The following is a 144179-nucleotide window of genomic DNA, read 5'->3' on the forward strand; positions in this document are numbered from 1 at the left end:
TTTCAGCTGTTTTCAGTTGTTTTTGAGACATGTCATTTTTTCACGTTTCGCCATACTATAGCCTTGCTTTTTGGGTCATTTTTTCAACATTCATATTGTAGTGTTTTTTTGCCGTTTTTGCAAAATTCTTTGCCATGGCGTGTCTCGGCACGCTATTTTATGCAGTTTTCAGCTGTTTTTAGTTGTTTTTGAGACATGTCATTTTTTCACGTTTTTCGCCATACTATAGCCTTGCTTTTTGGGTCATTTTTTCAACATGCCATTTGTGGTGTTTCTTGCCATTTTTACAACGGTCTTTGCGATGGCAGTGTATCGGCAGGCTATTTTATGCAGTTTTCAGCTGTTTTCAGTTGTTTTTGAGACATGTCATTTTTTGGCATTTTTCGCCATACTATAGCCTTGCTTTTTGGGTCATTTTTTCAACATGCCATATTGTGGTTTTTTTTGCCGATTTTTGCAAAATGGTATTTGCCATGGCGTGTCTCGGCACGCTATTTTATGCGGTTTTCAGCTGTTTTCAGTTGTTTTTGAGACATGTCATTTTTTCACATTTCGCCATACTATAGCCTTGCTTTTTGGGTCATTTTTTTCAACATGCCATATTGTGGTTTTTTTGCCGATTTTGCTACGGTCTTTGCCATGGCGTGTCTCAGCACGCTATTTTATGCGGTTTTCAGCTGTTTTCAGTTGTTTTTGAGACATGTCATTTTTTGACATTTTTCGCCATACTATAGCCTTGCTTTTTGGTCGGGTCATTTTTTCAACATGCCAATATTGTATTGTTTTTTTGCAGTTTTTTGCAAAATTCTTTGCCATGGCGTGTCTCGGCACGCTATTTTATGCAGTTTTCAGCTGTTTTTAGTTGTTTTTGAGACATGTCATTTTTTTTCACTTTTCGCCATACTATAGCCTTGCTTTTTTGGGTCGTTTTTTCAACATGCCCTATATGTGGTCTTTTTTGCCATTTTTGTAACGGTCTTTGCAATGGCACGTCTCGCATGCTATTTTATGCAGTTTTCAGCTGTTTTCAGTTGTTTTTGAGACATGTCATTTTTTGAAATTTTTCGCCATACTATAGCCTTGCTTTTTGGGTCATTTTTTCAACATGCCATATTGTGGTGTTTCTTGCCATTTTTGCTAAACGGTCTTTGCGATGGCACGTCTTGGCAGCTATTTTATGCAGTTTTCAGCTGTTTTCAGTTGTTTTTGAGATATGTCATTTTTTGACATTTTTCGCCATACTATAGCCTTGCTTTTTGGGTCATTTTTTCAACATGCCATATTATGGTGTTTTTTTGCCATTTTTGCGACGGTCTTTGCCATGGCATGTCTCGGCACGCTATTTTATGCAGTTTTCAGCTGTTTTCAGTTGTTTTTGAGACATGTCATTTTTTTCACTTTTCGCCATACTATAGCCTTGCTGTTTGGGTCATTTTTTCAACATGCCATATTGTGGTGTTTTTCTTGCCGTTTTTGTAACGGTCTTTGCCATGGCACGTCTCTGCATGCATTTTATGCAGTTTTCAGCTGTTTTCAGTTGTTTTTGAGACATGTCATTTTTTGACACGAAATTTTTACCATACTATAGCCTTGCTTTTTGGGTCATTTTTTCAACATGCCATATTGTGGTGTTTTTGCCATTTTTGCAACGGTCTTTTTGCGATGGCATGGCATATTGGCAGCTATTTTATGCAGTTTTCAGCTGTTTTCGGTTGTTTTTGAGACATGTCATTTTTTGACATTTTTCGCCATACTATAGCCTTGCTTTTTGGGTCATTTTTTCAACATGCCATATTATGGTGTTTTTTGCCATTTTTGTGACGGTCTTTGCCATGGCATGTCTCGGCACGCTATTTTATGCAGTTTTCAGCTGTTTTTAGTTGTTTTTGAGAAATGTCATTTTTTCACGTTTTCGCCACTTTCGCCATACTATAGCCTTGCTTTTTGGGTCATTTTTTCAACATGCCATATTATGGTGTTTTTTGCGATTTTTGCAACGGTCTTTGCCATGGCACGTATTGGCAGGCACGCTATTTTATGCAGTTTTCAGCTGTTTTCAGTTGTTTTTGAGACATGTCATTTTTTGACATTTTTCGCCATACTATAGCCTTGCTTTACGGTCATTTTTTCAACATGCAATATTGTAGTTTTTTTGCAGTTTTTGCAAAATTCTTTGCCATGGCGTGTCTCGGCACGCTATTTTATGCGGTTTTCAGCTGTTTTCAGTTGTTTTTGAGACATGTCATTTTTTGACATTTTTCGCCATACTATAGCCTTGCTTTTTGGGTCATTTTTTCAACATGCCATATTGTGGTGTTTTTTTGCCGATTTTTTGCAACGGTCTTTGCCATGGCGTGTCTCGGCACGCTATTTTATGCGGTTTTCAGCTGTTTTCAGTTGTTTTTGAGACATGTCATTTTTTTCACGTTTCGCCATACTATAGCCTTGCTTTTTGGGTCATTTTTTCAACATGCCATTATTGTGGTGTTTTTTGCCATTTTTACAACGGTCTTTGCGATGGCAGGTATTGGCAGGCTATTTTATGCAGTTTTCAGCTGTTTTTTCGGTTGTTTTTGAGACATGTCATTTTTTGACATTTTTCGCCATACTATAGCCTTGCTTTTTGGGTCATTTTTTCAACATGCCATATTGTGGTTTTTTTTTGCCGATTTTTGCAACGGTCTTTGCCATGGCGTGTCACGGCACGCTATTTTATGCGGTTTTCAGCTGTTTTCAGTTGTTTTTGAGACATGTCATTTTTTTCACATTTTTCGCCATACTATAGCCTTGCTTTTTGGGTCATTTTTTCAACATGCCATATTGTGGTTTTTTTGCCGATTTTTGCTACGGTCTTTGCCATGGCGTGTCTCGCACGCTATTTTATGCGGTTTTCAGCTGTTTTCAGTTGTTTTTGAGACATGTCATTTTTTGACATTTTTCGCCATACTATAGCCTTGCTGTTTGGGTCATTTTTTCAACATGCCATATTGTGGTGTTTCTTGCCGATTTTGCAACGGTCTTTGCCATGGCGTGTCTCGGCACGCTATTTTATGCGGTTTTCAGCTGTTTTCAGTTGTTTTTGAGACATGTCATTTTTTTCACGTTTCGCCATACTATAGCCTTGCTTTTTGGGTCATTTTTTCAACATGCCTTATTGTGGTGTTTTTGCCATTTTTACAACGGTCTTTGCGATGGCAGGTATTGGCACGCTATTTTATGCAGTTTTCAGCTGTTTTTCGGTTGTTTTTGAGACATGTCATTTTTTGGCATTTTTCGCCATACTATAGCCTTGCTTTTTGGGTCATTTTTTCAACATGCCATATTGTGGTTTTTTTTGCCGATTTTGCAACGGTCTTTGCCATGGCGTGTCACGGCACGCTATTTTATGCGGTTTTCAGCTGTTTTCAGTTGTTTTTGAGACATGTCATTTTTTGACATTTTCGCCATACTATAGCCTTGCTTTTTGGGTCATTTTTTTCAACATGCCATATTGTGGTGTTTTTTTGCCGATTTTGCTACGGTCTTTGCCATGGCGTGTCTCAGCACGCTATTTTATGCGGTTTTCAGCTGTTTTCAGTTGTTTTTGAGACATGTCATTTTTTGACATTTTTCGCCATACTATAGCCTTGCTTTTTGGGTCATTTTTTCAACATGCAATATTGTGTTTGTTTTTTTGCAGTTTTTGCAAAATTCTTTGCCATGGCGTGTCTCGGCACGCTATTTTATGCAGTTTTCAGCTGTTTTTAGTTGTTTTTTTGAGACATGTCATTTTTTGACATTTTTCGCCATACTATAGCCTTGCTTTTTGGGTCATTTTTTCAACATGCCATTACTGTGGTCTTTTTTGCCGTTTTTTGCAAACGGTCTTTGCCATGGCACGTCTCTGCATGCTATTTTATGCAGTTTTCAGCTGTTTCAGTTGTTTTTGAGACATGTCATTTTTTGACATTTTTTGCCATACTATAGCCTTGCTTTTTGGGTCATTTTTTCAACATGCATGCCATATTATGGTGTTTTTTGCCATTTTTGCAACGGTCTTTGCCATGGCACGTATTGGCAGCTATTTTATGCAGTTTTCAGCTGTTTTCGGTTGTTTTTGAGACATGTGTCATTTTTTGACATTTTTCGCCATACTATAGCCTTGCTTTTTGGGTCATTTTTTCAACATGCCATATTGTGGTTTTTTTGCCGTTTTGCAACGGTCTTTGCCATGGCGTGTCTCGGCACGCTATTTTATGCAGTTTTCAGCTGTTTTTCAGTTGTTTTTGAGACATGTCATTTTTTTCACATTTTTCGCCATACTATAGCCTTGCTTTTTTGGTCGTTTTTTCAACATGCCATATTGTGGTGTTTTTTGCCTTTTTTTTGCAACGGTCTTTGCCATGGCACGTCTCTCTGGCATGCTATTTTATGCAGTTTTCAGCTGTTTTTTCAGTTGTTTTTGAGACATGTCATTTTTTGACATTTTTACCATACTATAGCCTTGCTGTTTTTGGGTCATTTTTTCAACATGCCATATTGGTGGTTTTTTGCCATTTTTACAAACGGTCTTTGCGATGGCACGTATTGGCACGCTATTTTTATGCAGTTTTCAGCTGTTTTCAGTTGTTTTTGAGACATGTCATTTTTTCACATTTTTCGCCATACTATAGCCTTGCTTTTTGGGTCATTTTTTCAACATGCCATATTATGGTGTTTTTTGCCATTTTTGCAACGGTCTTTGCCATGGCATGTCTCGGCACGCTATTTTTATGCAGTTTTCAGCTGTTTTCAGTTGTTTTTGAGACATGTCATTTTTTGACATTTTTCGCCATACTATAGCCTTGCTTTTTGGGTCATTTTTTCAACATGCCATATTATGGTGTTTTTTTGCCATTTTTTTTGCAACGGTCTTTGCCATGGCATGTCTCGGCACGCTATTATGCAGTTTTCAGCTGTTTTTAGTTGTTTTTGAGACATGTCATTTTTTGACATTTTTCGCCATACTATAGCCTTGCTTTTTGGGTCATTTTTTTTTCAACATGCCATATTGTGGTGTTTTTTTGCCGATTTTGCAACGGTCTTTGCCATGGCATGTCTCGGCACGCTATTTTATGCAGTTTTCAGCTGTTTTTTTAGTTTTTTTGAGACATGTCATTTTTTGACATTTTTCGCCATACTATAGCCTTGCTTTTTGGGTCATTTTTTCAACATGCCATATTGTGGTGTTTTTTTGCCATTTTTGCAACGGTCTTTGCCATGGCATGTCTCAGCACGCTATTTTTCATGCAGTTTTCAGCTGTTTTCAGTTGTTTTTGAGACATGTCATTTTTTGACATTTTTCGCCATACTATAGCCTTGCTTTTTGGGTCATTTTTTCAACATGCCATATTGTGGTGTTTTTTTGCCGTTTTTGCAACGGTCTTTGCCATGGCATGTCTCGGCACGCTATTTTATGCAGTTTTCAGCTGTTTTCAGTTGTTTTTGAGACATGTCATTTTTTTTCATTTTTCGCCATACTATAGCCTTGCTTTTTGGGTCATTTTTTTTTCAACATGCCATATTGTGGTGTTTTTTTGCCATTTTTACAACGGTCTTTGCCATGGCACGTATTGGCAGGCTATTTTATGCAGTTTTCAGCTGTTTTCAGTTGTTTTTGAGACATGTCATTTTTTGACATTTTTCGCCATACTATATAGCCTTGCTTTTTGGGTCATTTTTTCAACATGCCATATTATGGTTTTTTTTGCCGTTTTTGCTAAATCTTTGCCATGGCATGTCTTTTTTGCACGCTATTTTATGCAGTTTTCAGCTGTTTTCAGTTGTTTTTTTGAGACATGTCATTTTTTGACACATTTTTGCCATACTATAGCCTTGCTTTTTGGGTCATTTTTTTTTTTCAACATGCCATATTGTGGTGTTTTTTTGCCGATTTTGCAACGGTCTTTGCCATGGCACGTGTCTCAGCACGCTATTTTATGCAGTTTTCAGCTGTTTTCAGTTGTTTTTGAGACATGTCATTTTTTGACATTTTTCGCCATACTATAGCCTTGCTTTTGGGTCATTTTTTCAACATGCCATATTATGGTGTTTTTTTTTGCCATTTTTGCAACGGTCTTTGCCATGGCATGTCTCGGCACGCTATTTTATGCAGTTTTCAGCTGTTTTCAGTGTTTTTGACATGTCATTTTTTTGCATTTTTCGCCATACTATAGCCTTGCTTTTTGGGTCATTTTTTCAACATGCCATATTGTGGTGTTTTTTGCCGTTTTGCAAAATTCTTTGCCATGGCACGTATTCAGGCACGCTATTTTATGCAGTTTTCAGCTGTTTTTAGTTGTTTTTGAGACATGTCATTTTTTGACATTTTTCGCCATACTATAGCCTTGCTTTTTGGGCCTTTTTTTCAACATGCCATATTGTGGTTTTTTTGCCGATTTTGCAAAAATCGGTCTTTGCCATGGCGTGTCTCAGCACGCTATTTTATGCGGTTTTCAGCTGTTTTCAGTTGTTTTTGAGACATGTCATTTTTTGACATTTTTCGCCATACTATAGCCTTGCTTTTTGGTCATTTTTTCAACATTCCATATTGTGGTGTTTTTTTGCAGTTTTTGCAAAATTCTTTGCCATGGCATGTCTCGGCACGCTATTTTATGCAGTTTTCAGCTGTTTTTAGTTGTTTTTGAGACATGTCATTTTTTGACATTTTTCGCCATACTATAGCCTTGCTTTTTGGGTCATTTTTTCAACATGCCATATTGTGGTTTTTCTTGCCGTTTTTGCAACGGTCTTTGCCATGGCATGTCTCGGCACGCTATTTTATGCAGTTTTCAGCTGTTTTCAGTTGTTTTTGAGACATGTCATTTTTTGACATTTTTCGCCATACTATAGCCTTGCTTTTTGGTCATTTTTTCAACATGCCATATATGTGGTGTTTTTTTGCCGTTTTTGCAACGGTCTTTGCAATGGCACGTCTCTGGCATGCTATTTTTATGCAGTTTTCAGCTGTTTTCAGTTGTTTTTTGAGACATGTCATTTTTTTGACATTTTTCGCCATACTATAGCCTTGCTTTTTGGGTCATTTTTTCAACATGCCATATTGTGGTGTTTTTTTGCCATTTTTTGCAACGGTCTTTGCCATGGCATGTCTCGGCACGCTATTTTATGCAGTTTTCAGCTGTTTTCAGTTGTTTTTGAGACATGTCATTTTTTGACATTTTTCGCCATACTATAGCCTTGCTTTTTGGGTCATTTTTTCAACATGCCATATTATGGTGTTTTTTGCCATTTTTGCAACGGTCTTTGCCATGGCATGTCTCGGCACGCTATTTTATGCAGTTTTCAGCTGTTTTTAGTTGTTTTTGAGACATGTCATTTTTTGACATTTTTCGCCATACTATAGCCTTGCTTTTTGGGTCATTTTTTCAACATGCCATATTATGGTGTTTTTTGCCATTTTTACAACGGTCTTTGCCATGGCACGTATTGGCAGGCTATTTTATGCAGTTTTCAGCTGTTTTCGGTTGTTTTTGAGATATGTCATTTTTTGACATTTTTCGCCATACTATAGCCTTGCTTTTTGGGTCATTTTTTCAACATGCCATATTATGGTGTTTTTTTGCCATTTTTGTGCAACGGTCTTTGCCATGGCATGTCTCGGCACGCTATTTTTATGCAGTTTTCAGCTGTTTTTTTTTGTTGTTTTTGAGAAATGTCATTTTTTCACATTTTTCGCCATACTATAGCCTTGCTTTTTGGGTCATTTTTTCAACATGCCATATTATGGTGTTTTTTTTTGCCATTTTTGCAACGGTCTTTGCCATGGCACGTATTCGGCAGGCTATTTTATGCAGTTTTCAGCTGTTTTTCAGTTTGTTTTTGAGATATGTCATTTTTTTTGACATTTTTCGCCATACTATAGCCTTGCTTTTTGGGTCATTTTTTCAACATGCCATATTATGGTGGTTTTTTTTGCCATTTTTTGCAAAATCTTTGCCATGGCATGTCTCGGCACGCTATTTTATGCAGTTTTCAGCTGTTTTTAGTTGTTTTTGAGACATGTCATTTTTTGACATTTTTCGCCATACTATAGCCTTGCTTTTGGGTCATTTTTTCAACATGCCATATTATGGTGTTTTTTTGCCATTTTTGCAACGGTCTTTGCCATGGCATGTCTCGGCACGCTATTTTATGCAGTTTTCAGCTGTTTTCAGTTGTTTTTGAGACATGTCATTTTTGACATTTTTCGCCATACTATAGCCTTGCTTTTTGGGTCATTTTTTCAACATGCCATATTGTGGTGTTTTTTTGTCGATTTTTGCAACGGTCTTTGCCATGGCGTGTCTCGGCACGCTATTTTATGCAGTTTTCAGCTGTTTTTAGTTGTTTTTGAGACATGTCATTTTTTGACATTTTTCGCCATACTATAGCCTTGCTTCTTGGGTCATTTTTTCAACATGCCATATTATGGTGTTTTTTTGCCATTTTTGCAACGGTCTTTGCCATGGCACATATTGGCAGGCTATTTTATGCAGTTTTCAGCTGTTTTCAGTTGTTTTTGAGACATGTCATTTTTTGACATTTTTCGCCATACTATAGCCTTGCTTTTTGGGTCATTTTTTCAACATGCCATATTATGGTGTTTTTTGCCATTTTTGCAACGGTCTTTGCCATGGCATGTCTCGGCACGCTATTTTATGCAGTTTTCAGCTGTTTTCAGTTGTTTTTGAGACATGTCATTTTTTTGACATTTTTCGCCATACTATAGCCTTGCTTTTTGGGTCATTTTTTCAACATGCCATATTATGGTGTTTTTTGCCATTTTTGCAACATTCTTTGCATGGCATGTATTGGCAGGCTATTTTATGCAGTTTTCAGCTGTTTTCAGTTGTTTTTGAGACATGTCATTTTTTTTACATTTTTCGCCATACTATAGCCTTGCTTTTTGGGTCATTTTTTTCAACATGCCATATTTGTGTTTTTTGCCATTTTTTTGCAAAATCTTTGCCATGGCATGTCTCGGCACGCTATTTTATGCAGTTTTCAGCTGTTTTCAGTTGTTTTTGAGACATGTCATTTTTTGACATTTTTCGCCATACTATAGCCTTGCTTTTTTGGTCATTTTTTCAACATGCCATATTATGGTGTTTTTTTGCCATTTTTTGCAAAATTCTTTGCCATGGCACGTCTTGGCAGGCTATTTTATGCAGTTTTCAGCTGTTTTCAGTTGTTTTTGAGACATGTCATTTTTTGACATTTTTCGCCATACTATAGCCTTGCTTTTTGGGTCATTTTTTCAACATGCCATATTATGGTGTTTTTTTGCCATTTTTTGCAACAATCTTGCCATGGCATGTCTCGGCACGTTTTTTTATGCAGTTTTCAGCTGTTTTCAGTTGTTTTTGAAACATGTCATTTTTTGACATTTTTCGCCATACTATAGCCTTGCTTTTTGGGTCATTTTTTCAACATGCCATATTATGGTGTTTTTTTGCCCATTTTTTGCAACAATCTTTGCCATGGCATCTTCGGCATGCTATTTTTATGCAGTTTTCAGCTGTTTTCAGTTGTTTTTGAGACATGTCATTTTTTTGACATTTTTCGCCATACTATAGCCTTGCTTTTTGGGTCATTTTTTTCAACATGCCATATTATGGTGTTTTTTTGCCATTTTTTTGCAACATTCTTTGCCATGGCATGTCTTGGCACGCTATTTTATGCAGTTTTCAGCTGTTTTCAGTTGTTTTTTGAGACATGTCATTTTTTGACATTTTTCGCCATACTATAGCCTTGCTTTTTGGGTCATTTTTTTCAACATGCCATATTATGGTGTTTTTTTGCCGTTTTTGCAACGGTCTTTGCCATGGCGTGTCTCGGCACGCTATTTTATGCAGTTTTCAGCTGTTTTCAGTTGTTTTTGAGACATGTCATTTTTTTTTACATTTTTTCGCCATACTATAGCCTTGCTTTTTTGGGTCATTTTTTCAACATGCCATATTATGGTGTTTTTTGCCATTTTTGCAACGGTCTTTGCCATGGCATGTCTTGGCAGGCATTTTATGCAGTTTTCAGCTGTTTTTTCAGTTGTTTTTTGAGACATGTCATTTTTTGACATTTTTCGCCATACTATAGCCTTGCTTTTTGGGTCATTTTTTCAACATGCCATATTATGGTGTTTTTTGCCATGTTTTTGCAACGGTCTTTGCCATGGCGTGTCTCGGCACGCTATTTTATGCAGTTTTCAGCTGTTTTCAGTTGTTTTTGAGACATGTCATTTTTTGACATTTTTCGCCATACTATAGCCTTGCTTTTTGGGTCATTTTTTCAACATGCCATATTATGGTGTTTTTTTGCCATTTTTTGCAAAATCTTTGCCATGGCATGGCGTGTCTTGGCATGCTATTTTTATGCAGCAGTTTTCAGCTGTTTTCAGTTGTTTTTTTGAGACATGTCATTTTTTGACATTTTTCGCCATACTATAGCCTTGCTTTTTGGGTCATTTTTTCAACATGCCATATTATGGTTTTTTTTTGCCATTTTTGCAAAATTCTTTGCCATGGCGTGTCTCGGCACGCTATTTTATGCAGTTTTCAGCTGTTTTCAGTTGTTTTTGAGACATGTCATTTTTTTTACATTTTTCGCCATACTATAGCCTTGCTTTTTGGGTCATTTTTTCAACATGCCATATTATGGTGTTTTTTTGCCATTTTTGCAAAATTCTTTGCCATGGCATGTCTCTCGCACGCTATTTTATGCAGTTTTCAGCTGTTTTTTCAGTTGTTTTTGAGACATGTCATTTTTTGACATTTTTCGCCATACTATAGCCTTGCTTTTTGGGTCATTTTTTCAACATGCCATATTATGGTGTTTTTTGCCATTTTTGCAAAAATCTTTGCCATGGCATGTCTCGGCATGCTATTTTATGCAGTTTTCAGCTGTTTTCAGTTGTTTTTGAGACATGTCATTTTTTGACATTTTTCGCCATACTATAGCCTTGCTTTTTGGTCATTTTTTCAACATGCCATATTGTGGTGTTTTTTGCTGTTTTTGCAACAATTCTTTGCCATGGCGTGTCTTGGCAGGCTATTTTATGCAGTTTTCAGCTGTTTTCAGTTGTTTTTGAGACATGTCATTTTTTTCATTTTTCGCCATACTATAGCCTTGCTTTTTGGGTCATTTTTTCAACATGCCATATTATGGTGTTTTTTTTGCCATTTTTGCAAAATTCTTTGCCATGGCGTGTCTCGGCACGCTATTTTATGCAGTTTTCAGCTGTTTTCAGTTGTTTTTGAGACATGTCATTTTTTGACATTTTTCGCCATACTATAGCCTTGCTTTTTGGGTCATTTTTTCAACATGCCATATTATGGTGTTTTTTTGCCATTTTTGCAAAATCTTTGCCATGGCATGTCTCGGCACGCTATTTTATGCAGTTTTCAGCTGTTTTCAGTTGTTTTTGAGACATGTCATTTTTTGACATTTTTCGCCATACTATAGCCTTGCTTTTTGGGTCATTTTTTCAACATGCCATATTATGGTGTTTTTTTGCCATTTTTGCAAAATCTTTGCCATGGCATGTCTCTCGGCACACTATTTTATGCAGTTTTCAGCTGTTTTCAGTTGTTTTTGGAACATGTCATTTTTTGACATTTTTCGCCATACTATAGCCTTGCTTTTTGGGTCATTTTTTTTCAACATGCCATATTGTGGTGTTTTTTTGCCATTTTTGCACAATGGTCTTTGCCATGGCGTGTCTCTTGGCAGGCTATTTTATGCAGTTTTCAGCTGTTTTCAGTTGTTTTTGAGACATGTCATTTTTTGACATTTTTCGCCATACTATAGCCTTGCTTTTTGGGTCATTTTTTCAACATGCCATATTATGGTGTTTTTTTTTGCCATTTTTTGCAAAATTCTTGCCATGGCATGTCTCGGCACGCTATTTTATGCAGTTTTCAGCTGTTTTTAGTTGTTTTTGAGACATGTCATTTTTTGACATTTTTCGCCATACTATAGCCTTGCTTTTTGGGTCATTTTTTCAACATGCCATATTGTTATGGTGTTTTTTTGCTTTTTTGCAAAATTCTTTGCCATGGCATGTGTCTCGGCACGCTATTTTATGCAGTTTTCAGCTGTTTTCAGTTGTTTTTGAGACATGTCATTTTTTGACATTTTTCGCCATACTATAGCCTTGCTTTTTGGGTCATTTTTTCAACATGCCATATTGTGGTTTTTTTTTGTTTTTGCAAAAATCTTTGCCATGGCGTGTCTCGGCACGCTATTTTATGCAGTTTTCAGCTGTTTTCAGTTGTTTTTGAGACATGTCATTTTTTGACATTTTTCGCCATACTATAGCCTTGCTTTTTGGGTCATTTTTTCAACATGCCATATTATGTGTTTTTTTTGCTGTTTTTGCAAAATTCTTTGCCATGGGTGTCTCGGCATGCTATTTTATGCAGTTTTCAGCTGTTTTCAGTTGTTTTTGAGACATGTCATTTTTTGACATTTTTCGCCATACTATAGCCTTGCTTTTTGGGTCATTTTTTCAACATGCCATATTATGGTGTTTTTTTGCTGTTTTTGCAAAAATTCTTTGCCATGGCATGTCTCGGCATGCTATTTTATGCAGTTTTCAGCTGTTTTTAGTTGTTTTTGAGACATGTCATTTTTTGACATTTTTCGCCATACTATAGCCTTGCTTTTTGGGTCATTTTTTCAACATGCCATATTATGGTGTTTTTTTGCCATTTTTGCAAAATTCTTTGCCATGGCGTGTCTTGGCATGCTATTTTATGCAGTTTTCAGCTGTTTTCAGTTGTTTTTGGAGACATGTCATTTTTTGACATTTTTCGCCATACTATAGCCTTGCTTTTTGGGTCATTTTTTCAACATGCCATATTTTGGTGTTTTTTTGCATTTTTTTTTGCAAAATTCTTTGCCATGGCATGTCTTGGCACGCTATTTTATGCAGTTTTCAGCTGTTTTTCAGTTGTTTTTTTGAGACATGTCATTTTTGACATTTTTCGCCATACTATAGCCTTGCTTTTTGGGTCATTTTTTTAACATGCCATGTTATTGTGTTTTTTGCTGTTTTTGCAAAATTCTTTGCCATGGCATGTCTCGGCACGTTATTTTATGCTGTTTCATGCTGTTTTCAGTTGTTTTTGAGACATGTCATTTTTTGACATTTTTCGCCTTACTATAGCCTTGCTTTTTGGGTCATTTTTTCAACATGCCATATTATGGTTTTATTTGCCATTTTTGCAACAATCTATGCCATGGCATGTCTCGGCACACTATTTTCAGCAGTTTCCAGCTGTTTTCAGTTGTTTTTCGAACATGTCATTTTTTGACATTTTTCGCCATACTATAGCCTTGCTTTTTGGGTCATTTTTTCAACATGCCATATTGTGGTGTTTTTTTGCTGTTTTTGCAAAATTCTTTGCCATGGCGTGTCTTGGCATGGTATTTTAAGCAGTTTCCAGCTGTTTTCAGTTGTTTTTGAGACATGTCATTATTTGACATTTTTCGCCTTACTATAGCCTTGCTTCTTGGGTCATTTTTTCAACATGCCATATTATGGTGTTTTTTTGCTGTTTTTGCAAAATTCTTTACCATGGCGTGTCTTGGCATGGTATTTTAAGCAGTTTCCAGCTGTTTTCAGTTGTTTTTGACACATGTCATTATTTGACATTTTTCGCCATACTATAGCCTTGCTTTTTGGGTCATTTTTTCGACATGCCATATTGTGGTGTTTTTTGCTGTTTTTGCAAAATTCTTTGCCATGGCGTGTCTTGGCATGCTATTTTATGCAGTTTTCAGCTGTTTTCAGTTGTTTTTGAGACATGTCATTTTTTGACATTTTTCGCCATACTATAGCCTTGCTTTTTGGGTCATTTTTTCAACATGCCATATTGTGGTGTTTTTTTTGCTGTTTTTGCAAAATTCTTTGCCATGGCGTGTTTCGGCACGCTATTTTATGCAGTTTTCATCTGTTTTCAGTTGTTTTTGAGACATGTCATTTTTTCACGTTTCGCCATACTATAGCCTTGCTTTTTGGGTCATTTTTTCAACATGCCATATTGTGGTGTTTTTTTTGCTGTTTTTGCAAAATTCTTTGCCATGGCGTGTCTCGGCACGCTATTTTATGCGTTTTTCATCTGTTTTCAGTTTTTTTTGAGACATGTCATTTTTTGACATTTTTCGCCATACTATAGCCTTGCTTTTTGGCTCATGGTGTTTTTGGCCGTTTTTGTAACAGTCTCTGCTATGACTTGTCTCAGTACGCTATTTTTATGCAGTTTTCAGGTGTTTTCAGTTGTTTTTGGGACATGTTGTCATGTTGCTTTTTGTTTTCTATCTCTTTCTCTTGTCTCACCAGATTCTCAGAAGGATTAAAAGGCAAAGACCCCAGGATGGTAGAAAAAGGTTAAAACTGCTTGAGGCAGGCTTTTTTTAAAGATAAAAATTTTAAATGCATAAATCAAAAGTAACAGTTACTTCACTCCTTTTTACAGCATTACATATACCATTTAAACGAATTCTAAGCAAGATGAGGCAAAAGCACAAAAAAGTACTCACAGTAATAAGTTGTTCCTCTCTGGAGGTCCTCGCATCATCACTCTCTCCACTCTCTGTCTCTGCTGGCCTTCGGGTTGTGTGTTCAAGTAGAAACTTCTTCCTCCAGCTTGGGGTGTCATGCTTGGGTAGAAGCTTCCTCCTCCGGCTGCTGGGGAGTTTCCACCCCTCCACATGTGGTTTCCTGTGGTTTTACCAAACTCCTCCCACGGCCGGGTTTTCGCCTAAGCGTAGCTGCACTCCGCTTGGCCTGCCGGTAACTGTCTGCTGCTTCCGGAGTCCCACAGGCCAAGAAGGCCCGATAGGACTCCTTCTTCAGTTTGACAGCATCCCTCACCGCCGGTGTCCACCAATGGGTTCGGCTGTTGTGACCCCGACAGGCACTGAACACCCACAGCACCGGTCACGGAGGCACGGAACATGGCCCACTAAGACTCAGTGTCCCCCATCTCCCCCCAGGACATGGTCAAAGCTCTCCCGGAGATGGGAGTTGAAGCTCCTTCTGACAGGAGACTCTGCCAGACGTTCCCAGCAGACCCTCACAGTACGTTTGGGTCTGTCAGGTCTGACCGGCGTCCTCCCCCACCATTGGAGCTCACCACAAGGTGGTGATCGGTTGACAGCTCCGCCCCTCTCTTCACCCGACTCTCCAAGACATGCGGCCACAAGTCCAACAACACAACTACAAAGTCGATCATCGAACTGCGGACTAGGGTGTCCTGATGCCAAGTGTGCATATGGACACCCTTATGCTTGAACATGGTGTTGGGGTTCAGATCAGGGGGGCGATTCCTCCCAATCACGCCCCTTCAGGTCTCACTGTCACTGCCACCGTGAGCATTGAAGTCCCCCAGCAGAACAAGGGAGTCCCCAGAAGGAGCGCTCTCCAGCACCCCCTCTAAGGACTCCAAAAAGGGTGGATACTCTGAACTGCTGTTTGGACCATAGGCACAAAAAACAGTCAGGATCCGTCTCCCTACCTGAAGGCGGAGGGAGACTAACCTCTCGTTCACTGGGGTAAACTCCAGTATACAGGCACTGAGCTGGGGGGCAATTAGTATTGCCACTCCTGCCCGGCGCCTTTCACCAGTGGCAACTCAAGAGAGTCCAACCCCTCTCGAGAAGACTGGTTCCGGAGCCAATGCTATGTGTCGAGGTGAGGCCAACTATATCTAGTCGTCACTTCTTAGCCTCGCACCCCAGCTCAGGCTCCTTCCCCACCAGAGAGGTGACATTCCACGTCCCTCGAGCTACCTTCTGCAACCGAGGATCGGACCGTCCGGTGAGCTACACTGTGTCTGGTCCCTCCCCTAGGACCCATGGGTGACCCTACCAGGGGCATAAAGCCCCTGGCAACTGAGCTCCCAGGATCACTGGGACACACAAACCCCTCCACCACGATAAGGTGGTAGTTCGGCTTTTTTTTTTTTTTGCATGGTGTTTTTGGCCATTTTTGAAACATTTTATGCTATGACATGTTGTGGAATGCTCTAATCAGTCTAATCAGTCATATGTTAAAATTTGACTTTTGTAGATATGCCATGCAATGTCGCTTTGAGCTGAATTTTGTGTGAAATTTTGAAATTTCTATACTATAGTATTGCCTTTCTGGCCGTTTTTTCGGCATGCGATATTATGGTATTTTTGGCCATTTTTACAACATTCTATGCCATGGCATGTCTTGGTATGCTATTTTATGTGTTTTTCAGCTGTTTTTTGGACATGTCAAATTGACTTTTTTCACCATAGTATAGCATTACCTTTTCAGCATTTTTTTGCATGGTATATCATGGTGGTTTTGGCCGTTTTTGCAACATTTTATGCTATGACATGTTGTGGAATGCTCTAATCAGTAGTTTTCAACATGTTAAAATTTGACTTTTGTAGATATGCCATGCTATGTCATTTTGAGCTGAAGTTTCAACATGCTATGTTAGTGCCTTTTTTCGCTATACTAACGTTTGGCAATTTTGCAACATTCTATGCTCTTATGTTACTCCGCATGCTATTTTATTTTTTTTTTATTTTCAAAACTCTTAAACTGAAAAACAACTAGATGGAATGATACTATTATAGCATGTCATTAAATTAAATATCAAATATTTTAAAATGTCATTTTAAAAGTAATTCCTTATAACTTCATTTATCAAATGTTATTATAACAGTAATGTATTCAACAAAATTATTTGACAGTGGCTACTTTAACCTTATTGTACTTTATTTATCTTTATTGTAACTGCAGTTCATTCAATGTATTTTTTTGTTGTTGTTGTTGTTGTTTAAATTTAAATGACATTTAAATTTATCATGATTATTTTTGATATAGCCTATCACAATATTATCATATTATTTCAAAGCCATATCGCCCAGCCCTAGTTTCAACTCAGTCAATAAACTAGTTAATGACCATAGGGTGAAATGTATATTCCTGTCACTGTGTGTGACAGCGCAGCAGCTGGATCACAAACACTGAAATGACATTCATCCTCTGCAAAAAAAAATAAAAAATCTGAATGCCTTAATTGAAAACCGAATACCTATCCTATTAATGAATACCTGAATAGCCGAATATCTGGGTCCAGCCCCCAAAGAAGTCATAGTAAAGAACGCCATAACAATTCAAGTAAATATTTTGTCTAATTATTTTTACATCAAAGATGAACTTTTCCGCTTCTCAAAAAATAATTTTGAGTGTGTAATTTGTTGTAGACATTGGCATATAAATTAAAATAAGGTTAAAAGGACGGTTGGATGTCAGTTTGCTGAGATATTTATTTACACATTCAACTAGTGGCCATTATATGAAAAGAAAAAACATTTTTACAGTTTATTTACATCACCTGTAAGGCATTATGAAAAAAAACTGTACACTGAAATCTGACAATAATAACACACAAACATAAAAAGCTAAATGAATTTACATTAAAGTATAAAATACAACTGAGAGCGACCATGCAACTTAAATAAAAAAAAGGAATACGAGGAACATACAGTATGTGGGAGAAAAGTCACATTAATCTCATCTTCCCTCTGCAGCTGTCTCAACATTTCATCAGTAATCTGGAGTGAAGATTTTGGGTACGTACACTGAATTATTTTCAATATATCTCCTGCCTTAAAACAATTCCATATTGCACTTTTATTTTCCACCTTGAGGTGTCTAAAAAAATTGAATATGAGTGCAAACATAAAGATAATAGCCTCTTTATCTTCAACACATTTGTGTATCTAGTTTGGGATTACAAATTGTGTTCTCAAAACTAACTATATATTGACAACAGCTGTTTTATTCCAGTTTGTCCGTTAATAATGAGCGAGGATCATTACTGAGCATGAATACTGAGAAATGGTTTCATAAAATATTTATTTTAGAAATTGCTCAGATGTGTAACACTGCAATAATTTAATCTAATTTTGTTGTTGTTTTGTTTTGTATTAATCATTATGGTTGAAAACTGATTTATGCACCAACATTAAATGGATTCTCAGAGAAAAATAATTGTTGTTAATAGCATGACGTTTTGAGGTTTTGTTCAAGTATTAATGTTAATGAAACACCGTCCAAAATCGACAGCATCAATCTCAAAATATCTGCTTAAAAATGTCCTTAAAATAACTTAACTTAGTGTTGCTTCTGATGACGAAATCTGCATTTACTTGCTTGTTTTCCATTTTTGGATTTTAAACTTTAAAGTTAATTTTTTAAAGGTTGTTTTTTTTCATGCACATTGAAGATTTTTTTGCAGCAAATGGATATTAATGTTTTAAGAGATTTCAGGAAACTAGAAAACAACCTCAGGATCCATGAAACAAACTGAAAATTGCTCACAGTCCATCAAACTATATTAAAACAGGCTGTTGACAAAAAAAAATCAAAATATGTTAAACACACAGATGTGTTGAAAATAAGAATTCACAATTGTTTTCATACAAAGTCCAACCTCAGAGTCACACTGGTCACATCTGGTTTGTATTAAAGATATTTAAATAATAAATGTTTAAGATGGATTAATGGTAACCTGGAGAAAAAACTGTGAAACTGTTACTATTAAACTGACATTAATGGGAAATGACTTCATTTACAGTTATTATTGAGTGAGTGCACTCAGTACAATTAGTGTACCTGTAAAAAAAAAAAAGTTTACAAAGTGCTACTATATTTATCATCTCTAAATCATCAGAAAAAAAAACTAAAACAGGAGTGTGTAGATCCACCGGAGTTGTTTTCTACATTTTCTAAAAAAAACTGTGAGCTAAAATAAACGCAGAAGTGCTGTTTGTAACAGAGAAGTCAAAGAAATGTGGAAGAAAACTGTAGATTTTCATTTTAATATTTTTGGACATTTAGCTGCTGTTCTTTGAAAGGCAGTTATTAGATGATGCATTTGTTTATTGTGTATGTTTAAATACATTTCCAATCTGACTTAATGAAGCAGTTGACAATAAAAGATGGTAACTGGAACTTAACACTTTGGTCGAATTTTATCTTAAAAACACACAACACTTCCTCAGTTAACTTCCTAAATATTTGAGAGAGGTTATGCTCTGTTTCTTAGTGTAAAGGAAGTGAGACTTTGTAGGAATTTTGTCATTTTTTTTGAAGGAACGTAAAGCAGTTTTAAGCAAGAAAATATGTATATAAATCACCTCCACTGAATCTAAACTGCAAGATTCAATAAACGAAGCGTTTGGAGATTCATTCATACGAGTATCAACACAAATCAGCATGTTTGGATGGTGATTTTCTCTACCAAAAAACAACACTGGACACGCGCGTACTGGCTTTTGGCCGGTTGATGTAAAACCACAAAAGCTTATTTATGGAGTCATGTGGTGTAACACTGAAACGATGCACAAACACTCACCAGAAAATAGGCGACCCGGAGGTCTGAGAGTTCACAGAGAAATTCTGACTCACTGTCTTCGCTCAAACTTTTCTTGTTTGACAAAGTTTTAATATGCGATACTTTTAATCAATTAATTTTTGCTTAATCGCTCTACACGACAGCAAAGACACAAAGTTTGAGATTTCCCACTGCTGCAGTGACTGTTTGCTGTCTTTGTCCTCTTTCTTTCTGGTTTGTTTAAAATTTGAAACTACTTTTACAAAAATAATTTGAGCTGAATTTCAAAACATTGATATTAAAAGGACAGTTGAGGCTGTATGAGATACCATATATAGTCCGTGTATTTCATACAGCAGCTGGCTGTCGGCACGCTCCCAGTTTGTAGAGACAGACGGAGCACGAATACATTTCTGTGTGTACGCTATATTTTGCATATTTTCACCGCTCTAATCTCTCTGTCACACAGCCTTTTCTTTTGGCACTACATTTCGCTGGTCATGCGACATATATTATTGGCTCATATCGATCGCTGGCCCCTAAATGAAATCAAATCGAAATCGAGGCAGACTTTGGACAGCGATACGATATTTGCAGATATCACAAAGTATTTATATTATATCGCATCGTGATGAAACCAGCGATTTACACCCCTAATACAGCGTCCACTTAGACGAATATTGTACGTTTAGGTAGACTTTTTTTAAAGTGGCTAAAAACCATTTTGATAATAAACGCCCCGTCTGTTTCTATTGTACGTAATACACTGACTATACATGAGTATCTCATACAGCCCAACTTCAAAAATCCCAAACTATCACTTTAAAGTAAAATCATCTCCTTTCTCCCTCCCACCTCCTCTCCCTCTCCCTCTCCGGTTGCTCGTCTTCTCCGGTGAGTTTTCTGCTTCAACAACCGCGGGAAAAAAAGACGCGGTAGTCCGCACTGTGAGAACACGACAAAGTGGCTGCTTGGTCCGAGTATTTAAGGCCTGCTCATTTGCTGGTGGGTCAGTGGAAAGTAATCGTCATCAGAAGTGTGTGTGTGTGTGTGTGTGTGTGTGTGTGTATGTAGGGATGAAACGGAGGTGAAGATTACATTAATAGTGTGTGTAAATCAAAAGAGTGTCAAACACAAAGTGACAGACTGGATACGGAGGTGATGTAAAGCACTTCAACAGGCCGCGAGACCTGACGGGACGACGTACCGTCTCTGAGATCATAATCCAGATTTAATACATGGAATCATTCGGGGCCTCTAGCACAGGGAGATCACTTCATCTTTGTTGCTATAGGCATTATTGTTAAAGCATTAAAGTACTTATTTTGAATTGCTACCTCACACATGTTCATTCAAAGTGTGTCTTTAGAAATTAAAACTGCTAACTAACGATTATTTTCATTATCAAATAATTTGCAAATATTTTCTTAACGACGAATGGATTTTCTGACTAACTGTTCCAGCTGTGAAAACTATTAATTTACAATTATTTTGACAATTAATCTTTTTTTTAGCAAAACACTTTGCAGGTTTCAGCCTCCCAAATGTGAATATTTGCATTTTTTTTTAGTTTCTATGACATTAAGATGCTGGTGGCATCCAAAAAATAAATTTGAAGACATCACTTAATCGATAATTAACACTATCGTTAGTAGCCATATACAGAGATGTCAGAAGATGTTTTGTTTTGTCCAGAATTAATTTCATAATAATATCATATGAAGAAAAGCAGAAAAATGTTACATTTAAGAAGCTGGATCAGAGAATGTTACTCTTAATTAATTATCAAAAGAGCTGTTGCTCGTCTAATTGATTAATTGACAAATTGTTTCAGCCTGTAAACAGAGGGGGCAGTTTATCAGCATGTGCGGCGAGGTCAGCAGCCGACTCTGAACTCAACATGACAACAGTGGAAAGTTTTAAAAAGTTGCATTGAGGCAGAATCTGAAGTTCTGAAGAAGGTATTATGTTATACTGAAATATCTCCCAGGGCAATTCATTAAAAATACCACCTCTAACTTCCGTATATGGAAATACTATAAAGTGTGCAGGCATTTTTTTTAGCGTTGTTCGTCAATATAAGTTTCTGAAACGTATTTTTGCATTTTCACAAACGATGAAACAAGTGAGAAAAGTTTCTGCTGCAAAGACTAAAAAAGCTTCATTCTTAAGCTAAGACGCGTAAAAGCTGCAAAGCCAAAATAAGCAAAGCCGGTATATCTGCTCGATGTTTAACCTACATGTTTCTATCTAATCTGCTCTAAATGGCAAGCTTGGTCGTCTAGTTTATTTCCCTCTAACCACTGAGAGAGGAAACAATGAGGCACTTAATGCCCTGTTCATTTAGTTTGAGCTCGCTCAGTGTAGTTTTGCACCTCTGAAAGCCAGTGTTTCAAATGTAGCTTCAGTGCTGCATATATAAAGTGCTCTGAGGGTAAATCTGGATCCTTGAACACTGATTGAAAACTGCGATGTCCCCACGCTCCCAAAATTTTGACCCATACATCAGAATCTGACACTACTGTTAATCACCATTTCTTGAATTGATGAATTACCAGCAGAACTAACAGGATAAAGACTCTTTAAACATCTAAAAATCGGTCTGGTTGAACACTAACGACGACAGTGGGTTTCTATATCCACCATCACTAATTTTCTGCCATTAAAACAGTTTGATTTTGATATTCAGGATAATATTTTAAAGTATCTAACACACGTAGAAAAGACTTCTTGAGCCCAGTGGACTATGGAATAAATAATTTCCTGTAAAAACATCAAAATCACAAAATATTAAGTCTGCTTGTACTTGATTAGGATCACTAATGAGATGTGTATTGTTTGATTCCTTAATAATTATTAGAAACACTACATTATACAAAATGTTTTCTTCTCAACCAAACTTCCCATATTCTGTTGGGTTTTTTTTGCCTTGGATGAACATTTTTAAAAAGCTACGTGGTTAAAGTGGGAGCCTAATTTATCAGCTAATATATCATCAGCCATGCTTCTGCAGATTCCCATCTTTTTTTTTAGATCCAGAGTTCAAGCTAAAAAAATATGCAGCAAATTAATAATAGTGTGAACTTAAAACCACAAGGACCTACATTAATAATTAAACCACAGAGGTCTTTCTGAAGCCTTTAGAAAATCATTAGCACCGAAAATTAGAATTTGAGTCTTTGAGAATTACACAGGGCGCAATGCTCGGTGTTAGTGGTGTTTAAAGTCCCGACGGGGAGGCAGAGTTTCCACACGCGAGTGAGTTTTTGCTCTCAGCCGGCAGAGGAAAACACAGAATATCATCTGGAAGTCAGTTTTAATTTTCCAGCTTTAGCAGGCTGCTCAAATAGTGACACTGCTTCTCCAAAATTAGTCTGGTGAAATACTGACAATGGTTGCTGAAGTTTAGCACTAACCGGCCACTGGCTCCAGCGCAGATTCCTCCGTCGCCTGACTAACAGCTCGTCTCTGTCCCCAAAAGTTCAGCTTCCTCCTCCTCCTCAGCGGGCCCATTTTCACTTCAAGCTTCGTAGCAGTGCCTCTGCAGCGAGAGTTTCAGGCTACGTAGCTTGAAGCTTCACAGCGAGCCTCTCACGGCCGGCGAGCCGAGCTTCAGCCTTCACAGCTCGACGATTAGTTTGAAGAGAGGTGGCGTTAGCGTCAAGGTGAGCTAGTGTTAGCTTCTCAGGGCCGGGCTGGCGTTTTTGTCCGTCTCTTTATTTCCGTCCTTCATCAATGCAGCGAACACCTGAGAGAGAACAGAGATAATTAACTTTTAATTTTTAACAATTAACCCTTTTTAAAACCTTCGACATCAGTTTTCTTGTGCTGCTTTTAAACACTTTTCACAAGCTATTTGATTCTTTGAAACCTGAGCAAAAACATGAGAGAAACAGGCAATGACCAACGTGGCAAGAAATGTCAATGAAATGTAATTGCAAGAAATTAGTAGGTGATAAGAAAATACCTAACAATTAGTTTTAAAAAATAGGGGAGGATTATTGTAAAAAACCTTCCAAAAAAATGTACAGAAAAGTATATTTATATTAATAATAATATTATATTTAAAAGTATGTTACAGACAAATAAAACAAAATCTGTTTTAAAAATTAATACATATTCTTTATTTTCAGCACTTTCTAGGTCGTTTTCTTGTTGACTTTTTTGTTTATTTTCTGTTGATTTTTTAAAAAACATTTTTTCACATTTTTATAAATTTTGGAGTCAAGATCAGGTCAGCACTCTGATTTTGGCACATTTGGCAATATCAAACTTTGAGGATTCAGCACTCAGTCTTAAAAAGTTGAATTGCGAGTGAGTGAGTGCGTTAACGTCTTATTTTTATTCTCGTTTCAGCTCATTTTGGCCGATGTCTCGTTAAGATGCTTGTTGAGTTCTTCCTATCTTTTTGAAAAAAAAAATCACACCAATTTTCTCACGTTTCAAAGAGTTAAACATTGACTTTTCTCTACTTTTTCAAAGTGCTGAACGATGCTGACCTGAGCCCAGCGGCGGTTCCTGCTGATCATGTGAGTGTTGGCCATGGCGGTGAACAGTGTGTGCGATTGCAGGTCCTCCGGCAGGCGGGTCAGGAACTGAGCGATGTGGATGAAGTCCATCTGCAGCAAAGACGTCCTCAAACAGACGCAGGATACCCAGCCCCGTCCGAAACAAACTCTCCTCCCCGTCCCGGCAGAAGACGTCCCAAACCCGACACGCCACGTCCAGAGGGAGGGACTTACTGTACAGAGTGAAGATCCTGCACAAAGACAGAAACATACTTTTACTTCACAAAATCAAAGGCTCTCTCAAATGTGGAAATTCAATGAAAAGAGAATAAAGGTGAGTTGAAATTCATCTTTTTTTGTGTACTACATTCACAGCTGAATCTGTGTCTTTTAGCCACTGTATATGTATCTGTATATGTATCTAACTTCAACTGTGAATGCATTAACACCATCTCAATTTTGTGCAAAATATCTTTTTAATTTTTCATATCACCGTGTTCTCTGTCTCAGCTATCAACTTAGTGAAAACAATTTTAAAGTTACAGTTCACCCCAATAAAAATATATATATTCTTCTTCTCTTACGTGTAGTGCTGTTCATCAGTCTAGATTGTTTTGGTGTGTGAGTTGGCGAGTGTTGGAGATATCGGCCGTGGAGATTTCGGTCTTCTCTCCAATTTAATGGAACTGGATGGCGCTCAGCTTGTGGTGCTTAAAGCGCCAAAAATACATCTGACAGCAATGTCTCTGTCCAGAAATCATGACCCAACGACTCATGATAATCCCCAGAACTTGTTGTGAGCAGTTTCAAGTAGGAGCTATTTTCTGTCTACCGAGCTACATCCACCAACCGAATTACAGCACAGAAGGAAGAGTGCATCTTAGAAGTCGGGCTGGGTACCGAAACAGTCCTAAACGACCGGTACCTACCGAACCCAATCATAACGCAGATTTCTGGTGTGTCATTTCAGTGCATGAGTAGCGAGAGAGAGTGAGCGCAAAAGAAAGAGCGAGCATGTATGTGTGTGTGTGATGGTGAGGCTGCAGCGAGCAGAGAGTGAGGTTAAGTAACAGTGCGTGGTGTGAACATTTTAGAAAAAATACTAGTAGTTCAAATAGGGTTTTTTATGTGTTGAATGAATTTAAGGCCTTTTATGTTCTTCACACCAACCTGAGTGCCTGGACCTTGATCTGTTATACTGCTATTTTTTTTGAAGTATTCCCCTCCACGTGCACCGGTGGTTTGAGGGACACCAGAAGCGCTCCTGCTGCCTCTCTTTTTCACAGTTTAGGCTGTTTGTCAGTGAATAAATGCAACAACTCCTCAAGATCACCCAAGCTCTCGTGTCTTGCTGCTGACTGAAGTGAAGGGAATGTTTAATGACTCACCAGTCGATCAGATAGAGGTCAGGGGTCAGGTTGTTGGTTTGGAAGTGGTTGAAGAGACGAGGCAGATTCTCCTCAAAGAAAACCTCAAAGGCTGCAAAGTACTTCAACATCTGACACAGACAGAGACAGTGAAGAGACGATGAAGGAAAGCTTCCTAAGTAAACAATTTAAATAACGCTTATTGTGTCTTTGTGAGTACCAGCTCGTGGTCGACTCTGAAGAAGGCCATCTGACAGGGTTTATTGAGCAGGTTGGCGAAGGTGATGAAGGCTTCGGCCTCCTCCAGGTTGAGGATCAGCACAGCAGCGATGAATGACATGCCCTGGACCTGAAACACCACGACAGCACAGATTCCAGATCAGCACAGAAACGGACAGTGAGTGTGTTAATTAATGTTTGCAGCAAGAATGATCTCTTTAATATAAAAGATGACATTTGGTTTTGAAAATCTGACATGATTGTGTTACAACCTTGGACACATTTTGATATCATCTGTGTTTGTGTGAGAGTGTGTGCTCTGTTCCCATGAGGATCTTTCAGTGTCGACCTCTCTTTGTGACTGGACCGAATTTGTGACCGAACAGGGACTATCTTCTGCTGACTGGTTCATTCACAACATCCTGCCTTTTAAAACGCCTTAGTTCCCAGCAGCCCCGTAACAGCAGCACCTCAGTTCTGTCCTCAGCACACAGACCTTTCTGTGGTTTCTTTGTGTAATAAATCTGATCATTTTTGTTAGGCTCTGTGTCCTTTTTGGTTCATTTAAGTATGTGTACAAATGTTTGTAAGCTGCAGGTTTGAGTTGCCTTTTTTTGTACTGTGTTCTCCTTCTGTGCAAGTAAATGTGTTTTTGTTTGTTGTTCGGCCTTAGTTTCTCAATCTCACCTTTTGTAATTTTGTAAACAATTATATATATTTAATTATATCAATATTTCATTTTGACTGCAATAAAGTGCTAAGTATTTCATCTAGGGATGCACAATAATAATTTTCTTTAATAATTTCTTTTTAATTGACAAAGTGAGCTTGTACAAAATATCAATCCTAAGTTGACGTATTTTTCTTATTTTGCTCGATGAATGAATATCACATACCCTGAAAAGCATTATATTCTATGTCTCCATCTGCTGGTTAGCCATCACGATAACAGTAGGCATAATATTATGTTAATTCCACAACAGAGCAAACTTGATAATGATTCAAATTGGTGGGAAAAAAGTTGGATATATCAATATCTGGATGGAAATTGGTATTAAAAAAAATCTAATATCGTGCATCTCCAAAGCTATCTAATAAAAATCGAATACCGCTCTGTCTATAAACAACTATACATGAACTATAATCATTTTGAAGTCAGAGGAAAAGCAAACTCACGTAGCCAATGTCCGGTCTGTAACAGGTGTAAGCTCCCAGCACACTGTGGAGGAGGTCGTGGTAGGGACCACCCTGCAGACAGAAAAGAGAGAGTTAAAATAAATAAACTAACAGGTGGAGGAGGACGAAGACTGTGATGAGTGGAGGCAGATTCATACACAGTAAGAAATACTAATAGAGCAACAGTGGACGTAGATCAAGAAAACATTCTGACGATTAACTGCATGTCCGATGCCAAACCTTAACCTAACCCTTAATGTAACCTTAGCAGTAAAGCCTTTTCTCATTAAAGTGTCGCTACTCTGCAGTTACTTCTCTACTTTATACTTTTTGTCTTCCTGCTCCCGTCATCAAATGATAGTGTATACTTAACTTTTTAATACGGCTATCTTTCACTCTTTTATTATTTATATTCCCTGTTGAATTTTTAAACATCATAGAAAAATAGTGCTATAGTAGGTGGCATATTAACGCACCACCAGGAGGGATTTAAAGATGGGTCCCTGACGTAAGTACGATTAAAACTCTAAAATGAACAAAAACAGTGCAGGCATGTGTTTCATTAGGATGCATTAGCTATGCTGACAAAGTCTCAATTCTCTTGGAGTTGATTTTGAAAGCATACTAAAATGAAATGACACCATTATGATTTATCAAAAAATTATGACACCACTTTCACGGATTGGGATACGGTTGTTTATAATTAAGCTGTAAGCACGTGGTGTGGTTCTTTAACCCTCAGACAGACAGACAAAACTTTCTAACTTCTAAACTTCAAACTTGCAGACAGCTGAAACACTGCGCCTGTTAGAGATCAAATACCTTCTGGAAGATGAAGAGAGAGGGGAAGGTTCTGGAAATGTCCAGTTTGATGAGGTCCAGACTGGACTCTCTGTCAGCCAGAGACGCTCCTCCGTCTGACAGGAAAACACAAGAAAACCTTTCCAAGTTTCTGTTTTTAACTTTTATCTCACGGTACATTTTCGACCGTGGAGGCTCATTTACAACCTGAATATTCATGTCATTAAGTATTTAATGTAACAGCTTGTTTGAGTTTTTTGGAGTTCAGACCGGTGCTGTGTGTGTCGTACCGCTCTCACTGTCGTTGACTGAACTGGTTTCACTGTAACTCCTCCACTTCTCTTTGGCTCTGGACAGGAAGATCTCATACAGCTCTGCACAAAGACAGAAACACAACCCATGAGACACTGAAAAGACAGTAACTGAGCCTGGCTGTCATAACGCCGTGTGACAGACACACACATTGAAACACTTTACACATTTAGAATTTCAAATTTATCATATATCATACGTTATCATGCTTATGTTTACACGTGTGTTTGTTTACATAGCAACGTCACCAAAATTTTAGCTAACATGACTCCAGAATAAGCAGCAGGGTTTTCTCGACCACTGTAAGACTTGGACGCAGCTCACAAGCATTTTTCACAGCATTTAACACAAATGAAGAGAGAAAAAAGTCTCGGACAAATATTCTGATTTAGTTACGGGTCATGCTATTTCTATCCTCTTTTCTGCTGTCTGTGCCGTTACACACACACACACACACACACACACACACACACACACACACACACACACAGTCAACCAGGTAAAGTGCAGTTGACATCAAGGCATTTTTCAATATCAAATGTCTAAATATTCTTAAAGATTCAAAGTTAATTTCTCTTTGAAAGACATTACTGTGCTATTTTATTATTATCTCAGTAGTATAAAAAAAGGTCCAAAAATGACAATAAAGCTGTTTATCACAATCATTTTTGGGACTATAAATTGTCCACTAAAAGTAGTTATCATTACAGACTTAATCAGAATCACAATTATATTCTTAATTAAATATTATAATTAAGGGATAAGTCTGGTTCTATACTTTTTGTTAATCAACAAATCCATGTACAAAAATCAAAAATGTATTAACTGTGTTTCAAGACTTCCTGTCTGTGGCTCTCAGCTCCAAGATCATTGGTTCCTACTGAAGACGTACTTTTTTAAAAACACACAGTTTCATTTCTAATCTGTTGTTTCCTCAAACACCTGCTCACTGTAGTTTTTAGAAACTAAACAGGACAAAATAGTTTGCTAGTGAGCATCTATGGCGGCAGGAGGATGTATGAGGGATTGAGTCGAAATAAATTAAAAGGGTGTGTTTTCATGACAGTGAAGGAACATGTCACCCAGTGCATCAGCGCGGCTCACTGATGTGTTTTTAGACAGTAACTGAGCTTTAAGGCACAGAGGGAGAAGATATATCAGGTTTTGGTACATTAAAGCATAATTACATTTCATTGTTGGTTTGGCTCGAAAATGTCATTAATGTTCGTGTGTGTATCCGTTTGTACCTGGTGTGATGTTGAGCTCGTTGCCGATGGCGAGGCTCCACACTCTTCCTCTGACACTGGGAGGAAGTCCCTGCCACCAGAGCTCCCTGACGCGCCTCGTTCCCTTCCTACACACACACAAACACACAATGAGCAAAATAATCAGGCTGCACAACGCACACACTGAATAGGACACACACAGCTGTGGAGACGTACATGGTGTCCCAATGCGGCAGGATCTCGTTGTTCCACACGACCATGGCGTTGGAGATGATGTCCTCCTGCCTGTGCCTCTCCTTCATCTGACGCTTCTTCCTCTGGGCCTCCTTCATCTCTGAGGGAGAGAGAAATAAGGACATTGAGTGAGACGGTACTTCGTTTGGGTTACATTTGGTCTTCCTGTTGAAAAACTTTGTCCCTGCTGTCTACTGTATATCTGCCTGAGCCAATCGAATCGCAGCAGAACAATGGCTCTGCTTCAAATCTCACATTGTCCTTTCCAGGAAAAGCTTTGTTTAGTTTTGGCAAATGAAGCAAAGAGGTAATTTTAGACGCTGGTTACAGTTAGCTCTTTTACTATGTGTGTGTTTACCTCTCCTCTTAGCTCCTGCCACCATCTCCTCGTACTCCATTTTGTGCCGCTGAGTTTCCTCCAGAGATTTGGCAGGTAGGTTCCTGAAAGGCAGAAAAAAGGGGAAGTTAGACAGACAGACGGGCACACAGGCAAGCCGCCACTTTACACTTTAAAGAGCAACTTAACACCTCCTGAAAATCTTGTCTTTCACTGTCAATCTTGCTGCAGAGAGGTACAGATGTACTTTAAGTTACCTTGAGTGGCCTGTTGCAGAGTTACAGGGACAACAGAGCACACTTCTGCCTAAATCCAGCATCACTGGGAGGTGTGAAACAGGCGTGAAACTTTCAACTAAAGACAGCAGCAAAATACTAGTTTTCAACCTGATGTTAAGTTACTAAAATCTAAAATATTTTAAATGTACAGCACACAGAACGGCTGCATATCAGGACTTACACCTGAGACTAGAAGCTGGTTTGTTTGGATCAGAAAATATAGTTTATACACAAACATGCAGGAGATTTCTGACTGCAGAACGTTGTACATGCTGGGAGAAAACAGGCTGAATTTGCATCATGTTAAATGTTACGCCTACAGACTAATCCAAAAGGCAGCCAGTTATTCAAGAATTAAATTATTATTTGTTTGGTCTATAAAAAGTCACAAAATTGTGAAAAATAGCAAACTCAATTTTCCAGTCACTAACTCTGAAAACTGAAGAAAATATTGAGTTTACTTTGAACTAGGAACAACAAGGAGACACAAAGAACTGCTATCTGCATAACCTATTGAAGGTCTCCTAAATATTGTTTGTATTCCCAATAAATGTTCTATTATTTTAAGTGTAGCAAGGCCATCGACTTCTCATATAAACCTGTCGACTCTCAGGTGTGTGAAAGTTTTGTCCATCGATTTAAGAACAACAAGAAACTGCCAAAAGTGAGAAGTTGGAAAAAGACTGAAAGAGTGTAGTTCATGTAGTAGTAGTATCATGTAGATGCAAGGCCACCAAAAAACACAGACACAAGGACAAAGGCAATGCCTGCAAACTCACTCCATGCCACACAAGCTTATTTCAGTTTTACTTTAACGTTTTGATCCTGGGTCAAAAATCTGACCTGACGCAGATTCAAGCAGGATCGAAACGTTGTCTTAAATTAGTTTGTTTGACGTGAAGTAAGCGTGCAGGTGTTGCCTTTTTCCTCATGTACAAGATTATGTTTGGACCTTTTGCTTTAAACATTTAATTGATTAATAAATTAGTTGGCAAATCTTTTTTTTGGCTAAATTGCAGATCCAAAGCATTTATGCCAAATTGAAACTATGAATGATGAAATCCACCTTGAACTGAAAAGAGGAAAAAAAACAGTTGATTCTGAAATGTCCTAAAATGCACCATCATACAGGGAATAAGCTCTTTTGATTTAGGTTACTACGTGGGCTTAGGGCAAACATTTTCATCCTGCTGAAGGTAAGAATATAAGAATATTTATCTAAGAATGTTGTTTTTTGAACAATATAGCCTCATGGGGGCTTCTTGCATGCTTATTAAACTGCATCATTATAGTCAGGATGTTAAAATACATGTTCCAATCTGAAAGTCTGTCATATACTCCTGCTGAATGCTGACAATAACATTAGCAATAAATATAACAGATAACAAATCTCCCAATATCTCAAATCTCTAGACTGGACCAGTGAACGAGGACATTTCGGCTCCACATGGAGTCTGACTGGTACTCACGCTGGCCGGTCCTCCAGGATGAGAGCTGTGGTGGAAAGAGGCTCAAACTCCAGGTTCTTCCTCCTCCCTGCAGCCAGAGGAAGCTGAGGAACCGAGGACACATCTGAGTCCTTCTCCCCCTCCTCCTGAAGACGTTAAACAAAGACAGAGGCGGTCACAGAGAGTCAAAATCCTGCCTTATTACACAAGCTTCAATACACGTTTCTTAAATCAGCGTGAATGCTGATAAATACACAGACAGTAAGTGCAAAGCAGCTAAATGCAGGAATAGATGTTTTAGTCAGGCGTTCATTTCCACACTTCAGGTTATATATATTTGACCTAAACAACTTACCAAGACCCCCATTTTTAGTATCAAGTAATCTTCCTCTGAAGATGGAGTTTACCAAGTTGTCATGGTGTTGTAGACGTTCAAATTTCCACATTTTCTGAGCATCTTAAAAGGAATACTTCACTCACAAAATTTGTAAATCAGCTAGTCTTAATAAATCAATCCATTTGTGGGTGACATATTCCTTGAAAAACTTTTCCAGAAAAGCTACAAAAAGAACCTTGTAGTGAGATTTTTTGGAACTGTTGTTTCCAAGGTCTTAAATTAACTTGATAAATTTCGGCTCTTATGCAAACATGGACAAGAACCCTCACAGAGTTCAGACAATACATGCATTTTATATTTTTAACACTAAAATTTGAATGACAACTGGCCAAACTCCACCTGAAAGGAAAATCACTCGATACAAAACTCCATATGAACACTGTCAACACTGTCAAGTGCTTAAAAAGCTTAAATAAATTCTAATTTTAATAACTGAAATTATTCAAAATATTGTTATTTTCTGTATTTTATTATTAAAGTTTGACTATAAAATGTGTTTGCTCAGACATCTCTTTGTCTCAAAATATTCTGTTATCTTATGTAAATACTAAACAATAGGCATGTTATACCAAACCACAATCAGCAAACTGCTATACAACAGGCCTACACAAACAAACACACACACACACACACACACACACACACACACACACACACACACACACACACACACACACACACACACACACACACTTATAAACAGAGCAATTGTTCATCAGCTTCAGCACAAAGAGAAGACGCTGGTTTGTCGGAGGAAAAGCTCTGCAGAAAATCAGAATAAATTTCCATCTGTTGGGTGACTGTGTGTACATATGTGTGTGTGTTTGTGTGTGTGTGTGTGTGCGCACTCACAACTCACACTTTCACCATCAAAGCCACTAAGCATGTATGTGGCGTGAACTGCGTTTCTAAGTGCATGTTTGCATGTACATGCTGCCCATCTAGGCTGCTTAATGAATGTCAATGTGTGTGTCCATGTGTGAAGGAGTACTTGTATATATGTGAGGTCTAACGGCTGAAGCAGTGCACAATAAACAGTTCATTCACAGGAGGGACAGCTGCAGGTCAACAAGACAACAAGCCTTTCATACGCTGATGTCTGAGCACCACCAGCAGAGGGAGACTCACTCTGTGGTTTTACAGCTGGAAAATTCAACTGGTGCTGCTTTGTCATCAGTGTTACTACAAAGTGAAAGTCATAGCATAAAAGCATGTGACTAATGCAGTAAACTGCACCAGGAGAGCTGCTCTGTAAATGATCAGTGAAAACACTGGAATTGTTAAGATTTCAGAGGTTATCGTAACGGCACGTGGAAAGCAGAAGGAAAAAAAATCACTTGCAGTATTTCTTTAAGAGCAGCTATAATAGACTCTATTTTTGTGTTTTTAGTCTTTCCACCAGATACTGGCTGCATGGGTTTGCTCCCATTAAGACACAACAGTATGACTGAAGTCCAACACTGATACTGATCAGGTCTGACTCTCACTCTGTTCATCCTAAAGGTGGTGGAAGGGGTTGAGGTCAGGACTGTGTGTACGCCAGTTAAGTTTTTCCACATCAAACTAGGAAAATTATTCACTTATGGAGCTGGCTTTTTGCACAGGGACACTGTGATGTTAAAAGAGACAAACACAAAGTGTTAACATTTGATTAAAAGAGCACTGTTATCTAAAACATCACTGTATGCTGTTGTATTAGGATTTCCCACCACAGAGGCGCATGGGGCCTTAGTCTTGCTCAGGATGTAGACTGTGAGTATGAAGCCTGTCATTAGCTGCCTATCTCAAACAGTAACATGCTTCCTGTCGTTTTTAAAAATCCAGTGCACTACATGAAACTAGCCTGGCATAGCCGGACTCTACACTTCGTTTTAGAACTTTGCAAGACGACCTTCGAGGTATCAACCTTCACGCCAAGACGTCTTTTAACACTCTACATGGCGTTTTGTTTTGTGAAGATTTAGCTATTTTAATGTCAGCACTCGCCTCCCAACACCATTTTCAAAGGGCACTGTCATTGCATCCTGGGTAAAGCGCTGCAAAAGGCGATTGTAATTGGTTCAAAGTAGGGATACTCAACTAGCTTTGCATGGGGGACACAAAATGACAGAAGGCTAGGGGCAGTCACAGCTGCCCCATACATGTTTTTGACCATTCCTACGATTTTAGTATATTTGTAGGATTTCAGGACATTTCTATGATTTAAGGACAGTTGTAGGACTTAATGACGTTTCTAGGATTTAAGGGCGTTTCTAAGATATTAGGACACTAGGGGCTTAACTAGGACCTCTGTCAGCAGGTGTGGGGATCCTCCTCTGGTACTTTTTGATGAACAAGCTTTTTTGATGCTGTTTTATGCACTTTGGCACCTCATGTATACTACCCAGTACCCAGTGAGAATCAGTTTATTTTATTGTGAATTAGACAATGGTTTTGGAGCCACCAATCACCCTATCTCAAATTTGGCTTGTGGAGCATAAGCTGAGTACCACTGGTTAAAAAAAATACAAACAACCCATAGTGTCTTTTCCCTATGTGCAGGTTTATGATGGGATCAGTCAGACCTCTCTCCAGCACTGGCACTGCATGAAATATGTCTGGCAATGCAAGACCAACAGGGCCTTGACCAAACTATAAAAAACAGCCACTATCTAAAGACCTTTATGAGTCCTCTTGGCTTCTAGTACCTGGGAATCAGGTTATGTAGTATCCTTTCGTTGTGTGTTTCTGGTGGGTTTCTGTCAACGGAGGTGTCCATATACTTTTGGCTATAGAGTGTATTACATCCATGCAAGCAGAGGAGTCATAGTAAGATGAAAAAATGTGCCTACAGAACTACAGAAATGACGTTTAGGATAAATCATGGAGGCTGATAATGAGGAGAACTACACATGATCAGAATCACAGTTAGGATTTTAGTTTTCTGCAGTATTCCCTGTTTGTCCCTCAGGACCTCTGAACAAATCCCTGCGTTGCTGCACAAACTGAATTCAAAGGACATAGTTTGAATGAAGAAAGCCCTCCTCATCCTGCTGCTCCTCCTCTTTCTTCTCCTCCACAGTTTTGTGTCTGACGTGTCAACTAACTGAAGCTAAACCACATCTGGCCGGCTCCTTTCCTGATGAATCATCTGACTCTGGCTGCTGTCATGTGAGCACAGCGAGCGCAGAGGCCAGCGGCTGTCAGACGGCACTGTTAGCTCTCAGTTTGTCTCCTCTGTCTCCTTCACACTACACAGTGAGGCCAGAGGTCCACCCTGGAGCTGGAGTAAGGACAGTAGGGATTTGCGGCCTTCATCAAGTGTACTTCAGCAAGATGGGATGGTGCCAAGGCCTCCATCTGAAGGACTGTTCAGAGTGCGACACAGCTGCTGCCACAGTTTTCAGTGTTTATCTAATACGAAAATCAAACTTCATCTAATTAAATTCAACCAGAGAGAAGGAAGCTGCTGCTGCAAAGTGTGTGTGTGTGTGTGTGTGTGTGTGTGTGTGTGTGTAGGATACCACCTGCTCTAGATGACAGGAGAGGAACAGCTGTGTGTGTTTGAGTGTGTATGTGTGTCCTTGCTGGCAGGGCCTTACACAACGCAGCAAGTGGAGGATAGAGGGTTGAATTGTGGGTGTGTGTGTGTGTGTAGAGGTGGGATGGGGTGGGGGAGCAGTAATCTGCATCCTCAGCTGCGGGCTGTGTGTGGAAGTTGCCTAGCGACCACATACACTCACACACACAGACACACACAGACACACACACACACACAGTAAATCCATTTTACAGTCTCATTCCAGCCACCATGTTGTATGTAAACAGATGCAGGCTAACAGCATTAGCCTCTGCAGCCTCTGGAGCATCAGGCTCACAAACACACACATCATCAGGCCAACCAAACATCTCACGACACGCTGCACTTAACTGTGTTTGCAGGCTTTAACTTCTTTGGTCACACATAAATACTATGCAGCATCTGGACTTCATCTTCCACTAAGCATAAAAATCTACTCAATTATAAATGTCACGCATACTAAACTAGTCGCAAGAGCACAATGTGATGTCGTCAAATGTCTTTTTTCTGTTTGATCAACAGTCTGAAAGCACAAACTTTTTCAGTTTATAGTTTTAACACGAGAGAAAAGCTGCAAATTCTCACGTCGGGTAAGCTGGAACCAACAATTAATCAATCATCACTAGGTACTGGTTTAATGCAGCATTCATTTGCTTGCTTTGTTTACATGCAAACAGGAAACCAGTGTGAGAGAAATTAAGCTAAACCTGGGAGTGTGCACTGCAATAACATGGTTACTGTAAAACCCCACTGATTCTTATCTGACCTGTATTCCATTGTCAAAAAATAAAAGCAGCCTCCTTCCAGATTTGGCAGACAATAGTTGGCTCTACATCTTCTGCACAGTATTATGTATAATCAAATGCATGCTTTATCATGCTGGCATCGTCTTGTTGCTATTTTAGTTATTATTTTGTCATCTTTTCTCTGTTAGGGTCTCACAGGAGAGGCAGCATTGGCTGTGAAAATCTCTTGGATAATCTAACAAAACTACAGGTCTAAAATAAGACCATCAGACACCAGTCTTTTTTAACCAAGGCACCATATTTTCCCATCACTTTGATATGAACTAGTATATAGCTAATTACTATGATACACACGGGCCTCAGCCACTGAATCAGAGCTGTTATGGCCTAAAAAAAAGGCACTGTAGTTTTGAAATCCAACCAAAATATGGCACTGGTTTAATTTACACTGTTAAATAACAAAATGCTTCTTAATAAAAAACACAGTGCAGTTGTAATTAACTTCAATCCTTCAGATTTATATCACCAGTCTCGAACCTTTGACTCGCCAGATATTTCCTAACACAGCTGTTCATCTTTTGTGATGATGATTAAATGAGGAAAGTTTCCATCCAAGACTTCATGAGCTCCAACTGTCAGTCACCCGACATTGTTTACGCAGAGCATGAACCAAGAAATGTCACCATCATGGACAAGATGATGATGATATCAGTGTGTTTAAAGGACCCACCTGCTGTCTGGACAACGTGCAGTCAGGGTCTGTAGGTGGATCGTCCTCTCTGGCTGCTGTCTTGCCAAATAGTCGCCACCCTGTTGCGTTATGGGATGATGCTTTGGGCTCTTTGGATTTCCTAGAAAACAGGCTCCTGAAAGAGAGACAGAAGGAATCATTATTACAGCTGATCTGCTCAGACTTCACGCAAACTAAACTATATTCTTACATTTTCTTAAATTCAAAGAGGCTGGCATCCTGACTATAACAAATCTTTCCTGGAACTTGTGCCAAAACACTATTTTTCCCCCATATTTTCTTTAAAGCCTCACTGGATGAATAGATGTTTATGTAGAAAAAAGCCCTGACTCAAAATCCCAAAGCATGTGTGCAGCAGGGACCCATCCAAACTGAGATGGATGTTGCAGTCCTCCCTGTTTCTCCAAATGTAATTCGAGAGCGGATGATTTTATCGCTGCAGGAAGCTGTCTCCACACAGGAAGCTGCAAATTGTAACATAAAAGAAAAAACTTAAAACGAGTCTCTTTAACAGCAACGGGAGGAAAAACTTGATCCAGAGAACAGGTCAGACTAAAACTCACAACATCTGCTCAGCCTCACCTGGCTGCACCTTTCCACCGCTGGTCGACAAATCAACGACATTATGTTGCACAGCAAGTATTTTTGCACATCAGACTTTTTCATTACTTCTCTGTATCTGTTACTGTCTTTGTCATAATAGTAGGTCTGTATCATAAGATGCATACATTTATAATTTATTTTATTTGTTAAAAGAATGTTGAATATGTATTTTCTTTGTTATAATGTCCTGTTGTTATTGTTTTTTTATTTTTTTATTTAACCTGTCTTGACAGCAGTTATTGGTTGATCTATACCTGCAAGTTGTGTTGAAAATAAAAACAATTGGTCAAAAAAACTAAATAAATAAAGCAAGACTGGCCTGTTTTACAGAAATGATACCTTGTGTGATCCTTTTTTGTTTTTTTTAAACAGTCTGACTCGAAAGCTGCAAAAAAAAATTCAGTTCCTCAAAAACACTGAAAAAAGAAAAGCAGTTATGAAGAGTAAAGACGTAATGTGGTGAATTAATCCCTCATCATCAGTCTGACCGCAGTCGTGCAGTTGCAGCAGTTTTTAAAGTGACGCTGGAGGAAAAAAGCTGCCAGATCATCAGTTTTACATTCGTTTTAGTGGAAGAGTTTGCTGGTCAGCTAACAGGGGGAGAAAGAGGGAAGGAGGGAGAGGAACTGAAGGAATTATGAAAAGGAAGTAGACACACACACTCTCACACACACATAACACTGTGACCCAAGCAGACAGCCAAGTAAATATTATTCCTCCTCTCTGCGGGTTCAACGCTCTTCACTCACAAGTGTTTGTATGTGTGAGCGAGAATCCATTGAAGTGTCAGAAATGAGCGATTTCTTTACAGCTCCACATCTTGGATGTCTCAGCAGTAAAATATGTGTTCAGGAATTCATTTGTAGACGTTACGTTTTTGCAGAGCCTTATCATTTTCACCTATTTTCCATTATGAATTGCACCTTTTTTATCTGACAATCTTGCAAATGTGTTTTCTGTACCCTGTCTCTCTTTCTATAACCCCTTTTACGCTGCCTGTTTATGGCAGGAATATCGCTCCACTTTACCGCTTCGTCGTTCTGTAAATAAGGTACGATCGCAGAGTGAGAGGACACAGTGGTCTCGCCTTTAAGCCACCACTGGGGGCAGCAACCGCACCATATCTGTGTCTGTATAAGGCCACGTTACGAATGAGAATGGTCCCTCTAAAAACATAAAAGTCTTTCCTTTGTGTTATGAAGATAAAAAAAATCTTTGTTCATAAATAATAACATTGTGAAAACAATCCTCTTCTACACGGATTCGCAAAAAACACCAAAAATGTTGTTGTATGCATGCCAGGCCAGTAGCTGGCAGTGTAACTCTGTAATGACACACCACGCGCTGTGCGAGATGCAGGTGTGATGTCGCTGTTCTCACAGGATCCACAAATTGCCAGTTTACACAGCGACATTATAATTATTAGCATTATTAAAAGAAAACCCAGCTTTGCATGGAAAATCAACAAGTATCAAAATGTTGGGTGGTTTAACTTATGGAAAAAAACAAACATATTTTATCATCTCTTCATGTTTTGTATGTAAAAATCTTAATTTGTGAGAGACCTAAAGTTGTTGGATAAATGTAGTGAAGCAAAAGAACAATTTTTCCTTCTGAAATGTCGTGAAAAAGAAGTAGAAGGCGTCTGCTTTCTTGTTCTTGTTGTAGTTGTGCAATGTGTGAAACAACATCAGGAATAGAAAAAAGGAAGTTATTTTCTCCACACAGTGGCCGTTTAGACGTTTTTTCCAACTGGAGGAGGCTGCTCATTAACCCCTTGAAACCTGGGTATATGTTTTGTAAAGGCATGAGCAACTTATCAAGAAATGCCCAATAAATTAGAAAGATATTAGGGATTTTTTGTTTGTTTTTCTAAAAAACAAGAAAATGAACTGAAAAAAATAGCAAAAAAAAACCAAGAAACAACAAATTAAATCAAATTGGTCATAGTCGATATCGAATGAAACTCTCTGGTTATAATTTTGGGAAGCCTGAGGGTCACACAAATACAGAGGATCAAAAACTGAACCTGCTACAGTATCAGCTTCTCCAAACCCCTGATCGTTCCAGCTGAAATGCTCAATTACAGATAAAATCTGCCTTTAGGAAACACGATAAAGAGCTACAAGTAGTGTTAGTTGTCACTATTCATTCTCCAGCATGTGAAAAGTAAAACAAAATATTCTCTCTTTGTGTCGGTAACATCAAGCCGTCCCTCAGATCAGAAGCAGCCTTGTTCTCCCGGCACCTGAGCAGCACACCTGTGGCTTTAAAACACAATGCAACAGATACAGTGGGAACACGTGTGTGATAGGACCAAAACTCATTCCCTGAGTGGGGAGTGAGTGAGTGAGTGTGTGTGTGTGTGTGTGTGTGTGTGTGTGTAAATAATGAATCACGGATGTGATTAATTTAATGCCCAAGCATGAATGTAGCATGCAAATTAATGTAAATTATTAAAAGGAACTAACATCATAAAATTTGGAAAGGGACTTTGCTGATGGGGTTGATAAGAGTCTTTTTTGGGGAGGTCTGTTCACCACAAAGACGTCCAAGTAAGTGACAGCTGATTTTTTTTGTTTGTTTTTTATAAGCTTTTATGATGTGATTGTAATTTTCAATTATGTGATAGAAGTTTCATTTCTTGTTATTTTCTTTTTGGAATAAACACCTTTCTCGACACTGAGTCATGACGTTCGGACAGGTTTGGCAGCAGCTGTGGATCCAACTTCCTGCTTAGTTTGTTTGCTTTATGAACTGCATTTTTGTGACGAAAAACAATGCCAGCAAAGATGAGACTACAGAGCGACACCATGTTAGAAGAAGAAATGACGGGGAAAAAATCCTTTTTAACCCTTTTAGATCGCATCCCCAGTCATATTTTGCACCTATTTAACAATACATGCCAAAAAAATACAAAAAATCTATTTCTTAGTATTCTTACCTTACAAACAAGGCAACTAAAAGACCAGCTAAGACACACCCTGACATCGGCATGTAGAAGATGACACAAAAAGTACTACAACAGTCATGCTTTGAAACGGCCTAAACAAATACTAATATTCCGTCTGCATTACACTTTTTACAGTTATGAAAAGCCCAATTTCCAACAATAAATTCATATTTCTCCCAACGCTGTAGCTGCCTGCCTGTCCTGCATCACCCTTAAAGATGTCCCGATCTGTTTCAATGGCAAACTTTGCTGTTATGTAATTCTACTTCCAAACTGGTGACAATAACATTTAATGAAAAGTGTTTTTAGAGCGAGTCCTTCCAATAAAACCTGATACCAGTTGGCACTTTGTAAGAATCTCAGTACAAATGTTGCTGAACTGTGGAGGTTAATCAACCGCTCCTGAAATAACAGTTTCTTTAGTACAAGGCCATTTCAGTGTTGTTTTGTTGTTAATTTAAGAGCTGTATTCAGCTCTGGGTTAGTAGAAGTAGGATGGGAGCATTGTAATTTCCATTTTTTTACAGATGTGTAAATTGAACCTTGAAACTTTGAGTCACAAAAATGTTAATTCAACAAGAGACAAAAGCCTGAAGTGAAAAAGTTGAAGGTTTTGTTTTGTAAAACCACTTCAGGCTGATGGTTGCAGTTCAAATAAAGTAGCATTCCTGATTGTGTTTGTTAAGTGGATTCTGTTTTTTCTGCCTCTGACCCTCCCTGACCTACACTCAGCTCTATGAAGCAAACAGCCAGCGTGGAGGTTTTCCAGCGGGGCTGTTTTCTCCTCGCCGTTCCTCTCCGTCTGTCTGGATTTCCTCTGAGACGCCGTGACATTTAAGCCAGCTGCTGAGGCCCGCGTCCAAATCAAAACCAGGCCCCGACACAGACGGAGATTTAACAAACAGAAATGTTCCTACACCTGCCAGTCACTCCAGATTTCACTGCGTCACTAATCAAATAGAAAGAATTACCCCTCTGGCTCTTTAACACTTCTCAGCCTTCTTTCACTTCCTTGTATGTCTTTTACGGGAACGCTGTCAAGGTGCAGTTCCACTCAGTTTGCTAATTATTACTTGTAATCAAATATTTGCATAGAACTCAGTCACGCTGGAGGAAGACAGTAACTGTGGCAGAGGCACAGAGTGCAATCAAAGAAAGAAACAGACCAATAAAATAAAAAAACTGACGTCTCCCTCAGTGCACGACACAATGAGACATGCTCTTTTAGGAAACAGCTAAAGGACAGCTCTGATGGAGACTACATGTTTGCTTTCAGCTGTCACACATGCAGTATCTAAATTCATTTTGTGATTTAGGCCTTATTTGGGCTGTTTTACGTTATACTGTAGTAAATATTTCTGGAGGTTAACATGAACAGCTGCGTCAGTCTCAACACTATTTCTCTGGCTCTCAAAATAAATTTACGCCCCAATTCTCAATCCCAAAAGTCAACAAAATCAATGAGCAGCACCAGATCTATTTGAATAACGGAAGAAGTCTGAGATATGGGCGACAATTCAGAGGTCTGAAAAGTACTGGATCAGACCAGTGTTTCCCCATACCAAATGAAATCTATTTCATTTTATTCTATATATAGCGCCAAACAACAGAAGTCATCTGAGGTCACTTTTCATGCAGGACAGGTTTAGACTGTGTTTTCTTATTAATTCAATAAACTTAATATGCTTATGTTATTTATCTAATTTATGTCCGTCTCTAAGGCGTCGCTGTAAATTTTCCTTTGCTCGGGTGGGACTTCGCCCCTACATGCGCTCACACACATGCACACGTGTGTGCACACACCCACAGTCACACAGAGCAGAGCGGAGCAGAGGAAAGACTCTACATGTGTTACGTTAAGTTGCAAAGCACTGCGAGTGATACGTCACCTGACAAAAAACGAGTAAATCATTAATGGAGAGACTCTGACCATCTGAAAAACAGGCAAAAAGATCCACATTTTTTAAGAAACACGCAACATGAAGGAGGATGCAAACGTTAGCTGCTGCTAATAAAAGTCCCTAACAGAGCTGCTGAAACTGCATCACCTGACAAACAGCTCAGGGTTCACCACAGGATCACAGGCTTTGATCCGACTTGACTGTCAGAGAGGAAGTACTCCTCCGGGCTCTACAACACTGGACTTGGTAAATAAATAAATAAATAAATAAGCTATGGATGAATACAGTACGTAGAAAATGAATGGGTAATTATTAAAGTTTTCTTTATTGGTTGATAACAGCAGCCGCAGGGAGGAGTCCCACTGGAGACCAGACACCCCCCAAACCAGTACACTTTGTTGCAGCCCTATAGCTTGGTCTCTGTGTAAAAGGGCTACTGGCAGAGAGTGACCTTAAGTATTTGTACATAAAGCCCCTTTTAAACTTACATTAACTTGAAAATGTCTGCTTGAACCAAAAACTATGTTTTTTTTATGTCTGTGCTTGTTGTCATCATATTTGTGAGACAGTGTTGTGTTTAGCATCTACGCACAGTAGAGGAGATGAGACTGTAAAAGCAGCCTGAGCTCTCCCTCCTGCAGTTTCTCAGGTTTGAATAAACATCCCTTCGACTACCCGACGATCTGTCTGCCTCCAGGCCGCAGCTTTGATCTCCTCGACCAACCTGCTCGCCTCTACTCTGATTTCTGAAAAGGCTCCACGAGCTTCTCTGGTGTCTGTCTGAGCACCAAAAAGCAGCCTGCCACACCAAAACTCTTTATTCTGGTCCGCTATGAACCACGAGCCTGACACCAGCATCTGAACGGTACTGTTGAGTTTTTAGGGCCAGGACATGTATAGTTTCAAAAGAACAAGGTTGGCTCAAAGAAACATCATGATCATGTATTGATAAGGAGGTAAAGGTATCAAACTATTAGGAGAACTTGTGGCAAATAACTTTATAGGCATCAACAAGCAATTTTTTGGTGGCAGTTTCTATTGTTTGTTTTTTTATAGTAATTTGTTTTGTTTTGTGCATTGTGATTTAATCCTTTGAAATTTGAATCAACGTCACTTGTCACTCGTGCTGCATTCAAACGCCTTTCAGAAGTATTTAAAGCTTTGAGCAAATTGGTTTGATTTCTTTCACAAACATGGGTAAAAAGGCAATGTTTAGCGTGGCAAGAAGTTTCACACAAACTGCAAAAAAATAAGTAGATCAGAAAAAATATTTAAAAAGCAAGGGATTTTTTAGAGAACTATCCTTCAAGTTATAATGTTTATACATTTAAAATTATTTTACAGAATCATTATAATTTTTATTTTTCTCTTTTCTGTTTTGGTTTTTTGTTACTTATTTTTAGGACATTTTCTTTTACTTTTTACTAATTTCTTGCTAATTTCTGTACCTGAAAATTATTTAGATTGTCATTTATTTAAGGATAATTTTGGGAAAGAAAATATGGAAATAATGTGTTAAAAAATAATATTTCATCTAGGCTGCATAGTCCTCTGTCTCCACAGTCGCATCAAATACAGTAAATGTCATGAGTGACACAGAAAAACGCATGCTACTGTAAAAGGTCAAACTAAGTTTCAGATGTAGTTACACTATTTTTTAGTTGTGAGTGTGGTTGTTTGTTGATCTAAAATGGATCATCTTGTGACAAAGATATCAACTTTTCAGGAACTGAGAAACTGTTATTTTCCCCCCTGGTGGGCGGGCAGACACAGCATCTCACGGCAGCGGTGCAGAGGTTAAACGTGTGATGAATCGGCCTCAGAAATAGAAAGCAGAGGAGCAGAGGGAGCAGTGAATGTGGGCTAAGCCCTGAGGAAAGAGGCTGCTCTAAGTCAATGCTCAATGAACCCTGCTGTGTCACTTACTGCACATACACTGAACTGGGGCATGATTAACATGCAAGCTTTCACACAGCTGAAGGCTCCAGACTGCAGCTCTTTGAAAAGAAGCTGGTAAGTGTCAAATGGTCATCTCACCCGGCTAACATCCTCTTTAAACCCGCTATAAGAACAGAAATGATATTAAATATGGAATTAACCCACATTATCTTTGCCCCTCTTGGACGCTTAGAAACCAAGAAAAATCACCATGGAAGCAAATGTTTTCAGTGCATGTAGTAATCTGATTACTCCCAACTTTGAATATGAGAAATGTGTTTCCATTTCCGTTGTGAGATATTCAAAAGTGAACACAATTAGATCTCTGCAGCAGAAATCTGATTAGCTGCTAAATGTCAAACAGCATTTAAACAGTTGAGAGTATCCATGCTTCTGCAAAAAAACTCCTTATGAGCACAAATCAACAAATGTGCAGAGAAAAACACAAGAGTGTTGTGATGCAACATGCATTTTGAAGCAATCCTTTTCCACCTCAGTATCCATCCCTGACTGCATTTGATATGGATATAATTAATGTGTTGGTATGCTGATGACAACAGGCTCTGATTGGAAAGTAATGTCACATATTTAAGTGGTGGGAGAGAGAGTAGTTATATGCACGCCACGTAGGTGCAAGGCAATAAAAAAACAGCGTACGTGAGGAAGAAAGTAACACCATGCCACGCAGGTTTAATGAAGACAATGTTTCAATCTTTCTTGGAACTTAATCCAAAATTTATTAATTTCTGACCTGACAAAAGATCCAAAATTTTCATTTTTGACCCGACAAAGATCAAAGTGGGATCAAATTAAACACAATTAACTGCTGCAACACACTGAACTTGAATGACTAATATGTTGCTTAAGTTGTATTTGATAAATAAAAATTAATTTCCTCAAGATTAGTCTTCATCATTTTCATTCATTTATGTGACCACAGTACATGTAAACCGGTGTTTCTGATTAGGACATCACTTTGTTGGATAGTACAGATAGTTAATAGAATATTTGTAACATTTCTGCAGCTTATTAGCTGAGATTTTAAGATTAAACTGTTTTGCTTTGTGTGTAGATGTTTGTCTATAGAGATTGTGACAATTTACCAATGCAGTAAAGGGTGAGAGAGAAGTTCAAGTTTAACTTAATTATTCTAAAAATATTGTCACATACACTCTGGAGATAATCTGTTAAACGTCCACAGGATAAAGTGAAATAGGTGCTCTGATAAATCTCAATTTCTAAACTGTTGAAATGTGACAAATATGCCCAACTATCTGTAGGTGAACCATCCAAAAAAGTGTTACCTTGATAAGCAATCTATAGCTCTGAACCTTAGGGTCAGGGCCCCAAAAAGACGAATCAAAGGTGTCTTGAGATGAATATCAGGGCTGATAATGCGACTATCAATATTCTGCTACACAAAATTCTTATTACCACACTATTTCTGACTCCTGTCTCATTTTATTCTTGTAACGCAGGATAGTTTTACCTCTTCAGGGAAGGTCATTAAAAAAACATCTGAAAGAAACAGAAGGGAAAATCACTTTTCCACTGAACTGCTCAGAGTCATTTTTGTCACCTTGTGATGAAGGGTACGAAGCAGACATTCCTTTGAATCAAAGAATCACAGGCAGAAAAGGTTCGGGAGCCGCTGTTTTAAAATAATCACTTAGACAGAATGTGAGTTTCTTAAATTTACCAAACTCGACCTACTGTGAAATACAGTCGAGTTGTGTTTTTAAATACAATCTCATCATCTACTGTTGGATGAAAATCAATCAAAAATTCATCTTGCAGCTGGCTGCTCTATATTTCCGTCTTTATGATCACAGTTAGGAAGCCCAGAAGGTTTTCTTCTCTTTTTTAGCAAATCAAATGATTTTGAAATTTGATCATTTCCATAGTGACTGTTACTCAACTGAGTATTTGTCATCATTTTTCTATATTAACTTCATACGTGACTTTACACTAAAAATCCATACTTCAACTTCATATACTGCATATACGACACACACATCAAACAACACAAACACACTACATTAGTTTACGTGCCAAAATGTGTCCGCCCGAGTTTCTATAGCCAGAAGTCTCTCCTTATTTTTAAGTACACAGCTGCCTGTAACTGGAACAGGAAATTCCCAGTGCTAGTCCTCCATACCAGCTAAAACCACACTCTCTCTCTCCACCATGTCCATCCATGTGACAAAAAAAGACAGTGCAGTGAGAAAAGCCGCTGTTTGATGCAGTCAGAGGCCGCCCGGTGACCATGTGGAAATTGTGCTGAAACCATTAGTAGATTAATCAACAACTTTGAGAATTTAAGTCATTTTTCATGTAAATATGTCAAACATTCTGCGGTGCGAGCTTCTTCGGTTTGCGTTTTTTCTGGTTTAGTCTGTTATATATCACTGTAAACTAAAAGTTTGCGGTTTGGGGTGTTTGTCGGACAAAGCCGCCATCGTGGACCGACTGTGTCAAATACCCCAAAACAACCTAAAGCCCTCACTAACACGGACACTGGGGAGTGTGTGGCAAATGTTTCCATCGTGATCTCTTTCTCATTGGACAGATGTCAACGCTGACCAAACAATGACCTCATTTTTAGAGTAGAAAATGAAACCACAAACATCTCCATATAAAACCAGTTTGTCACGTTTGCAGTTGCTGAACAAAATGCCAGATCCTCATTAAAACTTGACATGTTTTCATTTAATGACATCCGGACCAGATGGAGGTTACGAGCTGAGGTGGGAGCTGTAAACACACGTCCAAAAGGACTTCAAGTCACCCAATCCTGCAACAGTGTTGACCAGCTAAAGGTGAGGGTACAATGTAGACTGACCGTGTTTATGGTAAAATAATACAAGTGGAATATGAGGAACTCTCTGTGGAAGTATAGAAGAGGACGGAGAGTCACAACAAGGACGTAGCAACAGTAAAATATTTGTTGTAAAGGTGTTTTATACCAATTTAATGTTGTTATTAGCCTGCGAGCCAAGTTTGCTTCAGAGGCTCAGGTCTGCAACCTCGATAAACTTGTTTCCTCTCCAGGCTGCAAACAGCATCTCTTCATTTCCACTGCAAACAACTCAGCCTGCCGAAAAACAGGGTGAAATCTGTTGTGTCTGGAATTTATGGTCATCTCTGGATTTGAGGAAATGCTGAAACACTTATTTGTTTTTCTCTCTCATAATAAAAAATAGAACTTGTGTATTTTTGGCCTCCGATCAGACTGATTTAATAAAGCCAATTGGGATTTTAACAGATGAAAGTAAGTGAGCTATTTGAGCTCTCCACGCTGGCACTGGTCTATAATTTGCTAATTTCACTGTTTTAATGATGATGAAAATTAATGGGGACTTGCAGCTCTGGTGTGTGGCGTGCAAGCAGTTGGTGCATATTTTAAGACAGAAGATAAATAAGTACTGGACTCCCTAAAAAGCTAACCCTTTGAAACCTGGAACAACATCACTTTTCTTTACTCAACTTGCTTTGCATTGGGGCCACTTTTCCAAAATGACAGGAAGCCAGGGGCCAGTCGCAGCAGCCACATACATGTTTCTAGGATTTTAAGACGTCTCTAGGATTACAGAATGTTTCTAGGATTTAAGGATGTTTCAAGGATTTCAGGACATTTCAAGGATTTTGGGACATCTCCAGGATTTTAAGATGTGTCTAGGATTTAACGACGTTTCTTGGATTTTAGGATGTTTCTAAGGATTTTAGGATGTTTTTAGGATTTTAGGACATTAGGGACAGCTAGGACCTCTATCAGCGATGCGGGGGATCCTCCACTGGCACTGATAAAAAATCAGGTACTGAGAGTGCGTTTAGGTTAAATTAGTGGTTGTGTGGTTAGCATGCAGTCGTAACTGGGGCTTTATAACCACATCATTTGATGGTGTGTTGACAGGCTGTGTGTGTGTGTGTGTGTGTGTGTGTGTGTGTGTGTATCGTTCATTTTACCTGGTGAAGAAATCAGCGATGCCGAACCTCTTTGGCATCAGCTTGGAGTCCGGGTTGTCTGCTTGTTCGCTCAGGTCTGGCAGCTTGTCTGGGGCGCTCTGCCTGCGACCCACTTCCAAAACGTTCCTAAAGTCCTCCTCGTAGCCCTCGTCTCCAAAATAAAAGCCCCCATCCTCGTCGGGTGATAACGGGGTGGCATCACAGCTGAGGGACACCGCAAGGTTGAGGTTAGTCCTCAAACTCTGTGGCCTGACGGGCAAACTGAGGTCACTGAAATCCTCCTCGTCCTCCCTGATGTTGGGCTCAGAAAGCGGACTGTCACCGTTCACGTTGGAGAGGCAGGGCGAGGGGAGTTTGGCACTTGATCCCAGGTTGGGGGAGTCCTTGGAGGAGTCAAGGAAGGGAGGGAGTCCTGCTGCGGCTGGCGCAGTCTCCCCCAAACACTGGGACACCAATGCTCCGGGGCAGTCGCTTTGGCCCAACTCTCCGTTTTCCTGGTCAAAATGACTGTTTTCGGGGGAATGGTCTGAGTCAGGCCAGTCACATGTTTCTCCCTTGGTGGTGACGATGTGCAAACCACCATTGGCAACTTTCTTTTCCTCACAGTTCACGTCGCACAAACCGAGATTCTGGCCAAGAAGCAATGGACTGGAAAACACGCCTGTCTGTTTATAGTAAGCTAGATCTGCTCCGGGACAGCTGTCAACATCCCCGTTGGGCATGTTTACATCTGGACACTGGAGGGCCGCGGTGATGCAGGCGCAGTTCCTCTGGTGCTTCCCCGCGCATGGCAGCCTGTCCAGGCCTCTTCTGGCCTCTTCTCCCGGAGTTACGTCGTCAGAATCCGGGGTTTCCCCTTCGCTCTCGCCTGCAGGGTGCTGCCGCATCTCCCCTGAAACCCGACCCCCGAGCACAGCTGGACAGGAAGCGGCAGTGGTCCCTGCAATGCCTCCTCCTTCTCCTCCTTTCACCAACATTTGCTCCTCGTGACCTAAAGAATAAAAACATTAAATTTCTGGTCAACAATATCATAACTGCAGAACTGTGCAAAAGTCTGAGGCCCCCTGAAACTTTGTTATGTAAGCAAGACTGTAATGATAATAGACATTTATTTTTTAGTAGTCTCTTTACTAAAATACATCCAAAAATCACAAATATTTCAGAATAAAAGAACTTCAACAGGCTGAAGTTTCAAGTATTAAGTCTAACCTCCTTTTCCACTTTTGTCTTGGAGTCTCTTGGGTACACAATACGAGATTTAAGGTTACAGCCAAGACATGTCCAAAGCTCAATACTTACTGTTCGTGCTTCCTTTTGTTATGGTTGTATTTCATGTTTCACACTAAATATTGACTTCAGTCTGAAGAAGCCATTTTGCCAAGACTTTTTTGGTGTTTTAATGCAATTTACAGGTTCTCTGTATTCTTTGTTTGTATCCTCGTAAAGAGACAGACTAGATTAGATAGATAGATAGATAGATAGATAGATAGATAGTGTCCTTTCTTTTTTTTACCATTCATTTAGCTTTTTAGTGTTTGTCTTTGTTTTGTTTTTTTTTCCTACTGAAGCATAAAGACAGATGTATTCTTTATGCCCATAAGATAGTAGTGCTTTATGTTGCAAAGTGGTATTACTTTGTAACTTTACAACACTGCTTTTACTTGAGTAAAAGTACACATACAGTGTATAAATGGTTCAATACAGATAAAAGCCAAACATTTAAATGCTTTGACATCTGAGCAAATTGGCCTGATTTCCTTTAAAACATGGTAAGAAGGCAATGACCAGCGAAGGAATAAATGAAAAGAAATTGCAAGAAAAATACCCAAAAAGTTGTTTTTTAAAAGATAATAAATGACCATTATTATTAATATTATTATAAGGAAACACTCGAAAATAATTTGGTGACATAGTTTAAAATATTTACCTATGCTAATTATTCCTTATGTCCTAAAATGGTGGGACTTTATGTTCAGGGAGTGGGACCTTTTTGTTTGCCAAAAATTGAACTCAGCAGATGAGAATATGTCAATGTAAAGTATGTAAAAATTGGAAATATTAGCTGTATTTATATTTAAAAAAATAAATAAACATTTAATTTAAAAATAATAATATAATAATAATTCAAACTAAAATAAAATAGAGAAGAATATAATTTTGGAAATAAATAAATAAAAAAAAAAAAAGCTACTTTTGTTTTTTGTTTGGATGTTGTTTTTTTAACTCATTTTGTGGCATCTGTTGGTGGCTTGTGCTGTGTAGGTAATATGGTGAATATTGTGGGTATTGTTTTAATGATAAAATAATATTTAATTAAAAAAATAATAAATAAAAAATAATTCAAACTAAATAAAATAGAGAAGAATATAATTTTGGAAAAAAAAATGAAAAAAAAAAAAAAAAAGCTACTTTTTTTTTTGTTTGGATGTTGTTTTTTTAACTCATTTTTGTGGCATCTGTTGGTGGCTTGTGCTGTGTAGGTAATATGGTGAATATTGTGGGTATTGTTTTAATGATATAAATATTATAAAGAAAAAAAAAAAATAAAATAAATAAATACTGTAAAACTTAAATTATAGCCCAGCATTGTATTTGGAAATATTAGCTGTGTTTATATTTTTAAAAAATAAATACACAATAGAAATCATAAAAAACAAATAAAAAAAATAATTCAAAATAAAAAGAGAGAGTAGAAATAATAATTTTGAAAAATAAATAAATAAATAAATTTTTAAAAAAAAGCTCCTCCTGACCGAATGACTCAGTAAATCCGTTCAGGCCGCCGTGGTCGCCGCAACCCCCCCCCCCCGAAATCACACAGCTGCCGGTCATCTGCCCGGGGAGGTACTCCTCCGCCGCCACCAAATCCAACATGATCTCCCGGTTGTGTGGAGGCGTTTTTTTAAAAACATCTCATTAATTTTTTAACAAAAAAAAAAAATTTAAAAATACAAAAAAAAAAAAAAAATTTGCTGTTTTTTTTTTTGGTTGTTTTTTTAAAAAAAATTTTGCCCCATTTATAAAATATTAAAGTAATTACAAAAAAAAAAACCGATTATGAAAAAATACTAATCAAAACATCAAATAAAAATGAACTTCTTACGATCCCAAATAACAAAAAAATCAAAAAGTCTCCTTTCCTTTTAAAGTGAAAACACCCTAAAAACCCATAACCATAAAACCAGAACTTCAAAATCTATCAATTATTTTTTAAAATAAAAAAAATTAACATACAAACCAAAAAACAATAAAAAAAATTGAAAACATCTCAATTATAAACAAAAAAAAAAAATTAATTATGCGTATATATATAAAAAATCTTTCATTTAACACAAACATAAATAATACAACATATAAACAAACAACTCAAAAATAAAAAAAAAAAAAAAATTTAATATAAAAATATCCCAAAACCTAAATAATTTAAAGAAAAAAAATAAAATTATAGATTACATAACTAACCATAAATACTTCGATTCTAAAAAACAATAAGAAATGGCAGTATTTTTTCCCGTACATGGCTTTGGGATACAGTTGGTCACAGTTCTCATCAGTGTAAACTGGGAACAAAAGTCAAAGTCAGACTGTTAATAAAGCACTGAAGACAATATTATGCAAAGCTATTTTTAAAGCAATAAAAATTTTCATATTTTATATTTTCATTTCATATTTAACTGCAAACACATCATATTCTCTTTCTATGGTTGCTGACTTGCTTTAACCCTTTAAAACCTGAGCAAATTGGTCCGATTTCTCTCTAGAACATAAGAAAAAGGCATTGAACAACATAATAAGAAATCATCCAAAAAATAGCATGAAATTAGTAAGTTACAATAAAGTTATAAGTAACAATAAAGTTTCCTGGAAATTAGCAAACAGAAAAGTAAAATAAAATAAAACAAAACAGAATTTATTTTAATTTTAATTTAATTTAAAAGTATGTGACCTGAAAAAAAAGCTCAAATTAACAATCATACATATATAATTAGAATAATTCATTTTTCAAACATTTTTCAAGCCTTTTTTTCCCCTTTCTCTATTCTTCAGGATATTTCAACTTTCACCTTTTACGTTTTTTTTTTTTTTTTTTTTGCAACTTGCAGGACTTTTTTCCATCTTTTCAAAAGAAAAGCACAAAAGATATCAGCACAAAAAAATGATATCAACCCATGTTTCAAAGGGTTCATTTTCATCAGAAAAATATATGCATTATCATCACCTTTCATGCTCCCACATGGACAGATCAGCTTCCTGAGTGCCTTTCGTTTCCACCACATGAAGTAGCCAACAGTCCCTAAGAGGGTCAAGATTGCCAAGGATTTCATGACAGCTCCTAAAACTTTAATCCAGAGGTCAGAGTCTAGAGGTTTTCTTTGGAAGAGTGGATTGTGTTCAGGTTTACTTTCTTTCTCTGTGAACTGGTTCGCAACCCGGCAGGTGAAGGTCTCCACCTCTGAGTGATCAGCCTCGGTGATGACTATCTCCTTCTGCATCTCCGTCCACTCACCCTCTCCCATCCTCCAGCTGTATGTGACGGGTCCAGCATCTGTGGTGCCCCCATCACACGCCACGGTGCATGTCCATGGGGGGCGCACATGACAGTGGTTTAAACGCCACCTCAGGCTCAGTGACCGCTTTGATCATCTCAGCATCGTAGCCTCCAGGCTGGACCCTGTTGTTGATCTCCACCGTGTACACCCCAGCGTCAGCTGCAGTCATGCTGCTGATCTCCAAACGTCCAGTTTTTTTGTCCACGGTTGTGCGGCCTTTAAATGTGTCGTACACATCCAAAGGAGCCGAAACGTCCACCAGCTCAGCCACCAGGTTACCTTTGAACTTCCACAGGATGGTGGCGGTCGGTTCAGTCGGAGCAGGCCTCGGGTCTAACCTCAGTTTACCGCCCGCCATGAAATACGCCTTTTCATCTGCGGCCAGAGTGAAATTCAGCCCCACCAACAGCAGCAAAAATCCTGTAAACGTCTGCATGTCTTCTGATCGAAGGGCTACACAACTAAGAGGATATCTGTTTTCAGATCAGCCTCTTCTTTGTTCAGAGGCCACATTAGACCACTTCCTGTTTTATGTTCCTCAGCGTGATGATAATTTAGGCTGCAAAGTTCAATTGTTTGGTAAAGTACAAAAAGTAGCTTATACACTTTGTGCATATGACTTATTTAACTCAAAGTGAAACTAAATCAGGTGTGGATTGTAAGATAGTGGGGCCCTGGGCACAGACATGCAAAAGGCCCCACCATCTCTCCAACAGGGTGAGAAAAAATAGACCTTGTGATGTTTTAGCCTCTTTTTGTGTGTGATTTGTGTCTTCTTTAGGTCATTTTGTGTCTGTCTGTGGTTGTTTTGCCCCCTTTTGTATTAATTTTATGTCTATTTGCAGTTCAGCAAGGTGTACTTCGGTATGAGTGCTTGTATTGTTTAAAGTTTGAACTCAGTTAAAATTGCTTTTTCTGTCACTGCTGGGAGAAGTATGAGAGTTGAATATTTCAATAAAAGTTTGAGATTAAATCTTTATTTAGACTTCCCTAAAGATTACTTGTGTTCTTCCTCCTTCTGTCTGCAGAAACTGTTACGGCCTGAGTCGGATAAATAAGTACAATATTTCCCTGTGAGATGTAGTAGAAAGTATTAAGTGGTACAAGATGAAAATACTCAAGTATAAGTACCTTAAATTACTTACATTTTACATTATTATTTTTTAATTATTATTATCAGGCTATAAAAATTATTATACATTAATATGATTTTCTACTTTCGTTAAATTTATTTTTTTTAACCAACATCAGTCCTAATCATAAATATAAAATGTCAATATATATTAATATATTAATTTTCAGCATTTTAACCCTTTAAATACCAGGTATTTGTCATGATGCCACTGTGTTTTAAGATGTAAAAACACATTTTAAAAAAATATGAATTATTTTCAGTATACTACATGCTGAGTAGATTTTCTCCTTGTTTTTATTTCTATTATCACAGCCTGAGATGTCAATGATTTGCAGCAACATTGATTGTTACAGTACAACCAGTGGAAATAGCATGTATTTTCTCTATATGCCAAATATGTCAAAAATTACATTATCAGGTGGAAAATAGTAAAAATGAAGGCAAAAGGCCAGAATGACACCCGGAAATAATACAATGCATGTTTTTATGCTTTAATTGGTTTTCAGTTGGGTTTTAAATGGAGTTTTTTATGCACTTAATAGTTGAAATGTAACAATTTTGTCAACACCGTGTATTTTAGACTTAATTATAGGAGCTGAGCTGGAAATTCAAAGTTTAAACAAAAATACAGTCTTGACAAAATTTTTGCCATATGCATGAACACAGCCAAATTACCAAAAAGTAAAGAATGAAAAGTTCGTAAAATGCACCAAACAGTCTCTAAGGGTTAAACTGTACACAGTAAAAACAACAGTATGTTCTACATTCACCTGAGCGTCATCTGCGTGAACGAAATGACACGTCTAATAGCTGAATTATTCAAGCGTTTACTTCATCATAAATAGATCATTTAAAATTATAAGGACCCACAGACATTGTCTACATAGCACACACTGCAATAGTATGATTGTTTACACAATACAAAATGATGTCATATAAAACATCTCAGGTAGCTAATATCTTAACGTCTCTATTTACATCTCAAAACTATGTTACATAATATTTATTTTCAACGTTTCACATCTGAAATCTTCAGAGTTAAAGGCACAGACGGCAGTGATGAAATAATTAAATTCACACACACAGAAGAAGTTTTTAAGTTTTTGCTCCAAAGTGATGTTTTTTTTTTTTTTTGATGATGGATTTCTATTTTTCATCCCACAGTTACGAACGCCTCTTGCTTTGTTGCTGACACTGTGCGTAATTTTTTTCCTCTTTTATATCAATGTGTTTCTGTCTTTTTATGGATTACAGATTTGTTGGGAAGCAAAGACTACATCTGAAACACAGAAACAGACACACAGACCTTGAGAATTATTGACCATTTTAAGGGCTGAAACTAAATATATAAAACCATAAAAAATATAAAATAAAAATCCTAAATAATTGAATTAATATAAAATGTTATTAAATAATTTTGGATTTATATATTGATGGTGACAAGCATCAAATAACACATTTATTTATTTGATGGTATAATTATATATTTATCAAACATTAAATAATATAGTGTATTTATTTAAGCATTTTATAATAATATAATACATAACATGTGATTCATTTATTCATTGATTAATTTACCAAATTACATAATTATTTATTTATTCTTCATTTAAGCATTTTAATAACATAATTCTATGTTTATTGAGCATTTAATTATATCATTTGTTTGTTTATTCAAGCATTGTATAATTGGGTTATATATTAATTAATTTATTTAATTATTTAATTATATCATAATTATTTAAATATTTAGTCTCTGCCCTTGAATCCCTCCATACATGACAGAAGAAAACAAATAAATAATTAAATAAATGTAAATCTGAATTGAATTGTTTTGGTCCACCTGTAAACAGCTTAATGCAGTCAGAAAAATATCTGATCTACACAATAATAATGATTTCCCCACAAGAAACCTCCGACCTTTAGTTCATGACTGACCGTCAGGCTGTTATTGAAAAGATGATTGCCAACTTTTGTCAAAAGTTGTGGATGCTACCAACAGAACTACTAAAATTAGTGTACTTTTAACAACTGTATGCTAAAACTTCAGCATGTGTACAGGACTGAGCGAACCTCCAGTGACACGAGAAAAACATCTCATGGGTTAGCATCAAGATCATTTCTTGGCCCCAAAAATCAGAANTTGTCAAAAGTTGTGGATGCTACCAACAGAACTACTAAAATTAGTGTACTTTTAGCAACTGTATGCTAAAACTTCAGCATGTGTACAGGACTGAGCGAACCTCCAGTGACACGAGAAAAACATCTCATGGGTTAGATCAAAATCATTTCTTGGCCCCAAAAATCAGAATTGACTGTATTTTGAGAAAATATGAGTATGAGTGGTGTGTGTCCCGCGGCACTGAAATGTCAGATTACTCTGTTTTGGAAAGTCTGTGGCTCAAAGCAAGTTTGATTTTCAAACTTCGCCACATCTCTGGAATGTCGCTCATGTCCGTCCCGTCATATCTTTGCTCGCTCTCCCTCTCTCAGCTTTCTTCCTCCAAATAAGGCACAAAAACTGTGACAATATTCAGGAAACTAAATAAAAGGCAGCAGGTCGACTGTCCGGCTTTTCTGTAAAATTACACCCAAGAGGAACAGTCGAGTTAGTCTGTAACGCCCTCCTCCTGACGGCATCTACGTCCCCGCCCCCTTTGAAATGTCATAGTTCACAGACGTAAACACGGTGACCTTTAAGTTCATTTAAAGGGACAGTTCACCGCTTTTTGAGGCAGTAGTTCTGCATTAAGGAATGAGGTGAGGACAATCTGCGTCCCTGCTCCGAGCTGCTCCGGTGATGAAGACTGAGGCCGCTGGCTTCATTTGGGGTTTGCTTTGTCATCTTCATATAAAAGAGGCTGGAGGGGGAAAAAAAGACAAGTAAGACAATCAGGACGTTTACTTGATGTTAGAAAAAGTCGAGTTATTATGTAAGTCCGACTAAAACTGAGCTTTTCGAATCTCACATCTGGAGGATTTGTTTGGAAGTCAAACTATTTTCCCATGTAGACACCTCAGTTGGACTTTATCTGGACTTTGGGATCTGCGTGTGCTCCTAGTTGCTGCGCCGGCCTCCCTGGGTGTTTATGGATAGGGACTGTTCATTACTTGTGAGGGGGAAGGGTGCTGCAAAACAGGTCAGGCAGTTTGAAAAAACAGATAAGCACTGAGGAGGGACTTTTGATTTTGGCTTCAGTGAGGGACATAAAGCTTGAAAAGGTCTATATCTATTTCATATAAAAAAAAAAAAAGTCACACCCCGGTCACCCCCCTTCTCTGATAAATAAAGTACAGTCCCACAACACCAGCATGGAAGCTAAGTCACGTACAGCTGTGTACGGGGCCACAGCAAAACATATTTAAGCCACCTAAAAAAAAAATCAATATCATCAGTGTTTCTTGGAGTAAAATGACTTTTTCATGGAGTCTGGTGTTTTTAATATAACGGCTTCAATCTCTGTCAGTGAGGGCTTTTTTTACAGCAAGGTAAGGTGGTGAAAATACTAAGTTTACTGTAAATAAACAGTTATGACAGTTATGTGATTCATTCTGCGTCATAGACTGTTGTAATGGGAGTTCCCATTTCTCATCATCAGCTCTCTCTCTTAATCATGTCATCATGAGTAGCACTCTCTGTTTGATCACGTTGTTAGTGTTTTGTGACGAACCACTGTGGGTTAATCTTTTGTTCTCTCTGTACTGTGCACGATGACGTATGCTGTGTGATAAACCATATCATTGTTTGTCTTCAAGATAATTCACTGCATTTTCTTGCTGCATCTCCTCTGCTATGGACCCCTTTTTGCGTCGTCTCATGCTGGAGAGAGCAGGGGTCCGTTTGCAAACGCTTGAATTCAACTATCAGAAAGACAACAGCTGGCTCAGTGTTGTATTTAACAACAAATTTCCAGAACACTGTATATATAATACAGGTTTATGGCAACTAACTAGAGGGCATAGCTCCACCTGCTATGGTGGAGTTGGACATACTTCTGTCAGTAAATGGATTTTCAGTGTCCAATGTCCAATTAAATGGCCTCATCACACAGTGTATACCAGGACTCTGGGATCTGTGCAGTGTCGTGTCACCTTGTTCTCCAGCACTCGGCTGTGTGTCGGGCTGCTGAGCTCCTCCAGAGTTTCGGCTGCGGGTTTGTTGAGGGTTTCAGGCAGCAGGAGGCCGAGGCAGCCTGCAGACAGACCGCTCAGACAGAACACAGTGAAGGGCATGGAGGTGTGGAGAGCCCGCTACAATAAACACAATGACATCAGAAAAACAAAATAACTGATTAATTGTGATCTGAATATATATTTAGTTTTTCCATGTCTGTTTATTTCTTTGACATAATTCATAAAAGAATCTGTTGCTCCATCATTGGGTTAACAGCAGGTTTGAGTTTCTCATCACTTTAAATATAAGTTGTCTGAAACAAGTCGCACGTCTGTTTGCGGATGTTCTGGCTAAAACTGAACCTGTGGTTGAGTTGCTTCATCTTGGTGATGTCACCTAAATCACCACTGGGTGTCACTAAACTTCACAGCCTGCATGGGTTAACTGAGGTGAACATAGAGTTCAGATCAACACTTTCAGAGGGAGGTTTTTCATGCTCTTTCCATTTCACCATGTCTTCTGTTGCAAAGTCAGCTCTAATGTGAATCTGACATTATGCTTTTTATAAAAAGCTTTATACGTCAAAGTCATTTTTAAAAGCAGTTCAGCACAACCACGTACTGTAAACATGACGTGATGGCCACGTACCTGCTTCCTTTGTTGACTGATGCACGTTTATTATATTTGAGGGGATAGTTTGGGGATTTTTTTAAGTGGGACTGTATGAAGTACTTATTCATACGAGTCAGTGCATTAGTAACAGTAGATGTCAGTTTGCACACCCATTTCCAGGAAGCAGCAGGAGAATCACAACAGAAACTAAGAAATGAACTGTTGTGGATAGAAGCAGCAGCAAAACAAACTTTAGCCACCTTAAACAATCAGGCAAAAACAAAAAAACAATTTAAGTTTAAGACTTATATTGATAATATTTTATATTAAGAGTATTTAAACTACTTAACCATGACCTAATCAGTCTGTTAAGATAGAAAAGCCATTAACAGCTTCAGTTCCCCATCTATGCTCGCCAGAGCCTCCACACTGCTGACAACAGAGAGAAACTATAGTTTTAGCACACAAACACAGAAGCTGCTGGTCTATGCAGCTGCCTCGATCAGTGAGTATGTGTTAATGTGTGACTTTAGTGAATCTGAACAAATTCTTTTGAATGCTGAAGTTAGACAGTAACACTAACTATCTGATCGACGTAGCAGAAAACCAGCAGCTGCTGTCTTCAGCAATGTTAAATTAAGTTCAGTCATAGAAACTGAGATGAAGTGCTTTCCGGCTGGCTTATGTTTTGTCAAGAGAACATATGTGAGCTACAAACAAACACATTCTCACCATGGAGGGAACAAACGGTGCAAGAATCCCTCCAACTCTGCACGACATGGAACAAACTCCCAAACCAGCGTTCCTGGAAAAAAAAAAACGTCAAAAAATAGCACATTAGGTCAACTTCAGGTGATGCGATATGAGTGAATAATTCAACATGCAGACTGTGCATGGTTAGTTGACCTGATAACAGTCGGGTAGAGTTCAGAGGTGTAAACGTAGGCGATGTTGAACGCTGCACTGACCATCAGTTTTCCCAGAAGTGCCAACGACGTAACGCTCAGCAGCGTCCCTGCAAACACAAATAAAACAGTCACGAGATCAAAGCCTTACTGTTTTAAAATGCCTTTAAAATCTTTATGAACTGATGAGGAAGTAAAAAGCCTCAACTCTCTTTTATTTGGTGGTGAAACTGTCGATTTGTTGATATCTGGTTTACACTGCAGTTGTGCAACTTGAGAACAACTCCTCCCAGAACAACTGGTTTGAATTACTGGACATGTTTGACTGGTGATGACATGTTTGGTTTGTCTCACTCACATTTAAGCTCGCAGCAGTCGTGCTTAGATGTAAATTTGTCTGTATGAGCGAGCGTCACCGCCTCACCTGTGTTTTCAGGGACGAACATGGTGAAGAGACACGCGGAGCCGGCCAGACACAGGAAGCTGGACATGCTTTTCCTCCTCCCAGCCCTGAACAACAAGACGCACAACTTATTACAGCATGCTCTAACCACGACACCTCACGTTATCTGGGTCATGCTTGAAACATTTTTTAAGCCAAAGAAAGAAAGTTGAGGACAGTTTATGAAAATATCAACATACATACAATCCAGCAGATTAACGCCTCATTTCCACATAGCTCTGTACGTATGAAAGTCAGCCAGAAGTCCATTAATTCCTCTGGACTGTATGTTTTAGGACAAAATATTTCACAAAACTGGTGACACACCCGACAGGCTGACCTCCTCCCATTTTTGGTCCTGTTTTTGTCTCTGGGCTCTATGCGCATTCAGGCAAAAACAACTCAAAATGAACTTTTCTGCCATTTCTGCTGAGCCATTTATTCATTTGTAAGGATTTTTATAACAATAAGAGCATATTCTCCCGTACATAAAAATACAGCACAAAACAAAACTGCGTGGCAGCGAGAAATAAGAATAACTGCAGAAAGTTAACAAATCACACAGTTAGACCTCATATAACTGCAGACAAGTGGTTTTAATACTTTTCATACAAACATCTCCAGACATGATGACCAAACATTGAGGTGTGAGCTGCAGGTGTAACAGGTCACACTGGGTTGTCACTGAGCTAAACAGTGTGTGTTATCATGTGTCTGTGTGTGTGTGTGTGTGTGTCTGTGTGTGTCTTACCAGTGTTTGTTGATGAAGTATATGCAGAGCGGGTAGGCGGGCAGCTCCACCAGGCCGTACATGGCTACGTTAACATAACGGCTACCAGACGTGTCACTGGCCCCCAGAGTCAGACCATAGTACACAAGACTACACGCGTACCTGAAAAATAATCATAAAAACAACACACGGTAAGTGGCAATGATAATGAACACAGAAACACGTTTAAATGTAATTAAAAAATTGCATCTACAGTGTTTATATTTGGTAATTGGTAATAACTTTGATCTGCAGCACACTCAGCCGCACTTTGACATTTATCTTGTTTTTTATTCAGTTTTCAGAAGCTCATCCTGCTCCTTCTTTTCCTGCAGAGGAGGATGTTTACAGTAAACTGTGCTGCAAAAAATGTTACAGCTCTTTGAAGTGAGGAAATATCTAGAGAACTATCAGACTAAATTGTTTTACTCTACAAGGCAAAAGAAAAAAAGGAGCTCACTGAGACAGCTAACTGAACAGACGACCAAACATAAATAAAAGTTGAGTTAAAAGGTGTGAAACAGATGGTGGTGACAGAGAAAATGTTTTCAGTTATGAACATGCGAGTGTTGTAATAGTAATCAATCACATTTATATACAGCAGGTAAGTAATGAGCTGACTGCTGCGTATGTGACAGAGAAAATATAAAGACAGGGGAGGAGAAGGTGGAAGGTGGACTATTGCAAGCAATGTTTTTGTTATTGGTACACACAACGCTGTGGGACAGGCCTTATCACTAGATGCAAATCATGTGTTTCACTACAGCTGGTAGCCACAAATAATCGTCTGCAAAAAGCAATGCCATTTGTGTCAGACACCTTTTTTTAGTTTAGTTTAGTGCACTCACCAGACAAACATGAGCACCATTGTCCTCAGACGGAGGACTGGATGGATCACTAACTGCAGGACACCCGTACCCCTGTTGTCATGGTTACGGGCTTTAGCAGCACCGACACGTTGCAACATCAGGTGGTTGACAGCGTTGCCGTTTCTCAGCGCCATGTAGTGCAGAACCTAAAAACACCAGACAAACAATATCTGACAATATTTCAAAAATGATACAAAACTCAAACTGAGCTAAAAAAAAAAAGTACTGATGCACACACGGCAATCAGTTTGTCAAGCTTTATATTAAAAACCACAAAAAAAATCTGCAGCACTTTTTCTTTGGACAATGTTAAAATAAATAAAAAAGCTAACACCTTTTGGAAACATGTGTCATTTAAGATAGCCTTTCTTTCAAATGTTTGCTCAGCTGACTGTGTCCCTGTAGAGGACGAGTGTCCCTGTAGAGGACGAGGGTTTGCATGCTGCATGTCCACATTGTAAAAATGGAAATAGCAAAACAAACCTGTTTTACATGCTGCGCCTGCATCTGGGAGACTAAACTTAAGTTGATTTACCTGAGTTTTTTTAAAGCACAGAAATCAAACACTATATTAATGATCAATGATGATATAAATGATAATAACATTTCTAAATAATAATTAACCGTTGGGGAATTAACCACAGTTTACTGTCAAACTGGAAACCCTTTCATCCCTACCTGGCATACTATCTTTGCATATTTGTTTGAGTCAAACTTCTTCTAATTTCTAAATCCCATCTTTCCAGAGTTCATGTTTCACACTGAGGTCAAGGAAAATATTTAAGAAAAAGAGACATTTTCTGACTTTTCTGCCCAGATTCATTTCGTTGTAAGAGGATGTGGAGATTAAAAAAAAAGAAAAGCGCCTCCAGGTATAATGATTCAAGCTTTATGCTGCTTTTTTCTGAGATTAAATCTATGAAAAACCGCAGTGCTGCAACAGTTTTATAAACACTAAACCCACCAAGACATGGCAGTTAATATATCAGTTAATAATATCTGTTACCTCTTCAGCTCGCTCCGTCTGACCCTGAGAATAAAGCCAACGAGGAGACTCTGGCAGAGTTCTGGAGGAGAAGAGAAATCATTGTATTGGTACAAATGTGTTTCTCTGGATATTTATTTTGAAAAAGATTACAAAGGTTTTGTATTATGTTTACATAATCACAACAGTAGATTGTGGTTTTACATTTATTTGTTTATGTTGTTTAACCGCTTGGACCCTGAGCAAATCTGTTTGACTTCTTTCAAAAACATGGGAAGACGCCAATGAGCAACAAAAGAAGAAATTGCTTAAAAAAATTAGCAAGAAATTAGTAAAAAAAAAATTTTTTTTTTAAAGTACAAGGAAAATACCTGATAATTACTTTAAAGAAAAGAAAAAAGATTAAGAAAAAAACAGTGGAAAAAAAGGAAATGACTTAAAAATTGTATCTTAAAAATTATAATTTTAAATAAAATCTTAAAATATGTAATTATTATAATTAGCAAAAAATATAGTTTTTACCAAGCTTTTTCCTTTTTCCTGAGACACAAGCTCTGTGCTGGAAATTAAGTTTAAAATAAAGTGTGTTTTCTACAAACGTGACATGTTCTCGAGTCACTTGCAGTCCATTCAGAGTGGACCCCCGACCCACACGATGGGTTAACAAATACAAAACCTTTGGTAAGTTTGTAACATGTTACAGTCTTCAAACAGTCTTCCTGCAATGCATCAAACTATTATATCTTTAACTTAACATTTAATCCATCTCATTTGTTCTGTTTGTTTTAGTCGTCAAATGAGAGGATGCTTTTAAAAACCACATGTGTATATTTTATGTGTTTTGGTTTTATGTGGATGCAGGCAGCGACTCGTCTCTCTGAGGTTTGCACTCACGCAGACAGCAGGAAGAAGAGGACACCGGACGAGTTGGCCACCATGGCGAGGCTCCTCCACGGCCGGACGAAGTAGCCCAGAGCTCCAAACAGGGCGATGCCGACCGCAAAACTCATATTGGCTAACGTCCCTGAAATAAAAAAAGAGTCCAACAGTGAAAAATCAGCGCAGGCTAAAAATCATAAACACATAGTTTATCCATTGATCATTTTTTTCATGATTTTTTCTAAATTACTAAGAACGTTGTTAAGTAAAATTCAATGATTTATGGAGAAGGGTGGAATGAAGTAAGTTTATGTTTCTTCTCACTCCTTTTTGAATATCTTTTGCTTTATGTATTTCATTGTCAGTATATATGTCCTCTGTCTGCTTGTTTGTATAATCATTTCCGTTTTTCAAGTTAAAATCAGAAAAAATGTAAAAGATTTGATTAAATTCTTAAGGACTGATCAATTGATCATCGATTTATTGTTATCATCCCTAATTTGGAGCGATCACTTTAATCCTGATACAGCTACATGACCTCTTCAAGACAAAGCCTACAGTACATCTATGTCCTTCCAAAATCCAGTTTGGTACTATTCTATATTATATCACTTAACTCTATATTTAGATTAAAATTATATCAAAGCAGAAAAACAGTAAATTCTCTCATTTCAGAGGGTATAACCAGGAAACATTCGCTATATCACCCGACAAATATCCAAAAGAATTAATCAACTTAACTGGCAGCAGAAACACAACATAATATAACGTATGTGAACATAATGTGATTCAGTGTTTTCGTACCGGTCATGGCCCAGTAGGATTTGCCCACGTACTCCTGAGTGAGAACAAAGCAGGCGACGTTGATGCCGCCGTTCATCAGCCCCACCAGGAAACGAGACAAGGCGAAGACCTCATAGCTGGGGGCCAAGGCGGTCACGTAACCAAAGACCACCTCAAAAAACAGACCTGAGGGACGGAGATGAGGAGAGTGAGGAGGAGCAGCGTCCTGGTTTCAAAGACTTTCAAAGACAGTTTGGTGTTTTTATGCCTTCAAACACGAGTTTATTTAACTTTATACAAGTTAATACAAAACCAGAAAGAAAACACAAATAAATACAATTTAGGGAAAAATATCTCTCTGACAAATGTTGAGATTTAAAGCCATGCTCATGACTTTTTTTTCATCTTATCAGTGTGACTCTGTGTAATCTGATGCAGACAAACCCACAGAGAGTTCTCTCTGACTCCGCAGCTCTTCTGAGCTTCTAAAATGAAAACTTCAAACCAAAATCCAAAATACAGATTTTTCCTCGTACTTGCAGACGTAGCAAAAACAGTTCCCACATGAAACTGCTCACAACAAGGTCTGTGTATTATCTTGAGTAACCGGATTATAATTTATGAAAGAAACATTTTTCAGAGGTATTTTTTGGCACAAATCTAGTTCCATTAGTTTGGAAAAAAGGCTAACATTTCTACAGCCGATAACTCCAACACCCACAGCTCATACCAACACAATCTAGGTTGATAAATATAGTACTACAGGTCGAAAAAATGTGTATTTTTGATTTGGCGGCAAACCTTATCCACCTCTTTTTATCTTTGTTTTGGTTTGACGCAACATTCCCCGTCTGATTTCATCTCACTGTTTCCAGCAGCAAGTTCTCATAAACCCACTGCCCACTTCCTGCCCAACAGACAAGTTAACAACATGCTGGTGAAGAAAAAAGGTTATACGCAGGATTCCTACAGCTTACAGCAGGTGGAATTTAAGACTTGTTAGGGATTTTTCAGTGTTAAATTTAAGACTGATTTCACTATAACTAAAACTGTGAGGAAAAAATAAAAACAAGACCTGACACCATTGACTCAGGGTTAGGGAGAATTTTTGCCCAAATATTCACTTCACTGTGAAACATGACTTTTGTGTGACAGCAGTGCTAGTCATATTGTGTGATTTTATTTTTAGTTACCTACTATTTTGAGATTTAACAATGCAATGTCAGAAAAATATAGAACCTTGTACCTAGTACATTTTGTCTTTGCACGCAAGACTTTTTAATTTTTTGTTTTAACTGTTAAGACTTTTTAAGGATCCCCGGGGACATTTTCCCCTTGTTTTTTTTTTGTTTTTTTTTTTTTTTTACAAACAATTTTCTAAATTATCCTGCAATTTGTAGAATATGTCTTACCAAGTTGCTTTTTTCCTTTTCCCCTAAACATTTAATAATTTTCACTTATTCCAGGAATTTCCCAGGCCTGGAAAATGTTATCATGAAATTTCATGACTTCTCCAGGTTTTTCACGACCGTGGAAGCCCTAAATTTCACTGAGACAAATCTGACTAATCACTGGTTTCCTCACCTGTCAGGTAGACGGGTCTCCTGCCGATCCGGTCAGAGAGCGGCCCAAAGATGACGTTCCCGACCAGAAGCCCTGCAAAGAACAGCGACCCGGCTAGACTGACCTTATAGGCCTGCTGCTTGATGAGGAACCACTGGAGGACACAGAGACAGAGGACTTAAATAACGCAAAGAAGTGCACGTGCTGCATCGGAGGTCTGTGTTGGGTAAATATGAACTCTGGCTCACTCACCTCGGTCACGATGGAGTCGACGTCCTCAGTAAAGGTGACATGCTGGAGGAGCTCCTGCGGGCTGGATGGGATGGCGTCCTGCTGCTCAATGCGGTACTTTGGTGTGAATCCAATCAGAACAATCAGCATGGACTGACAGGCCATGTACACCTGAAACACACACACGTAACACTAATCACACCACCATCACTGCCACTGCAACTATCAGCATGGTCGGAAAATCTGTGCACACTAAGGGTGGACAGATTATTGTCCTGGCCGATTATTGGTGGTGATATTTGGTATTTTGCCACTTATCTGTATTGGCATTTTTAGCCATATCGGCCACTGAGCAGCTTTAATAGAAATGAACAGGGTGCATCCATGACGAGTGTGATAAACATCTTTCTCTAAGATAACGAAAACAAAACAGCTCTTATGTTAAGCTGATTAAGCAATAAAGAAAACATTATATTATGTTGCATTTCTGCACACTGGATATTAAAGTACAGTTTTGAATGCAGGACTTTAACTTGTAGTGGAGAATTTTACTGTGTCCTATAAGTATTTTTACTACGAGATTTGGACCAGATTTGGACCAAATATAGACACACGTTGATTGTGTCTATATATAGAGTTACTGAATTGAGGATGTGCCTGACCTATGACTCTTGATGTAGCAGTTGCCCTGTGTCTCCTAATGCTTTGTTTATTTAAATTATTTTGTTGTCTTTCTAGGCGGCATTTGTTTGATTTTAATTTTAATTTGTATGTTGTTGTTAACGTTCTTGTTTAACTTGTATTTCTAGGCGAGTTGGTAGCTCCTTAACACAGGCTTGGCTGCATTTTTAACAGCATTATTTCTTTTAATCAACACTTGGCGAAGCTATTGTTCTACCCTGGATCCTAAATCTGCCAAAAACTGAAAACTAAATTCAAAAAGTTGTCCTTTGACAAACTTCATTTGCATAGACGTACATATGCGAATACATTTGATATTTGAGACCATGTAGACCAAGTGGGATATTACTTCAAGTAATTAGTGAAACAGCGCGCTTTTGTCATTAATTCGGCTTATGTTTGATGTCCTCATCTGTATTTTCCTTCTCCAGCATGTAAACAACAGTGACATGTTTCACAGTGCGGGCTCAGTCAGGTATGTGGCGCTGTATTGGTATTTTAGCCAATAAGTAATGCTGGAATAAGGAAGGTTAGATACGAAAAACTCTTCGATTGGCCTGCCGAATTAAAGAGTAGTTCATATTAATTTGTAAAACATACCGATTTATGGGCCATTTTATTCATAAAATGGCCGATAAACAACGGAACACTAATTTCCCCGTTTTCTTAAGGAAGTCTGGTGAAAAGTTCTCTATCCCGGAAAGAGCACTTGCTGCGCGCGAGCACTGCTAAATTGTAATCAAGTGCTGGCAGCTCAGAGTTTAAAATGTTAAATCGCTAAATGTTACCGTGTTGCTCCTCAGATAAACGCTTAAAAACCTGCCAGCAGAGCCTGAAAGCCACGTAGCGCTCCCGCGGCTCCGCGGCTGTGACTGTTGTTGCAGGGACTCCTCTTGTTTCTCATGTATGAAACGCTTATTTTTAATTTTACTAACCTGTGTCAGGACAAGGACAGCCACCGCCCGCTTCTGGTAGGGTCCAAACTCGCCGACAACATGAAAAGCTTCTTCTAAATCCATCCCAGGTAGGGCGGCCAGGCAGCGGCTCTCTGGGTTAGCATCACAACCAAAGAGGAAGAAATACGAGGGAGAGTGATGCGTCTTAACTTCCGGCTTCGCTTCTCTCCTGTGTTTACCCAAGTGACATAATAACAAGTGCAACCTCAAATATAAAGTATAACACCAATTCTCCAGAGGTCCGTTTCACAAAGCAGGTTTAGTGAAAACTCTGAGTCTGTTAACCCTGAAATGAGGGAAACTCGAGTTTTCCGTTTCAAAAAGGGAGGTAACTCAAACCAGAGAAAGAAGTGTAACTCTAGCCTGTTTCACAGAGAGGGGTAACTGAAGCTCCCGGTCAGTTACCGTAGTAACAGACTCTGTGAACCTAACCTGGTCGGGACCAGGTTTTTTTTTTTCAATGAACCTCGAGTTTCTCTCTGTCTCCGCCCTCTTTCAGCCACATACGCTATTTGATTTCCTCATTCATTCATTCAGTCAGCAGGCGAGTGTCGGAGTTCTGCCGTCTGTCAAAATGGCATGCCCTATCATTAATGATCCAGTGGATGAAGGAGCAGCATTACTGCGCAGAGGATTAGGCCTAAATATTCGTCGGGAGATTGTTTTCAGACCGCGGATAGATGCTCTCGCATTTCCGGACAGTTATCTTTTTGAGCGGCACCGTTTTGCAACATTACCAACCGCAGTCATGCTCTCACATCCCATCAGATATTGTGTGTTGCGCTGCGGTTCTTTGCAAATGGCAGCTTCTTGTATAATGTCGGAGATGCAGAGCATTTAAGCAAGGCAACTGTATGCAGGGCGGTCAGAAAAGTGTGCCTGGCCCTGAAACGACTTTTACACAACTTTGTTGTTTTCCCTGAACATAAACCTGTCAGAGCCATCAAGGAGGAGTTCCACGGGATTGCAGGTGAATGATGTAGAGATCTGTTAAATTAATTTTGAATCATATTTCGTTAATGACATTGTGCTGCAACCTCAGACTGGGATTAGTAATTTTAATTTCTTTTAGGATTTCCCAGTGTGATTGGCTGCATAGATGGCACACACATCCCAATCCCCATCCCCATCCCCATCCCCACGTGCGCTTCTCCCCCGCGGGATTGCACCTAAATGAGATAAAATGAAATAAATTAATACGCTACCATTCAAACAGTTTTCCCCTGTAATAGTATTGTAATTGCAAAGGACTACATTTAAACTTACGCATTGAGCCGGCAGCAATGTTCTCCCACGCCGTCTCCCTCTCTTTTGCAGCTGCAGCGGTGTTGCACTTATTTCTAAAACCGTGTTCAAACTCCGCATATGAGCGCATTAAAATTTCCAATTCGAGTGGGTGAAGAGCGCAGCGCTCCGCTTCCCCGTTGCCATGGTGACTCGTCGAATCGGGGCTCCATTGATGCTGGCTTTTTATAGTTGTGGTGCACGCGCTTAACTCCAGGTGAAACTATTCCGAGTTGATTAAACCAACTCAAATCAGCTCTTCTGGAACCGGAAAGTCAGAGTTTCCTATCTCAGAGTAGATCAACTCAGACTTCAGGGTTACACTCAGAGTTTGTTGAACCTGCTTTGTGAAACGGACCCCAGGACAGTTATTAACCCCTGGAGACTGTTTGGTGTATTTTACGCGCTTTTCGTCTTCATTTATTTATTTTATTTCTAATAATTTTGGCTGTGTTCATGCATATGGCATTTTTTTAAACAGCCTCTGTGTCATTTGGAGGAAATTCGTGCTATTTCCACTAGATGTACTGTCACAGTCAACGTAGCCGCAAATTATTGACAAATCTACTTTGCATGTAGTATCTAAAAAATAATTCTTTTTATTTTCATCAAAAAATATATAGTAGCATCATAACAAAAACCTGGCATTTAAGAGGTTAAAATAAAATAAATGAAAGTTGAAAATCATATTTATGTATAATATTTTTGTATCCTGATTTTAAAGATGACATTTTGTGTGCAGGGTGGTGTGCGGGAGCATTTGACACTGCATAAAAAAATGTATAAAAATCAATGTTGCTGATAATCATCTACATATCCAAGGCTGTGGTAGAAAAAATAACATCAACTTAGCATCTAGTATAGTGAAAATCATTCATTTCTTCATTTTTTAAAGATTGTGCCATCATGACAAAAACCTGACATATAAAGGTTTACATTCTGAAAATTAATGAATGTTTGGTATTTGTGATCAGGACTGATGTTGGGTAAAAAAAATAACTGAATGCTAGTAGAAAATAATATAAATACATAATATGTTGAAAAGCGCATCTTGTGCGCAGGGTAGGCTCGGTGGTAAAACACTAATGATATCAGTTGCTATAACCTTTAACTTTTCCTTGACTGACAGATGAGATGTAGTTGACAGAATGTCAATAGAACGCATTCTCCGCCGGTGTCTCCGCCGGTGTCCGCTCCGCTCTCATTCTCCGCCGGTGTCCGCTCTCATTCTCCCCGCCGGTGTCTTCAAATGTCCACTCCGCTCTCTGTTTCCACCGGTGTCTCCGCTGGTGTCCGCTCTGCTCTCATTCCCCGCCAGTGTCTCCATCGGTGTCTTCAAATGTCCACTCCGCTTTCATTGTCCGACAGGTAATATCAATCCAATCCCAAAAAATCTCCTTAGGGCACCAAAATGTCTAGATCCGGCCCTGATACGTCATTTATTAGCAAGCTTGCTGCTATGCAGAGATCACAACAAAGCCGTTACTTAGGGACTGTTCTGTAGCTGTGCTGCTTCCTGACATTTAAAAACGGGGCGGATTATGAGACACTGGGCCCCTGGGCACAGATATGCAAACGGCCCCCACCTCTCCTACATAGGGTTAAAAACACACACACACACACACACACACACACACACGGACACTATGTGATTGTTTTGCAACTTATTTGTTAAATTTTAAATTATTTGTATAATATATGTTTTATTATAATAAAAATACATTAAACAAAACAAATATTATGTTGTATTTTTATTATATAAGATAAAATGCAATAATACATTTAAAATTATTCACTAAAAGTTACCTACCAAACCTGTAAAAAAAAAACTTTTTATTTAAGTACGTATGTATCCCTTTTCTTCTGCTTATTCTTCTTTTGTTTTTAAATGTATTCCTCATATGATCGTTGAATAAAGAAGAAAAAAAAGGACGTCCTACCTCTATTACACACATTTATTTATAAGGCACTCCCACAACTCACAGGTCAATCAAACCTTGAAAATGCTAACTAAAATAAATAAAGTCAGTGGCAACAAAGCTTGTTTTCCTTATTTTTACATTGTGATTAAGTGCAAACAAGAAGATAGTTAACTACATCAAAAAGGACAAAAATATCAGTAATGGCCAAGTTAATACAAAACATGAAAAAAAAAAGCTGTGTATACAAAAGATGATTAGCCGATAACTTTACGCAGATGGATCCAGATTATTTACGGCAAACATACAGAAGATTGTCGAAATGCTTGGATGAAGCACCCACGTCAACCCTGAACATGCACTTAAAGTCATCAGTCATCACTGCACTTTTTTGTTGAAAAAGCACGTGCATGAGACGTTTACACAACGTTTACACAACATTTACAATGATTACATTCACTTCATCTCCCTCGTCTGTTCATGGAGGAAAGACAAAAAAAGCTACAAAAAAAACACTGACAGCATCCCACAGATCGGTTTTTACAGCCTCAGCGTGTTTTTGTAAGTGCTTCTGCTTCACTGAGTTCATTAGCCCCCGACAAAAAAAAATCACACACTTCCTCATATATAATTCTGGCATAGCGACCATTTTATGAACAAACTATAAGGAGTCACTGCTGAGTCATAATTTCCTCCTTGAAAAAAAAAAAAATCCTAAGCAGAAATAAAAACGTAAGCATTATTTTTTCAGAGCGGGGCACTGAATGCTGAAATGTCGCTGATTTGACACTGAATGGCAGCTGTAGATTGAATTCATTTAATTTCCCTTCTATCTCATAATTACTTTTGTTCCATATTGCTCAGCTCCAATTTGCAAAAACCTACACATAAACACAAACACAAACACACACACACACACACACACACGCACGCACACACACACACACACACTCAGGGTTCCCACACATTTCCATGGACGAAATTTCCTGAAAATAGCTGGTTATGTTTGTTTCATGATGCGAAGAGCAGTGCAACAACAAATCCTGTGACTTTTCCAAATTTTCTAATTATTTCTACTAATTCCATGATTTCTCAAGGCCTGGAAAATGACATTGTGAAATCCCATGACTATTCCTGGTATTCCAGGATTGTGGGAACCCTGACACATTCATACCAGGTTGCAACAGTTTGAGATTTCCACGGTGAGGTGACCATCTCCGGAAACATTTTTATGAATACATTCCCAGGACTTTTCCAACATTTTAAAGAACAAACATTTTCAGAAATTACCGCTGATTTATTTTTTTCATAACTAAATAATAGGTGAAAAAAATATATTATTCAAAAAATAAATAAATTCAAAACATGATTAGAGCTGAATATTTAAATACAACTAAGGGACTGTTCTTTATTTACAAGAGGGAAGTGGGTGGTGCCAAAAGGGGGAGGCATGTCAAATAATTTTATAAGCAATGGGAGAAATAATTGTTTTTCATTTTGGCTTTTGGGCAACTTATTTAACCAATTTTTAAAGCAAACTTTCTGTGTTATCTTTAAAAATATTTTTCTTAGTTTTTTATTTTCATTTTGGCCATTATTTCCCCCTTATTTTTTTGTGATTTTAATAAAAGATTTAACAATTGTTGTTTTTAATTTGCGGTAATTTTTCAGGTCAATTTCTTTTCTAATTTCTTGCGATTTGTGGCACATCTCTCTCCAAGGCGCTCCTGGTCTCTTTAGCCACGTTTTCAAAAGAAATCATAATGTGTTACAAAGTGTTAATTTAAGGCACACTGTGAAACCGATATACCGCTGCAACCCTCATCCACACAAACACATTTGTGCTTTCACGCAGTTTTCAAACTCCACTTGTTTGTGGAAGACAGTATGAAAATTACTCTGCTGCAAGTAACAGGCGATGATGCACACAACATGAAGGCAAATAAAAAACGCAAGAGCAGTCTGAGGACCGATGTGATCATGTTTCCGTGATTTCTTCATGCTCTTCATGCAGCTTCCCTGGCGTTTGCAGTTTCTTTAACGGGGTCTTCCTCAGCTGCAGGTGGTTCGGTTGAAGCGGTATTATCCTTCAGCGGTAGACTTTCCTCAGCTGCAGGAGAGTTGCCACCTGGTTGAGTTGACTTTCCATTTTCAGCTGCAGAATCAGGGTTGGTGATGTTTTGAGTCTTGTTAAAAAAGCCTTTCTTCCACAGCACAAACACAGCTGCAGCTCCAGCTCCAGCTGCCAAGGTACCAAAGATGGTTCCCACGATAATTCCAGTCCTGTTGTGTGGTTTTTTCTCCTGGTAGAGACGATTGTGTTCAGGTTTACTGTCCTTCTCTGTGAACTGGTTCGCAACCCGGCAGGTGAAGGTCTCCACCTCTGAGTGATCAGCCGCGGTGATGACTATCTCCTTCAGCATCTCCTTCCACTCACCCTCTCCCATCCTCCAGCTGTATGTGATGGGTCCAGCATCTGTGGTGCCCCCATCACACGCCACGGTGCATTTCTCCATGAGGAGCGCACATGACAGTGGTTTAAACGCCACCTCAGGCTCAGTGACCGCTTTGATCATCTCAGCATCGTAGCCTCCAGGCTGGACCCTGTTGTTGATCTCCACCGTGTACACCCCAGCGTCAGCTGCAGTCATGCTGCTGATCTCCAAACGTCCAGTTTTTTTGTCCACGGTTGTGCGGCCTTGAAATTTGTCGTACACATCCAAAGCGGCCGAAAACGTCCACCAGCTCAGCCACCAGGTTACCTTTGAACTTCCACAGGATGTTGGCGATCGGTTCAGTCGGAGCAGGCCTCGGGTCTAACGTCAGTGTGCCGCCCGCCATGAAATACGCCTTTTCATCTGCGGCCAGAGTGAAACTCAGCGCCGCCAACAGCAGCAGCAGCAGCGGCACGAACCCCGTCAGCTTCAGCGTCTCCATGTCCTCGGATCAGTACAGAACTGGAGGAAAATCCACCTTCATGTCAGGAAACAACGAACACTTTTCAGCCTGCCACACTCCGAGTGAACGTCCACACCCTTCCTTCCTGGTTTTGTGTTTCGGTTAATGCAACGGAATAAAATGTTTACTGAGAGAAAGATGACCCGGAAGTCTTATCGTTAGGTGTCTGTGGCACTGCACGATCAAAATTCTATTATTATTATTATTAGTAGTAGTAGTAGTATTAATATTATTATTGTTATTATTATTATTATAAGTAGTAATAGTGGTAGTAGTAATATTATTGGTAGTAGTAGTATTATTAAAATTCAATTAAATGTAACGTACAATGTGTAGCCAGTGGTGGAAGAAATATAAAGATCTTTGAATTTTCACCAAACTTACACTTTATTAATGAATCTGAAAAAAATACAACCGTCTTATCTAATGTTAAAATGCTATTAAGACCTTTGAGTTAATAATTGCTTTTTTATGTCAAACAAGAATAATATATATATATATATATATATATATATATATATATATATATATATATATATATATATATATATATATATATATATATATATATATATATATATGTGTGTGTGTGTTTATATATATTTATATATATATATACACATACATACGTATATACATATACACACAAACACACATAGACGCAACAAGGCAATTCAAAAGTGCTCATACAAAACACAATAGTGGACAAAGATTAACAACAAAAGTGAAGAGATAAAATATAAATGGGGACATTAATTATGGAATTATTTTATTATTAGTAGTAATAATAATAATAACTTTGATACTGTAAGTATATTATGATATATGTATTTTTGTACCTTTACTTTGAGTTTAATTGCGGGACTTGCGGAAACGAGTAACACTGTATTTTAACACTGTAGTATTGCTATTTAACTTAAATTAACATATCTAAAAATCTATTTTATTCGAAGCGCACAGGCATTAGCGTTAGACAGCTACATTAGGTCACATACGGTCACAGCCTGAATCCCTTTCTTCAGGAAGTTTACAGAAAAATTGAAAAAAATGAAAAAATATATTAAGAATGATCATTAATATAAACTGAAAGAGCAGAAAGAAGACCTAATATTCTGGACGACATCGTAAAATGTGGTGTCATTTGTGATCTGTAAGCTGTGGTTTGACAGACAGCTTCCGGTAAGCGCGGGTAATGTCTGGAGGGAACGTGATTGCGAGGGAAACATTTTTCACCGTTACACCGCGTCAGCCGAAAGCGAAAGTAAAACATGGTACTTTCCTGTAGTCCTTGTAGGACTACAATTATATTTGTACATGAACGTAGTGCAGTTTGCATGTTGCCAAGTGTTTAGTGTGTGTACTAAAATCTACCACGGCTTTTTAGTAAAATAACAACACTAGTGTGTGCCATTTAGAAATAACTTATTTATTTATTATTATTATTTTAAACCAGGTTATTACTGCTCCCCAGTAACTGTCTTATATTTTAGTCATTGCAGCACGTGATAAAAATTAAGTGTCAAATTTTTTTAAAAAAATCAAGATGTGATTTGTGCTTACATTAACATTCTATTTAAAAAAAAATAGAAGTGATCAAACGAATAAAATAAATGCTGAACTGCTGTTGTTTAACTTTTCTTAACCCTTTGACACTTAAATCAGCATCACTTTCCTTGTGCAGCTTTCAGACGCCTTTCACAAGCAATTAACCCTTTGAACCTTGAGAACATTATTGCGATTTCTTTCAAAAATATGGGAAAAAACTCAATGAGAATTTGATAAATGTTTTCACACATTGAAAATTATCTAGGGGAAAGCAATGATTACATATTAAAAACTGTGGTCCAAAATTATTGTAATTTTTAAGCACTTTCACCAGGCCATTTCCTTTTTATTTTTATTATACTTTTTTTTTTGTTTTTCTACTTTTTTTCCAGGTAAGTTGCATATTTAATGTAAGTAAAAAACCAAACACAAACAAGAAAACAGCCTGAAAAATGTGCTTAGAAATGATAATTCAGTGAAATAATTTAAATATATAATAATTATGATTACATAAACTAATTTCCTGCCTTTTTTTAATGCTGTCCAAATCAAAAGTGCCGTTTCTGAAAAATCCTCCACAGTTTCACTTTGTAGTCGGAAAAAAACAGAAATATTTCACTGGACCTTTTATAGAAGTGTTATTGGGACACACACTCTTCACACACTCTTTAAAGAAATATTTCAGCAACTCTTCAGTTCCTCATTTGGGACGAACGTAATGAATCATGCTTCATTTAAAAAAAAAAACAAAATGCTTTGTCTACTGGAATTAAAACTTCACAAAAAGTATAAAACAAGTATAAATCTCTTTAATTTTACAAGCAACTTGAAAACTTCGAGACCATTATGCTGCTTAAACAACTGATACTTCATTACACAATATCCACATTAAGACAACAAAAAAGATTTAAAAAACAAAGAGTAGGACAGTAATAATTTTGTTTCAGAATAATATATTAAAACAGTTTTAGTTCTGACAGCGGAGTGGGAGTCTGGATTTCTGAGGTGTTGAGGCTTCGTTTTCTGTTGCTTTCGGCCTGGCGGGGATCTTTGTCTCCTTCTTGCCGCCTTTCTTTTGCTGCAAAATTATAAAAATACATAATCATCATTACCAATACAGTACAGTGTGAAAGTTGTGTGAGTATTACTGTGGAAGCCCAGTATTCAATGTTAAAATGATGACACCTCCCGATGACATTCTTTTCAAGTTTTTTTGCTCACCTTGAAGAAGGGGACGCGTTTGCTCTCGTTGAAGACGAGGTTCTCGTCGTTGAAGGACGGCTCTGTGGCCAAGCTCTCATTACAAGTGCTCAGCTCGTCCTCTATGGAGTCCTAGCCAATACAGAGAAACGAGGACGGTGAAAATTCAGCAAAAAATCTAAAAATTTCAAGCCTTAATTTACAGCTTAAAGTAGGACTTTTTAATGCCACTCAGTGAGATTTAAGACCAATTTAACAGTTACCAAAGCTGAAGAAATAAACATGAACTGACATCAGTTCCTTTGGGATAGGGACAAATATTTATTACAACATATAACATTATGTTTTGGTGTCATTAATGTGAGAGGCAGTCAATTATATAAATACTTTTTTTAAGTAAAACTTACCAATTATTTTGAGATTTTGTCATAAAAAATAACTACACCTGGTGTCTCATCATTTTTAAGACTTTTAAAAAAGTAATTTAATGCATTTTAATACCAACTAGACTTATGAATTTTTAAGGACCCACAGGATTTTGTGAGATCAGCCGAAGAAATGCTGACAAATTTAAAAGGATAACACAAATCAAGTACCACAAATAAAATAATAAAAAATGATGATGTGAAGGGTAAATGAATGTAAATGATCTGAAAAACAAAGAACTAACCAACAACATGGAAGTGTAGGTGCAAAAAAAGACCAGAGAATCACGACAGATTATTAAATTAATCATTATGAAAGCATTTAAGCTGGACTCAATAAAGAATATAAAACTGTAAAATGTTAAAAACATTATTTGAACCTGAAGCGTCTCACGTCCAACAATGTGGACACAGAAACTGAGTGATGCTGCCGCTGCCTCCACCAGAATATTTATTTATTTATTCTCAAAGTGAACGTACGTGATCAACTTGGCTGAGTTTGTCTTCCTCCTCCTGCTCCTGCTCCTCCTTCTCCTCCATGGCGGCCTGCAGCTCCTCCTGCTGCCTCAGGATCTCCAGCAGCTCACTTCGCCGACGCGACTTCTGCAGCCGCCGGGGATACACAAACTCCCGACGCTGAGGGGTGGCACCTGAAGGCAACAGCAGAGCAGTTTGTGACCTTCACCCAGGGCTACTTTTTTTATGTAACATTTAATTGATTAATAATTAAACAGATTCAAATTCTATCCAAACAAAGTTTCAGGCTGCTGGTAAACAGAGAGAGAAAATACATACGAGATGGTAATCAAATTTTTGTGACAAAAAGTCAGTAACGTCATCAGCTTCAGAAGATAAATGCCGTTATGTTACATTACCTAGGTTAGCCATGACTTTTTTTTTTTTGTTGTTGCTAATTTCATGACTTTTCCAGGCCTGGAAAATCTGATTTAGAAATTCCATGACTTTTCAATGCTTTCCATAACTGAGAAGCCCATGGACCAGTTCAAGGGCTCAAAATCACAAATCTCAATACATTCTCTCTAAAACAGCACATTTTAGATTTTTAATTTTAATCATGAATTAAAAATAATGTACCTGTGGGAACATCCTGCTGCAGCTCCTCCTGCAGGAAGCCGTGAACCAGCTGTTGGCTTGTCTCCACGTGGTCCCGTAGCTCGGCTTGCTGTTGGTCCAGGACAGTCCGGTCCTGGGAGGTCTGGTTCTGCACGGCCACCAGAGCCCGCTTCACGTCCTCCTGCAGACCGGAGAGCTCCTCTTTGGCTGTTCGGAGCTGTTCACTGCAGCGCAACTCCACACTCTGGAAAAGGATGCAGGATTAGAGTACAGGCAAGTTTCGCCTCTCAGGTGTTTGTAGTAATGAAGTGAAACGACAGGGTTCAAACACATCTGCATGACTTTGAGGCAGATCAAGACCATACATTCTCTGAGAAAACTTTTACATTGAAAACTTTCAAAGAAAATAAAATTTGGCTTTTTTTTCTTCTTTATAGCGATTTTTTGGTGTTTAATTTTTTGATTGATTGATTTTAAAATGTTGCCTTTTTTTCACTTATCTCAGTCAGATATGTAAAAACAGAAATGATCGTTGGATTTTCACATTTCTGACACATCGTGTTATTTATACAGGTTTGTGAAACAAATTTCAATGACTTTTCCAAAACATTTAATTTTCCAAAACTTTTCTGCGCCCAAAAATTGCTATTAGGAAGTGGAATGACTTTTCCAGGTTTTTCATGACCGTATGAACCCTGATATGCATGTGAAGACAAACTCCCTGAGAAAACGTCCACAATTTTAATAAACAAAAATAAAAACATGCAGAGGTCAGAGGTCATTTTTACCTGATGGAGCGTCTGAGCTTCACTGGAAATCTTCCCCGTCAGGGAGAGGTGTTCCTGGGCTTGACTCTCTGCGTGCTCCCTGACTCTGGAGCTCCACTGGACGTCACGTTCGATCAAACCTGCATTCACCAATCGACAGAATCAGCAATAACGCACGCTGATCGTACTTCAAATACCAGATTTAAATGTTGCGTTACGTACCGGACACAGAGCTGTGAAGGTGCGAGCAGCAGCCCGTCATCTCCTCCAGGGCCTGCTGGCTCTCGTCAGCAGTCAGACGCAGAGAGGAGGCGAGAGAGGAGGAGGTGGAGGAGAGGAGGTCTGCCTGGGCCGAGGCCTGATGCTCAACTGAAGTGCAGCCGCTGCACGCAGGGAGACACAAAATGTTAACAATGTGAAAGGAACAAATATTGACACAATTTTAGTGGCTTTTGCTGGCGTGTGTCGCTCACCTGGTGATGTTCTCCTGCAGAGTCTGTAGAGGTTTCTGCAGAGCTTTGGAGGCTGAGCGCAGGTCGGTGAAGTCCCTCTGAGCCTCCATGGAGAGCAGGTTGAGCTGGTCCTGCAGACACTGGATGGTCTGCTTCATACCCTGACAGCAGGAGGCACCACAATGATGTTAGATATGTTTTACATTTACAAAAATATCTGCGACTGTTGTAACTAACTAGCCTTTTATAAAGTTAGGAGGTGACAATAGTTATAGACGTGGAAATGTGACAATGTGCATGTGGCGTGAGATTCAAGTTTGTACCGTCTGGTGTCTGTCCTGTGCTTGTCTGATCTCGTCCTCCAGCTTGTCATGTTCGGCCTGCAGGGAGCTTAGACTCTGCACGGCCTCCTCCCGCAGCCCGGCCAGCTCCCGAACCAAACCACCGAAGAACGCGCCCGCCTCCTTCATCGCCTCCACCTGAGAGGGAGGAAACAAGACAATGATGGGGAGGCTTGGCACAGATTGTAGGACAGCAGGCAACAAGATGTAAGTATATTTACGAACGACTTTAATCGCACAATACACTGTTTTCCCAAATGAAGACATAATAAAATAGTGTATCAATATTATTTTAGGTGATTATTTTCTCTCAGATATGGACTCACCTTGTCGGCCAGCGCTCGCTGCGTCTCCACGGTAGCTCTCAGAGTGTCGTTGAGCTCCTTAACAGCTGACAGACCCATCAGAGTCCGAATCACCAGCACCTCCTCCATGTCCTGTCGGTGCTCCTCCTACACACACAAACAAACAAAAACAAAACTAAAGAAAGCACTTAAACACTTTAGCACTTTTTTATTCCTTCAATGGTCTGAGGAAAATGGACCTTTAATTTCATAAGTATAATGGCCAAATTAAAAATTAAACAGCAGCTTCAAAGCAAAAACATCATCGTCCTCGTCCTCACCAGCAGCTGCAGCAGGCTCTCCCTGTCCTTTTGACACAGCGCCTCCTGCTGCTTCACTCTGTCCTGACAGCGAGCCACACCCTCCGACACCAGCTGCCCGACTCCGCCCACGAAGGACTCCACGGTGCTCAGAGCTCCCTTCAACGCCGCCTCGTTCATCACAAGCACACCGTCTATAGAGCGGAGACAGGTGAGACATCCTTATCAAGCTATAAATAAAATTACAAGCAAATTTGAGTTGTATTTTCTGAGAAAAATTCTGGTCCAAAATCTTACTTTTTGTCAGGATGGCAACAAAACTTTGGCCTCAACTGGCTCCCTCTTTTCAAATCAGATCTAATTAAAATTTTCTCTGGATGTTCAAGGGACCCCGAGAATTAAATCGTTGTGATTTCAGTGATCCAGATGGATAAATTAAATTAGCTCACGTCTATCTTAACTCAGTTCACATGTTGTATCTCTTTACGACAGGTTGGTTCTCTGTGCTCTCACCGATGGCCTGCGAGTAGCTGCTGAGCATGCTGTGGTGTTTGGCTCCTTGCTGCTGAACGCAGCGCTGCATGTTGCTGAACGCTCCCTCCATTCGCTCAGAAAAGCTCTGCTGGATCTGACTGTTGTGCTGCTCCACCTGCAATTCCACATCAAGCGTGTTTTCATTAGTCCTGCAAAGTTAAAGGGTGCAGGGATGGTGGTACTGATCTGTATGGCCACCTAAAGATCATATTCATGCTCTTTATACACTTTTTACTGCATTTATTTAAGCAAAAGAGCTTTAATTGCTTATAAATTCAGCTAATCGTTAGAGGACATTTGCATCATTTCTTCTTTCAAATGTGGCAAAATCTCCCTTTGCAAAGCTTATCAACAGTCATTATTTCCCGCTTCTGAAATTTAAATTTTATTTATTTTATTTATTTTTTTTAGTTTTGGACAGTTGGACGGACAAAACTTTTGAAGTGACTGTTTTCTCAGAAATTTCTGATTTCATTCTTAAATTTCTGATATTTTTTGATCCAATAAGATTAATCAGTAAATCCTAGAATAAATTGTCGACGAACTGACAAAATCATTATGTAAAATCATCCTTTGTTTCACCCGTGTTTACTTTTTCCGTCACATCTGAATCTAATTGCATGAGTAAGCAGCACATAAAAATCTATAACTACTGTATTTCCATGATTAAAAGACGGTACACCACTAATTTATGGAACTGTGGAAGCCACTGCATTGTCAACAAAACAGGCCTGCAAATATTTCACCATAAAAAGCCGTGGTTGAGAAGGGATCCTGTCTAGAAAACATTAACACAGCCTCTTATTCCAAAAAGGGAAACAGGAAGTGCTGAGTTGAAAATAACTTATTTTTTAAGCCTGTGAAAGAAAAGACATTAAATCTGTAGTGAAAGATGATCAAAAGATCATTTTTACTGTTTATTTTTGCTGAAACTATGTGCATCACAAAGTAAAAAGACTTTTATTCTGGGTCGGTGTGTCAGACTCCTCTGAAGGCTTTTAATAATCAACTATCAACAAAGCACATCAGATGTTCGGTTTAACATTACCCTGGGCCTCATTTGAATCTGCTTAACGCAACTTGTGGGACTCGAAATCTTTCTGATGATAGAAAGTCTTGTCAAAATCCTGCATCTGCAAAACTCTTCATGAGCTAAGAATGTTGTTTTTGGCTCAACAGCATTTTCACATTTTCCTATGGGTCTTTTGAAAAGGGTTTATTAATCTTAGGAAGTATGGGGTTAATTTCTCAACCTGTTGTGTGTTCAGTTGGTCCAAAAAATGCACAAAAAAAATATTGTGAGATATACTTATTGAAAGATGTGTGACCTTTTTCTTTCTGTCCAGCTTGTCATGCAGACCCGACACGTCACTGGTGCTGGCATCCGCCGCGCTCAGCAGCTGAGGAAGGACACACACAGGACATTACATCAGAAGAATAAGAGACATTGTTAATAGTATGGAAAGTACACAAAGAGAAAAAAGGAAGAGAGAAAGGGACATTAGAAGAAGTTAATCAAACATCACAACATTAACACATTCAAACGCAGCGTCATGGACGTTACAGCGTCATGTGTCAGCATCAGTGCAGCTTGTCTGTACCTGTCCCGCTGTGCTGTAGAGGGTTTCCTGCACCGAGGTGAGCTCCAAGCAGATGAACTCCTCCTGACTCAGCTTCTCTTTGGTTTCCTGCAGGTCTTTGCTCGTCTCCTCCAGCCTGAAATCAACACAGAAAGCACATTGTTTAAGTACAAACCTTTACTTTAAAGTCTGTGTAAAGTAAATTCAGAGATTTGTTTCAAAACACTTTGTAAATGTTGAAAACTGATTGTTGAAAACATGTTACAAAGACCCTCTGCAATATAGTACTGAATTGTGGAGTTAGACGGCTGACTGTTTTTTCAACATTTTCCTGTTTAAAGATTTTTTGGGCGGGCCTAAAACCATAGCTCGATGACGCACTGGAGCTATTCTCGACATAACCTCGCCCCTGACAATGTAGCAGTATAAAAACGAGAAGCATCATTATTGTGGTTTTTTTTCATGATTTTGAGACCTTCTTTCTTTCTTCATTTTTTGGGTCATTCAAATATGGTCAGATGTTTAAAAACACATCTTTTGTGATGTGACAAACTTGGAACACATTTTAATGATCACTTTACCTGGACTTTAATAAATAATAAGTCTACGTTCTATCTTTACTCTGGTTTATTCTCCTGCAGTCTCGTTTCAAATTTCAAAGGATTTATAATAAAAACAATTCCTCACCTCTGCTGCTTTTCATCCAGGTCCACAGCGCACTGCTCCAGTTTGGTTTTACTGTCCATAAACAGCTCCGTCACCTGCAGAGAGGAAAGAGTCTGAATGACGGCAGCCACAGTAAACATATGATGGATATTATAAATCAGTTTCTCTGATGATTTTGGCTTTTGCAGTTTTCAGTTAAATTTGAAACACAAGCATATAATCCGTTAAGTAATCATAAGACACTATTTTGTAACTGACAGTTGACCTAGTTCAGACATTTCACAGGGCACTGCAGCTCAAGGCAAATTCATTTTAATATTTTTAATATTAAATGCCACCCAAGTTGAAATTCAAGACCAATTTTACAATAACCAGAAGAAAAAAAATAGTTTCATACTTTATGAAGCAGTGTAATGTAAAAAAATATTTATATATATTCGCAATTTCTTCAGAGGCAGTGGTAATGTCTTTCGCTTGCTTTTTTTGTCTGACAGACTTCTAGAAAATCATTTTACTGTCATATGACAAAAACAACAACAAATAGTCAAATTTCAAAAGCTGTAATAAGACAGTGTTTGACATTTTTGCATGAAAAATAACTGAAACAGCACAGATGATCAAAACAGCTGCAGTTTGGTTGTTTAATCCACTGAGGGAAAATGAATGTTGCAGCTCTCGTGTAAAATTTAATTTTAATTCGACACTGTAACCAACCTGAATGGTGCAAGCTGTCAAAGTCATAACTTTACTCCCACGCTATGTTCAAACTAACTCAAACTTGCTCCTAATACCTAGAAGTGTGCCACACCCTCTGGCCGATAAAACTGACTCCATGTTGACGTTAATCCGAAGCTCACATACCTTCTTGATTTCCTCCTCCATGGCAGCGATCCTGTCCGTGTACTCCACTGTGTGCTCCTCATGAGCACTGATCTGACTCATCATACTCCTGAAAAACACACGCACGCACGCACACACACAGGACAGTTTAGTTCATATCTGATTCATTATTTTGGTGAAGTACCAGGTGTTACATATTTAAAAATGATTCCCAGTCAAACAAATAAAAACTGTGTTATGCTCCTGTCGGTTTCATGTGACCTACTCGTAGTTCTCTGCAGAAATATAAACTCCATTTTTGTCTCGAGTGGCGGCCAGGTCGCGTTTCAGGCGCTCGATCTCTTCCGTGTATTCCTGAGCAGACAGAAACACAATATTTTCCTCAAAAGATGTTGAACTGTGTTTTTTGTCTTCACTGCTTGAACCAAAAGCATTTCAGAACAGGATGCATGTAATGTGGCCTTCAGGCTCCTCTACCTTGATGAGCGTCCTCTTGGTGAGTTTCTGGTTGACCTCGGGTTTGTTCATGATGTTCTTGGCTCTGCTGGCGTACTCCAGCGTGCTCAGAGTCTCCTGCACACAGACAGAAAATCACGTCATTACGAACACGCTCTGAGTCAGAGGAGCAAAGTGCACAGGAGCTGACGAAGCTCTAAAAGTTTAAAAGCACAAATTCACAGAGACACTAAAACATACTTCCAGGTTGCTGGAGGACGGCGACACGGTGGCGATGATGGAGGTTTTGGTTCGTCCTCCCAGAGAGTCCTGCAGGATTCTGGTCAGCTTAGACTCTCTGTAGGAAGAGATCACATTATTTAACAGGTCATTAGAGTCTTTTATTTATCAATCATTAATTCAGAATCAGTGTCATTGCATAGTTTGTACACCACAGAGCTTTTACTTTCCTGCTTGATACACATTATTAGGTAAAAACAGCTAAACTAATGCGGCAGGTCTGCAAAAAATTGTCTTTGTGTGAAGTTTACGTGAAACCATTCCAGAAAGGCACAGGTTTAACTTTTGGGTCTTTTTGGAGGATGTGATGATGTTATGCTGACTGATGTTTCTATTAATGTATCCACCCAATTTATGTCAATGAGGGCCAGTAATTTTACAGAGAGACCTCAAAATTAGATTTTTAGTACAGATCTACAACAGTTCTCTTGTTACATATTTGACAGAGAAAAGCTACTGAGAGTACAAGGAAGCTAGAGAAACAACATCCAATGCAGAAAAGATATTTTACATCAGTTATATTTTATCCCTAAAATTTTAACCTTTGCACTATTTTATGTCTTAGATGCTCATTACAATTTTTAAAATAAAATGAAAAAATGAATTAAGAACAGTATTACGATTTTTTGCGTGGCCATGTTGTATCGATAAACAGACAGACCTCTCAATATCTTTTTATTATGTAAATAATTAACATTGCAAGTACAGATTAAAATTTTGGGAGAATACTAAAATAATAAAATCAACTGCTTTTTCAGTCCACTAGATACATGATGCTGCAATAAAACTGCCTGAACTGAAAGCTTTATGTTACTAGAAGAAAACAGATGTTTTTCTTTTATTGGCAATTGACAAAACGTAATAAATCGCAATATATGTTAATGCAATACATTTGAAATCGCAATAATATTGCATCGTGACAACATTGTATCAGGGGCCTCTGGGGATTCCCAACTCTTGTATACATATTGTATGTGCGAGTCAGAGATTCATTCATGATTTTCATTGCAACTGTAACTGTTGTGCATATGAGAAAAAAGAAGGATTATGTGTGGGAATACTTCTTTGCAAAGAGAAGAAACCGCAAATTGTTATTTTCAAACTTTGCATTTTGTATAGATTTGAAAAAATAGATAACACTATTAATTTGCAAGCTTTAGAGGTGCAAAGACAATTCCTGAAACACACACAAAGCTTGTAAATAGATAGCATTGTGTATTTTATTTATATACATGCTGCAGACCTGAATAAAAACAAATCCTGTGATGTAATTTCAGAATGTGATTCCACAAATGAACGGAGACTCTACCTGTACGGGATGTGAGGCCTTTTGTCCACCAGAGCCGTGATCACTCGGCCCAGCGTCAGCAGAGACTGATTGATGTTTCCCGCCTCTCGAGCTCGCTTGTCCACCGCGCCCGAACGCCCGATGTTCTCACTGCCGGCAAGATCCACCTGGAGAGCGAGAGGAGGAACGTTTATACGTTTTCACTGCTCAGAATATTTGTAGGTGACGTCGCACAAATTCAGATATTTTAAAAACTGTTTTTTAAACTGTGTAAACAGGTAATTGGTGTTTTCTAGGTACAGACTCTTATTTAAAAGTGGAAATCATTATTACCAGATTGAGTTTTCCGATCTTCACCAGCTCCTCTCCATCCAGAGTCATCTCCTTCATGTGGATGGTGACGGAGAACACAGAGTGGGAGCGACTACACAAAAACACAACAGGGAAACAAATCAGCCAAAGTGGTACATATTGGTTGTAGCTGGTTGCACAGAAATCATCCAGAAGTGTGTGATACAGTTCAGCCTGAGTGGGTCAGTGCGTACCTGGAGTAGGCGTTCATGAGCGTGGACGCCGTCCTCCTCTTGGCTGATCCTCTCTCCAGAATCTGATAAACTTCATCTTTGTTATGAACTGTCACCTCCTCCAGACCCTTCACCACCACGCCACGCTGAAACACCCCACACGGCCGTCAGAGCAGAACTCAAAGACAGAAAAATGTCAAAACATCTTCCCATCTATTCTACATCGTTTTAATTGCCTTTGTTCTGAGGACAAGCAAAATAAGCTTATTTAATAATAAAAATGTGCATTTACCCCAAATTTTGTCACACATTTTGTGACACTACACAAAGGCAACAAGAACAACAAACTTTTTCAACAAAACAAATCCTGGAAATATGATTTTAGACACGTTACCTTGTTCCGCGGGTCGTCAAAGAGCTGCAGCCGCTCGTTGACGTCCTCGGTGGGGCTGAGCAGGTCGAACAGCTCCTCGTTGTAGATCTCCAGCAGTGAGACTTTGACGGAGAACTCTGTGCCGTTCTCAGAGAGCTTCTCAAAGATCTGGTGCAGCGTTCTGGGGATGATGCCGGCCAGAGGGTCCTAAAATCCAAACAGTTCATCATTTTCTGATGTATACAGCTCTGCGACTTTCTGATCTGAAAACAGCAGAAGTACTAAAGATTTATGGCTCTTTCTTCACCTCCTCCCAGGTGAACTCCTCGTCTGGACTCCTCTCTCCCTCCATGGTGAACGTCTTTCCTGTTCCAGTCTGACCGTAACTGAACAACACAGCAGAGACAGGACAAGTTATTATTATTATTATTATTATGTAGTAGTAGTAGTAGTAGTAGTAGTAGTAGTAGTAGTAGTAGTATTTCATGTCACCAGGAAAATAGAGCAATCAAACGTATTATTACAGTACAGTTGGGAACAGAAATTCATATTTTATTGATAATAATTATCACAACGCTCTAAACAGTCTTGGTCCAGGCCACACTATCTCCCTTGATTTCACTAAACATCTGCTGCTGGTTTATTGGAGGTTACAGCTAATTAACTAGCTGTGACTTGCTAAAACTCTTATTTTTACGCTTCAGACTGCTCAAATCTTGGGAAAAAAAACACCCCATACCCAGTATTTGGGCTAGACTGAAGTGCTGGAGCTGAATCATCATCAACAGTGAAAAAGAGAACATTTGCACATTCAAATCTGTGCAAAAATCATGTTTAAACTTGACAGATTTGAATGTGTGGATATGCTTTTTTCACTGCTTATAACAATTCAGACTGTTGGAATTATTTTAAAATGTTTTATCTTGATTTTATGATTTATTATTTTATCTAATGATTTCATTATTTTAAGCACTTAATGTTTGTTTTAAACTGTCCTTTTATGCTTAATTGCCTGGCTGGCCAGTTTTATGTTAATTTTGTCTGTCTTCATGTGAAGCAATCTGTGCCTATAATGCCCTTTTTAAAAAGCACTTTGTCCTGCGTTTCTTGAATGAAAGGTGCTATACAAATTAAGCTTGTTATTATCAATTTACTGAAGCATTAAAAATCTGTCAGAGCAGCAGCAGAGTACTCACGCAAAAACAGTGCAGTTGTATCCCATGATGACTTCATCCAGAATGGGGCAAACAACACTTCTGTACACATCAATCTGCTTGGCAGCCGGACCAAACACCTGTGGAAAAAATGTTTTAAAAATAAAGTTAAAGAAAAGAGAAAAGAAAAAAGATTGCGTTGAATTTTCCCAACCCTTGGTTAATAGCAGGGAAAAGTCAGGGTGGGGTGCATAAAGATATGAATGTAATGTAAAAGTAAGAATGTAAATGTACATCATTAACACTAAATGCTAATGATTATGTCTGTGATATTGAACTTAATGTCCCATTATTGCACAAAGTTAAGCTTAAATTATTGATATGATGGGAATGAAAGATTCACTAAGAGCAACATCACAGTTGTTCAAAGTGGAGCTTCTCCCACAGGCTTACGGAGAGCATTTTAACCCCAACAGACAAGTTTCATTTTTCAGTTTCATTTCAGGCTGAGATGGAAAAAACAAAGCAGAGTACGCTGAAGAAAGGATCAGATTTTGAAACACATCCATGAAAATTTGGCCCAATCCACTGATCTTTAGGATCTGCATTGAACTACATAAAGAAAAAAAAAAAACCACCACTCTGTGTCATACTGTCAAGACAAAACGTACATCTGCGTCCACTCACCATGTCAAACGTGTAGGTCTTTCTTGACGCCTTGTCGTTTATCCCTCCTGTCTTCACGAGCACCTCCTTCCTGTTTGGATCACATTCCAGGACCCCGTGGGACGTCTTGCGCTCCGTTGTGTTAAAAGGCCTGAAAACACGACGCAGCAGAGACACACGTGACTCCTCTGAATAACATCAAAAATATAAAAGGGGCTATGTGATGTTGTCAGTTGGCTTGTATAGATATTTATTTAACAGCTACAAACAAACAACATGTACATTTTGTACAAAGTCTTGGACCAATAAGCAATAAAGACGATGCATCACAATATCCTCTCTTCACAAACATTAAAACATCCTGGAAATGGACTGAAAATAAAATGTGTAATATTCAGAGGCAAGAGAGTGTCGTTCTTTTACTTCAGACTATTAACTGCTCTCTGACGGTTCAATTCTTTACCATTTTATAGCTGCTAACTATCAGAAACAGCAACAACAGGAGAGCACAGCCCTCTCTTATGTAACGTCAGCGTCTCAGTCTCAGACTAACAGCTGGAGCAAAGCCTTAATCCTTTCCTTTAAGAGTGGATTTTACTCTGTAGTTGAGTAACATGGAGTAAACTAGAGTAAACATACTAGTTGTTTGTTCATACTAACTGTCTCTAAATATGAACAACTTCTGGACACAGTCTGGAAGCAACTAATTATTCATCCTATACTATGGATAGTAACAATAAACAGGTCGATTAATCAGTCATTAGGAGTTTAATTGAACATGTGAAATTAAAACTTTACTTGAAAGGCTATGAAATGCTGTCAGAGTATATGCAATATGTTACTGTGAGCTTTGACTGAGGAAAACATTTAGTATTTGTTTCAAATATGCAAAGTTTTTATGGTTGTTTTTTTTCCAAAAATCAAACAATCGATTGTTAATTTTACCAATTAATCGATTAAGGAAAGTGCTTACAATTTGCAACTCCAAGTTATACATCAATTGTGCAATTCTAAAGTCCACCAAATCTATAAACTTGAGAGTGTGTGCATTTATAACTAATGTGTGTGTGTTGCTTTTAAATCATCAAATCTGTTGCAATTTAATTTTCTGCAAAATAAAAAAAAAAAAAAATCAGCTTAAGTTCATTGTTACAGCTGTAACTCATGGTTTGAGTGCAAACATCTTGTCAAGTAACTTCAGCTGTAGAACTGCGGACTAAAAATGACAATATTTCTTTCTGATATGTAATGTACTAACGTTATAGAAGTATTAAAAACGCATGAGAAGAAAATACTTAGAGGTACAAGTACCTCAAGTTTGTACCAAAACAGCGTCGAGTTACAGCCCCTTTAACTTCCTGTTAACACAACGTTGACCACCGACACCCGCAGAGAAAAACACAAATAAAAGTAGCTTTTTTTGGTCCATACCTGCATCTGACAACGACCTGGATGTTTCTCCCCTTTTCTTCCCGTTTCAACCCGCTCAGGTTGTGTGAAGAAGCCATGGCTGCAGAGAGAAGCTCTTCTCCGCAAATGAGTCTAAAAATAACGTTACACACTTTACATTAACACATAAACAAAGCAAAAACCGCAACACAACATTATCTAAAAACGCAAACAGTGCTCGTTTAACATTTAAAGACATGGGAGAAAAGCTATACGCTAACAAGTGAGAGTTAGCATGTTAAATAGCGCTAGCTTCAATTTAAATTGGCGTTAACTCACCGAATCACGTTATATCCTCCTCTTCGTTAACTAAATTATCCGCTTACCGTTTCCACCGATTAAATAATTTGTAAATTATATGTTTAGCGTCTTCTGCCTCCTCTGACTACACAGTCTCGGTCCACAGAAAGCCTCTCTGGCGCACTAAAACCTTCGGCACAGATTATTTCAAACGGTACTTTTAAATTTCGCTGAACCAATAAAAACAGAGTAACGGCCAAACAAACGACGCCATTGGCAGATGGCTGCGGCGCGGAGCATCACGGGAGGTCAGTGTAGTTTAAAATAGCAGAATGTTTCCACGTGGTGGCGACATTGTTTTGAAAAGTGTACACTTACGTGTATTTCTACAGTGTCGTTTTACTACGTTTACTTGGCCCTGCAGTGACATTACCCTCAGGTAAGGCAACACCTTTTATCCCCCTCCCCAAACATTTTATTTTAATTCCTACATCTGACAAATATGTCTAAACAATCAAGTTAAGGACAGTTGTGGATATAAAGCACCATTTTTCATGAAGACAAGTGAAGTGGCTACATGATCTGAGTGGACAAATGTCACTCTTTTGCATGTTTAATAAATATAACTTGAAAATAAAATATATGAGCCCCTGGAAAGACATAGTAGATGGGTTTCTGAGATAATTAAAGTAGCCTACATTTATAGAGTTAAAGGGTTTTCTCTTTGTTGCATCAAAGCAATATTGTGCGCAATGAAGGACTTGTAATGCAGTTTAAAATGAACGTCCAGGTCAATGTTTTACTTTTCTAAATATATATGCACTGAAATTCACAAGTAAGGGGACATTCTTTGGGTGAAGGATACCTGAACTGAATCATACCCTCTGACTGAGGAATAATCACTCCAGAATCAGGTTTGAGAGGCAGAAAAATTGCTTACTAGTGTTCACCTAATTAATTACTCCGGAAAAATCGATATAACACAGTTAAAGACTCATTTTGAAGCAGCATCACAACAAAATATAGGGAGGATGTAGGAAAAAAAGTGCAATTGTACAAATATATAATGCATTGCAAAGGACTTTGTCTTTGAAGGGGACGATTTATCATGTGCCTATAAATTTATAGAGCGAAATGAAGGCCAAACTCAGAGGGCAGAGGATGTGCCCGACTACCACATGAAGAAACTTGCTGTAATTTCAGCTTCTTGCACAAAGTGCAACAAAAAATAAGACTAGAACAGTGCTGGTGGCACATTACAAATGCTCTGATCAAATACTGGGCTTATAACCACAAACTGTATATAAATAAATAAACAATTAATGATAAATAAATTATTTATGTACAGTCTGTGCTTACAACCTACAAAAAAGGGCTTGTTTCTAATGTAGTCCATTCAACTACCTATATAAATGAGCCTCGATTCTCCTTAAAGTAGGATGAAATAATGTTTTTATTTTGTATAAAAAGAGCTATAATGTGTGCAGTTGTTCGGTAAATGATCTGAGTACTTGTTCATTATAATATTTAAGATAATCAACTTTACCTGCACGAGACATCCATCATGATGTTAAGTTAAAGTTCAGAAGTATTAGCATCAAAATAAAATGCCAAAAATAAAAGTATTCCCATATTTAGAATGACACATCTTCGAATAATGTAAATCTAATTATTAATGCATAAACATGTAGCCTAAGCAGTGGTGCAGTAAATAATAATACATTATTTCAGATCGTCAGGAGAAAACCTGTTTTTGGCTTTTCATAAAGACTATGACAAGAAAGACATCTATAAACATGAAATATACGCTAATAATGATCATAACAGCAGAAAATGTATGTTAAAGTTTTGTCCTTTAGTCAGCTGTACACAAACACACACAGGTAAACAAACAAACACACACACAATGATGAATTATATATGTAAAAAAAGATACAATAATCTGATATGATATCGAATTACTTTAAAAGTAGACTATTAAGAATAATTTACAGTGGCAATCTGGCAATCACACATAGCCTACACACACTCACATCATCACAAACACACACAATCATGTTTATGAATATTATGAGAGTTATTGCATTCATGTTTGATTGAATGTCAAATTGGAAAATAAAAATACTTTGGTATGACTCTCGACATTTATACATTGACTGAATTTTCTTTAAAATTAGAATTGATTTTCCATTTGGTATTTGCAAATCTAAACACACAAAGGAACCAGAATTTTAGAGATGAATGCATGAAAAGACACATTTCATTAAATCCTCCTCCTTCTTCATAAAATAAAAACATGGTTAAAAAAGCTGCATGTTACAATGAAAAGTGATCAATATCAACAAATAAATCAAAAATATGACATCAATATTATAAATCTGTTTCAGGTCTATGAAGTGACCACTGGCGAGCAGCAATCCATCTGCTGAGGACCGTCCGCCCACACAGCCCCCTGAGGAGGACGAGGGGGTTGCCCTTTTTGCTCTGGCAACCCCTTTAACACACACACACACACACACACACACACACACACACACACACACACATTTATGCACTATATATAAATAATGTATGGATTCAAAGACAGATGAAATGAAAACAAAAAATGCTCTTGAAACGTAATATTTTCATCATGTTTTCCTCCACATGGTTGAAAAATTAGCTCCAATGGCTGTAAATCTGTTGAAAATTAGCCAGCTGGATAACACTGGCACATTTACAGAAATGCTGATTAATACGTGTTGTCCTTATAAATAAAATAAATAAAGGGAAAAAAAGGAAATTAAAATCTCCATCAACCAATGAATACATAATCACACTATAGCATTGGATGGAAACATGCATGAATTAGCATTTTCTTTTTTTCTTTTTTTTAAGATTTTGTGGAAATTCAGTTTAAATTTGTGCTAAAGTTGTAAGGAAACTTGACTTTTAAAATGTACAGTTTCAGCCAAAAGTTATTCAGTGTCTTGCTAAATTGACTTAGCTATCATATCGAAATTATACGTACGAGCTGCAGGAGCTCAGAAATCACTGTAACTGTGAGTGCAGACACAAAAGTTGTATATTCCTCAAACTAAGAACTACAAATACTTACATGTAAAAGTAGATGAAACAGCATCTAGCTTCAGTATCATAAAGTGTGTTTGAGTAGGTGCATATTCTGGGCCCCAGCGGTCTCTGTGGGGCCCCATAGCAGTTAGCAGCTAACTCAAAGACGAAGAACAGCGTCTGTAAATGTCCACAAATAAAGTCCGGAGCTCCTCACCTTCTGAGCAGAGGACGAGATCAACCACCACATAACAGGGACGGTAAATGTTACGTCATGTCATGTTATGTCATTGTTAGTGTTAATAAAGTGCTGCTGGTGTGTATGTTATATGTCACACTAGAGGCAGACACTGTTGTGTTAAACGTAAAACCTGTCACGCCTCTTTTGCTTTCATGGTGCCGGCATGCTATTTAACACCACACACTGAAGTGACATCATGTCACCGTTGTTTGGTTTTGTGTAAAAATGCAAAGTCAGCTTAAAAAGACAACTTCGTAGCGTCCCTATTGTGCAATCTTGAAAAACAAAGGTCTACTCTCTCGACTTACGCTGCATTTAAAGATGAGTATTGTAAAGGCGGACTAAACCATTTTGTGTTATGAAAGGGTGAGAGCAGCCTCGGAGAGCTTCCACTATTTTTTATACAAAGTTCAGTGTTTCAGCCAATTTATTCAGCCAGATTTAATTTAGTTACGACACTAATTATCCTACTTAGAATCAAAAAATCAAACAAAGCGTAACTTTTTATTTCAGGCATTTTAAGGGTCTTCCTCCCGCTGGTGCCCACATTTCCCTCCACTTTGACGCCTGTTCTACCCAACAGTTTATAAATGAGTTAAAATGAGCACAACCTTAAAGACCTACAACACTAAAACATTAATGCAGCAGTAAAATTGATCCAAAAATATCAGAAAGAATAAGAAAACACAGACAGAGAACATTTTACTGCACAATTTGCTGATAATACATACTTTTAGTGAGGTTTCAGAAGCAGAACTTTTACTTCGAAAAGTGTGGTATTAGTACTTTTACTGAGGATCTGAGTGCGTCTTGCACCACTGCTTCTACCTCAACATTTTAAAGTGTTTGTGCACATCATCATCTTCTTCTTCTTCTTCTTCTTCTCCTTCTTCATGTTCTGATTAGCGCCGGCCTGCTTGAACACGTCCGGCCTCGACTTCCAGCCAAAGAAACATCTCTCTGTTACAATCTGCTGTCCAGCAAAAAATCCACTTCATTACCATAACAATTTTAACTGTGAGGGTGGAAGCAAAGTGAGGTTGGAACAATCGTATTGTTTCTCCCCCCTACACTCTCCCTCTCTCCCTCTTTCTCTCTCTCTCTCTGTCTTTTTGTCACTGACAGCCCACTCAGACCCCGGGTGATGATGACCCTTTCCGGGGGCGAGCCAGAAAACCAGAGCGGGTAACTATGTGGTCGGACCAACAAACGTTCATTCACCTCAAGGAACATCTCTGATCCCTCCTCATCGTGTCCCTCTCTTTCTCTTTCTTCACACATCCCTCCATCTCGCTGGGGAGCGAGGAGGAGGCCCGCTGGACGCAGGACACGGAGGATTTCTCCTCACTGCAGCTTTAAAGTGAGTTTCATACTTGTTCTTTTGTCACAAGCAGGGAGATAATGGAGGGATATCTTTTGTAATGAGTTTTACTTGGATATTTTTGCTGATTAAAGGCTTTATGAAATGAATTTATAGCAAAAATTACATCAAATGGCAACAAAAAGACAGAAAATAGAAACATGCAAGTGAAAAAAACACATCATTTCCTTTAGAGTTTGATTTCTGTTTACATTGGTCACCTTGTGTTTCCTAATGTTCAACTTTAACATCTTTTTTATGCTTTTTATGTTCACACACCATGTGTAGGAGGGTTATGTGTTAGTGTGTGAAGAGATAAAAAGATCTAAACATGTCCAAATAACAGCTGAAATACCTGAAACACAGACAATAGACAAAAAGGATTAACGGTCACAATTTCAGGCCTTTAGTTTCACAAAAGTCTGAATGCTAAATGTTTAAAAAGTGTTTTTAAAAGGGGAAATAATGCAAATATTTAGGGATAGTTGGTGCTATTGTTAAAGGGTTTCTTCTCTGATAGTCAAAAAAGTTAAAAGTATGGTGCTTTTACAGTTTTGTGTGGCTATATTGTTCTTTCCGGGTGAAATATACAAGGAGTTTGTATTGTTTCCTACTTCTGTTTGTAGCACTGAAGCTTGATGAAAACTCTTTCAACGTGCACTCGTTCAGAATCTTTCATCATTTGGAGTTGAGATATCTGACTTACTGTAGAGCTGAAAGATTAGTTGAATAATCAATGAGTCAAGCCTTAAATTCTTCATCTCTGATATTGCTGAATCAATTCAATTAGTCAATTTTTAAAGAAGAATTTCTGCTCTTTTTTGTAATTTATTTATTTTCACTTTGTTTTCTTACTTTGTAAAGTGGCCTTGGATACCTTAAAAGGTGCTATATAAGTCTTATTATTATTATTATTATTATTACTAGTAGTAGTGGTAGTAAATGTGAGGTTTTGTTTTTCAGTGGTCCTAAACTAAATATTTGTGGGTTTTGGACCGTTGGCCTGCACTTTTTTACTACTGTTTTGCACTATATAGACAAAAAAGTCATTGATTAAACACAAATAATCAGCTAATATTTTATGAATGCAATAATTAATCACGTCTTCTATTTTGTTGTTGGATGAAAGACTTGATTTGAAGATTTGGTGGGAATTTTTGTGAATATTTCTAATGTAATGCGTTTGTATTGAAAGGTTGGTCTGGTTGGATCTTATTTCTGAGATGAGAGCAGTAGTGTTGAACATTTGGTAAAGGCGACTTTGATTTAAAATATTTGAAAAGTAGTTCAACATGTGAAATGGTAGGAGAGGATTTAAGAACAATTTTACAGCAATATTTTACCATACTATACAGTTCTACAAAATATGTTTGTGTTTCCAAACTAATTGTTGTTCCTGCATTCGCATTGTTTGTATTTTTCCAAAATGTCTTTTTTTGGTGCCTTTTTTGTTGAATTAACACATAATTCTACTTATATTCATTTTCTGTCATCTATCAGTTGGTACAAAGGAAAACTGAAGTGCAGCTAAACTGCTTTTGTTTCATTTGTGCTTCTACAGCAGGACAATAAATATTGATTAAGTGTTTGGAAATATTCATATATTTTATTGGATGAGGCCCAAAACAGTCGCTTTTAAAATCTCAACACAACAGGACTTATTCCATCTGTGTTTCTGTGGCTTCAAAGACAATAAAAGTGATGTGAAAGCTACAGAAAGCTAATTATCGTCGTGCGATATCAGTCGACGAGCTCTGAGAGTAACCAGCGACACATTCTGGGTCCCACAGATAGTGTTGAAGCCATTCACTGTGGCCCCGCGGCCATTGATGTGCCTGTCTATTATCCGACACTCAGCAGTCAATACATTTCCCATGAATATGCAATCGCTTCTATTGACGGCTTAGTCTGAGGGATCATCGCCAAAAACCTCCCAAACCTTCCAAACCGTGACTCATTTGCAGGTTGATCAAGAGTTTCATCCCAGGATGAGAAATTTGAGAGACACCTTCCAATTTAATATGAAGCACAGGAGCGTATCAGAATCATTAATGACGCTTGTTTCATTATCCAAACCCCCTGTGATCTGTGAACCAGCTTCTATAAACTATTCAACACCTACGGGTTTAACATAGCGTACGCTCATAAAGGATTATCAGGTACTTTCAGGCCTCAGTTATCAAACATTTGTAGTATTTCGTAACATAACTCTTGATTTTAACCTCAACATGTGCCGCAGGGAGAGCCAGGAGAAGCGTCTCCTTCCTAAATGAGTCATCCACCATTTAAAAAAACACACCTACCACCCTGACATGAAAGGCAGCAGAAAATTCAGATGATTTATGGTGTTTATTTAAAGTCTTTGTTGACAAAAAAGAAAAATCGATTCAACCTGACGAGATCCTGTCTTTCAGGGATAGGGGCTTCTTTTTCAGGAACGGGTTTGATGTATTTTCACCTTTTGCTTTTGTCAGACAAGAAAATTGCATAAAAGAAACATAAGGACGAAGCGATATAGAGTCATGTGAACAAACGGGGTCTGTGCAAGCAGCAAAGAAGAAAAAATCCATTTTGAAACATCAAGAAAACACATTTTTGGCGCTTAAAATAATTAACGGACGATGAAAAAAAAAAGAAAAGTTTGAAAAAAGTCAACCAAGGATTGTCAAGGATGGAAGAAAAGTTTCTTAAGATCTCATGCAACGTTATGTTACAAAAAAAAGCTTTTATCAAGTGCAAAAAAAGGAAATAACCTTCTGTGCAGACAGAAAGCAGCAGTCAGCATTAGATAAATAAGAAAAAACATGCAGGACATTGTGAAAGAGTTTTGGAATTAGAAGTAAAAATCTTCAGATTTCCTCATAAAAGTGACCCATTGTTTTGTTATTGCTGCAGTATTTTTGGTGTGACAAAAGTGAGGTGTCAATGTGAGGTCACAAAGGTCACATGTTTCGCTCGAGCAGCGGATGACCGCACGAAACCTTCGACGTGGATAAATACAGCCACAGAAAAGAGGCAGTTTGGCTGTTTTTGTTATTTTTCGATTGCAAAAAATGGAAAAGAAGGCGGCAGGCGGTAAGCAGGCCGGCCGGCTGACCTGAGCGTCGTTTGAGGACGAAGACAAAGATCTATATTAACAAAAACCGCAGATGACAGATGATTAATCGGCGTGGTGGGGTCTGCCGAGCCGCACGGACCCCCGGCTGACACCCCGAGCCACCAAACACAAAACCAAAAACCCCCCAGAGCCTCGACGGCCCGGAGGAGCGTGGGCGAAGGGTGGAAGCAGGGCACCGTCCCCACGGAGCAATGTGTGTGTGTGTGTGTGTGTGTGTGTGTGTGTGTGTGTGTGTGGAGAGAGGAAAAAGAAATATTTTGTGTTTGTGTGCTTTTGTTTGACAGTTTTTGACAGAGAAAGTGTGTATGTTTGTGTGTATGTTTGTGTGTATGTTTGTGTGTATGTTTGTTACACAGACACCAAATTAAATCGTGTGTGTGGTTTTTAAGTGTGTGCATTTGGTTTCTGAGCCTGTTCATTGCTGTGTCTATGTATGTATGTGTGTGTGTGTGTGTGTGTGTGTGTGTGTGTGTGTGTGTGTGTGCGCGCGTGCACGCGCGCACGCGGACCGACCAAACCCCCATCTGCCACAGGGTGGGCGGCTCGCCACACAACGACAATACACACCAACATTTTTGTAACTGTGGGCGTTCAAAAGGCTCGAGGAGCTGCGGTCCTCCTGCTCGCTGTGTGCTCGTCTCTGCAGCTCAGTGATGTAGCAGAAGGCTTCGGCTTCAACAGCTCTTTAATCATCTCATCAGCAAATCAAACAGATTTAAATATGTTTACACTCCTAACATCTAAAAGGACTCAGTCTTTTCCATTCGGACTGTCTTTTCTGTTAAACACCAAAGAAAAGCTTACGAGGTGTCTGAAATCACAAAGGTTTGTCCTCTGAGGAGCAAGTCAGACATCCTGGGTGAGAAATTTTGGCCTGGAGGGTGGTGCGAGAGGAAAGCTCATGATATGTTCAAAACAAAAACTGCAGATATGTTAAAATCTTATGTCTCACTAATAACTTGCAGATAGGTTTAGGCAAAAAAATCTGCCTGGTAATGTTTCAGTGAAGGTCATGTTCTGGCTTAAAATATCCACATTTGCACTGAAAACAGCAATGGCTCGCTTAAAAACAACCAGTTTTGTTTTGTTGGTCTCATGCAGCTTGCTAGGTTTCTAACCAGGTTACACGCCATCCACCATTCCCGCCACGCCCTGATGACAAAGTCAGCTCATACAGTATGGAGCATGTAAATCCATGATTTGCAAAAACGTACAATGCCAGCACTTTCTTCTGCGACTGAGCTGTCATCGTTGGTGCATTTTCCTCAAATATAAAAAGAAATTCTGATCTGTAGATGATAGAGGAAAGGTCCAGGGGATTCGTCTTCTGGGGATCATGAATATCTGCACACAAATTCACAAATTCCACTGATTTTCCATGACAGTGTGTTTGCAGGTGTTGGACAGTTCTCTTGCATGTTTTAGTATAAATCCTCTGGTGTTCCCAGAGGGAGCTGTGTAAAGTCTGACAAATGCCGTCAAGGTCAGTTGGGTGTGAAGACTTACAACTCTGAAAACAAAAAAAATGGGGGGCCATTAGAAAGAAGTGAGACTGTAGCTCATTGCTCATCTCTGCTCCAGGATACATTAGCCACTACTGGCATAATACACCCACATTTTTGACCGAGCTGTAGATGGTTGGGTTGTGTTATGGGTATTTAGGCCCCAAGTTCTGCAAATTAGGAAGCATGCATGAAATTCATGCTAAACCAGAGTACTCTTAAAGCTGCCTTGTGGAATTTTTCTTACAATAAAGTTGGCACGAGCTAACACAGCAGCAGGTAACATCCAACACCGAGCTCGCAACAAAACTCACACCAACAGAACCTGGCTCGACTTAGTTAGATAATGTTGGCCATGTGATGCTAACAGTTAGCCCTGTCACTATGTGTAAGCGTATGAGCGGACTTAATCCTGCAACGGAAGTCTTATGATATGCAGATACCCCTTTCCCACCAAAATCAACGCATGCAAGTGGGTTTTTCAAACGCGGGTAGACCTGCTAAATATAGGCGATCGACTATATTCCCACTGCCAGTGAACACACTGCTGCACCACATGTCTGGCATCTTGTTGGTGTGTCTGTGCGACATCACACACAGGCCAGAGAACAGGTAAACAGTAGACACCAGCAGGGACAGAGGTCTTTGAAAACTTTTCGGTGGTTTCTTCTCTTTAAATATCTCTTACTTATTCAGTCTCTCTTTAAAATTTAACCTCAAAGCAGATTGTTGATGTTCAAAATTTTGTTTGACAGTGATCTCAAGGCAAATTTGGGGATGTGGTGACACTGTTAGGTGCTGGAAGAAAATCAGAAGAAGGCTCCTTTAACCAGAATAATGCCTAAAAAGAAGATGAAAATGAGATATATGTGATGGCAATTTTGTTGTTTTTGGACACAAACAATATATATATAGTTTTTTTTTTAAATAGTGCCTTGTCTTTTCAAAGAACTTCATTAAGATATTTTATACAGGTTGTGTAGGATGAACCCATGCATGAAGTTTATTTGTGTCAGAATAGAAAAGGTTGCAGCTGCAGGTTTTCTCTTGATCTATCAGCAACACTAGAGCTTCTTGAGCACCTTTCATCTTTAATAAAACTAGACTAAATCATAAATCCATTTTTAAGAACCATAAAGACTAACGGGCTTCTCGAGAAAACCAGTTAAACGATTATTCCCCCACTAATCACCCCATCTATCTCAGCGGGCCAACAATAGCAGGACTCAGTCAGAGCAGTAATCTGTTCCTGACAAGGCAAGAGAGAAAACAAATGGGTCTGTGCAGTCAGTGTGTGGGCTCAGCTGGCACAAAGACAAAACAAAGCAACACAAATTTACCCGGATACCAGCCATATAAGCAGACCGAGATCCTCTCACCTCACCGACCGGAGAATCCATTTATGGAGAGACAGTGTGACCGGAATTCCGAATGATAAGCTTTTTGTCCTCTGCGTGACTCCGAGAAAAAGCACGTGCTCGTGCTTGGGATCGACGTTTAAATAAAATCCCCCAAATTCAGATGCATATCTCCGCCGAGAGTTTGTATTTAGTTAAGACACAACTTGCAGTTTTAATTGTTTCCATGTTTCGTCACAGTGAGTCCTATTTCTGGAGTTCCCTCTTTTTTTTTCAAACCCAAGTCCATATTTGGTGAATGACGTAAAGGGACACCCAGAGATTCCCTTTATAACCATACTGCACCATCTCAGCAGCTATTTACAAGAGATGAGAGGCGGAACAGACAAAATGTTTAAGAATCAGCTGGATTTAAATATATGATTACATCTGATCTCCATCCCAAAGACAGAATGACTGCGAAAATAGCGGATGAGGTTTCTGCTTCTCTCGGCAGCATTGTAGATGTTCCTAAGGATGTGTACACAGCGGAGGGGTCGATTGTTTTTAAAGAAGAGGCTGTAGGGGAGGAAGAGCATGAAGGGAAACCTGATGAGAGTGGATGCGGTAAGAAATTGTTTGTTCTGAGGGAGACAGCTCCAAATTCTGACTGCGCCAAAACGGTTTGAGTTGCGCGCAAGATGACAACCGAGATTAAAGGGTTAATGTGATTCTTTAGTTGCATAATAATGTGTGCTTCTGTTTTTTGTACATTTTTTGTAGGTGATAATCTGTTTGAGGACAAGAGCGCACCTGAGTTGTCTCTCCACGGCGACTTGGCGCAGTGTGTGGCAACTTTACGCACGCACCCCGTGGCGTTTACCGGCAAGTTCTCGGTGGACTCCAGAGGCGCGGGAGGACCGTGGACACCTGGGGACGTCATCAACGTGATCAGCGCTGACATCGGGACCCCGGGGACGGCCACGGTGTCCGGATCGTGTTCACCCGATATTTACGCAGGAGGAGGAGACTCAGCGGACGCAGGGGACGGCACTATGGCGCACGGTCAGCCGGACATCAGCCACATGTACGCGCCCACTCACCCTCATCCTCACCCTCACCCGGCTCCGTCCTACTCCTGCAGCGGGGACATGTACCAGGATCAGTCGGCAGGGGGGTACCTGGCGACATCCACCTGCGCCGTGTCCTACCACGCGCCCCCGTCCTACAACCCCATGCCCAAACCAACCGTAGAAGGCGCCGCCCTGCTGTCCATCATGCCTGAATATGGTGGTTTCTACCAGCAGAGCTGCCAGAGAGAAATCCAGACGGCTTTCCCAGAGAGGAAATCCCTCTCGTACCCGCTAGACTCCCTCAGGGTGCCCCCGCCTCTCACTCCTCTCAACACCATCAGGAACTTTACGCTCGGTGCGCCCTCGCCGGCCGCCGAGGGTCCGATGGCCGCAGCTTTCCCCAACCACCAGAGCCTCCCCCTCAGACCCATCTTGAGACCCAGGAAGTACCCAAACCGACCGAGCAAGACGCCAGTCCACCAGAGGCCGTATCCGTGCCCGGCCGAGAGCTGCGACCGCCGGTTCTCCCGGTCGGACGAGCTGAGCCGGCACCTGCGCATCCACACTGGCCACAAACCTTTCCAGTGCCGCATCTGCATGAGGAACTTCAGCCGCAGCGACCACCTCACCACCCACATCCGCACGCACACCGGGGAGAAACCCTTCTCGTGCGAGCAATGCGGAAGAAAGTTCGCCCGGAGTGACGAGAGGAGGAGGCACATGAAGATCCATCTCCGGCAGAAGGAGAAAAAGTCCTCTGCGTCCTAATCCTCCTCACCTCGCGCACGACCCGAAGCTGCTGAATGTAAACTGAATCTGACCTGGATCAGCTCCTGCCACAGTCTGTCTGTCAAAAGAGCCCAAAATCTCATCATGAAGTTTATATTGTTCTCACAAAAAGATGGAAGAAATTTCTTTGGAAGCCATAATTTATGATATAAAATTATAAAAGTAATGAAATAATAAATAATTAATGAAAAAAAGTCAGGGAGAATCAGAATCAGAGTCCCCACACTGTAAAATCTGATTTTACTTAAAATAATCTTGAAAACAGATTGCCTTTAAAAGGGGGCAGTAAATATAACTGTAAATCCTAATTTGTGTTTACTTTATATCTATTTCTTTAGTTTATTTAAAATTTAGCTTAATTTAATTAATTTTGTTAAGTTGTTGCAACTTAAAAATGGCAGTTAAAAGTACCTTGTTCTTTCTAATTGTTTGCAAAGTGGTTCAGTTCAGTAAACCAAGTTAGTCTGATGTAACTGAAGAGGATTTTTGCAATGAAGTTAGGAAATCTGTGAGTTCTCTTTTGTTAATATGTTTAAGAAAATGACTGACAAGTATGCAACCAGCAGAATACAGAAATACAAAACAGTACATTTGTTTTACTGAAGTTGCTAAAACTTAAAAGATTGAGTCATTTTTAAGTTGCAACAACTTCATAATATCAAGTAAAAATAACTAAATTTTAAGTACACGTAATAATTAAATAAATAATGATAAAGACTAATAGTTACATTTACTCACATTTTTAAGGCAACCATTTTTTGTTTTTATAGATTTTTTAAAAGTAAGATCAAGAAATCAGATTTTACAGTACAATGATGTGTTCGGTCATGCTTTCATTATTTATAACATTAAATAATCCCTTAATCATAAGTCAGGACATTCTGGCATTAACTTATGAGAAACGTAAAGGGAGTTTGGTTTAAATTAAAATAAACTATAAAATTTGACAAGTTGATTTTGCTTTCAACTTGTTGCAAGTTGTTGCAACTTGAAAAACAAGTTTGATTCAATCAATTTTTCAAAGTTTTAGCAATTTCAGTAAACCAAGTTAACTGTGCAATGTATCTGTATTCTGCTGGGTGCATACTTATAAATCATATTTGTATTTTCTGAAGCATGTTTGCAACTCGCAGATTTCTTAACCTCATCATTGGCAAAATCCTCATTGTCATGATCAAGTTGAGTCAGACTAACTTGGTTTACTGAAGTTTCTAACAATTTCAGTCTTCATTTTTAAGTTGCAACAACTTCACAAAATTAATAAATACAACAAAATTTCAAGGAAACTTAACACTTGGACATAAAGCAGATCTAAATTTAGATTTACAGTTATATTTATGTTCCTTTTTCAAGATCAGCTCGTCATATTTTACAGTGGTGTGCGGTCATGCCTTCATCGTTTATCACATTAACTATTTCCTCAGTCTGCAGATTATTAACAGAGGAGCTGGACATTTTGCCATTAATTTATATGAAATGTACAGGGCGTTTGGTTTAAAGCCAATAGTGTGCCAATGCTCTTTAAAACACAACACTCCCAACTGCTACAGCTTGCTTTAGTGCTCTGTGGCAAGGCATTGTGTCTGCTGTCTATGCTTCATATTCTCAGGGATTCAATTACAAGTCAGGCTGCAAACATGAGACCAAAACCAGCTGTTTGGTTTCAGCTGCAGTTAAATGCACAAAACCTGTTAAATATTATAAAATCGGGTACAATAAGTCATTGTGGCATCAGAGGGGACTTTTGGACCCTCTTGTGCATCAGGTTTTCTCCAAAAAAAACACAGATTATTCCACTTTTTCACGATGTCTCTTGAGCATTTTTGTTTTAGTGCTGAGGGAAGATGTAATGTGTCCCATCTCTGATCATCTAAAGTCTAATTTAAATGTGAGCTGAGTATCTTCACCTTTTCTCTTCCACTGTTAAAAAGTCAACATTCAACATCATAGCTGGAAAGATATCAGAGTGAAGTTAAAAGATGTTTTTTGTAGGGTTTACATGAGACTGAATCACACACTAAATCTTTTGTATTGTTGTGATAACACAGACTTAATGATCCTTATTTATCTAAACGGCCATTTTTACACTAAAATATGCAGCATTTGAAAAGTTGCTATAAACATAAAAACAGATGCCAAACAGAAATTACATTCACTATTTTAGTATAACTCTGCCTGCTGCTCAGTATTTAAAAAAAGAAAAGCTTGTTGGAGTAGCACAGGTGGGAGCTACAGTGATGTCAGAGTGCACCCGAGAGATTTTGTGACATCACAAATCTGGGCGGGGCTACAGTGGGGAAATTTTATTCGCTAGACGCAGCAAAATGAAGCTTTTTTTTAACCTGTTTTTTGTATCATATTAAAGAATGTTGAAACAATGACGTGTTTAACTTACCCGAGAAAAAGTGGACTTTGGTTTCCAGCACATGTTGGGACTTTAAGAGATTGTAGCCTGATAATCTGTTTTCTTTCTGGTTAGGTTTTAGGAAGCTTTCAGGTGTATGCACTGAGCTGTTGATACTTGTAAAGATCCAACCAGCATTTCTACCTGATGAATGTGAGAAAAGGAGAAAGAGAGAGAGAGAGAGAGTCACTGGACAAATAAAAGTTTTTTGTTTTATAATTTTTATGCAAACGAGTCGAGCACTAAAGCTTTTATTCTGCTGGACTGATGCTTCTTGTCGATGCAAATAAATGTTGACTTGTCGAGTTGTTGCTGCTGTTTTTTTGACATTTATTGAGCTGTTTTTGCAGAGGTGTGGACACGAGTCACATGATTTGGTTTGGAGTCATGGTTGATTACTTTGCAACTTGATTTCAACTTTAAAAGAAATGAATTATTAAATTTGAGCTTTTTAATTGAAAATACTTGATACCTTCCCCCGTGCACAAAGATACTACTACTACTACTAAATGGCCCATTAGGGGGAGATTTTCTTTTCAACATTGAATTGTGAAGCTTTTTCTGCTGTGTGTGTGTGTGTGTGTGTGTGTGTGAGAGAGAGAGAGAGAGCAGCCTGTTCTCACTACAAACTTGTCAAATAGCGCCACTCTGTCAGTGCTTTTGGCGTGGAATTTGTGATTTTTACTATTTACCACCTGATTACATAATTTTTCACCATATTTGGCATATTGAGAAAATACATGCTTTTTCCACTAGGTGCACTGTTAAAATCAATGTTGCTGCAAATCACCGACATATCCCAGGCTGTGATGATAAAAAAAAAATCTACTTAGCCTGTGGTATATACTGAACATTTTTATCTTTTTTTTCATCTAAAAACAAAGTGGCATCATGACAAAAACCTGGCATTTAAAAATTCTAAAAATGAATGAATATTGGATATTTATGATTAGGATTGAGTTTGGTTAAAAAAAAACAAAAAAAAAACCAACTCAGAGTAGAAAATCATATTAGTGTAAAATATTTTTTGCAGCCTGATTTTGAAAAGTGCATTTTGTGTGCAGAGTGGTATGAATGTATTTGACGCTGCACAAAGATTAATAATGTAAAAAAAAAAAAATCAACATTGCTGCTAACCACCGACATATCCTAGGCTGTGATGATCAAAACAAAATCTATTTAGCATGTAGTAAACTGAAAATAATTAATTCTTTTTTATTTTTTGATCTAACAACATAGTGGTATTATGACAAAAACCTGGCATTTAAAGGGTTAAAATTCTGAAAATTAGTGAATATTTGATATTTATGATTAGGATTGATGTTGGGTAAATAACTAACTCAATGACAGTAAAAATAATTTTAATGTTTAATATTTTGAAAAGTGCATTTCGTGTGCAGACCAATACGAGTGTGTGTAATGTGAACGCGGCCCTGAGGGTTAAAGGAATCGAGCTGCTTTCTGAACTTTGTTTTTTTCTTTCAATAACAGCTCCTCACTTTTTAAAGCAAATAAAAGCCAGAACGTGTTTAGGCAAAATAAACGGCACATTTTATAATAACTGACAGAAAACCGTTATTACAGGCGAAACACATAAATGCAGTTACTGATCATTTTTTACACACAATCAGATTCTGGACTCAGGCCTGATTTAACGTGCTTTCTGTTTTTCAATCAGCTAATGAGACGACCTGTGGAGCCTTCACTCCTACAGCGACACAACATTCAGCACTTCAGTCTCATTCACTGTTTTCTAATGAAAATTCTGCAGCAAAATCACAACGCAGTTTGAAATAAAACTTATCTGAAAAGGTCCCATTCTCCAAAGCTTTGCAGAGATTTTACTCTAAGTACATAAATGCATTTTTGAATGGAACCAACATTGACTCATATTGTTAATTCACTGTTAGTGCTTACAGCTTTACTTGTTTGCTGCTGAGCTGAAATCAGCCAAATTTTCTCTCTATAAACTTTATTAGAAACCCAACCTTCACATTCACCATTTCAGATTCAACCTCAAACTGTGACAAAATCTTTTTTATAATCCTCATTTTGTAACCACGCTGACAGCTGGACACTGTGGACAAATAATGTAGTGCACATCTTTCAATCTACTGAAAGTCAGTCAGCGATACAAAATCACACAGTCCTGAGGATCCAACTTTTCCCAGAAAAACAAACCAAAAAGAAGGCAGTTTACAGTTCATAGAGTCCTAAACACAATGCGAGAAAAGTTTGATATATCTTAAGCTTCAAAAGGAGACCTGAAGATTCACGCGGTTCTTTATCCGACCGGAACAAAGGTCACGAAGCCTGAAGCAGGAAGACGATTAAAAACACACGGACGCACACGTCCCTGCGTGGTCCCGGGCAGCTTCTGCAGAAACAATCAGTTCAGCTCAGGCTGGGACACTTTTGTCTTCAATGCTGCATTCAAGACGCACTCAGGAGTCTGGAATTCCCAACGAGTAGATTATATCTGCAACTATTGTGTTTCAGTGCAGCAGCATGTAAAACTGCATGCAAGACAGACGGCTATAACTGCACACTGTAGATAAATATTAGCTTTTTAACCACCTGCAAGTACTTCATGCAACACTGAAAGCTGAAATGTTTTATATTGAGAGGTTAATAAAGGTATTGCTGTGAAATGCTAAAAGTGAAATATTGCCCCAAAATTTCCTTTTTGGAAATTTGAAGCACAGACTCTGACCAAGATGCAAGCAACAAACTTCCTGACTTTTCTTGAATGCAGCATTAGCACCCTGCACATCATCACTTTGGAATTTATCGCCATTCCTCCTGCAAAAATACTTTACAGGGTCGTATTTTAAGCCCACTGGTTGCATTATTTGTGACTCAATTATGGTGCTTTTTAGTTTTTGGCTGACGGATGATAGGCTCCTGTACAGGGCTGCAAAACCACCTTTAACCCTTTGAAACATGAGCAAAGTGGCCTGATTTCTTTCAAAAACATGGAAAGAAGGCAGTGAACCTGACATTGAAATTACCAAAAATAAGCAAGAAATAACCCCAGAATTAGCATGAAACGAGTAAAAATGTGCAACAAAAAAGAGAAAAACAAAGAAAAAACAAACATGGAAATTACCTAAAAAGAGCCTAAAATGATAATTCTGTAACATAATTTTAAATATGTAATTCTGATCATTATAAATATTGTTTTCATTAGGTTTCGTTCTATTTTTACAAAAAAATTCCAAGCTTTTATTTTTTTTAATGAAAAAAAAATCAAAATCAAATAATTTCTAGAAATTTATGGAACATTTCTTTCTGAGGTCCTCATTGCCCTTTTACTCCACATTTTTGAAAGAAACTATTTGCTCCGAGTTCAAAGGTTTTAAACACTTGTGAAAGGTGAGCAGCAGAATAAAAGTGACGTCTATCCAGGTTTCAAAGGGTTAAATGTCTCCTCCCACATGCTTTAGCACAGTAGATATAACCAAAACAGACGTGATAACATCAGAGAATTAAAGACTAAGGAACAAATGCATCATGAAAATTTGGCCTCATTACCTTCGTGGGCGTAAAAGTATCTGAAATTTGTTTGGAGTCCAATAACACAGAGAACTGTAGTACGCTGAAGTAATAAAACTCCACCTGCTGCTTTCCTTCCTGGTAATAAAATCCTTCATACAGAGACAGAGAGGGAAACAGGATGTTGCTTTGTTCTGCCCGAGGCTTCAGTTTTTGTCCCGGTGAAATGGAAAATTGACTTATTATATTTCAGCTTTGAACGTTGCAGCAGTTCACCGCAGCAGCGCAGCACCACACCTGAGATGAGGTCACCTCATGTTTTCAGGTGCTCACCTGTTCTGCACGGTTACATTCTGACCCCGAAAGGCTTCGGCTGCTGCCGACACGCAGACTCGTGATTTCGGGACACTCGGCTTGCTTTGCTTTAGGACCACTTTTGCAAAATGACAGGAGACCAGGGGCAGCAGCCCCAGACGTGTTTATAAGGTTTCTCAGATTTTAGGGTTTTTTTCCCCCCACAGATTTCAGGAAGTTTCTAGGATTTTAGAACATTTCAAGATTGTGGGATGTTACTCAGATTTTAGGATATTTTTAGGATGTTAAGGCAGTTCTCCAAATTTTGGGAATTTCAAGATTTTGAGACATTTTAGGTCATTTCTCGAATTTCAGGATGTTTCTAAGATTTTAGAAAGTTTTTCAGATTTTCGGACATTTCTTGGATTTTAGCACGTTCCTAGAATTGTAGAACATTTCTCTGATTTAAGGACATTTCAGGCTTTTAGGACATTTCTCAAATTTAGGACATTTCCTCGGATCTTAGGAATATTATTGGATTCTAGGACATGTCTCAGGTTTTAGGCCACTTCTCTGATTTAAGGACATTTTAAGATTTGAGTTGATTTCTCAGATTTTAGGGCATTGCAAGATTTCAGGCCGTTTCTAGGATTTTAGGACATATCTAGGATTTTATAATGTTACTAGGTTTTTCGGACATTAGGGGCTTAGCCTGGATCTCTGCTGCACTTGTTTTGATAAACAAGCTCTATTTTGATGCTGTTTTATGCTTTCTGGTACCTAAAGTATCCTAAAACTGCAAAACTATTCCCAGTGTGAATCACTTAAAATTGTGAATTAGAAAATAACTGGAGGCCTCCTGGCAGATTTGGCCCGCGGGCCTTAGGTTTAGTATCACAGATTGAGAGAGACCCTTCATTGAGCTCATTTTGTCCAAAAAGCTCCGGCCTTGTGGCTCTGCAGGGTGCACACACCAGACCAGCCTGGGGACAGAGGACATGTTGCAGCAGTCAGGTGGATCAGAGGCAGACCTCCGGGCCCGGGTACGGCTCTCCTCCGCACCAGAAATCCGGCGGCTGTGAGATCTCCATGAGCCAGACCTCCTTCTGCTCTGTGTTTGTAACCTCCGCCTCTGGCAGGACCTTGTAATAGTGACAGTCTCTGCCGTCCTCCGGGTCGTACGGCGGGGCCAGGATGTCCATGAACGCCGTCGGGCCGTCTACGGCATCGATCTGGTGCAGGTTGTCCCGGTCGGGGGAGAGGACGCAGGGGCCGCTCTCCTCCGTGTACTCGTCGGTGGAGCGGTGCAGGGAGCGCCGCAGAGCCGACAGCTGGGCCGGGGGCAGCGGGGGCGCCGCCTGCGTGCCGCCGGTCGGCCGCTCCAGCCGGTCGAAGCAGCTGATCCTGACCTTGCCGTACATGACTTTGAGCACGCCGTGCATCCCCGGGTGGTCGTGCAGCGGGATGGAGGCGCCGCTTTTCAGCAGAAACACCCCCATGCTGAAGTGGTCCGTCTCGCAGATGTGCATGTAGGTGACCGGGGGCCCGCCGTGGTGGTACGGGTGCGACACGCCGCCGGGTGAGCTGCCGTCGGCTCTCCGCGGGACGAGCTTCAGGTCCGCCGCGCGCACTTCCGTCATCAGGCTCCTCAGTTTGCTCTGGTTCTCCAGGAAAGATTTCCCGGCCTCCTCGCCGACCCGAGGCGGGCTCCGGAAGGTGACGAGAGCCTGCCGAGCTATTCTCTGTACGATGGAGGTCATGCTGCTGTCACCTGGCATCATACCGGAGCGAGGAACGACGCTGCCCGGACCGGTGTCCGCTGGACGCTCGTTAGCTGCAGCACTTTAGCTAGCAGCAAAGATCGTTTGTCAAGAAGAGCACTCACTCCAAGGAAAATCTTCGTCGGGGCTTTGTAAATTTGTAGTACGAACTGGTTATGAGCCTGATATCAAACACACACACACACACACAAATAAAAAAAACGAAAAAACAAATAAAATGACTTTATGAAATAAAATAAAAATGACTTAAAATAATAATAACGTTATAATTTTTCTGGTGTTTTATTTAGTTTCACAAAGATAGACAAATGAAAAGTCAATTGTGTCAAACTTTTTTTAAAATCAAAATAATAACGTAAATTTGAATAAATACATACATGCATAACTGTAAGGAAAATAATCTTTCTTTTATAAAATAGTTACAGTCAAATTGTAAATGCATACTTGGCTGCAGTGTGGTACACATCTTAAAACATATATATTAAAAAAGAAGTAAATAAAAATAAATTAAAGTAAAATGAGTTTTCCAAAGTTACAGCCATATTTTATACAGGCTAAATAGCTCACTTGGCTGCAGTGTCGTTATTAAATGTAGTCCAGATCTTCTTTTTTTTTAAAGAAATATTATTAAAAGTGGTTATTAGCTGTGAATCTTTTTCACTTATCCACAATGGAACTGAGTATTGTATTTGGCACACAGTGAGATGCAAAGATTTTTTTTTAATTGTCAATAACCTAAATTAGCAACAGTAGCCTAATATATTTTAGTGTCTACAATAAACTAAGTTACTTTTAAACATGCATTCATTTAAAAAATAAATGCTATGAATTGAAGATATATGTAAACATATTTTTGACAAAATTTGAGAGATAAAAATAATAATGATAATTTGAAAAAGCTTTTGTTTTCTTTCTATTTTGACGTCGTTGTCCGACTCCGAAATGATGGCAGAGTGAGAGCTCACCACTTTGTCCGTGTCTTTGGACAGCCCAGCACCACGTTCATTGACCGCTGGAAACTCTCCGCTTTCTGCTCCTTCACGTGTTCATTCATTCCTGTTTTTTAGCTTATGAACCCGCGAGAAAAACAACATAACAAATATATAATTCTATGAATCTGTGGGGGTGAATTTCAGACAGGATTTGACTCAGAAGCGGTCATTTTTATCGACTTCAGTGCCCCATTTTTGAGTAACTGTCAAACACGTCCGCACCAGACAGCACTTCAAGAGTTTACACCTCGTGCATTATGGGAAATGTAGTCATTCGGCTATGAATATTAAGGTCACTGATACCAATAATGTTTCCTTTAAATATTGATTGAATAGAGCTGTCGTTGCTGTCCCATTGCTTCATATAACCAATGATAGTCATCTTGAAAATGAGTGATATTAGTAATAAATCAAACTAACTGCCGAGGTAATGCACTACAATACCCAGCATGCCATAATAAGTTTAACGTTTAATGATCTTTGCCCCCAGTCGTTACTCAGATACAGTCAACAGTGTATCAACTACACTGACAATTAATTTAATTTATTTTGGCTAAATGTCCTTCCGTTTTCACGGCCTAGTCCTCCTTCTGTGATTTGTTATAAACAGTTAGGCTCCCAAACAATAATCTTAACAGAACAACAACTTATGTTAAAAGTGTTACATAGCCTAAAATGTAAAAAAAAAAAAAAAAAATAGAAGAAAAAATAAATAAAAGTAAATAAAAACAGGGGGGGCAATAAGCAACTTGCCAAGAAATGTTCTGCAAACTGAAAGATATTAGTTGATTTAGATTTTTTTGTTTTTTAACCAGAAATGTCCAGAGGACTATAGTTACAATCATCTTAATTATATATTTAAAATTAAAATTTGAATGTATTATTCTTTTAATTATTGTTTTAAATTACAACTTTTAAGTACTTTTCTCCCAGGTAATTTCCTTATAAAAACGCTTTATGTTTTTTTTAAAAACTTTTATTTTTATTTATTTATTCTGTGCTAATTTACAGGGAATTTTCTTGTACTTCTTAATGATTGCTTGAATTTTTTTTTCTGTGGGGGTTTGTTTTCTTCTTAAGTTGCTCATTGCCTTTTCCCCCATTTGTTTTTTAAAGAAATTAAGCCACTTTGCACAGGTTTAAAAAGGTTAAATTAACATATAGATATATTTTAATACACTTTGATTAAATTCCATCCCAGTGAAGCTGAATTTTGGGAAAATGCACTTTCTGGTACGCTTTACAAGACTGTGCCTTTTACATTTGGATTAGATTTTGAAAAATGTCATACAATTTTAACTCTATCTGTTCAGGGACCAAATTATTTTCATTACCTTTTAAATAGTCTGCGAGTAATGAAAGGTTATGTAATGTCGATACAAAAATGTTGCAGCCAGTGTTCTCCCCTAATAAATAAGTAGTTGAGATAGTGAGCTAATAGTAATGGATGAAAGGGGTTGAAACATCTATTTCAGGCCCACAAATGCAAACACGATCAATCAAATCTGCAATAAACAGTTCAGCTCAGATGTTGTGAGAAATATCCACTTTTATTTCCAGGAGTGCCATCCGCATCCTTTTAGGGAACGAAGCTCTTCAGCGGGTCGGCTGCTTTTCATCACTCTGATCTATCTGGACCAGTGAAATAATTTTTCATTTCATAATTTTTGGGTTAGAAACCTACTTTAGCTCCCACAAGATCACAGTGACTCATGTACGTGGGCGTGACTCACTTGTTGTGGCATTTCTTTCTAAGGATGTAGGCAGTTAATTTGGACGTCTTTCTGCTGGGGAACTCCCGCCCACACACACGCTCACACAGAGACACAGATGACAGCCGACTCCGTGGAAATTCAGCCTGATAAAGACATTTGTGTGATGGAGTTTGTCGGCCTGTTGAAAGATTTATTTGTGTTTATTAGGCCGATCAAAGCAGAGAGAAACAGGAAGCAGTGGGAGGGAAAAGTGATTTGATGGAGACTCTTCAGACCTCGTGATTTGTCTCAAGATCCAAGTTATTAGATTTAGCATTTTCCCCCGAATTTCTACAAATATTGGACAATGCATTGAAAACTTTGGAGTACGCTCAATGATAATGTCTTGAAACTGGCAGAAAAGTAATATCTAAAGGTGTTCAGTAGCTTCCTACAATTCAAAATATTGCAGGTTGAAAACCTTTTGTAAAACCTCAAAAAAGGAATTAAAATACTCAAGTGGAGTACAACACTTGAGTAAAAGTACTTTGTTGCTTTCCACTGCTGAAAATCAGCAGAGTGGCGATTTCCTTTAAGTCATCGAGGAGTATGAATCACTAAATCTGAGGACACGAATTACTTACACATACAACACGTCTAAGTGTGAACGGAGCCGGATCCGAATCCAGAATGTGGTACTTCCTCCTGCACACTGATCCACCCGCACACCCACCAATTTTTAATACCTACATTTTAGATTTTAGCGGAGGGGGATCTTTAATAAATGAATTTGTGGTGATACTGAGGACACAAATAGCTCCGTCCACGGAGATGTCACCCGCTCCCACACAGCTCACCTCCTCACTTCCCTCCAGCTCCTCGCTCCTCAGCCTGCATCTCATAAAGAATCAGTTTGACACCCACCTACTCACAGTGTGACTCGGAGGCCCCTTGTGTGTGTGTGTGTGCGTGTGTGTTTGTGCAGACTGAGCGTGACGTCGCAGTTCTCCTGAAGCAACATGTTGTTTTTTATTAGTGGGAAGTGAAGACGAGCTGAAAATAGACGGCATGATTCAGAGCTCGGACGCTTTTAGACCTGATGTTGAGCCAAACTGTGGAAGCCCTGCGTGGGTCGTCCTCCAAATCAAATAAACAGGATGAATTATTGTGTTGCAACAGGCTCTGGGGCCAAAAACACACACACACACACACGCACACGCACACGCACACGCACACACACACACGCACACAGCCGTGTATATTTACACACAAAAGTAAACAGCAGAAGATCTGTATGTTGCTGTGTGTCCTAGACAACAGACCCTGTTGTGGTTTGTTGTCGTGTAAATCTTAATGTCACATTGATGTAAAATCTCCCTCAAAACAACAGTCAGATGCCTATATGAACATTAACCTTTTAAAACACGATCAAAAGCAATAAGTACAAGAAAAGTAGCTAAAAATGAGAAAAAAACACAAAGAAAAATAAAGTATTTTACAAAACAAACAAATAAACAACAAAAAAAACAATGTAAAGTACTAAAAAATAATAATTTCATTATAGAAATCTACTAGAATTTTGAATATATAATTATAATAATCAAAAAAATATATTTTCTGGACATTTTTCCCATCTTTTTAAAAAATGATTTTCCAAATCTACCTATTTCCTTACAACATTTCTTTCTTTTCCCCATGTTTTCAAAAGAAAACAAACCACTTTGCTCTGGGTTCAAAGGGTTAAAAGCGTTGTCTTGCTGCAGTCCTCCTGTTAAGAGTTCCCTTTATACTGTGCTTCTAAAGTCAAGATGGGGTCAAACTTCACAGCTCTTACTCTTTGCAAAAATGCATTAAAAAGCTCATCTGAAGTTGATCAAAGGTTTCAAAAGCCAAGTGAAAATCTTTCAAAGTTGCACAAGTTTTAGCAGAAAATGTCCTCTTTTCGTTCCATACTTTCACTGCAGCCCAAATGGTAAACACAAAGAGGGAAGTTCAATACAAGAAGATCTATTCTCTTATTTGAACAAAAATATATATATTCAAGTCTAATCAGATTTTCATTTTCTTAATTTTTGCAGGCTTGAATATGTCGTTGATTAGCAACATAATTGATTTTGATGAACTTGTTATTTTTTTGTGCCATGTCAGTTTTTAAAAAATATTAAATGTATGTCAGTAATGATCATAACTACCAAATTCTCATTCATTTTCAGATGTTTAACTCTTTAAATGCCAGTCTCTGTGGAGATACCATTGTTTTTATTATAGGAAAAAAGCTATAAAGATGGAAACAATTTAATATACTTGAGGCTAAGATTATTTAAATTTTTTTTTTGCAGACTTGAATATGTCATTATTCATTGAATTTGATGATTTATTATTTTTCGTGCCATGTCAGTTTTTAAGTAATGCTTCACAAAAATCAATGTAGTGAAGTAAAAAGTACAATATTTCCCTCTAAAATGTATTGGCATGAAAAAAAAAATAGTCAAGTACATGTATCTCAAATTCATACTTAAGTACAGTACTTGAGTGATTCATAAAACCCACTAAACAGTTTTATTTTGTACAAAAAAAGCTTTATAAACTCCAGAATATTTATCACACTGGACTCTGAGTGATGCTAAATCTCTTCCCAGCTACGTTCCCACAACACTTGCTAACGTTACCTACAAGTTGCAATAATGTTTTAAAGAAAACATTAAAATGTAATGTTTAAAGAACGATTTAAGGATCTTTATCATTTCAAATAATGTTCCTGTAAGGTTAAATGCTGACGTTAGATGTAACGTTTTAACTGTAATGTTCTGAGGATGTTTTGGTGATGTTGAGAGGTGTAATATAGTATATTATTTTTGCAAAACGTTCCCACGATGTTTCAGGAGAACAAAAGAAAAACGTTTTCAAAGCAACATTCAGATCAAGTTATTGAGACCTGAGACTACAGAGCATGTTATATCAAAATGTAATGTGACATAATATGTTACCCTAACTTTAAGAAGAACATTTTGGGAACTAAAAGAAAACATGCCGCTGAAAACGTTACGAAAACATTACCCGGGTCATTCTCAGAACGTTTTTAGAACCAACAATTGCTAGCTGGGTTCTTTTCCCAGCCATTTTCTACATTACAGCTGTTTGGTTTCTCCTGATAACCGCGGCGCTGTGCTGATCAGAGATCTCAGTTCACAGAAGCTCAATAAGGCTATTTTGAGGATTGCGTGCCGTTGTCCCTCAGACACTTCAACTTGAGTGGATCCAAATGTGTTTTGTGACAGAGGCTCTGGTCCGCAGGGTATAGACAGGAAACTGGATCTGGAGGCCCAAAGAGTCCCGCAGGGGAGCTTCACATGCAGCTACTGACATCACGTATAACTCCAACTTTTCTTTTGAAGTGGACATTGAAGTGGAGTTTAGCCAAAATACAAACTCACAGTCATTGGGGTCACTGATTAAAGCAGCATTAGAGGTTTTGCTGTACGCTCTGTGTAGAAATACTGTGACAAATAAGAGAGAAGAGCACACTAGAAGTCCAAAAAGCTTCTACAAACTGCTCATTCTGGTGTTTCTTTGGTTAAAATTGACCGCCTGCATTCTCTCCTCTCTCCCTGTTCAAAAACAGCTCGGCTTTGTGACAGATCTTCATGTCTCCACTTGCAGAAATCTGTTATCTGCGGCCCACATGGCCTCGGACGGCGGCCGGCCTGCAGGGTGACAATCTGTAGATGCTCACGCTGATACGGCTGCGTGACGGTTTCAGAAAACATTTTTTGCTCTGCAGAGACTGTCCGACGTCAAAGCGATGATTTCACGGCCAAAGCGTGTGGACCGAGAGCGTGGTGTGACGTCAAAGCGCCGTGTTATCGTGTTTACTCTCTCCATGAAAGATCAACAGCAGCCTGCAGTATTTGTTGACACGCTGTAATGCAGTTAGGAACCATAACATAACAAGGCATTTAACATTTCACTGTGCACTCAGGTTCATCTCTCAGCTCGCTTTCCCAACGCACAGATGGTTTGTTGAATTGGGTAATGAAAAGAAGACATAAATAAAAACACGGACGCTTCATTTGAACCTTTACAAGCGACTGAGAAAAGGAAGCATTTGGTGAACAAGCTGACGGCTGAAAGCTGGCACCAAAGCAAAACTCTCACACTTTAGGATAAAATTTGAATCTCAACACTTAAACTGCATAAAAACAAATAAATGTTAGTTCACATGAAATGTCTCAATAACTATTGTAAGGATTTTTTTAAAAAAAATAAATAAATAGATAAAAAGTATTTGGGGCTCATTTTAGAATCAGTGGGCCTGGGGCGGATTTTTTTAAGCATTTTTTTTCTCCTGTATTTACATTTCATTTTATGTTTTCTTGTCATTAGTTGACATGAAATGTCTCAACAACTATTGGAAGGATTTTTGTTTAAAAAAAAAAAACCTCAGTAACTAGGATTTTGTATGAAAAAAACATTTTGGGTTTATTTTACAATCAAAGGCCTGGGTGGATTTTTTTTAAACATACGGTTTTTTGAAAATGCACATTAGTTCATTCTATATTTGCGATGCATTTTATGTTTTCTGACTGATCACATAAACCGTTCGCAAGCGTTATCATTTGTTAGTTAACATTTCTTGGTGCAAGCTAATTTTCAGAACATTTTTAACAGGCGATGCTTTTAAAAAGTGGCGGGGACGTGCCCCCAGGGTCGCCAATGTAAAAAACGGCTATATGCTGACACATTAAAACAAGATGATGAACACTGTAAACATTATATCTGCTCAGCATCAGGATGTTAGCATGCTGACATTTGCATTTAGCTCAAAGCAGCGCCGTGCAGCCTCACAGAGCTGCTAGCGTGGCCCGAATTTCAGATTTCAAAGAACATCGGAGGAAATTTGATTGAGAGGAAGAAAAATGTTTGTATTTATTGAAGCCTATAGCAGTAAGTCCTGTGCAATAACATTCGTGTGATGAGTGTCGGTTTTTAAGATATAGGCCCACTGAGTTATTTGGAAAGTAAAACACAGAAAAGTTTGTTTCACATCAGTGTGTGACTTTAAAAAGCTCTGCTGTATTATGGCCTCCGACATGGAGGGAGAAGCTGCGTTCGTGAAGTCAGGACTGATAAAAACGGAGGAGTTTTACCACTTGAACATATTTGTGTTTTCCCTGGAGCTTTGGAGAGTTTGGACTTGAGAAACCGTCACCAACGCCTGGGAGGGGGAAAAAAACCGTGTTGTCATGGTAATCACTTCCTTATGTTCTCACAAAGCATGCACACACACACGAACACGGTCCGATTATCTCACGAGGAGGCAGACTGAGCTGTCGTCGCCGACCCTGTGTCTTTCATATTTGGGAATATGCACCAAACACAAATAGAAATAATAGTAAAATGGGTTTTTGTATAATTCTAATAAAAGCCAGAATGAAACGAATTGCAAAGGAAGACATTATTGACCAGTTTTGTCTTTTCACAGATATGTTAGAGAAAAAAGGTATTCAATAAATGGAGAATAAATCTATCCTAAAAAAATGTTTTAAGAGATATAAAGGTTTTGCCACAATACAGGACAATGTTTCATATTTATCATGGTAAAAACTATTTGTTGTTTTTTTTTTAAATTGAGTTATGTAGCTGTAAAAATCTAACTTTATTGTTTAAGATTTATAAAAAAAGTTACATTTACTGTTAGTGTGGTTTTTTTGATAGCCTGTGAGTTTTAAATTGTCTGTTTGTTAATTTTTCCTTTTCTCACCAATGCTGAATCTCAAGAACACTTTGAGGAAATTTATTCAGATTTGGCACAAACATCCACTTGGACTCAAGGATGAACACTTTCGATTTTAGTGGTGATAGTTCAAAGTTCAAGGTCACCATGACCTCTTCTGTCTTATTCTTTTGAACCCCATAGCTCAAGAACACCTCAAGGAAATGTTTTAAATTTGGCACAAACGTTTACTTTGACTCAACGAAGGACTAAATTTTGGGGGTTTAAAAGTAAAAGGTCAAAGTGACCTTACATCAGTCTCATTCTCGTGAATGTGATATCTCAAAAAGGCCTTGATGAAGTTTCCTCAAATCTGGCACAAACGTCCACTTGGACTTGAGAATGAACTGATAAGAATTGGGTGGTCAAAGGTCACTGTAACCTCACAAACATGTTTTTGGACGTATTTCATATTTCGAAAACAGAAGGAGAGATGTTTGCTTAGAGGAGGAATATATTTGCGAGTATTCTTATGTTTTTATTATATCCTGCTTGGCACATATCTTGATCAAAACTCTTGAAAAACTAAGTTTGAGGGTTTCCAATTAAGAAGATTTGGTCATTTTTCCTTCTCAAATATCAATATTTGTATTATATTATAGTATTTGCTGGACTCAAAATCTAACTTGAATTGAAACATAAGTTTTTTTAAATCACATTTCTAAACTCAAGGTATCAAGTTTTCATAAAATTTTTTAAATATTTTGTGAAGGCTGTTACCATTTCAGTCGATATATTGTTGTAGTGGTGCGCATTTTTTAATTTACCTGCAATAAATCACATCAAACCAAGATATTTCTACACAGAAATATTACAAATACCTCACTTTGTTGTTTTTTTGTACTCAAAGACATGCATGTCATGCTCTGCAGGTACATTATTATCTGATGTTAAATATAGCCAGTGTTTACACATCATCATGTGGGTCTGTGTGTGGGAGTGTTTTCACCATCATCATAAATGAAAAACGTGGACGCCTTCACGATGTTACACACCACATGACTGTCCTTGACTCATGGAGACAACTTTTCTTGTCACGACGAAAATAACTTTTAGAGTTTCACTGCTGCGCCTTCCCTAAATTAAAGACAACATTTCCCATCAGACAAGACTGACTATTTTCCTACCTCGAGGCGATATAGTTTATATGCGGAGATATGAAACACATTATCAGACTGTTTCTGCTGTAACAGGTTCATAGTGTTGCACTGATTGTTCACATGAAAAGGTGACAGAAATATTTGTGTAGGGAAGAAAAAGGAGAGCTGAGAGAGAAGTCCAAAACCTTGGCTCCTTTCTCACACAGCTGACTAACCTTGGCATAAAGTGAGTGTGAATTTTGGATTGTTGGTTAGGACAAATTGAAATTTTGGCCTCATATTGGTGCTAGAAGTTATAAAGTTCAGGATCAAAGAAGTAGTTATAATTCAACCTGAGAGGAGCATGATTGTCTGAAATCAGGTTTTAAGATGAGCGGTCAGGGGATCACTAAAGTTGATAAGATTCATCATCTGGGGAACATGAATGTCGGTGCAAAACGTCACCTAATCCATCCAATAATAGGCACAATTTTTCAGTCAGCGTTGGAACAACTGACCAGCTAAAACCTAGAGTTTCCCTCCTTGCGGTGCATTCCCACTATCCGCAACAACACACGTCCAGAAATCCGCTTCCATTCATTTTGTATTGGAAGCGACATTGGGATACCTGCGATGACCAAGCTATCACCACGAGGAGAGGGAGTGAAAATTTCAGAAATTCAAATTGTGTTTACATCAACACAGCCACACAAGCTGCAGTGACTTTCTCAACAGCTCTGTATAAACCCAGGAGGCGATAACGTGGATAAAAACGATATGCTATGGAAAGTGGGATGGAGGGAATGCACATCTAACAAACTTTAAAAGTGCTGGATCAAAAAATCAAACTAAGGCCAGAGTCAGAAAAGAGATCTGCACACTGTATGAAAGCAATTTTAACCGTGAAAAGTCTCCATCTAACAGTGATCTCCGACAGGTATGTCAGTTCCAAACATCGCTGTTAGATTGATCTGACAGTGCTGAACAAAGATTAGTTAGACTGAATTGTTGCACAATTAAAAATGCTGGAAGCTTTTAAAATAGTGTGCAGATCTCCTGTCTGGTTCATGCCTTGGAAAGTGGTTAATGTAGAGTATTTACGACAAATGCAATCTATATCTGCGCCAAGACGTCCTCTTTCATGCACTGGGGTTTTCAGCTCATTTCTATAAAGAAATCTGCATAAGAATGTAGAAAAATCGAAACAAAACTAATCTAACGCTAAAATGTCGTCGGATGATAGCCAATGGCTTCCCAGATTGCATTTCAGCCAACGTGTTCACCTGCAAACATCGGCTGTTCACCTGCCGCTCAAGTGTGATTGGTCTAAACTCCTCGGACTACAAACAGACTACAAATGAAAATCAGAGAGCATTTACATGCAAACATTTGTCGATAGAGATTACAACAAACGGGAAAAATAAAGAAAATCACCAGTTGTATAAAGGCCGCCGTGCAGAGGATTAGAAAATATTCAGGTTATAAAAGGCATTCTGAGAAAGTCGAGTCATGTTGACAAAAATTTAACAGTGCAACACACAAGTCTCAGCTTTCCTGCACCGGTAGAGAGTGACACCATGTGGCCATTTATGAGTACTACAAAACATAAAAAATAAAATACAGGTCTAACTTCCAGTAAACAGTATTTCAGTATTCAGTAACTCAAGGGAGTCCTTTTATTTTCCATTTTTCTGTTTGCTGTGGGAAATTCTTGACTAATAAGACAGCAAATCTCAAAATGAGACATCAAAATAACACATAAGTAAAAAAACAAAGGGGAGGATACAAACTGAGAGTGTCGCTGCCTCTGATATTCAACAATGTACACCTTACTGTGTTACACAAGCAACTACAAAACACAACGAACAAATTAAATGTTCAATTAAACAAAAATAATCACTAGCATTAACTCTAAACCATCCCAACACCACTCCTGAAGCTCGAAAAATAATATTCTGGGGTCCAAGCCAGCATGAACCTTTAAAACTAGAAAGCTAAAAAAGGATCAGTTTATAACATCTTTATAAAAGATAACCAGCATGTTTTACCACAGTCCCACAGATCCTGATTCATTAATGCCTAAATCTCTAAATCTCTACCAGGCGATGCTCTTCTTTGGCAACACTGTTGCTTCTTCTAAACATTTTGGGGACATTCGTCAGCAGCTGAGTTAAAAATATCCAGCGAGTTTGGTGATGTTTAGACAATCTGTCATTGATTAATGTCCAAAATGTTTGCAAAGGGCCAATGCACTTGTTTTCAACTGGTGAAAATTTTTTCCTAGTGAGACCTTAATGGTTCTTTTGGCTTTTTCGTAGATCACAGGGAGCTGCAATTGGGAGTTAAATTTCAAGCTAATTAGACTGACTGTAAGTGGCATGGCTTTTCAAAAATGGGTCTTTATTATAGAGAACCGCAGAAATTAGTCCTAAAACCGGAAAATAATTTAGCATTTCAGCCCCTCTGGTTTCCTCGTCTCAGTCAATGGGCTTTTTAAAAATGGGTTTTTGGTTAGAAGTCTTGAGAAAGATCTGTAGTTAAGACAAGCTTAACCCTTTAACACCTGAATCAACATCAGTTTTCCCATGATGCATTCAGGCAGCTTTTACAAGCATTAGAAGATCTGAGACCTGACAAAATTGGTTTGATTTTTTTAAAAAACATGGAGAAAAACTTTGCAAGAAGATTCCCACAAATTTCTGAAAATTTTTTAAACGTGTCATGACAGGAAATAATAGCTAGGGAGAAGAAAATTAGCTAGGGAGATTAGAGATTATGTCCAGAAAAGTACATTTCAGATTTTTGTAATGATATATTTAAAATTATGTTACAGATAAAAAAATAACCATTGTTTTTAGACCAAAGTAAATTGGCTTGATTTTTTTCAAAATCAGGGGAAGAAGACAAAGACTAACAAACATTTCCTAAAAATTGACAAAAAGCAGTAACAAAAAACAACAAAAGAAACAAACAAAATGGGACAGTAAAATCAACAAATGAAACAAAAAAAGGAACTGACCTGAAAATTAAAATAATTCTGTAAAATAATTTTAAATGTGTAATTATGTTAACTAAATATAGAGTTTTTGGGACATTTTTCCCAGCATTTAAAAAAACTCGTAATCTATGAATTACTTGCAATTTGCAGGACATTTCATGGCAAGTTACTTGTTGCCGGGTTTTTTTCCCATTTTTTTGAAATTGGTCAAGCCGCCTTGTAAAAGGTGTCTGAACGCAGCAAAAGAAAACTGATGTCGATCCAGATTTTAAAGGGTATTAATCCACAACACTTGATTAAAAACAAAATACTGTAATAATCTTGGTGTCATGTTCTTTAATCATCGATGGTTATCACACAGACCGACAAGTTTCAACATAAAAAGTATTCCAGGTCTTCACAGTATTGCATTTTGCACAGTGTTATACAGACAACAGAGTTTCTCAGTGAAGGCACAAAACTAGAGATTACTTCTGCAAACGAAATCCCTACAGACAAACATGATGAACTCAAGGATATCAAACTTGGCGCAGAAACAGTTTTTTTACACAACATAAAACTAACTTTAATCTCTACCGACTCACGGCAAGAAAGGTAGTAGTGTCATAATCAAACTAACATTAACTGCAGTTATAATACTAGTTCGGTAATGTTTTCACCCACTTCTAAAACTTCTTTCTCTCTCTCCGTTTCAGAGCACATTTCTGTTAACCTCCAAAACATTTCAAAACACAGAAGTAATAAAATTTATTTTCCAGACTTTTCTAAACCTGATTGTCCAGTTTACAACTCTCCCTTCGTATGAAATCAGCCTTAAACTAAGTGCTCTTGGTTGGTTTAGTGCAACTGTCCTTCAAATACTGTACCATTAAAATAGACCTCGCTCTGCTACAAAAGTACACATAGTAGTACAAGATTACAGTATAAGTACTTTGCTTTTTTTGGTACATATGAAGCATGCTTTCACAGTAACACAATAGCTACATATGTAGTAGTAGTAGTAGTAGTAGTAGTGGTAGTAGTAGTATTAATAGTAGTAGTAATAGTAGGGCTGCCTCATGCATCTTCTACCACCTTTCCAATGACTGAGCACCATCAACACACAACAGGACGCATGGCAAACCTGAAGCACTGCACACACTCCTCCACACACACATCTGACAAGAGTAATGCTGCTGTTTGCATAAAAACCCCAAACTCCAGGTTTCATCATTTTAATAGAAACACTGCGATCAGTGGATGAAGTGACAGATGGACCTCACAGAGTGAAGAAGACCATGCAACTACATGCACTTTGGTTACCAGGTTACAGTCGCTGGTTTCTTGAATGTCGTGTAAACCAGAAACCTGGTGGGTCCAAGATTAGTTTCCACAAGACGATTTCTCTTAAGAATGCAAGGGCTGGGTACGGATACAAACACTCACTACAAAAAACCCTCTGTTAACATCTGGCTTTTTAATGCAATGAGAATGCATCGGCATTCACACCCAGGTCAAATGACTCTGCGGTAGACGAGTACAAAACCCGGATGAACACAGTAATTTCAGCTCCTTAACTGGAAAGATGTAATGAAGTTCTGCCACTAATTACCATCCATCTCCTCCTAAGCAGCACTAAAAACATCGATCCAACATCTGCATCGAGTTTAAAAGAGATACTGAATGAGTAATAGATAAAGAAGAGAAGCCACTGAAAAGTTTTCAAAGACCTCTGTCCCTGCTGTTGTCTACTGTTTATCTGTTCTCCTGCCTGTCTGTGACGTCACACAGACACACCAACAAAACAACCCACACACACACCAAAGCTGACAGAAAGGCAGGCTGATGTACTGGAAATGTAGTCGATTGCCTATATTTAGTGGGTTTACTCATGTCTGACAAACCCACGTGCACGTGCTAACTTTGGCGGAAAATGTAAATATCGATACCAATAAAGTACTTCATGCACCCAAAATGTAAATTGAGCGGCTTATAGCATACTTCTGGAAGTTTTTGTGGCATCTTTGCATGCTGAACTACCAATTCGGTCAAACCACACTTGACTTCGTCACACCAGACTGTATGGGTTTTAACTGCATCTGAGGGAGTTTGAGCTCCTTGCCAGGGGCAGTTAGTGAAAGTCCATCCGCATACACACAACTACAGGGCTAAACCTAAGTGTCGCTTGACCGAAATGACTTATTTTTAATAGCAAAAATTGTTGCTTTAGTTTTTCTTGCATGTCCTGCACCTGGAGAAGTCTTTTTATGTGGCGGACAATCTCATATTTTGTCTCACAATGTGACTGGTAATATTACTATCATCAGTAGTTTTTATCCACACCAGCTCCAACCTGCATTCAGTGTCTCTGTCCCCAGAGGCAGCAATTTGTCCTCTCAGCTCCACTGGAGCCAAGAAGAAGATTAATCAATTAATCCATCGTTACTCTTATTCATAATAGATTAAGAAAACTGCTTACAATTTGCAACCCTAGTTGACACCTTAAAGGTAGAAAGTACCGATAGCCAGCCCTAAAGAATTCTCTGCCATGCATACAGGTTTTACATGTGTGCACGGTGCATAACACAAGTGTGGAGACAGGAAAAGCAACACCAGAGCAGGTGGATGAGTGCAAACAAAAACCTCTTTCACTAGAAACAGGGTTTTTAATCAACAGCAGCAGTCTTATCAGGTTTAGATCATCAGTGCCTAAATTCACAAAGTGCTAAAGGACTCCGAAGTCTGATCACAGGATGGACCTTTGCAATACTCAGTGGACATTTTGTCCAAATGTGTCAGCATCAGGTATTCATGTGGTAAGAAGCAGTGGAGATTAAACCTGACAATACTCAAGTTTACACTCAGCGTTTCAGGGCCCATGAAGCCATTAAAAAAACTGATGGCTAATGCTTTTTAGACCATTCAACAGTAAAATTCAAGATACAGTATTAAATATTACTGAAACTGTCAAATACCAATCTGACTTGGTTTGTTAAACTGGAGAAAAACAAACACAATACATGATTTAGCTTTAAAAAATGGCAACTTCCAACAAATTTGGAGTAAATCATTATTGACACAACTTGTAGTCAGGTCTTTAAAAAGGATGCCTGCAAGCTATATACACTAAGATGACTTTTTATGACCATATTAATGCCAACTTGTGCCAAAATTAAATTACATACACAAACCTGAAACAAAAAGTGAATCCTTAAAGGTCTTAAATAAACATGATTTGTGACCCAGAAAAATGTTCTGCCAAGTTTAAGTACTGTAGGACTACTACTTCCACTTGACGACACATAATAGCTTTGTATACAAAATATCTATTAACACTGTCAACAAAACCTAAACCAACGACAGCAAAGATACATTTTACACCAAATACCGTCTTTTACATTTACATTCTTATCATTGGATGAGTGCAAAAAATGAAGTGTAAACAGATCGTCGAAGAATGATGCAGAGAAACGAATGATTCTATCAAACGAGAGTTTAGTTTTACTGCAAGTGTACTGTATGCATTCACGGCACTGTTAAGTCACTTTGGATGAAAGCATTCATTTGTGATCGGAGAATCTCCACCCGTTTCTGTGTGAATGAGTGCGAGTTTAAGCCTGAACGGCGAGACAAGAGTCAGGTCTTAAAACACGGCATCTCTTCAGTGTGAGCTATACGTTAACTCAAGAGTACATTCGTTATATGTGTGGCGTCCTCCAGACCCGGGACAAACTGCGCCTGCATGTTTATGGCTCATTTCATCCGACAAGTTTCTCAAAGCCTGAAGTCACTAGTTCCACCAAAAGTAACAAAAAATGCTTTTCAAACATGATTTATTGACATGTTGTACTTGGTTTAATTTAAGAATAAATCTTTCTGTATTTTTGTTACTGTCAACAATCCCATAAAAAGACCAAAACTAATAAGTTAGTCCCCCTCTCAATACCTCCAAACTCATTGTTTCCTACTGAAGAGGTCAATCTTAAAAAAGACCATCTCCTAAAACAGCTGCTCATTATAGTTTTTATCATGCAAACACAAGGAAATGGTGCATCTGTTGGGGACTATTTTCACTGGCGAATTAATCCATATTTGGTGCTATAGTGATTATTTGACAATCTGAACAAACTACAGTGTGTGTGTTCATGCTGATGAAGGAACATGTCACCCTGTTCTACCATGTTTAAATGGACAAAATATTCAGTTATCTGCCCTTATTCAGAGAAAAAAACAATATTCCTGCTAAGCTGTTTACATGGTTGATGAAAATGAATATTACACTAATATTACATGCAGACATAAATACTCTGATTAGTGTGTCCAAACATTAAAATAAACATTAAAATAATGAAAAATATGTAAAAAGTCCAAGTTTTTCATAATGCTCAAAAGATGTTATGTGACTAATGTCTAATTATTGCTCCAAAAACCTGATAATAATATCAACATATCCTACATCTTAATCACAAAATGCAACATTGGGAAAAAAGTCTCATTCAGAAAATCTAAATGGTATATGCTTTTTACATCACTTGCATCAAATTTGGAATATTGCCATATTCGGAATAACAGAGGATTATTAGTGTGCATGTCAGCGTACCCAGTGTGGCACATTAATGTGCTTTTCATAGTTTTTTGGACAAAAATAAAGCTCTATGGCACAGAGGAAGAAGATGTGATACAAACAAAATACTTGATAAGGATACATTAACTTGTGTGAGGCTGCAGATGGAGTTTGTTGACAATACGAAAAATATAGAAAAACATCTGTTATTCTTTAATTATAAGAAATATCTTAATATTAAAACTGATAGCCTCCTTAATGAATTAATTCGTTAACTGTTGATGAGATATCTTAGCAGGTGTTTTCACCTTCAGCGGAGCTAGCAGTTTCTCCCTGCCCTCCAGTCTTTGTGCTAAGCTAGGCTAGTGGACGCACAAAGATGAAACAGGTAATAACTTCTAATCTGACTCTGACAGAGGTGGAAAACCTTCCCAAAGAAAGGTGAAATATTCTACATAACAACATAACAAAGTGGGGGGTGATCGACCACATCGGACCACGACTGCCAAAAAAATAAATATCACAATAAAGTATTTCCAAGTCAACATATCTACGTTTTCTCTCTATGTACAATATCAGGCAGTATTTGAATTGGTCCTAAAGTATTGAATCCCACCCACCTGCCATTTGAAGCCTCTTCAAAGCCGAGAAGTGCATGCAGAGTTTATTTGACCCCGGTCTGGTGTCATCAAACTTCTGTCTGTGCTTTTAAAACCAAATCAGAGCTGCAAGGTCGAGACGTCACAACACCTCAATTACAAAAACAAAAAGCTCCTGTATTGTTTCGATGATTAATTCCCAGCATATATACAGCTAAAAGGTTTTTAAAATCCACCACAGACAAACAGGTGCAGCTTTGCTGTGCACATCAATTATAACTTAACCTTTTTTTAAACTGTCTCATTTACCAGATAATGAATTTCAGATGGAACCAAACACGACCAAGGCCTCCCCTTTTAATCAACATAAGCTATATTTGTGCCAAAAATGCTGAATTTGAGACACAATAAGTCTCAAGAGAGATTCTCGTGGCTACAGGAGTGAGTGTCTGATCCTCTCAGAGGAAGCTGGTGGAAGGAAGTCTGGTTCAGCGGCTTCACTATTGCCATCAAGCTTTTCATTCTTGCAGTTTAGAGTAATGAATTTAGCATTCAAAATTTGAGTAATTTTCAAAGCAATGGATCCTTAATTTCAAACAGAGGTAGCAAACAAAAAAATGTTTTCTTTATGAGTTTGTTGAAAATACCAGCAACGTCTAACTTTTTAACAACTGAATAAGAGATAAGAGATTTCTTTCAAAGCAGTCTTTTTTTTTTTTTTTTAATTTTTAATCTAATTGTGTGTTTTTAATTCTAATTGTGTGTCAGTGTACCTCTGGGCACATTTTGATCCCCAGATTTAGCTGCATAGAGAGAACTCCTCACTGTCAGGGAGCTGCGGACACAGACACAAGGTGAGTCTGAGTGACATGGAGGCAGCTGTGGACACAAAGACAGCTGCTCAAAGGAAGAGAGGCTTTGCCCGGTCAGGCTCTGTGATAACGTTATCTTCTGCCTTCTGTTTGAAAGTGTGAAATTTACAGCTCACAGCAACATGACTAGACAGAGTCTAGTGTTGGTAAAAAGATTTGTTGCACATTTCCCGTCCGTCATTAGCGTAGTTAGCATGCATTAGCTTGAAGGGCTAACTTGGCTTGTTCACTATATTAAGTGAACGTTACCGTCACCCTGACTACACCCCTTCGAACTCTCAAATTCTGTATGGAAAAAGAGGAAATAAAGGTTGACTATTCATATTGAACAGCCAGATCCAATTCAGCAGATATAATTCTGAGTCTGGCACAGCCCTGTACAGGAGGGATGTATTTGTATTTGTACTTTCTTATTAAAACTCCACCGTTTGCAGAACTTCAAAGCTAAAGTTAAGATTAGACAATCACTGTTTGGCAGAGGGGTTAAATTTAATTGATGTCAACTACCGAGATGATGACAGGCAATCATCGCTGCTGTTTGGCCTCAAAAGCACAGACAGAGATCAGATAACGGGACTGATGGGCAGTTTTTTTTTAGGGGGAGGGGGGGGCAGGCCGGGATGTAAAGATTCATCCAGAGGAGAGGACGTGTCATCGACACCGGTCACCGGGAACTATTCATCCTCAATCCAATCAATCCAAACTGTAACTTAATCTGAAATCAGTCAATGAATACAAAAGCGCATTTTTACCTGAAGTTTCTCTAAAATACAGAGGAGAGCATTCAGAATGTATCACTTAAGATTAATTATACTGTACTAAATATTGTGATTTGTGCTGACAAATGAGACAAAAGACTAGAAGCTGTCGTTTGTTTACGTGTTTGAATATTGAAAGTTTACCCACACCTGCATCCCGCTGAAAAAGCACCCAGTGTAACACCGCACATGCCTCTATTTCAGTATAATAATCTATGGAAAAGTACGAAATATGCAACAACACAGTGCTGGTAATTAAAAATAATCACAATATATTATCATGTACTTGAAAACAATGTGTGGTCATGCAGTAATATTTGTTATTGCATCATATTTTTAAACCCTGTAACGCAGTAACAGTAACCGTGATGTGAATTTTGTGGTAGTGCTGATATTTTCTTGATTTATAGTTTAATGTAATCTTATCTCTTATTGTCTATAGCTTTCTTAGTCTGATTAATAAAAAAACAATTTAATAAAAATGCTGCATTTAAGAGCAATTGTACCTAATTACATTCTACAAAACTTAATAACATTCAAGATATAACATAAAGAAAAAACAAAAAAGTAATTTTTTTCTGGAAATTGTCAATCAGATCAAATCTGGAGAGAACAACCCATATTGCACACTCTTTTTTTATATTTAAAATAGTTGTCTTTTACCAATAACTGATAACGTTTCCCTGTTGTTTTTTTTTAACATTTTGTACAATGTATGCAAGACAGTCACTAACATTTTGATTAAATTTGCATTTCAATGTCAAAACATGACTTTAAAAACAACTATTGCTAAGTGCCAGATTTTAGACCAAAAAAGCATAAAGCAGCATTTTAGCTCAATAAGAGCATCAGTCCAGACCAATTACGATTTACTGAAGTGCGTTCTTTTAAATAAAGAGTTATACTGAAGGAGGCATCACCTCACAGTTCAAATTATTGTCTCAAAAGAAGCTTGATGTGAATGTGACTGCACTGTACTTTTCCACAGATTAACACACCAGAATAAAGCTAAATAAAGCTGCACCCTCTGATACCCCCTCTCCCCCGGTGTTTCTCTACAGTTCTATGTTTCGTACCCGGTGGACCGGCGGCGCTGGTGGTTCCAGATGTCGTCTCTGTGTTCGGGTCGGCAGAACAGCCTGGACGACTGGGCCAGACGCTCTCGGTGCTCCCGCTCCCGGTCCCGCTCCCCGCCGCCCGGTTTGGAGAACAGAGGACGGCCGCCGAACTGCGAAGAGGAGTGGGTTCTGTTGTCATGGAGACCAGACGAGGACAGCTGACCTCCTGCAGACCTGGAGATGTTACATGAACATGAATAAAAGAACACAGTAAGTGGGAAGGAGACTGTAGTAATAGGTTTCACCAATTCAATTCAGTGGCAATGTGTGTTGCAGAAAGTGTTAAAAAGCACAATAAAAATCATAAAGCACAAACAACATGACACAAAAACATACAACAGTTTAATATAATCTGTACACATTAATGCTTCACAGAAGCGGATTAGTAAGTGTCCGCCATAATGCCATACAGCCTAAAATAATTCAGTGAGTATTAAATATGACAATAGCTCCCAGTAACAGAACCATTTCCAATGTGGCACACATCACCATTAATAGGTCACAACAACCACAGTAATGCAGCATCAGGACCAGTGGCATAAGGCTGATGCTGCAATATAACTCACAAGTACAATATGTACTGCTACTGCCACTCTCACATCAAAATCGTCATCATCCTCAACACTACAATGCAATATGTGCTGCTTACAGTATGTACAATATGTACTGTTAGAAAAGTTACTAGAGTTGTAGTTCCATAGACAACCGCTAGATGGCGGCTCCAAAAAAAAGTGATTGGTTTTCCTCAAGATGTATGCCACTAATTTAGCCAACTTTTCTTCCTCTGTTTCATTGACTGATTTATTTATTTATTTATTTTTTAATTATATTGTCTATAACTGATATTCTTACAGCAATATATCAATTCCAGGAATATCTGAAGACAAAAAACAATGTAAAATCATACATGTTTCTATCTACTACTGTTGAGTGAATCTTGGGTGTTGTGCACATCAAACTTCAAACATCAACATCAAAAAGTAAAGCCAAATTCTCCAGCTGGGTTCAGAAGAAGACAACGAGATGGTGTAATTAAAAGCTCTCCAGTCAAACCTCAAACAATGGAAAACCAGTGGAAAAGATGAAAATTATCTTGTATTCATCACTCCAATCCAAAGTTCAGTTTCAAAATGGGACGATGTTCAGGAATTTGGGGAGTCGTAACAAAATCAGGAACTGTGCCTTTAAGTCTAGCAATGAGAGAAAGTAAACTTGGACCTCATTGAAGAAAAAGAAGAAGCAGGTGTGCATGACGCACAGGTAACTGACTAAACATCAACACACACAAGCACACACACACACACTTTCATTCAGCACACAGATAAAGTGTTACATGTTGAGCAATGAATTAAACATGACGGCAAGACAGAAATCTAACATGCGACACAAGAATCCCTATGAATAATTCAGCAGCCACTCAGTCACCTTTTGGCTTTGATTCAGCAGGAGCTGCAGTTTACCTGCACTGCTTCATTCACTCACTCCTGCAGAGCAATAAGAGTTTTCACAGCGGCTAATTGGTTTTCATGTCATTTGGCAGGTAACCTCAAACATAAGAGCTAAGAATAAAAATGGGGAGAGAAATGTCTTGAGTGAAGGACCTAATGGCAGATAAATCTAAAATGAACCATCTCCAGAGCCCAAACAGATTTTAAATTTGGCTGCATATATGATTTTTTTGGTAACTGACATGAATTCAAACTGACCAAATAAATGAATCAGATAAGGAAATACAAACAAAAAAGATTTATCAAAGGACGATGAAATTGTAAATATAAAAAAATATTTTAAAAAAGTTGACCTCTGTATTATGATATGTGACATAATTTTGGTCCTTTTTACACAGTCAGAGTTTAATGCAGGTTAATTTCTTTTTATTTCATTAGTTTTGATTTTGCATTATAATTTTTCCTCAGGACCGCCATAAAGTTTAGTCCCCAAATAAAGACAAACACGTCCAACACAGTTACTGAATTATTGTCTTTATTGATTTATTTATATGACCACTTACTAATCTTGTATTTATTCATTCTCATTCAACATTTAAAACTTCAAAACGGTGTGTCACAGAAATTTCATTTTGGTTTGAAAACTTGCCGTGATAAATTCGGGTGTGACCCGGCCCTAACAGCCTCAGGCTCAGTGCCACAGATTATAAGTTTGTACATGATTAAATAATAATGAATATTTTATTTTTGACTCAAGTTTCACAGTTACACGACATCACAGGAGCACATCTGAAGGTACTCACCTGCTTTTAGTGATTCTGTGAGGTCCATTATCAGTTGGCTGCTGGTACTGATGAGGACACAGAAAAGGTCAAAGGTCACCAACCACAAACCAAATACAAGCAGTAAATTAAATTTAGGATTAACTCAGTCAGTCGTGTTCATGACTAAAGAGCAAATGTGTACATAAATATGTGTGTGCTGTTGTACCTTGTTATGGTTGCACTGCTGCGGGCTGCCGTTGACCTGGTAATACTCCACCAGTCTCTCGGCCAGAGCGATGCGTCGCAGCAGATTCTCGATGAAGCGCTGTATTCGAACTTTACCGCACGTCTCCTGTCTAGCCGCCGCTTCCAGAAACTTCTGAATGGTTATGACCTCCCTGGGAAAACAATACTACAGTACTGAATGAATGTAAATGTTGAGAGAATTTGACCCATACTATAAACTAAGAGTCAATGTGGGCCTCTGTTGCTTCAATTTTAACCATTTTACGGGTGTGCGACACTAAATCATTGAGCAACATGTCTATCAATGTCAGATGCAAAGATTTTTGGCAGATTGAGTTGACATTTTCACATTGCGCTGATCGATACAAGACCAGATCTACTGTCAGGTTTCCAGGGGGAATTCTTGCTTGCTTTTAAAAAAAAACTTGTGCCTACATTACCCACAATTCAACTCAACTGCCTACAATTTATCTACGGTGCTCTGCTAGCAATGGGTCATGTAGCCAGGATGAGCGGCAGGGTACCGAGGACTTACAAGCTCACTTATTTCTGACCTCGAACCTCCAGATTTTTTTTTAAACTTTCAAAGCCTTAACTGATGCTGACTCAAGTGACATCACTTGAGGACAATCATCAAACTTCACACAGCTCCCTCTGGAAACATTAAAGGTGTGATACTACTTTTAAGACATATTCAATGCAAGTTCCCCACACCTTTTGCCTGTTTACCTCTCTCTCCGTTCCAGCTCGTTCTCTGAGGCGTTGAGCTGCTCCCTCAACGCGGCAATCACCATGACGGCCACGTCCACCTGCCGGCTCAGCGACCTCTCCCTGTCTGCAACTTCCTGCCTCTCCTGGGCCAGGTGCTGCGAGTGAGCGCGCTCACACAGGAGCTCCGTGTCGGTCTGGGCGAGTTCCGTGCTCACCTTGGCCAGCCGGCGCTGCATGGTGCTGTCGGCCGCACGCAGGATGCTGGCCAGTCGTCGGCGCACGGCGGCTGAGGCCGCCGCCGTCTCCAACCCAGAGTACGAGTTCTGCTCTGAGGGTTACAGAGAGGGAGAGAAGTTACTGTGACTGTAACCATGACTGAACTGCTTGATACTGTAATCTGTGGGGAGGTCCCAACCTAATCTGAAGGATCAGCAAAACATCTTTTATCAATTTTATTTTGAGCATTCACATCACACAGGTGTCGTAGATTGCTTTGCAGCAGATTTTCAGGTTTTATTGTAATGCTGCTACTCCAATAAGTACAAAGTATTTTTTCGTGTGTAAGTGAGGCTGGTACGCTACTTTAAGTGGAGATTTCAATTTTATAATTATTAGTGAACAACGTTTACTATAACGCTGTAATATGAGGAACTGTGACTTATTTTTACTTATTGTGACTGAGAATGTTAAAGTTCAGCTTCACATTACTTTGAAGTGGAATTGTGATTATGTCATTCATTTATAGTGTTCTGGACTTTTATTACGATGCTACAGTAAGTGGATTTGAGAGCAATTTCTGAAGACACATTTTAGTTTGTTCACTTTGTTATTTTATTGAAAAAACAAATGCTGCACTAAGTGGAATTGTGATAAGAGCCATACAAATATATTAAATTTGTTTACTTTTTTATTTTGTCAAAATGAAATGGAAAAAAAACAACCTTAGGAACTGCTTGGATTGCAGACTATTTTCTTGTATTTTACTGCAGAGCTATAAAATGTCAATCATATATACTGGATTTATTTTTTAACTTTAAAGTAGGTGAAGTGTGTGCTGTGCGGCTGCATTATTCAGGCAAATACAAGTATCTGATCTGGACTCAGTTTCGGCAGATCAAACGACTTTGCCCAGGATCGGGATCAAAAGAACTTGATCCTCCACAGTAATCGTGATTATTGATCACTGAACTAACTTCCAACTATTTGAGGTGTCCCCATTCAACTTTTTAACAATTACTTCAAAGCTGAAAACTCCTCCACCTGCTCCAAAAAGTGAGTATGTAAATCTGAACGCACCAACCAGGTCCAGGTCCAGGTCCGGGTCTGGTGGGGGCCCAAGAGGTGCAGGAGGAGGGAACGGGAGGTGATGGTGGTTGAGTTGATGGTGGCATGCGTCTGACTTTTTGACTGACATTTTTATGTCTTCCTCAGTTCTACTTCCATCTCTCTCTTCGCCCTCATCATCGTCCTCCTCATCTTCATCCTCTGTCCCAAATTCCTCCTCATCGTCATCCTCTTCTTCCTCCTCCTCAGCCTGCGTCCCCACTCCGACACTCTGAGTGCGTCTCCTCACAGAGCTGTAGGAGTGGAGGTAGCCGCTGTCTCTGCTGTCACTGAGGGAGCGGGCATGAGGCGGTCGCCCGGCGCTCTGTTGCCCCCTGCGGGTCGGCAGACTCATGTCGTGCCAGGGGATCGCCGCCGTCAACGGGTCAGGGAGTTTGCCGGTGATGCTGAAGCCGCCGGAGGTCACGTCTGGCGAGCAGTACGAGTGGCGGTACTCCAGGTGGGCGCGCAGCGAGGCCAAGCTACGGAAACGCTCCTGTTCACCACAGCGGGGACAGCGGAAGGGGAGGTCGCAGGAGGTGACGGTGACGGCACCGCAGGCCTGGCCGTTCCTCTCCAAGAGGAAAGAACCAGAACCTCTGGAGCACAACTTCTGCTGCATCACTCTACACCTGAAAGACACAGAGAAGAATCAATTACTCAATAAGTCAATGCACAAAAAAAAACTATTTTGAGAATTGATTATCATTATTCCTTTAAGTTCTTTACAAGTAAAATGTTTAGCTAAAAGTATTTTTTTATCATTGTCAACAGAATAGCTGTGATTTGGACTGTTGGCCAGACAACAAAAGCGATATAAATGATAATTTTCTAAAATGTTAAACTGATTAATTGGTATATACAAATAAGCTGATTAATCAGTTTGTCAATTCTGATAATCGATTAATTGTATGATGAATTTTCTCAAGCAATAATGATGAATACTGTCTCATTACATTTTCTCAATTTTAATGTTTTGCTTTTTTGATTTGACTTATATGATAATAGAATAATAGAAATGTTTACTTACTTACAATTGCTGACTCATAAATTGTGATGATTGTTTTTCTTTATCATCTGACATTTTGCAAGCTAAATTATTGATCTGATTATCTGCAAAAATAACAAAAAATGTGTTGATAACTATCTTTGTTGAAACCATAAAACTGCACATTAGAGTTTATAACCGAGGTAAGTGGAACCAAGAAGAGCAGAACAGTTTGTATAAAAATTTAATGTGATGTTGAAATAGAAATATTACAGGAACAAAACACCTTTTTTTAAATTCCCAGAATAACTAAAGATTAAAACAGAATATCGAGCTGATCTGTCAGACTTGATAATATGAGATCAAATCATATATCTTTATATTCTATTAATACTGTGTGCTCTTTATTTTCTGTTCTTACTGCATGGCGCTGCTACATCCCAATTTCTCAGTTTTGAGATCAATAAAGTATATCTATCTATCTATCTATCTATCTATCTATCTATCTAAATAAGAGCTGCCACAAATAGCAATGCAATAATATGATGCAGCTAAATAAAAGAGAGTATCACTAGTAGTGGTGTAAGATTTGATGCAAAACAAAAAGCTATGATATATGATATCAACAGAACAAATGTAACTGATTGAAAACTGTGAAAACATGCAGAGTAAAAATGAAGCACATAACACAAATCAAAACAGTGAAGTTAAAGTTGTAATTTTGAGCCAAACTGACATTTAAGTTACTTCACATATTTATCTTTACAGCTTTCATTTCCTATAACATTTCTAACTTGCAGTTATAATGGATGAAAAGTCTGCTCTCTCTGGTGAAACATTAATCAGCAACACTCATATTTATGATTACACTACCACTGAATAGCTTGTAATCTCCTGCTACAAAGGCTAATTTGGTCCATTCAGATGTCTGAGAGAGCTACTCTAAATGTTTGAATGCTTTGAGGATGTAGAAAATATCATCTTTACAAATATTTTGTATTAAGAGTTTTTTCTGTACTTCAATATACAAAACATTGTACGATGGTTAAACCAGACTGACAACTGGAAGAGCAGAAAGGGACAAAGATTCATCTGAGCAGCAGCTGAATATCAAAATGAGAAATCGCTGCTCATTGGTTGAAAAAACAAAAAAAAGGAAGCTTATTATGGAAATTTGTGCAGATTGGAACAGGAACAGCTTCCTAAAATAATGAAATGATATATAAAAATTAAAAAATATGTAAAAAATGTGGTTCCACAATGACTGAGGCTGACTTAAGCTAATTAATAATGCATGTTTTAAACAATATAATGCAACACTGTGCACTCACTCATTAAACAATAAATATAATGCATTTGGTGTCTGAAATATACTGTTTTTATCTAATTTAATAATTGAAGGATAGAAGAAATATTAAAGCTGAGTAAAAAAAAAAAATCTGATGGTAATGCAGCTATATGAATTAGTTAATATATAATTAGGTTATAATCAAGTAAAATGGGGCATCATGTAGCAGCACACTGATGTGAAATATGTAATATCTCAACATGAATAAAAGCCCAGAGGACAGTCTGTATGAGAGCAGGTGAGCTGAGCAGGTGTCCTCAACACAAACACATTAAAAATATTAATAAATATATTTCAGTTTCCCTCTGTGGTCATTTAATAACCGAGTGACAACAGGTCAGTTCCTCGCGCATCTTTAGCATCATTAGCCGTTAGCTCCACCTGACTGCTGGCTCTGACAGCACAGGCTAACGTTAGCTAGCTAGCACAAAGCAATCGCTGAATCATTACTGGAGACAAAAAACCGTTAACGCGCAGCTCTTACCGGTTTAACGGCAGATTTTAAATAAACGTCTAACCGTTAGTGTCTGAGGGTGTCATGTCGCAGATGGAGACCGACAGCAGCCCGCATGATGTCATTCATTCACGAGAGACACGGAGCACCGCGGCTAAGCTAGCAGCAAACAATAACAACGCCGCATCCGGCTGGCACTTTCAGAATAAAACACACGAGGTACGTGAGGATGTCACTTCCGGTTTTGATTTTTCACCTGCTAGTCAGCTCCACGTTCACAATTTACACACGCGAACTCTGAGCTATCACCTGTGAACGTGAGCTCACCCCAGTCTCTCTACAAACTCTGATCCAACCCAGAACTGATAACTGTCCCTGATTACCTGCAGCCTGACTGTACTCACCTGTGCTCCATTCAACCTGCCAAAAGATTAAATAAAGGTCATTACCGACTACTCACCTGTTCTTTGGTCCAACCACATCCCATTACACATGGGACAGTCAACATGGGTGACATGTCACATGAAATCTCAGGCCTTTTTAACACTTGCATTTTTTTGAATGGGTTTTCAGTAAAATGCCTTAAATAAGGTCTGTGGTTTACATAGGCTTAAGATATTTAGACTTTTTTTCTACATCATAAAACATAATTTTTGAACTTTTAAGGTTTTAGGCATCTTAAAAAAGGTGGTTGCTAACAAGTGGCTAAATGGGACTACAGAGTCAGACGTCATCACTCCAAACACAGAAACTCATTAAACTCACTGGCCGCCTTTATAACTTTACAGTAACGGTCACACACACCAACTTGTAGATTTATCTGTTTATAATAGTTTTCAATTGTGTTTTAATGTGTTTTTGCAGTGAAGTTGAACGATTCAGGGTGGTGACGTTTACATCGTGCGACCATGATGTGGTTCGTTTGTAGCCTTACAATAGCTTTTAACATCAAAACACACAAAAGTGCTGTTCATCTGTTAAGATTATCATGCTGAACCTGTAAGTATCATAAACTTCAAAAATCCCAAAAGGTTTTTGACGAGGGACCCAGTACGATGCTTACTTCCTGGTTGGCCTACAAAAATACGTCATCCCTTCACCACTCTATCTCAAGAAAAAATGTATGAATGTATGGCTGCTTAGGGCTTCCGTACTTTTACTTCATAAACAAATTTGAAATGCGTGCAATCGTGTGAGTGCTAAGCAGCAAAGTTGGGACCAAATAATTTGAGATCAAAGTGATGTGCATGAGTTTTATTTTTCATCAGGAACATGTACAGTGAGGCACTGAATGTAATACATATGCAGTAACAGTGATTGTGCATATTCATAACAGCCCATAACTATCACAGTATTGTTTCAAAACCAGAATGAAGTCTGAGTTCAGGTAGCTGCCAGTATAAAGAGAATTCAGTTGTTTTAGGTTTATGTTTATAAGGTGTTAAACATTAATTTTAAAAATCAGCCTGAGATTTAACTTTTGTGCAGTCATGAAAAAAATTCTGACATCTGAGACTTTAGCTGCTAATCAATGCTGCATTCAGATGATATTTAGATTTAATTGTTTCCCAGAGGGCAAACAAGTAAATCTGAAACTCCGGTGTGGCTACATAGAAATCTGTGTGCTCAGAACAAATAAAAACCACCTTGTCTGAATGTTAAAAACGTAAAAAGTAAGATGCCTGAAGCTGCATACACTGACTGTACCGAGGTAAGAAAACACCAGCCTGTCTTTGAATACAAAAAAAACATTTTTCTCTTTAAAAATGTTTACTAGGTTTACCTCTACCACATGTGTTCTGATGACAATTATTAGAAAATGTTTCATTTCTATGCAATGATATATATTTTTGCATAATTCAGATGATACTGCGATAAGTGCCTTTTTTTATTGAAACACTGGGAGGCACCAAAGTTTAAATTGTTCTCACACTTCACTGTTGTTGCTTAAACTGTCTCATTTTTATTTGCTCCCTGTGTTGATGAGCGGTGTGCTCGTCATGTTTTCAACACTGGTTTTATTCACTGATATTTGTCTCTCCGGTACACACAGTGGGACCTCAGGTGAAAATGCACTGGCACCTAGATCCAATTAGTGGCATTCCCACTGCCTTATCAATCCAATGCATTGGTACCAAGCATGTAAGAGGGGGAGGAGGCTAAATAATGCTCCACACTTAGACTAAATTCTGATGAAGGACCAACTGGAATGGCCACTTTCAAAGGTATCGTTATTCCTTCATGTGTTCTGTTGTAAAACTTCACAGGCCGGAAAAAAAACTATAATGCACTTGTTCCCTTCTGGCTCCCTTTCTTCTTGAGCCTGTGACAAAGACATATTTGGCCCTGAATTGCCTCCAAAAAGCCTCTTCGACCAGTCGGGTGTATATAAATCTGTGCAATGCTACTTTTTCTTCTTCTTACTGACAGTGCAGTTGGTAGTTGAGTTTGGCTCCCAGCCTGGTTCCTGCCAGGTGTTTGTTGAAGGCGTCGTCCATCTCTCGGCTCTGTTCTGGCGTGAAGTGATTCTTCCAGTCTCCAATCTCGCCTGCTCACAGACAAGAAATATTTATTATTTTCCATTATTTTGTTTAAAGCTTTAAGCCTTTGAAACCAGAGCAAACTGGATACATTTCTTTTAAAAAAAATAGCACAAAATTTGTAAAAAGTTATCAGGAAATTACATGAAAATAAGATAAAGAAAAAAGGCCTGAAAAAAGTGCAGGCAAATTCAAATGCTTCAAATTTTAGGGCGATGCGTCCCTGCACCCTGCCCTAAAATGTACATATATGTTACATGTGCAGTCAATTTGTTTAAAATTTTGTATGGTTTGAAAAACCAGTTAACCATAGTAAATTTTTTTAAAGCACCTTTTCTGAAGATGACGCTTCCCATAGCGCCGTGGGAGCTGGCGGAGCTTTCCTTCATGGCGTTGAAGGTGCTCCCCTCTGAGATCTGCTGCACCTGAGCCTCCGTCAGGCTGAAGCCGTAGAAGATGGAGATCTGACGGATGCCTTCGCTTAGGTTCTGCGGGACAAGAAACAGAATCAGACACTTCTGCTGCACGTTGACTCTGAGTGTCTCTTGCAACAAGTTTTGAAGATCGGTAAAAAGCACTAATGTTTTTTAAACCACCAATTTCTGTTAGATGCGTCAAAAAACAGTGTGTGATCTACCTGTTTGAGCTCTTCATAGGTGACAACCATGACGTTGGGGTTGTCCATCCATTTCTCCCAGGCCAGAGCGTGATCAAAGTATGAACCCCAGGGAACTACACACACACACACACACACACACACACACCAGACACAAAGCAGTCAAAGAAACAATGTATTGCTGCATTGTAACCAGATAACATGTTTTTGCCCATGTCCATGTTTAAATAAAAATGTGTTAACTTTGAATAAAAAGTTACATAACAAGTGGCACAGGTTTTCTGATATATTCAGCCTTTTGAATAATTGGAGCTCATTTGTAATATATGAAAATATAAGCCAGCCCAACTTTTCTAGTTTGGTTGGCCCAACTGATGAAGCATTTCTTTTAGCCACATGTTGCAGGGCTAAGGTGGCTAACGTGGATCATTAAAGTGAGATTTATCTATTTTCATAGCATGTTTCAACCACAGCAGCAATTCAGAGTTTTATGCATTAGAATATCTGAAAGCCCAATGAAAGGAAAAAATGAAGTAAAAAAAAAAGTTAAAAAATGATGACTTGAGCGTTGGGCCTATACAGGCGTCTTTAGTAATCCATCATCAAGTGTGATCCAGTTAATACTAATTAAACTGTGCTTACTCAATGAACACTATCTAATTAAATGCTCCTCTGGATGTCTTTGAATCGTGATAACATTGTGATAAACTGAAAGTGTTTTCTCACCGTCTCCACTCATGAAGTTGGAGAAAAAGGAGTCCCAGGACTGCACGGTTGGGAGGACCAGATTGTTGTTGGTGAAATGATAATAGGAGACCAGAGTGTCTTTAGGGTTTCTGAAGATCACCAGCATCTGTACAACACAACAAAATAAGTGAATATATATATATTAAAAAATCATGAGAATTGAAAGAAAAGGAGAGAGCTTTTCATGCCTTGTACACTGCACTGTAAACGTGATTATAATACATTATCTGTTTTTCTTTTATGGTAATGAAACAACAAATTAGATTTGAAATCCAAATATATTCTGGATTTTATTACAAGGAAAACATGATCAGAGAATTTTCTTTGTTTTTTACTTTAAATGCCACTTCTGTTGTCCATCACCAGCTCTGTTTCCCATTTGAGAAATTACGGGATTCATTTCCTTTGCTTTTGTCTTCTTGCACAGTTTTTGATGATGAGGAAGTGTTTGTTCTGAGTTGAGTGTTTTGCTTCAGACGTTTTTACTTACTTTAGTTTTATTTTCTTTGAAGGAAGCCGGGATGTTGTCAGGGTGCATGTGAGTCCCCAGAAACCTCGGAGAGGGACGCTCGTCCAAGGCCTGAGGGGGAGGACAGGCAGAGATATACATTAACATGAAATTATTCAGCTTTAGCCAAAACAAAATACTAAAATGAGATTTTTATCAGTTTCCTCCAATCAGATGTATCAAGAATGATGAGTCTTTTATGACCTATGTTTAAGATGACAAGAAAATTACCTGAAATTTTGCTCTTTAAATAAGGGGGTAAAATGTAAAAAAAACAAAACAAAACCACTGATAATTTTATATTTCAAATTATGCCAAAGACAAAAAAAATTATGTTATGATAATTTAATTAAATTTTTAGCATTCTTTTTTAATTTATTCATTATTTTGCTTATTTTCAGTTAATTTTCTTTTTTCAATACGTTACATTTACATTTTACTAATATCTTGCAATTTTTGAGGCCATCTCTTAAGTTGCTGATTGCCTACTTCCCATGTTTTTGAAAGAAATCAAGCCAGTTTTCTCAGGTTTCAAACGGTTAAAAGACGTTAACACTGAAACAATCATTAAGAGTGGTATTGATCTGCTCATTGAACATCTGCTATAAAGAGAATATGAATATTGTCCAAAAGTTCAACTACTCTTTTAATATCTCCCTGCCATGCTATTTCTCAGGATGATATTAACACACAGTTCAGCACATGATCAATTACACACACACACACACACACACACACACACACACATGTTCCTCATTGACCAGTTGAAACAGGACCAGCAGTGAGGTTTCCAAGAATCATTTTTAACACAAAGAACATCTGCATTTCTGTTTAATGCCTTTATGTAGTGGGTGTAAGAATGTGTTTATGATCTCAGGTCACACATCTGTCTCCACTTAACGCCATCATCCTGTCTTTTAGGTAAAAGCATCCTGACAGACTCTGATCACAGCGACAAACCACAGAGACGCTGAACTCTGCTTGACTTTTGAGCATTGACAGACCGACATCCTAAATTATCAGTGCGCTCCATGAGGTTGGTTTCTGTTCAAGTTCAGAACAATGGATTGCAACATTCAGTTTACGCTCTGAGGTTATGGATGACAAATGTAGAAACACAAATGTGTGTGTGTGTTTTGGAACATAATTGGGTTCTGAACAGAGGCTCTGTGGAGTCGCAGAATCGGGATCATTCTCTTTGAGTTCATAACTTGGACCAGCTCCTCTCAGTTTATACACAGACATTATAAAACTATTGATTAGTAAAGCTTAAATCTGCTGCTGCCGTTATCACTTACAGCTCTGTGTTACATAACTGCTGGATTTATCTCTGTCTATCTGCTCAGCTCAGTCAGTAAACTAAACACTGAGTCTGCTCCCTTAGCACACACACACACACACAC

The 144179-nt window shown here is 38.4% G+C and overlaps 8 protein-coding genes and 1 pseudogene across 9 annotated transcripts in view; 1 reads left to right on the forward strand and 8 right to left on the reverse strand.

The window, feature by feature from the left end:
• Nucleotides 1-21142: 21142 nt before the first annotated feature.
• On the reverse strand, nt 21143-49150 carry tbc1d12a (TBC1 domain family, member 12a). Its single transcript, XM_042501903.1, is given in 14 exon segments — nt 21143-23145; nt 23897-24025; nt 24027-24156; nt 25294-25403; nt 25493-25621; nt 26668-26739; nt 27490-27584; nt 27759-27842; nt 29028-29134; nt 29223-29340; nt 29599-29681; nt 31325-31449; nt 36736-36871; nt 48118-49150. Coding segments are annotated over 14 exon segments (2367 nt in total). The 5' UTR covers nt 49095-49150; the 3' UTR covers nt 21143-23073.
• A 3181-nt stretch (nt 49151-52331) lies between these two features.
• LOC121955047 lies at nt 52332-53177 on the reverse strand. Its single transcript, XM_042502843.1, has one exon. The coding sequence runs from the start codon at nt 53101-53103 to the stop codon at nt 52678-52680; it is 426 nt and encodes a 141-aa protein (XP_042358777.1). The 5' UTR covers nt 53104-53177; the 3' UTR covers nt 52332-52677.
• A 2777-nt stretch (nt 53178-55954) lies between these two features.
• Nucleotides 55955-67872, reverse strand: slc22a15 (solute carrier family 22 member 15). Its single transcript, XM_042502194.1, has 13 exons — nt 67574-67872; nt 65979-66128; nt 65748-65880; nt 64185-64349; nt 63396-63525; nt 62523-62583; nt 61496-61662; nt 60630-60770; nt 59861-59946; nt 59438-59546; nt 59264-59336; nt 57898-58056; nt 55955-56666 (listed from the first exon to the last, which is right to left on the reverse strand). The coding sequence occupies exons 1-13, from the start codon at nt 67655-67657 to the stop codon at nt 56628-56630; spliced, it is 1497 nt and encodes a 498-aa protein (XP_042358128.1). The 5' UTR covers nt 67658-67872; the 3' UTR covers nt 55955-56627.
• Nucleotides 67873-72394: 4522 nt separating this feature from the next.
• On the reverse strand, nt 72395-73843 carry LOC121954759 (annotated as a pseudogene).
• A 2269-nt stretch (nt 73844-76112) lies between these two features.
• Nucleotides 76113-90399, reverse strand: kif11 (kinesin family member 11). Its single transcript, XM_042502006.1, has 27 exons — nt 90252-90399; nt 89955-90065; nt 88545-88674; nt 87900-87997; nt 87011-87089; nt 86725-86910; nt 86352-86476; nt 86140-86230; nt 85828-85973; nt 84480-84576; nt 84261-84356; nt 84049-84137; nt 83805-83892; nt 82965-83038; nt 82299-82413; nt 82026-82097; nt 80677-80812; nt 80185-80357; nt 79886-80011; nt 79542-79697; nt 79240-79379; nt 78989-79149; nt 78788-78906; nt 78021-78243; nt 77406-77575; nt 76522-76632; nt 76113-76378 (listed from the first exon to the last, which is right to left on the reverse strand). The coding sequence occupies exons 2-27, from the start codon at nt 90029-90031 to the stop codon at nt 76268-76270; spliced, it is 3189 nt and encodes a 1062-aa protein (XP_042357940.1). The 5' UTR covers nt 90032-90065; nt 90252-90399; the 3' UTR covers nt 76113-76267.
• A 10827-nt stretch (nt 90400-101226) lies between these two features.
• On the forward strand, nt 101227-102956 carry LOC121954803 (early growth response protein 2b-like). The gene is made up of 2 exons (XM_042502507.1): nt 101227-101448; nt 101605-102956. Exons 1-2 carry the CDS (start codon nt 101262-101264, stop codon nt 102660-102662), a joined length of 1245 nt encoding a protein of 414 aa, XP_042358441.1. The 5' UTR covers nt 101227-101261; the 3' UTR covers nt 102663-102956.
• Nucleotides 102957-109314: 6358 nt separating this feature from the next.
• adob (2-aminoethanethiol (cysteamine) dioxygenase b) lies at nt 109315-110839 on the reverse strand. Its single transcript, XM_042502198.1, has one exon. The coding sequence runs from the start codon at nt 110655-110657 to the stop codon at nt 109896-109898; it is 762 nt and encodes a 253-aa protein (XP_042358132.1). The 5' UTR covers nt 110658-110839; the 3' UTR covers nt 109315-109895.
• A 19719-nt stretch (nt 110840-130558) lies between these two features.
• znf365 (zinc finger protein 365) lies at nt 130559-138517 on the reverse strand. Of its 2 annotated transcripts, none has more exons than XM_042502701.1 (6): nt 138430-138517; nt 135549-136207; nt 134271-134580; nt 133522-133693; nt 133335-133381; nt 130559-131257 (listed from the first exon to the last, which is right to left on the reverse strand). In XM_042502701.1, the coding sequence occupies exons 2-6, from the start codon at nt 136195-136197 to the stop codon at nt 131029-131031; spliced, it is 1407 nt and encodes a 468-aa protein (XP_042358635.1). In that variant the 5' UTR covers nt 136198-136207; nt 138430-138517; the 3' UTR covers nt 130559-131028. The 2 variants fall into 2 exon arrangements, with proteins under 2 accessions (XP_042358635.1, XP_042358636.1); XM_042502702.1 differs by having other exon boundaries at nt 138396-138517.
• Nucleotides 138518-139604: 1087 nt separating this feature from the next.
• The window catches only part of sult6b1 (sulfotransferase family, cytosolic, 6b, member 1), a 10260-nt gene continuing 5685 nt past the window's right edge, over nt 139605-144179 (reverse strand). Inside the window, exons 3-7 of the mRNA XM_042502609.1 lie at nt 142759-142848; nt 142248-142374; nt 141543-141637; nt 141237-141393; nt 139605-140913 (exon numbers count right to left, since the gene is read on the reverse strand). Coding sequence (XP_042358543.1) covers nt 140786-140913; nt 141237-141393; nt 141543-141637; nt 142248-142374; nt 142759-142848 — 597 coding nt within the window. The 3' untranslated portion in view covers nt 139605-140785. The remainder of the gene's footprint in view (nt 140914-141236; nt 141394-141542; nt 141638-142247; nt 142375-142758; nt 142849-144179) is intronic.

The sequence above is a fragment of the Plectropomus leopardus genome, chromosome 15 (assembly GCF_008729295.1).
Source record: "Plectropomus leopardus isolate mb chromosome 15, YSFRI_Pleo_2.0, whole genome shotgun sequence".
In the NCBI taxonomy this organism is placed as follows: Eukaryota; Metazoa; Chordata; class Actinopteri; order Perciformes; family Serranidae; genus Plectropomus; species Plectropomus leopardus.

What these genes read in the sequence shown, in the direction of transcription:
- LOC121955047 (XM_042502843.1), bottom strand. Translation starts at nt 53,103, where the DNA reads ATGCAGACGTTTACAGGATTTTTGCTGCTGTTGGTGGGGCTGAATTTC.
- slc22a15 (XM_042502194.1), bottom strand. Translation starts at nt 67,657, where the DNA reads ATGGATTTAGAAGAAGCTTTTCATGTTGTCGGCGAGTTTGGACCCTAC. An exon ending in ATCCTACTGGGCCATGACCG is followed by an intron (nt 63,526 to 64,184) that starts GTACGAAAACAC and finishes TTTTTATTTCAG; the next exon opens with GGACGTTAGCCAATATGAGT. An exon ending in CACCGTTTGTTCCCTCCATG is followed by an intron (nt 58,057 to 59,263) that starts GTGAGAATGTGT and finishes TGTTTATTGTAG; the next exon opens with CGGGCTCTCCACACCTCCAT.
- kif11 (XM_042502006.1), bottom strand. Translation starts at nt 90,031, where the DNA reads ATGGCTTCTTCACACAACCTGAGCGGGTTGAAACGGGAAGAAAAGGGG. An exon ending in AGAGCCTGCTGCAGCTGCTG is followed by an intron (nt 80,012 to 80,184) that starts GTGAGGACGAGG and finishes TTGTGTGTGTAG; the next exon opens with GAGGAGCACCGACAGGACAT. An exon ending in AACGCGTCCCCTTCTTCAAG is followed by an intron (nt 76,379 to 76,521) that starts GTGAGCAAAAAA and finishes ATAATTTTGCAG; the next exon opens with CAAAAGAAAGGCGGCAAGAA.
- LOC121954803 (XM_042502507.1), top strand. Translation starts at nt 101,262, where the DNA reads ATGATTACATCTGATCTCCATCCCAAAGACAGAATGACTGCGAAAATA. An exon ending in ACCTGATGAGAGTGGATGCG is followed by an intron (nt 101,449 to 101,604) that starts GTAAGAAATTGT and finishes CATTTTTTGTAG; the next exon opens with GTGATAATCTGTTTGAGGAC.
- adob (XM_042502198.1), bottom strand. Translation starts at nt 110,657, where the DNA reads ATGATGCCAGGTGACAGCAGCATGACCTCCATCGTACAGAGAATAGCT.
- znf365 (XM_042502701.1), bottom strand. Translation starts at nt 136,197, where the DNA reads ATGCAGCAGAAGTTGTGCTCCAGAGGTTCTGGTTCTTTCCTCTTGGAG. An exon ending in CCTGGACCTGGACCTGGTTG is followed by an intron (nt 134,581 to 135,548) that starts GTGCGTTCAGAT and finishes TGTAACCCTCAG; the next exon opens with AGCAGAACTCGTACTCTGGG. An exon ending in CACAGAATCACTAAAAGCAG is followed by an intron (nt 131,258 to 133,334) that starts GTGAGTACCTTC and finishes TAACATCTCCAG; the next exon opens with GTCTGCAGGAGGTCAGCTGT.